General features: G+C 35.8%; 15 protein-coding genes, 1 long non-coding RNA gene and 1 pseudogene across 27 annotated transcripts; 8 read left to right on the top strand and 9 right to left on the bottom strand.

The window, feature by feature from the left end:
- Nucleotides 1-541: 541 nt before the first annotated feature.
- Nucleotides 542-8,598, bottom strand: LOC125188216 (uncharacterized). Of its 7 annotated transcripts, XR_016130586.1 has the most exons (9): nucleotides 7,631-8,598; nucleotides 7,483-7,526; nucleotides 5,676-5,773; nucleotides 3,311-3,409; nucleotides 3,078-3,227; nucleotides 2,425-2,511; nucleotides 1,787-1,986; nucleotides 1,058-1,159; nucleotides 542-962 (listed from the first exon to the last, which is right to left on the bottom strand). It is a non-coding gene; the product is annotated as an uncharacterized LOC125188216 (long non-coding RNA). The 7 variants fall into 7 exon arrangements; XR_007170713.2 differs by lacking the exon at nucleotides 1,787-1,986 and having other exon boundaries at nucleotides 7,631-8,593; XR_007170706.2 differs by lacking the exons at nucleotides 1,787-1,986; nucleotides 2,425-2,511 and adding an exon at nucleotides 6,086-6,258 and having other exon boundaries at nucleotides 5,676-5,752; nucleotides 7,631-8,592.
- Nucleotides 8,599-11,470: 2,872 nt separating this feature from the next.
- LOC125187089 (bHLH transcription factor RHL1-like) lies at nucleotides 11,471-14,265 on the bottom strand. Its single transcript, XM_048083601.2, has 7 exons — nucleotides 13,770-14,265; nucleotides 13,582-13,674; nucleotides 13,322-13,459; nucleotides 13,087-13,152; nucleotides 12,439-12,504; nucleotides 12,128-12,196; nucleotides 11,471-11,986 (listed from the first exon to the last, which is right to left on the bottom strand). Exons 1-7 carry the CDS (start codon nucleotides 14,145-14,147, stop codon nucleotides 11,663-11,665), a joined length of 1,134 nt encoding a protein of 377 aa, XP_047939558.1. The 5' UTR covers nucleotides 14,148-14,265; the 3' UTR covers nucleotides 11,471-11,662.
- Nucleotides 14,266-16,026: 1,761 nt separating this feature from the next.
- On the top strand, nucleotides 16,027-18,596 carry LOC148926890 (uncharacterized). Its single transcript, XM_089059281.1, has 6 exons — nucleotides 16,027-16,243; nucleotides 16,419-17,194; nucleotides 17,293-17,302; nucleotides 17,356-17,444; nucleotides 17,527-18,464; nucleotides 18,515-18,596. The coding sequence occupies exons 1-6, from the start codon at nucleotides 16,027-16,029 to the stop codon at nucleotides 18,594-18,596; spliced, it is 2,112 nt and encodes a 703-aa protein (XP_088915407.1).
- Nucleotides 18,597-18,603: 7 nt separating this feature from the next.
- On the top strand, nucleotides 18,604-20,490 carry LOC148926889 (uncharacterized). The gene is made up of 3 exons (XM_089058097.1): nucleotides 18,604-19,143; nucleotides 19,286-20,329; nucleotides 20,398-20,490. Exons 1-3 carry the CDS (start codon nucleotides 18,604-18,606, stop codon nucleotides 20,488-20,490), a joined length of 1,677 nt encoding a protein of 558 aa, XP_088914223.1.
- An 8,188-nt stretch (nucleotides 20,491-28,678) lies between these two features.
- SIP3 (SOS3-interacting protein 3) lies at nucleotides 28,679-30,556 on the bottom strand. Its single transcript, XM_048086577.2, has one exon. The coding sequence runs from the start codon at nucleotides 30,192-30,194 to the stop codon at nucleotides 28,899-28,901; it is 1,296 nt and encodes a 431-aa protein (XP_047942534.2). The 5' UTR covers nucleotides 30,195-30,556; the 3' UTR covers nucleotides 28,679-28,898.
- Nucleotides 30,557-41,241: 10,685 nt separating this feature from the next.
- Nucleotides 41,242-46,131, bottom strand: LOC125186048 (RNA polymerase II C-terminal domain phosphatase-like 4). 5 transcript variants are annotated; one of them, XM_089057898.1, is made up of 12 exons: nucleotides 45,912-46,131; nucleotides 45,549-45,610; nucleotides 45,081-45,122; nucleotides 44,912-44,967; nucleotides 44,637-44,818; nucleotides 44,311-44,396; nucleotides 43,693-43,808; nucleotides 43,291-43,474; nucleotides 42,834-43,123; nucleotides 42,458-42,646; nucleotides 42,330-42,368; nucleotides 41,242-41,881 (listed from the first exon to the last, which is right to left on the bottom strand). In XM_089057898.1, exons 5-12 carry the CDS (start codon nucleotides 44,816-44,818, stop codon nucleotides 41,567-41,569), a joined length of 1,401 nt encoding a protein of 466 aa, XP_088914024.1. In that variant the 5' UTR covers nucleotides 44,912-44,967; nucleotides 45,081-45,122; nucleotides 45,549-45,610; nucleotides 45,912-46,131; the 3' UTR covers nucleotides 41,242-41,566. The 5 variants fall into 5 exon arrangements, with proteins under 5 accessions (XP_088914024.1, XP_047938318.1, XP_047938316.1 ...); XM_048082361.2 differs by lacking the exon at nucleotides 44,912-44,967; XM_048082359.2 differs by lacking the exons at nucleotides 44,912-44,967; nucleotides 45,081-45,122.
- Nucleotides 46,132-47,494: 1,363 nt separating this feature from the next.
- On the bottom strand, nucleotides 47,495-50,602 carry LOC125191273 (uncharacterized). Its single transcript, XM_048088788.2, has 9 exons — nucleotides 49,575-50,602; nucleotides 49,447-49,491; nucleotides 49,265-49,367; nucleotides 49,106-49,180; nucleotides 48,873-49,023; nucleotides 48,662-48,731; nucleotides 48,233-48,298; nucleotides 47,807-47,929; nucleotides 47,495-47,697 (listed from the first exon to the last, which is right to left on the bottom strand). Exons 1-9 carry the CDS (start codon nucleotides 50,305-50,307, stop codon nucleotides 47,543-47,545), a joined length of 1,521 nt encoding a protein of 506 aa, XP_047944745.1. The 5' UTR covers nucleotides 50,308-50,602; the 3' UTR covers nucleotides 47,495-47,542.
- A 5,157-nt stretch (nucleotides 50,603-55,759) lies between these two features.
- Nucleotides 55,760-59,522, top strand: FAD6 (fatty acid desaturase 6). Its single transcript, XM_048088487.2, has 10 exons — nucleotides 55,760-55,938; nucleotides 56,038-56,098; nucleotides 56,554-56,795; nucleotides 56,917-57,060; nucleotides 57,236-57,387; nucleotides 57,994-58,116; nucleotides 58,233-58,410; nucleotides 58,692-58,810; nucleotides 58,947-59,061; nucleotides 59,155-59,522. The coding sequence occupies exons 1-10, from the start codon at nucleotides 55,900-55,902 to the stop codon at nucleotides 59,314-59,316; spliced, it is 1,335 nt and encodes a 444-aa protein (XP_047944444.2). The 5' UTR covers nucleotides 55,760-55,899; the 3' UTR covers nucleotides 59,317-59,522.
- A 743-nt stretch (nucleotides 59,523-60,265) lies between these two features.
- Nucleotides 60,266-66,356, bottom strand: LOC125187995 (ubiquitin carboxyl-terminal hydrolase 23-like). Its single transcript, XM_048084708.2, has 10 exons — nucleotides 65,855-66,356; nucleotides 64,686-64,800; nucleotides 64,445-64,555; nucleotides 63,796-63,968; nucleotides 63,363-63,689; nucleotides 62,786-62,911; nucleotides 61,998-62,600; nucleotides 61,105-61,861; nucleotides 60,921-61,014; nucleotides 60,266-60,719 (listed from the first exon to the last, which is right to left on the bottom strand). The coding sequence occupies exons 1-10, from the start codon at nucleotides 66,134-66,136 to the stop codon at nucleotides 60,560-60,562; spliced, it is 2,748 nt and encodes a 915-aa protein (XP_047940665.2). The 5' UTR covers nucleotides 66,137-66,356; the 3' UTR covers nucleotides 60,266-60,559.
- Nucleotides 66,357-70,569: 4,213 nt separating this feature from the next.
- LOC125190183 (putative LRR receptor-like serine/threonine-protein kinase At2g24230 pseudogene) lies at nucleotides 70,570-73,719 on the top strand (annotated as a pseudogene).
- Nucleotides 73,720-75,438: 1,719 nt separating this feature from the next.
- LOC125190178 (eukaryotic translation initiation factor 5A-2-like) lies at nucleotides 75,439-77,680 on the top strand. Its single transcript, XM_048087394.2, has 5 exons — nucleotides 75,439-75,620; nucleotides 76,605-76,727; nucleotides 76,861-76,917; nucleotides 77,040-77,114; nucleotides 77,382-77,680. Exons 1-5 carry the CDS (start codon nucleotides 75,498-75,500, stop codon nucleotides 77,484-77,486), a joined length of 483 nt encoding a protein of 160 aa, XP_047943351.1. The 5' UTR covers nucleotides 75,439-75,497; the 3' UTR covers nucleotides 77,487-77,680.
- Nucleotides 77,681-78,660: 980 nt separating this feature from the next.
- On the top strand, nucleotides 78,661-83,654 carry WRKY32 (WRKY DNA-binding protein 32). Its single transcript, XM_048085826.2, has 5 exons — nucleotides 78,661-79,048; nucleotides 79,204-79,256; nucleotides 79,962-80,593; nucleotides 80,697-80,855; nucleotides 83,009-83,654. Exons 1-5 carry the CDS (start codon nucleotides 78,676-78,678, stop codon nucleotides 83,349-83,351), a joined length of 1,560 nt encoding a protein of 519 aa, XP_047941783.2. The 5' UTR covers nucleotides 78,661-78,675; the 3' UTR covers nucleotides 83,352-83,654.
- A 2,205-nt stretch (nucleotides 83,655-85,859) lies between these two features.
- On the top strand, nucleotides 85,860-89,043 carry LOC125190792 (neutral leucine aminopeptidase, chloroplastic-like). The gene is made up of 9 exons (XM_048088192.2): nucleotides 85,860-86,033; nucleotides 86,322-86,736; nucleotides 86,930-87,124; nucleotides 87,237-87,462; nucleotides 87,555-87,681; nucleotides 87,823-87,996; nucleotides 88,084-88,144; nucleotides 88,303-88,490; nucleotides 88,671-89,043. The coding sequence occupies exons 1-9, from the start codon at nucleotides 85,968-85,970 to the stop codon at nucleotides 88,797-88,799; spliced, it is 1,581 nt and encodes a 526-aa protein (XP_047944149.1). The 5' UTR covers nucleotides 85,860-85,967; the 3' UTR covers nucleotides 88,800-89,043.
- A 483-nt stretch (nucleotides 89,044-89,526) lies between these two features.
- Nucleotides 89,527-91,995, top strand: LOC125187744 (DNAse I-like superfamily protein). Its single transcript, XM_089058529.1, has 7 exons — nucleotides 89,527-89,828; nucleotides 89,976-90,017; nucleotides 90,261-90,343; nucleotides 90,424-90,526; nucleotides 90,617-90,830; nucleotides 91,354-91,448; nucleotides 91,638-91,995. The coding sequence occupies exons 1-7, from the start codon at nucleotides 89,687-89,689 to the stop codon at nucleotides 91,892-91,894; spliced, it is 936 nt and encodes a 311-aa protein (XP_088914655.1). The 5' UTR covers nucleotides 89,527-89,686; the 3' UTR covers nucleotides 91,895-91,995.
- Nucleotides 91,996-94,153: 2,158 nt separating this feature from the next.
- Nucleotides 94,154-98,023, bottom strand: LOC125186198 (transcriptional regulator STERILE APETALA-like). The gene is made up of 3 exons (XM_048082544.2): nucleotides 97,823-98,023; nucleotides 95,734-96,256; nucleotides 94,154-94,885 (listed from the first exon to the last, which is right to left on the bottom strand). The coding sequence occupies exons 1-3, from the start codon at nucleotides 98,021-98,023 to the stop codon at nucleotides 94,311-94,313; spliced, it is 1,299 nt and encodes a 432-aa protein (XP_047938501.2). The 3' UTR covers nucleotides 94,154-94,310.
- A 5,212-nt stretch (nucleotides 98,024-103,235) lies between these two features.
- LOC148926888 (putative cyclic nucleotide-gated ion channel 6) lies at nucleotides 103,236-107,816 on the bottom strand. Of its 2 annotated transcripts, XM_089059688.1 has the most exons (6): nucleotides 107,785-107,816; nucleotides 107,042-107,125; nucleotides 105,428-105,514; nucleotides 104,894-105,005; nucleotides 104,256-104,492; nucleotides 103,236-104,180 (listed from the first exon to the last, which is right to left on the bottom strand). In XM_089059688.1, the coding sequence occupies exons 2-6, from the start codon at nucleotides 107,098-107,100 to the stop codon at nucleotides 103,485-103,487; spliced, it is 1,191 nt and encodes a 396-aa protein (XP_088915814.1). In that variant the 5' UTR covers nucleotides 107,101-107,125; nucleotides 107,785-107,816; the 3' UTR covers nucleotides 103,236-103,484. The 2 variants fall into 2 exon arrangements, with proteins under 2 accessions (XP_088915814.1, XP_088915813.1); XM_089059687.1 differs by lacking the exons at nucleotides 107,042-107,125; nucleotides 107,785-107,816 and having other exon boundaries at nucleotides 105,428-105,783.
- Nucleotides 105,933-109,573, bottom strand: LOC148926887 (Tetratricopeptide repeat (TPR)-like superfamily protein). The gene is made up of 2 exons (XM_089059686.1): nucleotides 107,785-109,573; nucleotides 105,933-107,125 (listed from the first exon to the last, which is right to left on the bottom strand). Exon 1 carries the CDS (start codon nucleotides 109,378-109,380, stop codon nucleotides 107,806-107,808), a length of 1,575 nt encoding a protein of 524 aa, XP_088915812.1. The 5' UTR covers nucleotides 109,381-109,573; the 3' UTR covers nucleotides 105,933-107,125; nucleotides 107,785-107,805.
- Between the last annotated feature and the right edge of the window lie 471 nt (nucleotides 109,574-110,044).

Genomic DNA, 110,044 nt, shown 5'->3' with positions numbered 1-110,044 from the left:
ATAATTCTCTCTCTTACTTTACTTTCTCTCTTCTTACTCTTACTTTACTTTCTCTCCACTCTAACTATTTATTATCATTTTTCCAAAACGAAAGCCAAAAAGAAGTTAGTCGCTTATCTTGGGACGGAGGGAGTACTTGAAATAAGCTTTCAAAACAAGTCCAACAACAATAACTAAGAGTAAGAAAGATGCAAAAGAACTACAAAGGTTAAGAACAAGCAACTAGAGAAATTAAATACTACTCCCTCCGTCCCACTTTAGAAGTTCCGGTTGAGTCGGGCACGTGTTTTAAGAAAAAAGTGTTTAATTATGTAATAAATAAATATTGTAGTGGATGTTGAGATCCACTTTTAATTGAGTGTCCAATAAATAAATGTTGTAGTGAATGTTGATATCCACTTTTAACACTTTTTTATTAGTTGTAGTGAATGTTGTGACCCACTTTTAACACTTCGTGACATTTTTTATTAAGTTATCCCAACCGGAAGTCCTAAAGCGAGACGGAGGGATAACTATAAGTTACTACTACTTCAACCCATGATGAACAAAAGATCTTGGCAGCCTTGAGTCTGAAATCTCTCCTCTTAAGGAAGAGAGAAAAGTTTCCTAGAGAGAGAATTAACTAAACTAAACTAAAGCTAAAGTGATAAAAAAGTGGGTGTTGGAAAGTTAAAGTCTTTTTAAAACATATATCTAATTAAAGATATTTCTTTTTCTTTTTTACTCTCCAAGGGCTGATATGGGCATGTGTAGCAAGTGAGAGTTGTCCTTGATAAGTGTGTGGAAGTGGCTTTAATCATTTTCCCGTCGGGTTCAAGCTGGCCAGTCCAATAGCTTCGGCAGTTTGGGTCATCTTTGCCTTCTTCCTTCACTTTCTTCCATTCCTTGTCATTTGCCCTCTTTCTTGCATGTTTTCTCTTCGTGCCTTCATTAAGCAGCTTCTGAATTTAATGATCCATTCCCTGCCAAAAAGAATTTTTTTCATGCAAATATTCAACATATAGTGCAAAAGGTAATCAATTCCAAGTGACGAAAACTAGTCTATCAAGAAGCAAACCTGCATCCAATTCCACTAAGCCACACCTTCTTGTGGCATAACATCCCCTACTAGCTGGATCAGTATAACTTTAGTGCTATATGGCACAAAGGCTTGCGAATCCTGCATGTTTTACAACTATGTCATAGTTGACCATAGAACAATATACATAGTATTGTTTGCATTACATAAGGTTACCACTGCTATATAAGAACCTATAACAGTAGAAGTTGAACCAAGGATACTCCACTGAATGACATTTAATGCACCAATTCAAGAGGATAAATTTTATAGTACTCCTTACTTGGTAATTAAATTAAAATATAGTTTTCCCATAAGCAAATGATTTAAATATGTTGATAAGGGTGCATATTTAGCCTTAGGGGTACATGATTTTAATAGTAAGATATTTTGAATTATAAGATGCATAACTTAAGCAAACTATAAAACACTAAGTATGCAAAAAAAAATATCTTACTATTAAAATCATGTACCCCTAAGGCTAAATATGCACCCTTATCAACATAAAACACCAAGTATGAGAAAGAATCTTTGAACAACATTAATATCATCTTGTTAAAAGAACTGAAGTACTACAAAAAGCCACATAAGATTACAACTACTCAAAACAAAACTTCTAATGAACAAAGATTGCAACTAATAGATTCATAACATTTCCAGTTTGCTACAAGTATAGTCGTGACTCAACTTAATACATGCATGAAGGTCATAGTAATGAAGAGTAGAGACCTATGTAGCAAAAGGCAAGGTATGAAAGAAATGCACTAAATTATGCCGCTCTTGGCAGTTGTGTCCAGCCAAACAAAGTGAAATAACTAGGAACACGCTTATGACAGCTGACGAATTACTCCTGTGAACATAAACTTGCCCTGAATACAGATATAAGCTTTGACATGTGAATGTAATTCTATTCTGATTTCTTGTATATTCTGCACATATGAAAACAAAGACCCCTTGTTCAAATATTCAAAACAATACATGCAATTTGAAACAAGACAGCTCATGAATGATCTTGGAATTTATATGGACAAAAACCAAATAAGCATATTAGTTAGAACGGGTAGAGCTTTCCTATACTTAATCAAACAGCATCAACTATACGATCTTTACACAACTATTGCCCAACAGAAAAATGAATATAAACCAAGATACAAAAATGTCCTCAAATTTTTTGTTTAGAATAAAACATTTCCTCTCCAAATAACATTCTTGGAACAAGGGATTGCCACCCTTGATTAGAAAACCCCACCTCAAAGTCTTAAATTCAAAACCATTCATATTATTCACAAGATGGGCAGGGTTATATTGAGTAGAATCATGATCAAATGAGTTCCTACAACAGACTGAAAATGGACATCCTCTATTACCTTTCAATACAAACCATGAAGGAGGAAAAGTGCACGGTAAGCAAGCAATTCAATACATGTCATTGGGCTTAGGATTCCATTCTTATTCTGTCTCAAGTAACCCATATGTAAGGTGAATCCACAAGTAAAAAATAAAAATAAATAAAGACATCCAATCTAATAAACTATAGCATAACTTGCATGAAGGACAAAAAAATTGAACTTTCAATAGCCACTAATTAAGTCTCCATTTGCTAGGTGCTATATAACCTGCGTAGCACTAGCAAGTTCCAGATAAGCAACTTTCCCCAAATAACTAGCTGATATCCCCTCCTTCACATTCGTAACTTGGGCTTTTGTCACAAAAGCAAACAGGTTTTTTATTGCCATATAATTTTTTTAATAGAGTTTTCTTTAGAACTTATAAGATACTAGTAGATTATTGAAATAAGTCAGTGTTCAAATGAACTAAGACTGCATCTACTTCCCAAAAATAAAGTGTAATATCTTATTGAGTACGTATTTTTATCTTAAGAAGATAATTAATAAGCTCCTTGCATCCCTTTTTAAGAGATCAAAACTTATTTTCTAAAGCATGGAACTTTTAAGGTTATAACAACTTAAACATCTTATAGAATAATTCAAGGTGCTAATAATGAATTTGCAAATAGTACCTTTTAAATCAGTACATTGTGATCATCATCGTTCCAAATCATGGATGATTTCTTATGGAGTATAGTTCTGCGTTTGAGTAATAGAGATTATATATCTCAATACTCTACTGCTTTCCAATGTATAAATCAAGTCCTAATGAAGTTTATAACCTGCAAAATAACATCAATTCAAAATGAAATTATATATTACTCCAGTTCACAGAAAATGTGAATCATCCACAGGGAACACTCACATGTGTGAACAAGGAAGGTCTCAAGCCTATTCTGAGATAAGTCTCAACTTTTTTTCCCTAGATTATTTATACAATCATTGCATGAGACTGGAAGTGCACCTACAGAAGGATGAGTAGCATAGGGTACAATGTTAGGGAGCTAGAAGGTCTAACAAATTCATACCCAGACAAGTGGAATTGACAAGTGCAATTTTCAGATTTAAAAGGAGTCCTATCGTAGCCTAAGTAAATTCTACTTGTAAGGTCATGCAAAATGTTGTCACTAACATTATTCCTTCCCACAACACTTTTTACCACGTTTCTTATTTAAGAAACAGTACACACAACCCATCATCAATTTCCTTAAATACTCATGGTACCATCTTTTTATTTTGTATCCATTATTTATATCAATTTATTTATTATGTAATCTAATAAATTAATTTTTCAATTTAAATAAATATGATATTCATTAAAAAATAAAAATACATAATTAAAATTCTAATTAAGCTGAAAATTACATAATTAAAATCCTAATAAAGCCTAAAAATTAAATAAACAGAATCTATATATTTATTTGCATATAAGAAAATAAAACAAACTTCAATTCAGATCCTAATTGATTAAAAGGAAACGAAAACAATTTAAATGAAAAAAAAAAGATAAAGGTGAAGAAAACAAAACAAAAAATAAAACGAAAAAGAAAACCAAAATAAAACAAAAAAAATAGGCACAATTAAGAAACGAGGGTGGCAACTTCAAAACCTTAAAGCCACTGCCACCACTAGTCCAACCATTTAATTTGTAATTTAAAACGTCGAAAAACTAATAAAGAAATCAGAAATCAACAGGCTGTCACTTAACATTTTGCTTGAAAGAGTAACACCATTCATGCCAACCCACCCGAGTGGGCCGCGTGGACATGATAAACATCCACCTTTGTGGATACTCTAAGCCACGTGGCAAAGTTACATAGGGATAACATCTCAGTCTAACTTAGACTAGTTTTCTAAATGAAAAGCAACATAAGAATTTTAATTTCGTAGTAATAACGTGGGCAGTAGGATGATGATAAGTTATACAGGGAAGCTAACCTAACCTGACTTAGTTAACAAACTTTATTGGTACACATAATTCACAGTTAATATTGTGTTTTCCTGCATATTTGTAGCTCCATCAATAACACTTGGTTTCTCTCATACTTTTCATCCATCTATACCGTTTTAACTATCCCCCTTAAGAAACCTAGATTTAACTCTTTCTCCACCTTTAGTTCTACATCAACACTCAAAATGACAAATACATATATAAACCTATTTATCTTTCTTAACAAAACCTAGTTTTCACTACCTCTCTTAAGAAACCTAGTTTCAGGTTTCAGGTTTCAATTCATAAGAAAACGTTTTATTAACATTGGAGAGTATATAGGAGGCTATAAAGTTCTTGCTATTGCAAAAATAATTATGTGACGCCAAAGCCGGACCAGACATTAATTTTCTCTTATGTTTTCCTGTTTTTTACTTGTTGCTATTTTCATAATTTTATTTGTCATGATTATATGGTTTTCTTTATGAACCTCATGAATATAAGTTTCACCAGAAATTGCTATCCTGGCAATAAAACTAAATACATAATTTATGATGAACTTCTTAAGTCCATTTCATAGGACATCATGGGTTTATCTGATCCTTTTCAATTCATAACAGTATAAAGATTTCAAAATGATTCGCTCCAAGAAAAGTGAAGTTAATTTCACATTGTTTAGAAACTAAGTTTAATTAATACCTACTTGGAAAAGATGAGCAACTGAGAAAGTTTATCTCTAGAATTTAACATAGATAGTCATAAAACACTGGCCATTTAAGAATAATATTAGAGGGTAAAACTCAATAAGTAAGGATGATGAAAAAATGGGATGAAATGGAAAGCTCATATTGGTTTCTAATAAAACATCTTCTGTAATAACACATGCATGAAAACTGCAAGTTACTAAATTGAAACCATAGCAACATCCATGACCGCATACACACTAATCAAGTGCACAATACAATGAATGTTGTAGGATCTTTCCATCTTTTATCCAGAATATTTCATGATCACCTTAATTCAACATCAAGGAAGACTTAAAGTAATTAGAGGGCTTGAAAGGACATTTCAATGCATTCCTTGTTTCATGGTTAACGATTGTTAGCATTTAGCCAGGGAAATATATTATTCTCATCAATACATCTACCCAAACAAATAATATGCGTACATTATGAATCCACCAGGTGCAGCTAGCATGCTCATCACATCAGATGCAGTTATGTGTCAGGATATCCACAAAGTAGGTCTACGGTGCATGGATACTTCTCATATTGAAAAGGAAACACACACATACATATACCTCACTCATCCATCCTTTCCAGTCCATAACCTGATATGAGATCTTCATCGGCCTTTGGCAGTTCGTGGATGAGATCCCTTACAAATCAAGGAGAAAGGCTAATATGATGTTAGGGGAAAACTGAAACTTGTAGCAATACCAAAGTTACTTATAATGACAATAGCAGGTTCCAGGCCAGAAAATTAGATAATAGTCAAGGCTCACCAACGTTTGGTCTATTGAATCAGTGCGAATTAAACACATATAACATGTTGCACACAGAGTTTTAAATAAAAATTTTCAAACTGATAGTGGAGCCTACATTCTCGTCAATTATTAAACTCAAATCTATAACATACAAATTTATAGCCTGAAGTCATGATGATATAATGGATTTGAATATTATCACCCTCATTTTGAAATATACTTACTTTGCAAGGGCTTTACCGGAACAATTAACTTATTATGAAGTCATTGGACTGCTCAACTATCTCGCATACGGCATAAGGTATATCATTCAGTTAACGATGAACTTAAAGATCGTCAATGCACATGGGCTTCCAAGATTTCATAAAGCCTTCAAAACCTAAATTAGTTGTTATTCCTGGTATATATCATGAGCAGTCACCGTATCAAAAATCAGAAAGGTTGAATACTTTTCATGAATTAGATTTAATAGTGATCTGCAAGTTTTGAGAGACTGACTATTATCTATGACCATGATTTGGTAATGACAAATAAAACCAAAAAGATACAAATCCTCTTTTAGTGGCAGTATTAAGGCAAGATTAAAGTTAGCACACAATTTCAACATCACATTCGAGCACATTTTGTATGAATAAAATCCCTAGACAGTACTCTCTCTTTCTAATTTATTCAACGGACTTTATTTTTCATTAAGGAAACCCTTTATAAGTAGTTACCATGTTTACAAATATTAATATTAATAAGAGTAAAACTGAAGAATTGCAGCAATGATTTTACACTAATCAATAGGGTGGTGTATACCTATTTCTCCATTTTAATGAACATACATAACGATTGATATAATACGAACTTTTGAGTAGGACAATGTTTTGAATTTGCTATCACTAAAACATTATCATACACAGTATTCTTAATAGTTTGACTAGCTGCCCCCCCCCCCCCATCTTTTCGTTTTGGAAAGCACAGTAGCGAAGTGGAACTACTTACTAATTACTAACTAGAACAACTTTGATGGTGGTTAAAGTTGACATTGCACTCAAATTTCTACAATTGAGTTGAGCCAACAAAATATTGATCGAAGTTCCTACGAGTTGGAGTTTCATTTGTATTTTGGACAACGTTCACGTCATATTAGTTTACTTTTACTCCAGTCATTATACATATTCGATCTTGCAGATACAATAGTATAGAATCTCACAAGTTCATCCTATTTCTAGATGGTTCTACAAACAAAGGCACAGTCATCGAATGCTATGTCTATGTCCAAATTGAGAAATTCATTTTTGAGGCAATCAGGACGGTTTTGACCGTCGTGCTTAAAGTTTTCAGAACCATATTAATGAATACATCAATCTCTTATAATGTCAATTCATAGAAGAGAACGTTAATTCAAATAGTAAGAAGTAAAGAACTCCAATTTAAGTTTTCAATGGCATAAATTTCAAGTATTGACATAGCTTAGCCACAATCAAAGACAAAGATTAACAGCAAACAAGGTTGACTATATGCTCAGAAACTCATAAGCTAATGGACACCATCTCAGAGCTCACCCGTAGTATCAAAATATCTCAAATCGAGTTCCAATAAATCATAAGAAAAAAGTGATCAAGAAACTACATACCTGAGGATCCGGAACTAATCACGAGAATCAATTAACTCATAGGCCTATAGCAACGCAAATTGTAAGTGAATTAAATTAATTGTGTTGTAGGAGTATATGATTGAATAAAGCTTTGGTAAAACATAAAAACATGATCTTCGATTCATACCTAAATATGAAAACATAATCAAGGACAACGAACTCCGTGATTCACACTCTTATCACAGACAAATCCAACAGAGAAACACAAACAAGATGATTAATCACATAAAATATACATCTTTTTTCCTGCAAGAACAAGATAGCAATAAACAAATCCTTCCACTCGAAAGGTGAAAGGTTTTGTATCAGGGAATCACTGTTTTACTCATGATAAAACTGACAAAAGCGCAGTAAAAATCGATACTTATCTATATGAACCTAGATTATAAAAAAAAAAAATTAAATTAAATCATATAATCACAACTCCCGAAAAAGAAGATGAGTACAAACTGGGGTTCGTCATTTTGTTGATGTACGTTGTTTGCAAAGGATGGTGTATCTTTGGCAGGTCCCCAGATGTATCAGATAGGGCAATGACGCGCGCGTGCGGCGTGTATGTGTGTGAAGGGAGGAGGGATGGAGGGAGGCAGAGAGAGGCGGTGGAGAGAGAAGCTGACAGAATAGAAGTGAGCACACGCATCCACAAAGGTATAACTCTATACAATTGCCTGCTTGTGCTCGCTCTCTTCTGTCAATTAGTCCTTTCTCTTCTCCCCTCTTTCGCTCCAATCAAAACAATCCACAAACAACAACCTGAAAACCGGCCGCTGCTGAGGTCTAAACCATCCCATCAATTAGGGTTTCCGTTTCCCCGATTTTTTCTAGTGAGAGGATTCCCAGCAGAACCAGTCCCTCCTACTTATAGTAACACAGTAGACCTTTGGCTTCATTCATGCAATATATCAAACAGTTGCTGGCAGTGCCAACTCTCCTCCACGCCACCATGCCAATCTCCATACAAAAGAGGAAAAAATTAACATCAAAATTGTGCAAAATTGTGCGAGGCCTTTCCCCTCTGCCCCCACCACTACTGCTAACTTGTTCCTCACATTCAATTGAATTGAATCCAATCAATGCTATCGAATAAGACATGAACGGATTGTCGGACACACAGTGGAGAGGACTTTTCTTTGTTTCGATGTGATGACGTGGGTGAATAAGGAGCGTTGGATTAGTAGTAATGGCGGGTCATTTCCGTCCTTTGTGGGTGATAAACTTTGGGAGTTGTTCCACTCATTAAAGTACCATCTACTTTTGGGATTAATCCATCAATTAGTACATTCTCCAGACATAAAACTAAATTCAAAACTTACTTAATTACAATGGACTAAAATCATAGTACTAAAAATAAATGAATTGTTTGATAATCCAATTGTATTATCGATGATATGTCATATGACTATCTTTTCCTAATTATTAAAGAGTACTACTAGTTATGATCTTAACTAAATCGATTTACATGGGACAATGAAATACTCCTCTAACCAATAGGTTGAGGGTTCGAGTCAATCACGGGAATAGATGAGGAACCATTGTATTTGAATCGATTACTACTGAATTAGCGCTTGTATTTGAGAACCGTGCCATAGTATATGGTTATTGTAATTTCTCCTCAAAGCATCTTTTCGATGAGGCACAAATGGAAGTGGGATGACGAGTGGTTGGAAATTATGGAGCATGCAATGCAGTCGCCATGAGTGCGGGCGGCTGCATTGCAAATAACCTATAAAATTGATCGAGGCATGATCCTTGGCTTTTGGGCTTTAGTTTTTATCCAATGTATGCCATAAATATATTGAGCGTAGTATTGGTCGGTTTTAAAACAAACTATAAAAAAAATTTGTTATTTCGTGGCGAAAATATCCGCTACAAAATCTTATATTTACGAAAAGTAACCGAGTTAGTGGCGGATCTAGTAGCTAAACAAAATCACGACAAAATACTTGTCACTAAAATATTAGTGGCGGAAATTTAGAGACCTACAAAATAAACTAGTACTACTAGTATTATTTGGATTGAAAAACTTGCTCAATGTTATATAAAGAAACAAGTATGAGACCTGATAAAGAACACTAGTAGTCTTATTTGGACTGAAAAACTTACCCAATGTCACAAGGCTGCATGTTGTGTGTGAGAAGTAATGTCTTTAGATTTGTGTTCGTACGTTGTCCTACTAAATTTTACTTCATCAGTACCCCATCAAGTGTCTAATTTCTTTTCGGCATAGTTTTAAAAAATGTAAATGAAAATGGGTTGAAAAAGTTAATTAAAAATACAAATCACACTTTCAGTAATAAAATGTGAGTGGAATGAGTTAGTGGAATGTTATATTTACTTATCATTTATAGTAAAAATAAAAGTGAACACTTGATGGACGGAAAAAACAAAAGTGAACACTTAACGGGAACGAGGGAGTATTGTTTATTTTGTTAGTCTGTTTAAGAAAAGAGGATTAGACCTGTTAATGTTTTTTACTTTTTTAATAAAACTAATGGATTTATGAAGTAGTGGAGTTTTTAGGAGGATTAGTATAGTTTGGATTCACATGATTTCGACATATAAAGTCATCATGCCAATTAATGTCTTAACATATACCCAGAAATATTCGATTTGAACATGAAAATCCAAACTGAACTGAAATTACTGGTTTGATTCGATGTTCGAATGGTTGATTTTGCACATCTTTAATTGCAACAAATAATTCGATATATTCTTGTTTCCGATGTTCTTTAATGTCTCAATAGAATCGATTAATTTAAAATATTTAATTTCACCAAATCGTTGAATAAATCATACTACCAACTTGTGATTCTACGTTGACACAAAAGATAATGCCACTGTAACAAACAACACCTATATAATGAAGAGTCTTGAAATTTATTTTCTAGGTTCCATAAAATATTTCCCCAGACATTCTTTTACGCGTGTTTGGTGTGTGTCCATATATGGTTGAATTTTTCAATTAGACGTGCCTCCAAGTACCAAGTTGGAGGATCTGAATTTTCTAAAACTTCTGACTTCTTACTTTTATTTCTGTTGAAATTTGAGGATTGAACGTCATTTTGTTCAAGGAATAAAAGTTGTTAGTAGATCATAACTCAGTTTATTGATGTGGATTATATACACCAATTTTATATTATACACATGATATGCAAGTATAAGAAAATGAAAATATAAAAATATGCATAGACACTAACGACAAATCCAATTGATAAAGATACAAAAATAGAGATGCAATTACTTAATTGGAAAACTTTGAAAATTTGCCAAAATTTATGGTACAAAGAAAAATATCCTTAAGTTGAGAACATAATTTTCAATTATATTTTAGTAGTATATCATTTTTGGGAACACTTCCATTTATGTTCCTTAATTTTATTTGGAAGTTGGAACACTAAGAATGAGAATATATTTTGAAGCTTAGGTGAGGTATTTACCATTTTTTGTGAGAACATAATCAATTTGACAATGTAACACCAAACCTAACTGTTGTAAAATATAGTACTTCATTAAACCTAATTAAGTTCCTTTTATGTCAATGGATGATTGACTAAAACCTAATCCTCTTTATTCCGGCAATCATCACCCATAAAGCTAAGTGACTTTTCTAAAGAGGTAAATTTAAAATTAACAAACAAGAAATAGGAAAATGGTGCCCGATTTTAAAAATGGGATGTACATTGTGCCCTATTAATTTGGATAAAGAATTTAAAGTCGGATAGCATCATTCTTATATAGTTATATTTATGCTCCACCTTTGTGAGTTAATTATGTGATTCGGTTTTTTTTTCACTTTTCATTTTTTTTACTCCGTATTTGTTAAGCTGTCATTCACCAGAGACTGGTAGTTGAAGCTTGTATTCAATGTGTCACTAAACCAACAATCTTGGTTTTCCAATTTTAGTTCATTTATAAAGTTCACTATAATATGTTAGAGATATTGAGGCGAGACAAGATGGATAAACACTAAAACAACGTACCATATTATTTCGAAATTTCCACAATAATTCATTCGAAACTAATAGTACTACAAATTTGGTAAAAGCAAAATGCGGGTGGAAAGCATAAAAAAGATATTATTTCATTAGTTAGGACATGCAAACTTGGTTTACATTTTAAAAGTTACGCAGTTAATACTTCAATGCACATGCATTGATCATCACTCCAACTTAGGAGCAGCAATGGCTTCCTGAAGGGACATCTTTCTACCGATGGTAGTAGCTGATGATTGGACGGTCATAACCGATGTGCTAGGCGATGAAGGCCCGCCTCCACCAGCCTCTCCAATGTGCGGGGGGTTACGGGAGTGTGACGTGGCAGTGGAGATGGCGGTGGCAAGCGAAATCGGCATTAGGCACAGCCCCTTTCCTTGAAGGTATTGCATGGCAGAACCCATGTCCTCCTCCAGCAGCTTCGCCACCTGCTGTTCCGTCGCCGCCATTCCATCCTTATTGTTGTTGTTTGATGCCGCCGGCTGCCTCCCCTGCGCGCACACGCACATACATACAGCTTTAATGAATCCAATCTTCTATTTTGATCAACATTGAACCTCATTTATAAAATGATAATGCCATGTGAAAATATAATCTTGAAAAATAAAATATGAAGAAGGCATGATTATTACCTCTGGTGACTTGTCTGGAGCTAAAGGAGCCACAGCTGCAGCACCTCCTAATCTGCTCATGCTAAGAACCTGTACATTTCCACATAATTAAATATAAATAATAACTTTTGATAGAATAATAGTAAGATTTTTTTTTAAAAAAATTACTCCATGCTACAGCTCATACAACTGTCTTATTAATATACTACAACCCATACAATTTGTCAACCCAAAACAGATTTAATTAATATATTTAACAAACAAATCTAGATGTGTGAAAGTATATATTAATGCATACATATATCTATTTATAGAGGGAGAGAAAGAGATACTTTGACTTGGAGCTGGAGGAATTTGACATAATCAATTATCTCATCCAGCATTGAGGCCTTGTCCGTCTGTCATTCAAAGAAGCACCAAATCATTAGCTTAATCTCCCCCAAATCTCATATGATTACATTTCAAACCCTATTTTTTTTATAAATAATTATCAATCCAACTAGCATCATTATAATTTAATCAACAGTACCAGTAATATACCAAGCAGGAGTAGATTGCATTATATACCACACGAATAATCTTCCAGTTAATTATTGACCAATAATTTTAGATGGTATACATTGTATAATTACAGATGTGTAATATCTATAGAAATAAAATTACATGCAAATCAGTATACATTCTACATTTGAACACGTTCGCAAGATATTCACTTTGATTTATATTCCAAAGGTTCATTAAATAGCACGTGGCTCTGCAATTTGATTAGCAAAAAAATGCAAAAGATTTCTCTTTGTTATTAACAAGGAGCTCAAGACGAAGCTTCATCTTCCGCATGAGGAATGAATGCTACTAATTCCCTTTACTCTAAATTATTAGTAGTAATTAATACTCCTACAAGGTTAATTAGCTTAATTATCATATAATTACATAATTAAGGGATTGACGTTAGTATTAAAAATCAGAAGCGGGGGTATCACCTTATTAGCATTGGGTACAAGCTCCTGTAAAGACTTCATCCTCTCCGCAATTCTCTCTCTTCTTAACTGCTCATTAACCATTTCACCCACGTAAGGGAAAAACTAAATTAATATAAATAATATTCTATCAACAATGAGAAAAAAACAAAGGCAAAGAAATGACGTCACAATAAAATCAATATGGAGGAGACAAAAAAGAAGCTGCTTCTGAAGTGTATAGTAAAACGATTCGTACTCTTTCAGCGATGCTGTGAGGATCGGTAGCCTGTCCTCTCCTTGCTCTGACCTTCTGCTTCGACCGCCCCGCCGCCCCGTCTCCACTCGTCGCTGCCGCGGCCCCACTGAGACTCTGAGACTGTTGCAAACCTCCTCCCTTTCGAATATTTTAAAAAATCAATCAGTATTCATTTCCGGAGATCCTCGATTTCAAATCTAATGTTCATGAACACGCAATTTATCAGTGATGTATGAATGGGCATGAAATTGGGGGAAAACCTGAAGGTGGTGAAATTGCTGAGATTGATTGGAATTTTGACCAGGCAATCCAGTGAAGGCGTTGAATAGGCCTTTAATTGATGCATCATTTGCCTGAATTCATCTCACATTGATTCGAATTCAATTGTTGGCACAAAAAAATGAAATTAAAAAAAAAGGAAAGAGGGGAAAAAGGAGAAACGGCAGACCGGATTAGCGGAATTGGGAGACGAGGAGTCAACGACGTCGTTGTGGTCATGCATCGGCGCGGAGAAGCCTCTGGAGAGCAGCAACTGCTGCTGGAGCATCAATGCCTTGGCGGCGCCGCCGCTGATCTGGTGGTGCCTCATCCGCAGCGCGGGCGAATGATCCTCGGAATTCCCCGGCGGCGGGTGGTCGTCGGCCCAAGGGAAGGAGGAAGGGGTGGGAGGCACGGAGGAGAGCATCTGTTCGAGAAAGTCCTCGTGAGACGACGTGGGATCGAAATTGGAGGGCTGCAGCATTTCGTGGAGGAATTGGTGATGATTCATCACTGAGTTGATGCTGTTCAACCCAGGGGACTCTGGTTCTCTGCTGGCTTCCCTCATCGCAGATTGATTTTGCAGTTGAAAGGAAACTGCAATTGAATAAGTTGCAGAGGCGAGATCTTGATGGAGCACCGTTTTCTAAATTGGGAACAAATATATTATGCCACCAGAAAGATGAATCATAGTAATGAGTTATGTTTCTCGAATCACCTCAATATATATATAGCCAAAAAAACTACGCAGCCAGCTTGCACAACACTTTTTTTTAATAGAATACATAAACTAATAAACTTAATTAAAATTAATTTATTAATATTTAAAAATCTAAATTTAAATTTAATGTTATAAAATTAAATCTAAAATCATACTCCCTCCGTCCCTAAAGAGTATGAACTTTGGGTTTGTCACGAATTTTAATTAATAAGGGGAAAAGTAAGAGAGAGAAAAATGCAGTGGAAATAATGTTAGTTGAGAGTGAGGTCCACATTATAATAATGATATTATAAGTGTTAATAGTAATGGTATAAGTTGTAAATAAAATGATGTATAAGGGTATTATGTTGTTTGAGTTTTTCAAAATTAAAAAGTTTATACTCTGTAGGGACAGACGAAAAAAGAAATAGTTCATACTCTTTGGGGACGTTCCATTAGGTGTCTCATTTATAAGCGGCACGGGTTTTAATAAATGTCAAGAAAAATGGGTGGGAAAAATTAGTGAGATATGAGTCTCATTTGTATATATTAGTTTTAAATGAAATGTGAGTGATATGAATTAGTGGAAGGTGGGATCCTATTAGCATTCATAGTAAAAGTAATTGGGACTCCTATTCGTGGACGAACTAAAATGGAAAAACGGGGCTCCTATTCACGGACGGAGGAACTAGGGAGTATGTACAAGCGTATTATAGCTATTTAGGCCATCTCCAATCATTTATGTCAAACTCAAAGCCATTTTGAGTAGCTGTCACACCAAAAAATAGTTTTTACTCCAACAATTTAAACCATTTTATAGTATTTGTCTCACACAAATTTTGCAGTAAACATATTTAGTGTTATTCCATTGAAAAATCTAAAATTAAGTTACAGTTTAGCATATAAATAAGTTTTGATATATGATTGGAGATGGTCTTAGCACTTTTGATATTATATTTTTGAATACAACATTCATGGTGTGCTTGCGAATGCTTTAAGCAAGTCGTTGTAGATCGTCATGCCCACCCCTTTCCATTGCATGCTTAAAGCATGTAGTGAAGACAAACAATTGTGACTCTTCATGGAGTAGTATTTTAGATTTTTTTTCAGTTTGAAATCAAATTTATCATGTAGTTTTCTTTATTTTTTTAGAATAACATATAATTAGTCCCCACACAATTGAGATTTCACTTTCGTAATATCTACTAAATTTTACTCCAATTAGCATAAATGTGTCATTGATATAGGGAATAATCACATTTGAAACATTTATGCTTTGTTTCATAAGTTTTTACTACTTTTCCATTTGTTTATAACGTTTTTCATTTGAGTGAACTGCATGAAAGGTCCCTAACTTTTCGACTTGTTGCACGGTTGACCCCTAAAAAAAAAAAACCCACCATAGGGCTCTAACAAAAAATAAAATCACAAACCAGGTATTTCGGACAATAACACCCTTAAGCCCTTAAAGGGCATTTTCGCCTATTTGTCCATGCCGCCTCTGTTGCATGCCTGCAACATGCAGTTTGTCTGACATCCGCCCAATGATGTGATTGGAAATGTCATCTGCGACATCTCTCTCCCTTGAAATTTTGCAGGCGACGTTTGGCTTCTCACACGCAACATAGTGTGTTGTGTACCTGAATTGAAATATATTAGATAGTAGTAGGATGTGAAATTAAATCACTTACTTTCACTTCCCTCCAATTCACTTTCCTTTGAGCTCTCTCAGACGTCATTTTCATCAATGCCGCCTAAACGAAAACGAGGTGGTACCTTTGGAGCGTCCTCGTCCCGTCATTCGACGCGGCAGAAAAAGCATTCGGTACCGTCGCCGTCTCGGTCTCCGTCTCCGTCTCCGCCACCGTCACCCAGACGCCGTCCGGAGGTAATCGACGTAGACCCAGAAACATGGGACATCCGCGATCCTGCGTTGGATATCTTTTACCCCGAAGAAGAATACAGTAAGTTCAATTTTAAATTTCACAAATAGCTCACCTACCAATTTTGTGATTTAATTTAGGGTTTCGAAAATTGTTAGTTTTGGGAATTTGTTTTGATTTCGTTGCGTTCTTCACTGATTTCAGACTCTATATGTGACATTTTGGTATTTTTCTAATTTTCTAATAACCCTAACAGAGGAGCATCCAGGGAGGTTTTCCGTTGCATTTCATCACGGTGGTTCACTCTTCGAAATCAATGGACAGAAGAAGTATGTTGGGGGTCACCTGACATTCTTTGACTATTGCAATATTAACCAATTCGAGCTATTAGATCTGTCTAGTATGGTGTTGAGGTTGAAGTATGATAGGAAAACCGTCTGCGAGTTCTATTACGTTCATCCAAAGTATAGTGGTGATTGTATGGGCGTTGACATACACGGTGAGTTGATGCCCATTATTGACGACCCACATCTGGCCGCTTTTCTCAAAGTTGCGGCTACTAGCACAAGGCTAGTTCACATTTACGTCGTCGAGATAACGGCGGCGGCAGCCTTACTTAAGAAGCGAAGGGAAGAAGCGGAGGAGTTTCTAAAATTTATCAAAGATAGGAAAAAATCTAAAGTTGTGATTGAGGAGATTGACGAACCTAAAACAATTATTGTGCCCAAACCTAAACCAAAGAAGAAGAAACAACAGCCGGATGAGTTTAAGAAAACAGTGTCACCATTGTTGATGATTGAGTGGTACCCTAGGGATGTTGAGTTTGAAGAGTATTTGACCAAAAGTTTAGAAGACAAACGTCGGGAATGGAAGAGGGAAGAGGAGGCAGCCCGTAAGAATTTGGAGGAAGCATTTGCATCATGTAGGAGTGCCGAAGGAGCACAATCCGAAGCTGTTGTTGCCGAGTGTGAAAAGACTGATGCAGTAGTGGGAGTTGATGGACAGGGAGAAGTACATGCATGCGTGCAAGAGGTAGATATGGTGTTTGTGATTTATGAGTTACATTGCAATAATATTGGGTCTTCTCCTGTGATTTATTTATGATGTTTTGTATTGTACAAATATTGTAGGATGTCACGAGTATGCCAGAAACAAGTATGTCAACTGGGCAATCTGTGGGCAATCTGTACCAGATGTACAACTTGAGGTTGAAGTCGTTGAAGATAATCTTGTTGAAGAAGTTATAGTAGGTGGCCGAGATGCCCATGAATGCATAGCAGAGGTTACTACTCAACTTGGAACTACATTTGTGATTATGTTTTATGTTTAGTATGCATCTAAAATTTATCTTTTTTGCATTGTAGGTTGTAGTTCCAATGGAGCAATCAATTCCTACTCCTTCACCTGCACATCCTCGTGACCAAGTGTCTGACTCAGTGGAAGTGGAAGTGCCAAGTACAGTTGAAGATAATATGTACCAACCGAGCATGGACTTTTCAGCCGAACCACAGTTAGAAGTTCCCATTGTCGAGAACATATCGGATGAAATACTAATGTCAGGATTCCATCATGATGTGCAAGATGGAGCTCCAACGAAAGAAGTATCTGAACTGCCGGAAGTACCACATGTTGTACCGGATATACATGCTGAGCCGGAACTAGAAGCACCAGAGGAGGTTTACATATCATCATTTGATTATGTTCCTGACGGCGACCATATCCATAACGAGGGACCTCCGAGTGGTGATGAAGATGAGGAGGTCGATCATTTTATCTCGTTGGCACACATTTGCCGAGATGAACAGCTGTTTACGTCGTATTATGAATCCATATTCCAGCAACAACATCCGTGTCAGGAGCAAGAGAATGTACACCAGCCGGGGGAAGGTGAAGCCCAACCGGGGGAAGGTGAAGACCAATCAGCGGAAGGTTTAGACCAGCCGGGGAAAGGTGAAGACCAGCCGGGTCCAGGGGAGAAACGGCGGAGGAAGTATTCGCCTTATGTGGAAAAGAAGAAGACGACAGAGAATCCATTATGCGAGGATGAAATTGTGGACGAGCTACAAGATATTTTTGACCTTGAAGATTTGGAGGGTTTGAAGAAGAAAAGCATCAAGTATACCCCGTTCAAGCTCAACCCTAATGAGATACCGATGTGGAAGCCTGGTAATGTTTTTAAGCATAGAGATTTCTTGTTTGATGTATTGAGGCAGTATGCAATCATGACCAGACGGCGGGTGCACGTCAAAAAAAATGACGGCGACAAACTACGTGCCGTGTGTAAAGGGCAAGGCTGTGAGTGGTATGTGTACTTGAGGAAGCTCGAGACAAACAATGGAGCGGATTATGTAGTCATGAATATGCAACGGGATCACGCGCACACATGCTCCCAAGTGTTGGATCAGAAATGGCTCACTGCAAAGTGGCTAGGTGAGCGTTACATGGAAAAGATCAAAGCCAACCCTCACATTCCGCTAGCAGCTATACGGCAATGTGTCGATGAAGATTTTGGGCTAAATATAGGTAGGATGAAGGCATATCGGGCCAGAGAGCACGCACTGGATGGCATATTCGGCTCTGCGGCAACCCAGTACAGGAACCTGTTCTACTACAAAGCCGAATTGGAACGGACATACCCTGAGTCCAGTGTACATATACATTATGAGAATACGAGGGATACTGGCGCCGTAGGCCCGAGATTCCTGAGGTTCTACTGTTGCCTTGGACCATTGAAAAAGGGGTGGACGCGGTTTTGTCGACCAATTATCTTCTTGGATGCGTGTTTCTTGCGAGGAATGTACAAAGGGCAACTAATGACAGCAATGGGAATTGATCCCAACAATGGTTGGTGGCCGATTGCCTGGGCTGTGACTGAAGCAGAGAGCTATGTCCAGTGGAAGTGGTTTCTGGAGTACTTGTCCGACGACCTCGATTTGCACGCAAATGGCCCTCGATATGTCTTTATGTATGACCAACAAAAGGTATGTACCTTTTTGTGATTTCACTGTTACGTTACATATTATACTTCGGATGTGATTAAACTTTAATAATACTTTATCTGTGTTTTTATCAAATATTTAGTATGATTATTTAGTATGATTGTTGTGTACCTGCGGGTGGTAGGGTCTTGCGAAAGTGATTACTGAGGAATTCCCACAAAGCGAGCATCGCTTCTGTGTTCAGCACATATACAATAATTTCAAGAAGAGATTCGTTGGGGAAAATTTCAAAGAACGGTTGTGGGAGATAGCCGCGAGTACAACTTTGGAACATTACGTGGACAAGATGGAAGCTCTGCGGATTGAGTACCCTTCAACACATCAGTGGCTTTCTGGGGTTGCTCCCAAAGATAAATGGGTGAAGGATTTTTTCTCCCCACATACTTGTTGTGATGTGCTCCTCAACAATATTTGCGAGACCTTTAATTCGAAGATTGCATTGGCTCGAGAAAAGGCTATTATCAGTATGTTGGAGGACATCCGAACCAGTCAGATGGAAAGGCTCCAGATCAGAGGCCAGTGGATCAAAAGCTACAATCACGCAGTCCCTCCTGTTATCAAGGAGATTGTTGATAAGTGGTACGCGAGAGCTTCTTCATGGAGAACTACATGGAATGGAGAGTCTTCGTACCAAGTATCAGGGCCGTCTGGGCAATATGTTGTGAACATGCGCGATTTTACATGCTCATGCAGACTGTGGCAGCTGACAGGGATTCCGTGTACTCATGCTATCGCAACAATCAACAAGAATGGCGAGGATGTCACGCGATACGTCTCCCGCTATTATTTGAAGTCCACTATGACGTTGCTATACGAAAATGTCCTTTACCCAATCAATGGGGTGGACAATTGGCCCAAGAGTTGTGATGGTGCATTGGAACTGGCGCCTCCGAGGACAAAGCGACAGCGCGGACGACCGAAGAAATTGAGGCGTGAGGAGCCCCAGATTCGTCTTCATGCCGACGAAGGTGAGTCACTGCGACGGACCTTCATAATGAGATGTCGCCGGTGCGGGTTAGAAGGCCATAACAGGAGGACTTGCAGCAATGATCCTCGGACAGATGCTCGTGCTGAAGTTGGAGAGAGTTCGCAGCAAAGTGGGTCGCATACGACGGATAGGAGGGGGAGTAACTTGCCCGATTCATCAAACAATCGCCAAAGCCAAGAGGTAGTATGCATTATATTTTCGCATAAAATAATACGAAGTGCTTTTGTATATCATATTCTTTCTTGCAGCCTAATGTTGCGGATCCGGGACCTAGCACTAGGAGCAGGACCAGGGCCAGGTCTCAGCCTCAGCGTTGTGGCCGCCGCGGTGATCAAGATTGACTATCTTACTTACTGAGACAGCAGTGCAGTGGAGGTGTTTGGAGGTATTGGAGATGGTTTTTTTTGTCATGTATTGTGAATTATGGTGTTTTTGAGGAAATATTTTGGTGCATGTATTTTGGTACGTATTTTGGTAGCAGTGGTGATGAACTGAAGTTAGATATGTTAAATTGTGGTGTCAAACAATATGGTGCATGTATTTTGGTATGGATTTCGGTGGCACAGATAAACTGATGATAACTGATTCTTAAAGCTGGTTATGAAAGCATATTCATTTGATGGTCATCTTCGACAATTCGTAGTGTGTTATTTCATCCAAAGTAGAATACCTCATTCGTGATTTTATGTTATAACTTCAAATTTGAATCGTGAACTGAGTCGTGATTTATGATATTCCATGCAAACTAAATACTGATTTCTCACATAGTTTGTGTCCTGAACTGTGATTGTATCCTAGTTTGTTTGTGGCTTATGTGATTGTAAACTAGTTTGTGGCTTCTGTGATTATATCGTATAATAAGTAAAATACTGCTATGTGACATCGAAAAATGAAAATTAAAACATGATGAATTATATTAGATAACAAAATATAGTACGTCCCACATACCATAACAAAAGACAGTACGTCCTAGTTCGTTACAAAAGTAGAAATATTACAATGCATAACAACAAGATTGTGAATTTATACTTTCGGGACGTCTTCGTTGTTTTAGCAATTTTCATTGTCAAAGCTTCACACTCGTCCGTTTTCGCTGTCAATTGTAACTTCAACGCTTCACACTCCTCACTTTTTGTGTGCAATTTCTCTTCAAGAACACCTTCAATTAACGATTTGGCTCTAAGCTGAGATTCGAATTGGTTTCGTTCAAGTTTCACTCTTTGAAAGTAACTATCTTGGCTTGGGGACAGGCTCGCATCAACCCATCGAAAAAACTTGCAATCATCTTCCTGCCAACATAACTTGGTAATTAAAGTGTCTGCCAACAAAATTCATTTTAAAATACTTAATACAATACAAGATTTTAACCTTCCATATTGGGCAGCGATAGTACCGTCTACCCGGGTTAGCAGCCGTCCTAGATATCACAAGCTCAGCCTCAAGATCATGATTACAGTTCACAATTTCTGGACGAGGCCAATTCCAATTGAAGCTTGACCCGTAAGATTGAGAAGAAGAAGAGGACATTGCAACAGGGCCTGCCTGCCTGAATTCAATTCAACATAACAAAATTCAAATCAGCATTGCAAGTTCGACGAAACCAAAATTAAATCCAGAATTAGAATATAATATGCTAAAGTTAACGCAATAGCCAAAAAACAACAACAAATGAAATCCCAAAAATTTCCACACTACTGTAACCTTAAATCGTTTGCTAAAATGACATCCCCCAATATTTGCAAAATATAGTACTCTCTAAAATGAAATCCCCCAATATTTGCATAGTACGGTAACCCTAAAATCGGAAATCCCTAAACCCCTAATTCGCTTTGCAAATCGTTTAGCCTAAACGGGAAGCAGTTCACTCTATAAAAAATAAACAGAACCACACTAACTCGAGTTAGGGATGACGATTCGTGGGGTTCACAAAACTACGACGGAGAAGAAAAAAACGAGATGGGAAGAAGGCAGAAAAAAACGAAGACGAATGATTAAAGAGGGAGAGATAATATAACTCAACATCATAACAAAATGAAAACAAATAGACTGTTTGATTTTTGACATCTCTTACACACCCTAGCTTTGTTGTCACAACATAGGTGTGCAGGCTGGCAGGTTTCAGGTATAATGAGACGCAATTGCCCTTCAAGCTATTTGGGCAATTTCGTTCGAAAATTGGCAAAATATGTAACGTTTGTGATTTTATTTTTTGTTAGAGCCCTATGGTGGAATTTTTTTTGTTAGGGGTCAACCGTGCAACAAGTCGAAAAGTTAGGAACCATTTATAAATAATATGCTAAAGTTAAGACATCAGTGCAAAAAAAGTCCTTTACAAATAAGCCAAATATGTCAACAAATGCATTACGATATATGAAATATGTATACTCTGTCTCGAATCTCTATTTTGAATAAACATATATACTCGTGTAAACTTATCAAATCTTATATGGTAGGTCAATAATTCAATTTAAAATATGTGAATTGCTACGAAAGTTTAAAATAAGAATTTGCTGTAAGGTGCGTTTGATATTTTGGAACTGAGGGTATGAATTTGAAAGAGCTAGCATTCAATTTTAAATTTATAGTTCATTTCTTAGTATAGTTTGATACATAAAAAAAAAATTGAATTAGGAATTGAATTATATAGGTAGGGTATATATTTGAATTTTAAAATAATACTAGTAAATTTGAAGAATTAGACTATGGTCGGTATAATGAGTATTCAACCCGCGATTTGCTTAAGTACTATGGTGGCATTCGGTTGCCATTACTAATAATCATGAGACTATCCATCAAGGATTAAGTTGTGAGATTATTTAAGTTGAAGGGGGAGGCTATGACTAATTATCAGGAGACTATCCATCTAGGATTAAGTTGTGGGGGTTAATCTTATGAATCAAACATGATACATATTTAATCATGAGATTTAGTATTGCCAACTGAACACCCCTATGTAGACTGTCATCGGACTGATTTATCAAATTAGAAATACTGTTGGTTAGACAAAATACGTATTTGTCAATACATTCTTGTATTAATATAATAGGTAATTCGTGAATTAACAGTTTTTATTTGCAAGTTCGAATTCTTGTATTAATATAATAGGTAATACGTATTTGTCAATACATTCTTGTATCAAATTAGATTTGATTAAAGTACACATTGGTAATTCGTGAATTAACAGTTTTTATTTGCAAGCTCGAATTCCACAACACTACTTATTGGTAAGTAGCGTGATTTTCATGAGAACCTATAACGCGATTATGAATAAATAGTAGGAGTAGTATTTTTTAACCTAATTATTTATTTATATCAATGCTTCAAATTAAATAATATACTGTATTAAGTTACTCTCTCTGTCCACAAAAAATAGAGCACAATTACCATTTTTGGGCATCCACAAAAACAGAGCACATTCATTTATAGAAAGATTTCAATAAATAATCATTCCACTAACACCACTTCTTACTTATTTTCTCTCCTTCTCTCTTACTTTTTTCTCTTACTTTATTAACTCTACATTAAAACTCGTATCATACACAAATTACTTTATTTTTTTTAGGGGAGAGTATTATTTTCTATCTATCTAGGTTAATCCTAAAATACGACCTTTATACTCCTCAAACCTAATGGATTGAGCTTAGCATTTTAATGGGCCTAACCTGTGGCCCAATCTACAAAGTTGTGAAAGTGACGTCTGGAATCTTAATTAAATACTCACTTAATCATGTTTATATCATCTTAATTCCAAATAAATACTACTACTATAAAACTATTGGGTTACGACTTACGAATCTTTTGAGAAATAATGAACTTTTAATATTGTGAACTGGGCTTCGCTCTAGGCTCAATATATTAGCGCCCTTAACCTTTTTGTACATTGGGATATGATAGCGTCATTTTACAAATAAAATAAAAGGCCTACACTAATTAGTCTAATAATTATCGTACAAATACTAAAGTATTTAGATTCATAGTACTTCTTTATAAAAAAAAAATGGGGAACATGCAAAATACATTGTTTAATGCGTCAACCTTTTTCTGTTAACGAAGGAATTTTGTGTCAACATGTTTGTCTCATTTACGTCAGATAATATTGTAGTATTATTTTATTGTATTTAAAAGGAATAAAGCCTTGATAATACTATCATTTTTCTGTACTTTACCATCTTAATTAATACAGTAATTACTATGTTTTAATGCAATAATTGAGATGTGTCGACCATCGACCGTTCCCTTGATCATATTTGTAAAATCTAATGTTTTTTTTGTCAATTGTATTGATATCGACATGATAATTATTTTAACTAGTTTTTTCCTGCATTCGATGCACGAAAATATATAACTAAACTAACTAATAAACTATATGCATATCTATGATCGTTGTTGTACATTCAAATTTAATCCAAATTAATTGCCTCTATTAATTCGTAAGAAATTGACATCAAAATTGTTGTTAATGGACATGTTTATTCAAATTGACATCAAAATGACAAAATTGTTGTTAATGGCACGAATTATGCATTATGTATAGTACTTAAAATAACATAACTCTTCCTTCCCCAAATTGAAAAAGAAAAAGAAAAATAGCCTAGAAATAATTATCTTCAATAATAATCTTCGCGATATGTCCTAGAAATAACACTTTATTACTTAAAATGAGACTTTTATCCAAAATAATCATTATGCCTAATTTCGCTTTATTACTTAAACTGAGACTTTAATCCAAAATCACCCATAATTTCGTTATAAGTTATTATCATTTGTTACTTATGAAGGAGCAATTTGACAGTATACGAACCTATTGTCTCAAACTTATTGATCAGAGTATGAGTTGTAAAGCACTAAGATGTTTTAATTAGTTTGATAAGGATGTGTTATATTTTAGGAAGTTCAAATTATTTCCCAATACAATCATATTATCTTTATCATCATTATTCATAAATAATAGATATGCGGTGTCGCAATGTTATTCATTTTGCAACTCTGAATGAATAATTAAGGTATGCCCCCAACCTCTCATTTCTGATTGATGTTTATGTTGTCAAGTTTGGGAGAAACAATTTCATTATATATTGCGTTTGTTTTGAGTGACTTATTGCAAATTTAGGAAAGGGGAACATGGGACTTAAGCAACATAACTTCCACGGATAGAGAAATAATCATCCATATAACATAATGTATATATGTTACTTCTACTAAATCAAATACTATGAATTTTAACAAAAAAGGCACAATATCATCCAAAAAATAAGAACACAAGTGTTTGCATACGCGGTGTGAGCTCTACCAAACAATACACAATACAAAAAAGAGAATTTAGTCAAGAATTTAGAAAATTAAAATATATTTCAGTCATGCATCAAGATTAATCTGGTGATAATTATACTTGAAATAAGAATAATGAATTATCCAAGAAGGGCACGTATAGTTTGAGAGGAACCAAGGACATCATTGCAAAAAAATTGTAGAAAAAAAAAAACAATATCTTTTTGACATCACTTCCCTCGAAAAGGAAATTTTTCAGAAAAAAACAATATCCTTTTAGTTCTATAAGTGGACATGCCATCAAACACATGATGCTCATCCACCTTGCCCAATAAAAATAGAGACAACCCCTATCATCATTTTATTTTTCATGTTGTCATATACAATTCAATAATTGCGTTATTAATAACATCCTAATTTATTTGGGCGATTTATGATGCATCCACCACTTTCAATTCGGCGAGAAATTTACAAACGATATTTATTTACAACTTTATTCAAAACCTAGCATCACCTAAGAGCATTCCTATCCGTGCTCTTAGCTAAGAGCACGGAAGTGGACCCCGACCCACTTTTACTCCTTTTCCTTAACTAAGAGCACAACACTCACATTCGTGCTCTTAGCTAAGGACAAGCTCAAGGGTCCCACCATTCTATTATTCAATTTAAATAAAAATATTTCCACAATATTAAAATGCATTAAAAATATCCGAAATACTATTACAAATTATAAAATAATTAAAAATTACATAATTAAATCCTAAAAATTAAAAATTACACAATTAAAATCCTAAAAATTAAAAATTACACAATTAAAATCAATAAAATTAAAAAGACGCACTACTCGTTGCCGAATTTCGCCCAAATGTGATTGATTAGATCTTTTTGTAGCTCAGTGTGGGCTCTTGTATCGCGCATTGTGTGTCTTCTTTCGATTCTCTCGTTCACTGTCGTATGCACACCTCGGTGTGGGGGAGACCTCGCGGTTGAGCTTCCGGCTTCATCCTCGTCGTAAAAGTTAGCCGCCATCGGTCCTTCGTCAGCTATAATCATGTTGTGCAAGATAATACATGTGTACATGATGTCGGCGATATTCTTAACGTACCAAAGCCGAGAAGGGGACTTCACAATGTTGAATCGGCCTTGAAGGACACCAAAAGCTCTTTCGACGTCTTTACGAGCAGACTCTTGACGCTACGCAAAAAGAATCCGTCTTTGCTCTTGTGGATTGCTGAACGACTTCACGAAAGTCGACCACCTTGGGTAGATACCATCGGCGAGATAGTAACCCATGTGGTATGCATTTCCGTTGACGGTGAAGTCGATCGCCGGTGCTACACCATTCAAAACATCATCGAAGAGTGGTGAAGAATATAACACGTTCAAGTCGTTGTTGGATCCGGCAACACCGAAATATGCATGTCAAATCCATAGGCGGTAGTCGGCGACCGCTTCAAGGATAAGCGTTGGACTTGTGGCCACTTAAGTGTGTTGCCCCCTCCAAGCAGTCGGGCAATTCTTCCACTTCCAATGCATACAGTCAATGCTGCCTAGCATACCGGGAAAACCGTGGACTGTTTCGTGAAGACGAAGCAACCATTGACAATAGTCGGTGGTGGGTGCCCGAAGGAATTCCTCACTGAAAGCAGAACGAACGCCGTCGCAAAAACTCTTGAGGCATAGGATTCCAGTTGACTCACCGACATGCAAATACTCGTCGAAGAGGTCAGCCGTTTGCCCAGTAGCAAGTTGTCGGATGGCACAAGTACACTTTTGTAACGCCGTGAGACTTTGCCGACCGGTTGTGTCTGCACCTTCTTGAAAGTATTCAACGCGGGTGGGCAATGTGTTGACAATACGCATAAACAACCGTTTTGACATGCGAAAACGGCGCCGAAAGTAATCTTCTGAATACCGCGGCTGGTCGGAAAAATAGTCGGCAACGAGCCTTTCATGGGCTCCCTCTCGATCACGAGGGATGTAGCGACGTTTTGCTCTAGTTGACTGAGGAGGAGGGGCGGGGGTATTGGCAGCGACATAGGCTTCATAGGCGGCACAATATTGTTCATAATATTCTTGTTCTTCGCGCTCCGCTTCCGCAATGAGATTGGTGAAATCCATTTTTGAATTTTTTAGAGAGAGTTTGGGTGAGAGGAAGATGTAGATGATTTAGTATGAAAAAGTATGAATGAGAGATAATGTGTGAAAAGTGGATGATGAATGTGTGTATTTATAGATGATTTTGGGATTAAAAAAAATCACAAAAATCCAAAAAAAACGTCCATAAACGGCTCTATTTTTTGGGAATCCAAATTTTATTTTTTATTTTTTATTTTTTGGTATTATTTTGAATTATTTATGAATTTTTGAAAAAAGAAAGAAAATTCGAATTTACCAACAGCTATGCCGTTGGCCAATAAGAAGACGCCACGTAGGGCTGCTCAGCGTCACGGACGTGCTCTTAGCTAAGAGCAGCGGCGTGCCGCTAGCACGGACGGACAGTTCGCAGCGGCGGACGGACGAGCTCGTGCTCAGCGGCACGGACGGACAGCCCACCGCTGCATATGCTCTTAATATACTCGTGATGAAAAAATAAAATTCAATTGATCATCACCTATGTGAAGCTAACAATATTAATGATCACATATATCTGAGAGGCTTAGTTTAACTAGACACAAATTCAAAATGTAATCGACTGACAAGGTTGATAAAATAAGATACCTTGAAGTTTGATGATGATTCGTAATCATTTAACTAGATAATTATTTATCACCTAATTACTGGTAGTTAATTACTTAATCATCCTTCAATTCATAGTAGTTAAGTAGTACAAAATTCCAAAACTGTCTTCATTTTGATTTTTTGCATTTTGTTAGGTTTATCATAAGGAAATCTTATTTTTCTCTGTTTTTCCATTTTAATTATACCACAATCCATTTGTTAAAACACAAAACTAAATAATCTAAATGACTCTATCCTTTATATGTACATTCTAGCGTATGGATCGTGTCTGTTTTATGTTTTATCCATTAAAATAAACAACTCTCGAGAGTTAGGAATAAGCCTTTTATTCTTATGAATGGATAGAGTAGTAGTAGTAGTAGTATATAAATTTTTGATATTCAATTACTAAAGATTGAATTCACCCAAGAATGTTGAAAACTGAAATGACCTAGATAAATTGTGTCAAATAAAATATTAATTTCAATTGGGAGGAATAGATGAATGTTATAAATGTTGCAGAAAAACAAATACACACAGTTGAACGAAGATTTGTTTGAAGATGGATGAATTCAACAGTACATAATCACAGATTATAACATAGAGACAGATAGGTACATACATTAATGAACAACCAGGAACACTGATCCTCAATATTAGAGAACAATCTGAATAATTGACCAAATCAATTCAATTCAGAAATCTCAAATCCAACAAAAACACACACACACGCAATAATATTTTATTGAAGAAGAAGAATTCAAGCAGGAACGAAATTCCCAGTCCAAACAATATCCTTGAGCGCCGGTCTCAGCTCTTTGCTGCAGAACTGGTTGTACTCCAACGTATCACCGCTCGACTTCTTCACCTCCACCACCACAACCGACGGCGCCACCGAGAATATATCCGCCGCGATCCCCAGCTTCCCCTTCCTCCCGCTCTCCAGCCCCTGCAGCCTCACGCACGAATCGCTCTTCTTCACGCTGAAATTCCTCGTCTTCCCCACCTCCTCCAGCTTCGAAATCACGCTGCTCGCCGACGTCGTCGTCGCGAACCTCATCTCCTCCTTCTCCGCCCTCTTCTTCTCCTCAAACAGCGGCGACAGATCGAATCCTTCCGATAGAGAGATGATGTGGAAAGCGTTCAGTGTCTGCGCCTCCTTTCCTTTCCCCAAACTCACCTCATCCTCCGCGGCAAATTCCTGCTCCTCCTTAGATCTGATCATTTTTATCGACGATTTTTTGAACCACGATGAATCTATGATTTTCGCGATGCTGATCCTGCTGGAAGGATTAGGATCTAGCATCTTCGTGATTAGTTTCCTCGCCTCCGGCGAGAACCACGGCGGGCACTTGAAATCGCCTCGGTAAATCCGGCGATACATCGCCACGATGTTGTCGTCCTGGAACGGGAGGTAGCCAGCCAGCAAAACGTATAAAATGACGCCGCACGACCAGATGTCGGCCTTAGCGCCGTCGTAGCCTTTCTTCCCGATGACCTCCGGCGCGACGTAGGCCGGCGTGCCGCAGGTGGTGTGGAGCAGGCCGTCCTGGCGGAGGTGGTCGGAGAAGGCGCTGAGGCCGAAGTCGGTGACCTTGAGATTGCCTTCCTCGTCGAGGAGGAGATTCTCCGGCTTGAGGTCGCGGTGGTAGACGCCGCGGCTGTGGCAGAAGTCGATGGCGGAGATGAGCTGCTGGAAGTACCCCCGCGCTGCCTCCTCCTTGAGGCGTCCGCGGGAGATCTTGGCGAAGAGCTCACCGCCGCGGACGTACTCCATGGCGAAGTAGATCTTCGATTTGCTGGCCATCACCTCGTGGAGCTCGACGATGTTGGGGTGGTGCATCATCTTCATGACGGAGATCTCGCGCTTCACCTGATCCATCATGCCGACCTTGATCACCTTCTCCTTCCCCACGACCTTCATCGCCACGCTCCGCCCCGACTGCATGTGCCGCGCGTGGTACACCTTCGCGAACGTGCCGTGGCCCAGGAGGCGCCCGAGCTCGTACTTGCCGTGGAGCACGCCGCTGCACTTCTCTTCCGACGCAATCGTCATGTTTTTTAGAAAACTAGAGGATTTATATACTTACTAGACTAGACTGCTAAAGGAAACAAACAGAAGCTGTTCACTAGTGGTGGTGGTTAGTGGAGGCGGTTTCACCCGTCTTCGACGTGTTTGCGGTGGCAGTTACGGCCGCTGGTGAGCGGTTTCTTGGCCCTTCCGCCGCCTAATTGGGGGTTAGAAACCGGCGATCTTATCATCTCTCTGCATTCCCTGGTAGGGTTTCCTCACCAATTTTACCAGATTAAATTGGGGGAGAGGAGAGGAGAGGAGAGGAGAAGAACTTTTTTCTTGGGCAATATTTTTTCTTTCTCAATTTGAGGATTTCCAGTTTCTCTAAGCTTTCTCTAAATCAGAGGGAACTAATGAATTTATAGACTGGTTGGAGGGTGGTATCGTCATTATAGTGATTTTAATCGGACGGCTGGAATTGGCTGCAGCAGTGGCGTGTCGAAATCGTAGCAGTGAAAGTGATGCAACTCATCATTTGGCGGTATCTGAATAATTGACGACTCACGTGCGTCGCACATGCTCAACTGAAACCGTCTGCGCTTCGGTATTTTCCATTTTACCGTTGTTGGGCAAATTGCATTTCTTAGTATATTCATTTCTGGAAAGCTAATTCTGTGGGTACCATGCGTTAATTTGTGCTTTATTTGGGCAATACATTGATTCTCCTTGTAATAATGTTTGCCTGTAACAATGTCTGCTCTCCGGAACCAACTGCGCTAAGTCCGGGCAATACATTGATTCTCTATGTATGTAGTATATTGAGCTCTATATTAGTACTTGTAAAATTTCAACTTAGTAGTAATAACTGTAAAAAGTATTCTATTTCTGTTGTTATTTTTATTTCTATGTGCAAATATAATTATTGAACACACAATTTCACAGTAATGTATCCGGACCACAATGCATATTGTCTATTAAGTCAGCCAAATCATTCAAATTTGTGGCATTAACATATGCTAAGATTATGGATGAAGCAGTTATTATCCATGGTTGAACAATATTTTTATAGATCATCGATAATCATTAAGAATATAATGCTCAAACTCAATAATAAATTAGTACTCCGTATGAGACTAATTCTTTTTATTATCAATCGTTTGACCTCTATGCCAACATAATTCATATTTCATGTTCAAGGCCAAATATCACATGCTCATACTTATCATAACGTAAACTTTAAATTGAAATTGGAAATAAAAAATAAAATACTTTATTGCTGTTGAATTTTGTCAATTTATACAAAAGTACTCATAATGGATGTTGAATGTGTCACTTTATACAAAAAGTAGCTATAACGTATGAGTTCTATCTACATTGTCTGGGACACCATGATACAGTAGAAGTGTAGAACAAACTAATTTTCAATGGCTGAGAAGTAAATTGACATGTAAAAAATTTCATGAATAATTACATGAAAAAAAAAATCTAATAACTAGTATACGAGTATATGTTTAGAGTTACACCGTCTAAAACTAGTAAAAATACGGTATCCGAAAATAATTACGAAGATTCGGGTGGAATATACTTTTTGAATTTTTGATTATCCAATAGTAGTAAAAATGGTTTGTTATTTTCTGTTTTCGGAGAATACGCCTCAGACAGTTGAGTGGGCCCCAGCCCCCCTCAAATGAAATCACCTTCACCAGATGCTGCCCATCCCCACATACAACATTATCATTTTTCTTATCTCTATTTCACTTTTTTGATAAATAAAACTTTTAAACTGCTACTGTATTATTAGGTATATACAACCTATCCTTTCTTTGTATCTTCTGCCATCGAATCAATTTCCAACTTGCCTCGACTTGTAATTTCTATATATAATAAAAATATTAAAATTTACGATTAATAGAAATTTAGTTGCAATTTGCTCTGATTGACTTAAATAAATTGGTAGGTGTGCCCATTCAGGCCGCAGAGATTCTATTCAGCTGTGACGGCCCACCCAACCCACATGATAACAACGATAGCCTAACTCGTTTAACCAATAATAAGCAGCCACTTCAATTTCATTAAATTGATTGCCTTTTTTAAATTTTTCTGTAAATAAATTTTTCATTAAAGTGCTAGTAATAATTTCCTTAATATTGTGTATTAGTTAGTGCGGTTTGTTTTGCAACAAATTAGTTTTCTTCTAATTTTGGTTTTGGTTGGTCGATTCATATATGGCATGCTAATAATTGCTACTTTAATTCAGCTTTAATTTGTAGTCCAATTCAACCTGCAAGAACTAATTAGCTTTCAATACATAAGAATAGTGCGCTCTTCAATTCAATGTAATTGATCACCTTGTTCTCTATAAATTTCTAGTGTCAATAGACCACTACCTAAAAAAAATCAAGACATACATAAATACCTAATAGTATGATTCGTTATGCACCACCTTAAAATTAAACACTTATTAACCATTATTGAGATGGAGAGAATAATAGTTTATAATTATGTCCTAATACGATATTTCATTCACATAAAGACAAAGCATGCATGTGTGATGTATATACGAAATCAACACTTAATTGATATACGATGATTGTTATTTAATTATTTAATTTAGTTCTTAGTAAGAGTACGTACGAGAGCATGTTAGGAAATTTCCCTTGAAGTTCATAATTATATTTGAAAACATGAAATCCCATTCAATTTTGGGGTTCGTTATCAATTTGTTTAATTTTTCAACATAAAATCTTAATTAATAAAATAATTGGTAAATATTTTATTAAAATTTGGTGCTTTGAATATGCAAGTCAACAGTTGCCAACTAGAGATGTATTTTCTGGTTGACCGTAACTAGTCTATGAAGTGTGCCTATAAATTAATTAGATCATCTTCTTGTATTTTCGGATTGACTTGATTGACATTCAAAAAACTTATAAGTTGATATGAATAGTTCGATAAATATAGATGAAAATGATTAAAAGTTATAAGAGGAAAAAAATCGAATTGTAGAAATTGATAATGTTGGCAAATTTGATCTTTTATTATTCCTCTTATAAAGGGGGAAAAAAAAGACTTTGAATAATCAGTTCAATTTATGTGGCCTACAACGAACAACAAAAACTATTTTGTCAAATAAAAAACTGATATTTCGATTTATGTAGAATTTCGTACTAATAATTTAATAACGTAACATGCATCTTCAATCTCAACGACATTTTCATTTTGTACCTGGATGCTCACTGAACCTTCACTTGTTCTAATTGGGCATTTAAGACTAATTAATCAAGTCAAAAACTTAACAAACCTTAGATATTACGACGGGGCAATTACTCATAGTACATTTTAATCGTATTGTGTCACTTGATTTTAGACTGTATTTTATGAAATAATTAAATACACTACAAATTAAGGTTTATCGACAAACAAATTCTGTCAGTTAATACTATAATTTAACAGAACTAGAATAATGTTTATGTGCGACTACCAATTATAAACAGTTGCTTATTTTCCTCATTTTACAACTTGATGACTTGGCTAAAATCTGTGGCAAGGAACAAAATTGAATTTCTTGCGTGTCTTTGTCTTATAGAAATTCATGGGTTCCATCCTAAAACCAATTGGTGATAGGAAGAGGGGTCCATAAGAGTTATATACTAGTTTCAGTTTTCTCTTGACATTGATGTAGGACAGTTATATGTTATATTTTTAATTTCAATTGCCAACCCTATTGAATAATCAAATATTATTAATCAAAACTAATGGAGTATTCAAATTAGATACTTTTGTACAGCACAACATCTAATTATTAAGCTAAACCACCCACCAAACGAATTTTCAAAAAACAAAAGTAATTAGAAGTATATATGTCTAACACGTAACCATAATAATTTGTGCGCATATTTAAATCACCTTAGTTTAATAGTAATAATTAGTTAATTAATAGTACAATCATGTTCTTGTTCGTGAACCTTAATCAGAGCACGTGGCAATTGAACACTAAAAAAACAATCAAAGCCACGCGTGCCGAATTATGTTGCCAAAATGCCAATCGTATTGATCGATTCCATATACTATTTATTAATTAATTTTGACTAAAATATAGTATAGCAATAGGCTATATTCATAAATTGTCAAAAATAGAAGTACTAGCCCTGATTCTTATTGAGCCACCTGTGTAAATATAACTGATTTTTTAAAAAAATCGTTTGTTTTAGAGCATTTGAATGGACAGCCAAGTCAATCAACAGTAGTTCATTGAATGTATCACTATCCTATTAAAATTTTAAATTTTACTCCTATCTCTTTTGGTTATAATTTTTGGTTTTTGGTTATAATTTTTGGTAGACTTCCGGTGTTCTGAATCTGAGTTTGCGTATCACAGATAAGGTCAAAAAGTCTCCCAGCACATGGCTGAGTTTGAACTTGTAACCACAGCCTCGTGCTGTCAACTGTGCTGCAACTCGTTAGTTATAATCCTATTTATATTCATTACCACGATTGAAATTAATAGATTTTAATTAAAAAAGGTAATAATAGTACAAGATTAATTATAAACATTAAAATATCAACTGTTAATTATGCAAACAAGTTTTTTTCCAGGCATGATTGAAAAAATATATACTTATTACAAACATAGTTCACCTCAAAAATCTGTCATAGTCTCGTACTACATAGTATCCATTCATCAATTGCAAATAACTTGAATTTTCCAAAATATAATTAGACAGGAGGAGAGGACGTATATAATAAAAGACAGATGAACCAAGAATTTCACATGGAATTGCCAATCTGATTTGATTGTCCAACAATGATGCACACCCATCAAAACCATCATATTCATTTTTCATTTTATGTGCTACATTTTCGGAATCAGTTTGTTTTGCGTATTGCTTACATTACTCTCTAATTTTGATTTATTTTATTAATTTTTTCCTTTGATATTTCATAAATTATGTAATTACCTAAAATCACAAAGTTAGCAATGTGCCCAATCTGGAATGCATGATGATTTTGCTCACAGAAAATATGATACATTCACTAAGAAATATACTCCTTATACATATATTATTACATGATATCTCGGATTTGATAGTGTTATTGCGCTGTTGGTTTTGTGACCACTGAAACTACATGTGCAGTTACAAACCAGAAAAAAAATAAAAATAAAAAATTCAAAGCCCTGCAAACTTCCAATTCTATGGCGACATTGACATCTCAGAGATACTAATATCGAAAATATTAAAATAATTTTTATGCCCAGTAGTATTTCATATAATCATGACATAAATATTAATTTTGGTTGGAGAATCACATCTGCTGTTTGTCTCATGATAGCATTGCGGTTGATCTCTGGCATGATGTTAATTCTTCTCATAATTAAACTCTACGAAATTAAGGCTTGATTAACAGTATATATACACTACATATTAGTGAACTAATTAGATCAGTTGGTGTATTCAATCAGATGTGTAACGACACCTATATGCATAACAAAGACGTTCCATCTATTACTAATTGTGGGGTTTAATCACAATCAATTGATCTTTGAAGGAATATTGTACACTTTCATGTGTCTCAATTGTATAGGCTGATTTGATTTTTCACAAGGATTACAAAAATTACTAGTATTAATGAATAAAGTTTTTAATATTTCTGCATTATTTAAAGAGTAAAATTCATAATTATTTTAATGATAAAACAAGTAGTAAGTACTAGTACAATATTATAGTATATAATTGGAATGGAGGAGTGGTGATTATAGCTAGATTATTGAAACTCAATTACTGATGAAAGTTTCTCAATTAACCATTGCTAGAGATAGCAATGGATCTACTAAATCCAATACGACGGGTTTTAGGATTTAATTAGGCAAAGTACTAAAAATAGGAAGAAAATAAATTTAATATTATCAATGAGATTATTGAGATTACAGTGTGGCAAAAAATAGAGTTTTGGGGTGGAATTATTTGAATCTGGATGCTTTATTGTAGTCAGAATAAATCCATCAGATTCTATTTAGTTTCACTATTTTATTAAATTATTGAGGGAATATGTCATTTTCTAATTATTGTGTCAAGAATGGGGGCCATGCCCATTCCTGGAATCTACACTGCCTCTCCACGCCATCCCTGGATATAAAACCAGTTATATTTTATTCCATAAATAAAGTATAATCCAATATTATATTAGCTTTATGCATGATCTGTGTTTATTTGGTGAATGTCGTCTGTGTTTATTGGCCTGCACCAAGAGTAGAGGAAACCAATAATTCATTGATTAATAAATACACCAAATCAAGTGCTCTTTTTCTTCACAATGTTGAGTACTAGGATGAAGGAGTCTGAATTTTGATTACAACATATAATTAATGCAATAAAAACCCACTAACTACACTATCATAGTATTAATTCAAAATTAATTACAAATACATTGAAACTAAAGGAACCTTTAATTTTATTTTTTTATTTAAATATTTGAGTATCTTTTTAGGGCTTCAATTAGTGCAGCATGTAAATATTTTAAATTTGGAAGAGACGATCTTATGATTAATTAAGATTCCATTACAATTGAGGTGCTGAAATTACCTTCCCCAGATAATACTACTACAATTATTTACAACATAGGAGTACAATGTTTCTGTGCCAATTATTTATGTACATGATGATATATGTCTTTGTGTCAGGTGTGTACATATTCAGAAATTGATAATGCAAGAACACAGCAGAAAAATAAAAGTATGTAATATAAATGTTCTTTGCGGTCTGATTTAAGAGTGTTTCTATGTCCCAACATAAGCATAATAACTAATCAGTTCATAGTATTTTAAATGAGCTTTTGTTAATGTTGTTAGAGTATCCACAGTCGATGGACTTTCGCCATGCCATTTAATTTCCTTTTACCGCATCAATCATTCCATATTTTTCAGCGTCTGCTTACGACTCATACATTGAGACTTCCTCTTCCCAAACCTCTCACATTAATTTACAATATCCATTATTTTGATTTTAAAATTAAAATACGAGGGAACAATATTTAATGTCAAAGTACTTCTTAAAAGATCCCAAATTTTTTTCAAATTCTAAAAACTATATTATTGAAGAAGTTTGTCAAGGCTAGAAAACGTTGGTGCGAGACCAAACAATTCCTCAATCATGTCTTCTTGGAGGCAAGCACGGACTTGTTCTTCATGCATAGAAGCACGGCGGGTTACTAACTCTCGAAATTATGGAGCCGCGCCTTAAGTTGGGGGCGAACATCTAATTTTTTTAAAGAGATCGCAATATAATATGACAATTTACCTCACATATTTTGAATTGCAGTGTTAAATTAATGTATATCTGATCTCAATCCAAACTCTATCCTTGTATATCTGATCTCAATCCAAACTCTAGCAAAGGATAGGATGAAAAATAAGCTATGCCAAAAGCAAAACCTCATCAACCTACTCACATCAATGGATAAAGTTAGTAAGTAGAGAAAATAAATGTTACCCATTAATAAGATATATTTATCCATATATGCATCTCAACCTCTAAGTCACACGGCTCTTCTTTTATTTGTTACCATCCGATATTGCAACTCAAATACTATTATTATTATAATAGTAGCATTAACTATCACATGTATAGCAGTTAGATAAAACACAATATCTTCAATATATCGTTACACTTAAATCAATACCGAATAAAATAATGACACATATGCATCCATGGATTTATGTCTCCACGTGAATTCCGTAAAAAAATAAATTCTAGAAAATGACATCTTCCACAAAATTGAACACTAGTTGACGAAGAACTATATATGGTAGAACGTAGAAGGATGTTTTTGTTGTGATAGTTACGTTTTAGTCTTTGTCTATTACTAGTATCAATTTGTATGTAATTACGTGCGATGCATCAATGCCCTAGAACCCACCATATTTTAAAATAAAATGCAATATGTGGTGCAAATTCTACTATATGTACACATGTCAGTATAGTAGTTGAATTTTAAGTTTGTAACGCATGTAATTAAGGTTGAACATCAATGATTCAATATGACAAGAAAGCCAGAATATTCATTGTCTCACCAATAAAAAAGGCAGACCATTATATATATTTATATATGTGGGTGAGTTATCTTCAAATTATGTTTTTCATGAGTACATAACAACACTACACTAAACACATAAATTCAATGAATTCGTAGTAGAATTAATTGCATTTAAAAAAAATAAAAATTTCGTTCCCCATGCTTAAGTTACTTATTCGTTGAGTGAGAAAAATGCATTCATCGTAGATTATCTTAATCAAATGAATGGACATGATTCTTCATGCTCTCACGGATCGGGTGTCCGGTTCCAAAGCCAGTCTCGGGTTTGACCCGTACATGCAATGATGGCACACTCATACGTATTTTTCTTATGAATTGGGATATAATGATTAAATCTTGAAGATTTCTATTTGCCGCTTAAATTTAAATGGATATTTATCGGGACTTTTACGTACAGTTAACTTATCTATTTTGGAGTTATATAAAGAAAATTAAGTTAAAATGAGTGTTCTTATTGTATTATGTTTATTTATCTTCCGTGTCAAATATGCATCAAGTTATAGTAGTATTATTGCAAATGAGATTATAGTGCCGAAGTGAAATAAAATCAGGTAAGTAGCAGTTTCCAATTCGTTTTGTTTCAACAGGTATGACCACCGAGATTTTTATATCTTATCTTGTTCACTTCACTTATAATGCATAGATAAGATTTTATCAAAATTTTTAATATAAGCCAATAATACCCAATTAAGTGCAAGACATATCCGAAGAGCTTTTCTTGCTCGCGAGTCTTTATCTAATTAGACATGAAAGTTGAATTCTATATCACTCCAAGTGTTATACTCCCTCCGTCCAAGATAATTCGTCTCACTTTGATCGAGCACATGTTTTAAGAAATAATAATGAAAAGTGAGTCAAATGTGAGTCTTACTTTTATATATTAGTTTTATAATAAAACGTGAGTGAGAATGAATTAGTGGAATATGAGATCCACTATAAAAAATGGTAAAAAGTGAAATGAGACAAATTATGTGGAACGGATCGAAATAGAAAAATAGGACAAATTATCCGGGACGAAGGAAGTACTACCTTTTACTTAAAATTACAATATTCATAAGATTTTAAATGTTGCTATTATAACATCATAAGTATTTAAATAGTTTTTTTTTTTGGTACCTGTAGCTTTATTATTAATTGCATTATTGGGGCAAAATGAAGAACTTGATAACACTGAGACCAAAAATGTCAATAATAACTAAATGATGTTATAGTGAATATTACGAAAATTGAAACATATTCTGTTTATTCGAAGACTTATTGTTTGCCAATTTTGCCACACCGGCCATACAAAGAATCGGCTAATCGCCTACACCCTCCCAATGTATTAGTTTTTTTCTCTTTATTTGGGATAACTTTTTTTTTGTTGGGGATAATTTTTTTTATTTGGGAAAAAGGAGTAGGGACATGTGTAATGAAATAGTTGGTTCTACTTGAATGCAATAAATCAAGTAAATGTCTGCTTTTTTCTATAAATAGAAGCAAAGAACATGCATCCAATAATCTATCCTATCTACACATAGTTTTAACTTTTATCATAAAATTTGTTCTTATATAACATCATGGAATAAATCACTTCAATAATGATCTCAACCATTGATTATTGTTGGTTCAAATGTAGCCAATATATCAATCGGATGTACCATGCCTTTGTAGGTCTACGTGTCAATAATTAGCTCGTGTTGTTATGATGTTATTATTTACCATCCCGGCTAAGATAATAGTACGTATGCTGCTCCCTTTGTTCTATAATAGTTGATTCATTTTGTCATTTTAGTACTAAATAGTACATATGCTTCCTTTGTTCTATAATAGTTGATTCATTTTGTCATTTTAGTATATTTTATAGTAGTGAGTCATTTCTCTTTTAAGTAAAAATCAACACATTATTCTCACTTGCTTTACTTTTCCTTACTTTATTCTCTCTTCATCTCTTTATCTTTTTATAATCTAGTTTATTCTTCTTTTACTTAACTCATTTAATACAATTTTTCTTAAATCGTGTACCGAAATGAAACGCCACGTCCCAAGATATTAGACCCATATATCATTTTAGGATGTCCCAATATATTTCTATTTATGGTAAAAATTTACTTTATTACCAACTCCACTTACACCACAAAGCAACATCTCCTAAATTCTTGTGCCCAAAAGAAAGAGGTCTAATATCTTGAGACGGAGGGAGTATATTTTGTTATTGACATGGAAGTTTAAGGTTATTAGTTAACCGTGTTCAATTGGAGTCCAAAAGGTTGGATGTAAGAATTAAAGAAAAATGAGATGAATATGTTAATTTAAGACCGAAAGTAATTAAATGTATTAACTGGAGCGAGAGAAAATTTTCAAAATTAAAAAATCATCTTATTCGTTACGGATTGAAAAAAATGTACTACTATCATTTTAATAGTGACAAAGTATACTAGTAATAGTACTATCAATAGAATGAGAATCTTCATGAGTTTAGTTTGGAAAGTTAGACTCTGTGAATTTAAACATTTTGTACTGTTGAAATTACGGTGTCCCGCAATGATTATTATCTAGAAGTAGTCATCTTATATTCTTATTCCAAAATCATAAGATGGAATCTCGTAGCACCACTTTATTGGCTGTGCGTGGGACAAATACTCCACCGCAGGCACTTTATGTCATTAGAGTCGTCAATTTAGAACATTAAATAGTAGTAATAAATTAGTCATTGATGTACGATGGTTATATTTGAAGAAGCCAAAATTTGTGATGGATTAATAGGGATTAGATCATTTTTATCCAGAAAACAATTCAATTTCCATTAATCTTCAGCATTTCAAAAATATAATGTAGTCAATGGGTCGATTACAGATTCTATCCCATTATCCTCTTTCTATGAAATAAAAAATTTAGGAGCCAACCTTTTTAATTCATTTCAAATGATCAAACCATAGTTGGATCTATTCGTTCAGCCATTAAAAAAACACAGCCTGTAAATAGTAAGTAGTACTAGTAAAATTTTACCCCAGAGAAATAAAAACAACTCACTTGCATTCAACAAACATAGGCTCTGGCAATTTGCAAGCCATATTGCTGATTTAGTTAGCCCCTTTCAACTGGTTACTATAGACAAAGGCCAGATTCGAATCCATTGATATCTATGGATGTACAAAATCTTGAGGCAAAGGCTAGGATTGAATCCCTATCGTGTCATTACAAAATCTTCACCAACTATTTGCTAATGTAAATCAAAATGAGTTTCAAGCCTTTGCCCTTCGAACACTAGCACGGTCTATTCTGACTTGTAGTAAACGAGTATGTTAGAAAACAAAGCATAGGTTAGAAGTGGAGGGAGTAATCTATTGCTTGCACCTTGCAGGACTGACAGGGAATTTTTCTTCGGGCTGCTTTCTCCACAAAATGTTGGAAGCTTCGATCCACCCTGGATTGACTACAAACTTGTTCTCCCTCACGGCCCAGCGCGATTTATCTGTCCCGGCATCCCCAGACACCACATGTGTGACAGAGTGATCAACTTCAGTTGAGCACGTAGCTCCCAGCTGCTCTGCCATTCTCCACAAGTGGTGGTGCTCAGCTGTGAAGTTGACTGGGAAAACGTGGGTGAAAACTATTTTGCAATCCTTCAAAACTTCCTTCCTAACAGTTTTAAGCACCTGCAAGTAGAAAAGCATGAAATATGATAATCTCATGTATCGGCCAGAACATCTACATGTCAAAAGGTAGCAACTTCTAAAATAAGTAGACTATCACTCAAGACTGCAATATTTCGCTGGATACATGATGAGAACTAGAGGAAGAAGATGTGAACAAAATAACTTGGATTGCCACAATGTAAATAACAGCTCTGTCCCCACTTCAGCTACTTTATGTGCCAAACAACATTCCATTCATCTATAAATAATAACGTGGATATGATCAGAATTACTAATAAATAAGCTTGGTTAATATTGATTAAACAGACTCGGCTTTCTTGAACTGGTGCCCTAAATGGAGCCATTCTACTTTCCTGTAGTTGGTTGTTATATTTGCACATATGGAGAAAATCCTATGTGTAAAATGTAGAAAGAACAGAGCCCTTTCAGCCATTCAACCAAGAGTTACCTGTCTCACATCTCGGTCCTCTAGATTATCCTTGCATTCCTGAAAGAAAAATGATAATTAACAGATGCAGCTAACAAATAACCAGCTATAAACTTAGTTAATAATTAGGGAGAGAGAAGAAACAATACCTTGTCAAAGAACAAACTGTGCGCTTGCTGAAGCACCTTTAAAACAGTGGCAAGTGCCCCCTCGGTCTCACTTTCATCAGTTTTTAGCAGAGAAAGTGATTTATGGCTAAAGCCAAAGTTCTTACAACTTGAGGCAAAAAAGTGATATCTATCCATCAATATCAAATTTTCCTTATTCTCTTTCCAAACCTATAAACAGATTATGGATATCTATTAATCATGTGCTAGCAAACAACAAATTTCATGTGAATTCAAGAAGTTGCTTCAAGATTAAAATTATACTCCTAATTGAGCAAAAATATCTTAGTTGATATCTAACTGCAAGCATTTTATAACTGCAGGCTAAAATGACAGTCCCAGAATTCAAGTGACGAACCGCTTCTGTGTCGTCAAGGATTAGGACTGTGCTTTCTCGACCCAAAACAATATCAAGACCCTTTTGAAACTTCTGAGTGCAATCACCCTGTGCAATTATTCTGGAATGGAAGTATTTATTTCCAGGATCAAGTAGATCTGCCATTTCCAAAGCATAGGGACGTTCACCCATGGTATATATATACATTTCAAACAGTTTACTAGCTTCTTCCAAGAAAGTGTGTACATATGGCCTCAACTTAGTCATCATGTGCATCCTGTCAAGTCTGAACAGGCTGGTCTTCAAGGTATCTAATATTATAAAACTGTGAGGCAAGGAAATAGCATATAGGACAGGTCTTAAAACTGAAACAAGAACTAAAATCCAGCTCCCGTCATAAAAGTAAAACGATTTCACCTATCACAGCAATGCTAGATTACCAGACCAGATAACATAGAAAATCTTAAAAGGAAAATACCTGGCAGAGAATCTCTTTGGTTGTTTAAATATGCTTCTTCCTCTGTAATATCAGTTAGCCTAGATGAATTGAGTAGCGTGTGATCTAAATCAAGGACCAAATAAAGCTTCTTTCTATTGAAGAGTAAATCCTTGAAATCTTTGTCACGTAATCGAGTCATCTCATCATTAGCAAGCCTCAGATTCTGCATGGGGAATAATTTACGTCATAAGATTTAATGTTACGATTGCAATCTTATATATTTACAGCTGTTGAAGAATTTGGTGACAAGATAGGGAAGTTTAAGTTTATCAAAAAGAATTAGGCAAACATAGATAAGACCACTAACACCATTCATGTCAAAATAAGAAGCAAAAGATATAGCTAAGATGTAAGAAAATTACACAAGATGTTCTAGAGAACCTTATCAATGTATTTAAGTGCAACGCCAGAATCATCATCTGCTCGCAAGCCACATTTCATACACATGCCAGCAAAAAAACCAGGATGTGTACATATTTCCTCCTCAGACGATGACACTGCACAGAAGATTCACAATGAAGACTATGACACATCAGGGAGACATGAGAGTTCAAACTGTAATGTTGGTAGGTGCAAACAAAAAGTCAGAGTGGAAATGCAAATCACCTATCCAACATAACTCATATCTAAATTACAACTCCAGTAATGTTTTCTTACATACACATATAATAATCAAGTTATTTTGTGTCATCCATGTGATGAGAAAATTAATGATAACATACACATGAATTTCATCAGATACTGAAAGTGGGTGAACTTATGTTACTTCCATAAAAGAGAACCAAATAATAAGAAAGCGCTTTCAGCAGGAGACATAGAACAATGACAAAGAGAATCAAGCCCCTACTACAACCATTTTCTATTTTCATGTTCTCCCCTTTCATTAGAGGGGAAAAGCCAGGTGGATTTCTACTAATTTTTAGTCTTTCAAATCATTTTACATACACAAGTAAAGTGACCAAAGAATAAAAGAATCTCAATGGATAATGACCAAGCTACCTATATTTTCTGAGGTTGCACCTTGAGATGAGGAGCTCTGTGGATTTACTATGCCTGTGTTTAACTCCACCTTCTGCCTTTTAACCCTGCAATAATGAGATCATGTTGATGGTGATGATTATGTAACATTATTTGCAAACTATAGCATAATAATCAAAAGTAGGACTAGCAGCATAAACACACCACTCAAAAATATTCTCTAGAAAAAGGTAAAAGAAATGGTATTAGCGTGGTTGTTTTGCAAGTTTAGAGACTACAATTAAATTATTTGCAGATGACTTCAAGACAAGTCTCCACCAGTATGGGGACAAGATAATTAAACACACCTCTCATGATCCAAGTCAAAGTCACTTATGTCATCGTTGTCTTCAGCACCACTCTCCTCTTCTTCCGCACCTTCTACAGAATCACCTGATGAATTAGAAGCAGCATCCAGCTCTGCCTCAAGAATGGCTGCAAAGTCATCGCTGCTTGAAGAGTGTACGGGTGAGTCTTCTGCTAAACTCATCTGTCAGAACATCCAGCAAATTAGTGATTAACAACTTTGTTCTAACAAATTCTCTCCTTTAAACATGTTATAGGCTTATAGCACAGCACATACAGTGACTTAGTTTTCATGAAGGACTCCTTCAACTTTATAGAAACTGAACATTCATCCTATAAAACAACTATCTCAAAAATCAGCCGAACACATTTCAGTGATTCTCCAAAAGCATAACTTGCATTATTGCCAACTTATGCAACTTACAGTACCCTAAGATCAACTTTACCAGTTCACGTTTCACTATGTCTCAGACTCTCAATTTTATCAGCTGTCAAGGAAAAAACAAATCATAAGCAGCAAAACCTAGTCTCAAAAGGCAGAGTAGAAGAGAATGTAAACTACTCCGTATTATTCTATAAAAGCTCTTACAATCTGATTTCTTTCAGCGCATACTGTGACCGAGTTTCACGAAGGGCTCGGTCAAAAGTAACAATGATATATAGTAGCACATTTGTATTATTGGCTTCGAAATATCTCTTAAAACCAAATATGCTTAATATCATGGCTTTAGTTACTCAAACAATTAGGTTATACTCTCCAACTTCCAAACTGTTCGAGACAATTTTAAGCATTCCAATAATTAGAAATTGCTATAAACTGCATGCTGTTTTCCAGCTACACATACATTTTGGTATACCAATAGATTCAAATTTACACTAAAACACACACACGAAGAAATTGCAGCCGGTATTACCGTATGCTTCGGAAGTTGAAGAGTGCAGCTTGAACAGTGATGCGAGTATGGAGAAGAAGAATCTGCAATTGGTTTAGAAATTTTAGCTCGTTATGGAAGGGGAAAATGATCAGATCGTGGGAAGGATTGCCAGCGGATCTGAAGGGGCTGAAGGCGTGTATATATAGAGACAGAGCTGGCGGGCCCGGAAACCAGCCCGAGAAAAAATGATATGATTTGAACTCTCAGAATTGACACAATAATCAAATTCAAACACAATGCTAAACTGTAATCCCACATCCCCACAGAAATCACTTTAATTTTTGTGAGAATAAATATGACTCGACATTAGTGAATGCCCAAACAAAAAAATCATTGACTAACCTAACCGCCTAAGCTGTGGATGAGAGAAGCGAGGAGCTGCGATGTGGATGAATATTCCAGAATCGAGCTTTAAACTATGCCTAGTTCCCGGTTTCTTAGCCAGCCAAGCTCAGACGGTGGTCGGCGAGGTGGCTGGTGGCGGAGGCGGTCTAGGTATTGGCCGGATGGGAGAGGGGGTTTTTCGGGTTTTCTTTTTAAAATTTTGTAGGATTAATGGATATTGTTAACATTAACGAGGGCCCGTGGGCAAGGCTTATATACGTATTGTCTTATATTTGTCTTTTTTTATGGAAATTATTATGTATTTGAAAAGGTTTATTATCTAGTATTGAAAAGGTATACTATACTCCTATTGTAAAAGGTATGTTTACTTTTTCATTGATGAGAGGTAAAATTTATAACTATCATATATTCATATTTGTCATATTTTTATGAAAAAATATTCTTCAATAGGAAAAATATTTGAGAAGGTATTATATGTTTTAGAATGTATTTTATACTATTTTTAAAATTTTAGAAAATAATTTACATTTTTGTTTTAGAATGTATTTTATACTATTTTTAAAATTTTAGAAAATAATTTACATTTTTATATATATTTTTCTTTTGAAATTTATTACTTTTTGGAATGATACTTTTTTATTTTTATTTTTAGTTGAAAATAATTTATCTTTCTATATACATTTTCCCTTTGAATTTATTATACTTTTTCCACACATCTTACCGCTTTCTATATACATTTTCCCTTTGAATTTATTATACTTATTCCACACATCTTACCCCTTTCGAGGTGCTCATACGATACTAGTGATATTAGTGATGTGTTTGAAGGGTAGGAAACAAGAAAGAAAGTAAAAATTGTCATGTTTCTTTTTATGCCTAAGTATTAACTTAAAATTAAAATTGAAGAGACATAGAGAGAATATTTCTTATAACTCGCATACATGAAAGTACGAGTATGAGATATCTATCACGGCTGAAGAGAGTAGAATAATGAATTGTTTCAATTTGACTATGGAGTGGGTTTCTGTGCATGTATTCGAATTGAGGAGAGTTTGGTTTGAATTGTTATCGGCCGAATTTGGTTTGCAACACTTGAATTGAGACGATGATGATGTCTATACAATTTTTTTGTTCATTCAATTTTTTTGTTCGAATTTTTTTCTTTTTGGTTCAATTTTCATGTTGGTTTATTTGACCTAAGCAGAGACTAATTCATACTATGGTATGGTGAATAATCAGCTTTTGTTTAATTGTTTTGATGGTGGACCCAATATTCAGTTAATCAGCTATGAGTGAACAAAATTGAGATGATAAGCCTTTCTAATACTCCTATTAATTGTTATTTGGATAAGTCTTTAATATAAATATAAAAATTTGACTTCATTGAATTTTCGCTTGCGACAATTGGTATTGAATTCCGTTACTAGATAATCATGCATGATACTACTTACCGGGACAATTGTTTCCAGCTTTAGTTTTGTGGGTACCAAACATTACGTATCGTATTTATTTATAGTACTATTATTCAAATTTCTTTTTATAGTCGAGAAATTGAAATATTGCAGGAAAAATAAACAAAATGAAACGCAATGCCAGAAATTTATACTAAAAAAAATTAATTGAATATCTCAACACTCTTTCTTTAGTTTGCCTCTATTTTGAAGTGTAGTTGTAGGAGCTTGGGAAGAAGAATGGTGACCGTTGATGGCTTCGTGGTGGGCCCACCCCTCCGCAATGAACGACTGCTGCTGATAATGCTTGAACGCCACAAATAACATGAACACTGGTTGCCAGATTAATATTCAATTAAAATGCGTATAAATATGTTACTCCATATAGCATGCGCAATAATAAATAAATAAATACAGTAAATAGTTAGGCACAAAACATACCTGCCCAAATACGGTAAACCACGGATGACAAATTCCAGCCAAGAGCCAAGACGCCAAATCCTACTGCTTTTTTGTGACTACATGACCTCCATGCTTCTCCAAATCGTTTCATCCACATTGTACCTTCGCATTTATTCTCAAACAATTTTACACCAATCTCATTGCTAAATCAATGTATCAAATTCATCATAACCTACTCACCACCTTCACTTTTTTAACACATTGCTATTCCTATAAGTTATAAACAAAAGGTGCATTAATCGTGTATTAAAACGCATGTCGTCGATACCAACACTATTGGTACTAAAAAGGGATAGTGATATTTTTTTGTTATATTTAAATTAGTGTTTCTTTTTCGACTAACAAGTAGTACTCCATATGCATTGTTGTTTAGCGTGTTAAATGGAGAGGGAGTATTTGTTTTACCGTATGCAGTAATCTGAGAGGAGTATGGTGAGCAGATTTTAGGCACTGTAAATACTCCAATAAAACCTGCATACCAAAGGGTACATCCACATTATTATACAAGCTATACTCAACCAGAAAAGAAAATAAAGTAAATCAAAATAAGTGATGATAATAATAACTCAATGGCCATTTATTCCATGCTCATCAATCAACCATAAAATTTGAGACCGAATCAATCCTGTGATAAAATTAAATAAGCAATACAGAAACATGTCAACATCATTTTACATGTGACCTCGCAATCTCAATATAATTACACCTAATTTATTAGTATTCATTAAATGGGATAAACATAGAATGGAAGAAAGCAAAGAAACCCACTATATAAACGCGATTAGTTGGTCCAATTAAAAATAAATCAAAGTGTTAAAAGTAAATAAAATTGACCTAACTTGGCGGTTGTCCAGATAGTAAAGGAGCTTCCACACCTTGCCAAAATGAACAGCAGCACTGCCAACTGCCACAGACACAACTTGTTTCATTTCAACTGAATTTCATTTCACAGCCCCAAATTATTCTAAGCATTTACTCCATCTTACATTGTGTTAAATGTATATCAAACAGAATATTTTTGGATGTGTAAATGGAGTTTAATTACCTTCATCGTGGTGGAAGGGTCGCCCGAGAAAAGGGCTCTCAGATTGAGAAGAAACTCATTTATAAATGGAAGAAGCATTTTTGTCACCCAAATTGCTTCTTCTTCACCAATAACACAATCTTGATTTGCAGTCTCATTCTCCACTGATCCTCTGCCACATTTCAATAGAAAAGCATTCAATTTTTTCCCAATCAAAATGGTTATAGATAAAATCTGAATAAATCAGTAATTACCTGCTAATAAGGATTCTAAAGAGGAAATTTGCAGCAAGGTACACAAGTCCCAAGTAGGAAAGCAAAGAAATGAAGCTGAAAATGCACAAAATTATTTGTCAAATTTTCAGTTCCTGATAACTTTAGCTGGAAAAATTAATAAATTAATCTAAATTAAACCTGATGTTGAGATCCTTTGTGAATGAAGATGATATGATAGCAAATGTTCCAATCCCAAAAACAAATGCTGATTTTGATACGTCTCTCCACATTACAAGGTCGACTGATTTCAACCAAACCAGTGAAAAATCATTTAGTAATTGCGAAGAAAAAAAAAACCATAGTAGCTTCAAAAAACTCACCAAAACTTTGTAGTTTGCTGCTTGCTCTTGGAAAATTTTCTGAGCCTTGAAATCGGAAGCAAAGAGAAATTACACAACATCTAATTAGGTTATACACATATTTGAATACGGAGAGAGGTGAGACTTACTATTGTTGATCTTTGCTGGGATTGGATTGAATCTAGCACGATTTGCAGCAGGAGGAGGCTGATTTCTGGCAATTGATGATGAAACGGGCACTGGTTTTGGATTTCTCTGGACCGATTTCTTATCCACAATCACATTTGTCTTGTGCTTGTGATCACCGACACCAATCTCTTCAACATCAACGCTCTTGTTTTCAACTTCGATTTCCTTATCTTCATTTAAATCTGATTCACCTCCGCCATTGATTTGGGGCACAAAGCTCGTAATAGCAGCCTTGTTCTCCTCACAATCCTCGTCAGATCTCGACTTCCTCTCTCTCTCAGCATCAGCATCAACAACGGAATTGGATTTCGCCTTTCTCACACTCGAATTCCTGATCGAAACGGGGCTTTTCTTCGCCGATTCGCTCATCTGTTCATCGAAATTCCTGCTCAATTCAGATCTCAGAGCCGCAATCTTAACCGGACCCCCATCAGAACTTTCGGATTTCCATGTTTTCCTCTTCCCGCTAGGGCTCTGTTTGGGCTTCGCATCCCTGCAAATCTCAATCTCAGAGTTGGTCTCTGTTGTAACATCATTTTGAGTGTTTTGCTCGGGATTTTGATCAGCGGCCTTGAAAACTTTGATGCCGCCTTTGACTTTATCGAGCTTCATTCTGCTCTCCCAAACAGAGCCTTGTTTTGGGGCGGCGCCTCTTCTACCTAAATCCATTGATTCTTTACTACTAGTACTCATTTTGTTACTCAATGTGCTATTACCTCAAGAAATTGCAGGCGCTGCTCTGAAAGTCATGTAGCATTGGGGGAATTGAGGGAGAGAGATTATTCCCGCTTGTTTGAGTAACTCTGTTTTCTTCTTTTGCCCATAAATGGTTACTCTTTGAATTTATTGACCGCAACACTACTACTACTACATCATTTTGTTGCTATCGTAATTTGGAAATTTAATTCTCAAACAATTTCAGTAATTCATTAATATCATAGTATTTGTTTCTTTTTTGGTCGAGTTTTCCAAATATTTAGTGCAGATGTTTACAAAAAGGCTGTTCTGGAACTGAATTCAAATTGTGACAGAGCATTGTGTTGGGGTGACAATGAAATGGATTAGAATGAAATAGGACGTCTTTTTTAATTTTAATATCCCTTTTGTAATCGCATCTGTGTGTTTTACGAGGCACTACAAAATGTCACATGCTACCGACTAAAACATTTTCAGCAAATTATAATTTCCGTAGAATAAAGTTGCCAAATACTAAATTATTACTGTATTTAGTTAGTTAGGAGAAGGTATTTATTGACTTCTTAACTTACAAGAAAAGTTTGTATCTTGTTACAAATAAAGAGCAGCCAAAATCTTCGTAAATGTTAATTTTTCTATTGACTTGATTGTTCATGAGAAAACGACACAAGTTTTAATTTTGCCAATATTTTTATAGTATTATATACATCTTTTTAGTATATGTTTTTATATAATTTACATGTTAGACATAGTTTTATAATTTTATTACATATTAGCAAGATTTGGTTGAAGTGAATTTGTAATAGACTTGATCACCATTATTTTCTTTTTTCCTTTTTCACTGTTAGGATTGCGATATTATGTGTGTGCGCGCGCGTGAAGCTAACTTAGGTAGAGATTCAAAATAATTATATGATTCTTCATATAAAAGCAAGTATTTTGTTTTCATAGCATTTGTCATTTGAATACTAGTTTCTCCTACTACTATACAATATACATTTACTTGATCCATTCCTGTGTATGGATATCGACAAATTCTGCCTCTTTGTACCCACCGACACGCCACATCTTTTATTTCGTGTGTTTAATTTCAAAACTCAATTTATATCTAAATTATTAGATACTACTATGTGATACACGTACCAATCGGTGAACCCTTTATTACATTACATATTGCTCTCTTTGTCCCCTATTAGGAGTCACTCTTTGACCGGATACGGGTTTTAAGAAATGTAAAGAAAAGTTGGTTGAAAAAGTTAGTAGAATGTGCGACCCATTTTTTTTTATTGGTTTTATAATAAAATGTGAGTGAATTGAGTTAGTGGAATGTGGGACATACTTACTATTTATGGTAAAAATGAAGTGTGACTCTTAATTGGGGACAGACCGAAATGAAACAATATGACTCTTAATGTGGACGGGGGAGTATTAGTCTTTATTTAGACAACAATCCTCACTAAATAATTTTTATAATCTACCATATTCTAAGCATTTTCACACCCGTTATCAATTTGCTTTTCTTTATACTAGTATCATTTACCTACCTAAACTAATCCATATTTTCAAAAATTAAATAAAAAGCACTCAATATGCTGTTAATAAAATGAATGGTTTCAAGACGGATCTGTGATAAGCTTTTTAGTCAATCAATTAGTAAGTTTTTTAGTATCTTTAAATGTGGGTTAAATAATTGAAATGCGTATTTCCTTTAATGAACATCTGGAGATCAAACTCCACTATTTTTCTACATAATGGTATAAATAATCAAATTAATAGTACTATGGTGTACTTAAATATTATAGTACTACTACTAACATATTTTCCTAGTAAGCAGTATCATATTCTTGTTTGGTCCAGGGGCATTTTCATATTTAGTGGGCTTAATAATATCGGCCCAAGTGAATAAGGCACATTTTTTTCAGAGTAATTCTGTTAATAGTCACATTATTTATTCACTATAGGCCCCGATTTGGAAAAAAAAATACTTTAGAATATTTTATGTGCATTTTTACCCTTATAAATTACAGCCTCTAACTTAAATTTATAAAAATAATTTTTTTCATGTTAACCCCCAGATCTAAAAAATCAAGAGTTCAATAGATCTTTGCATCCAATCCCTATTTTTGGACACCGATTTTGATACTCGAGCACGTCAAAGTAAGACAATTACTCAAGGAGTATTCATTTTGGGAGCCGTAAGGGTAAATAGTAAAATTTCTATTTAGTATTTTTTTTATGAATAAAGGTGCATGCATATATAGAGCCTTTGCTTTTAACCATCTTCTTAAATATAGGTATATAGTAGTGGGGGAGCACTAGACTCCCTATACTCTTAATTTGTGTGGTCCAACCAATTGTTGTTAATTTGTTATTATATATTTTTTTTAACATCTCTCGAGCTTCAAAATTATAATTGTGTTTTATTAGAAATGGGCCACTCGCCCCTTAAAAGGCTTCATAAGGGGGAGGGTTATCCACACTTATATAGATTAGATTGGATCATCACCAAGTCGATGTGGGACAGAATTTAGAGAATTTAACACGCCCCCTCACGTGTGGGCCGGAAAGGACATCGGTCTTCCATCACGTGGGTAGGCAATGCTAGAGATAAGAGAACCATCAACGATGTGGGCCGGAAAGGACATCGGTCTTCCACTCGTGAGGTAGATAAGAGATAAAGAGAAAATCATCATCGACTTGGGCCCGCTCTGATACCATATTAGAAATGGGCCACTCACCCCTTAAAAGGCCTCATAAGGGGGAGGGTTATCCACACTTATATAGAATAGATTGGATCATCACCAAGTCGATGTGGGACAGAATTTAGAGAATTTAACATGTTTAATTGTTACTAACATTAGTCAAGCTAAACATATGTTGAACTTGGGCGAGTATGTTTTCTTTTCCCCAAATTTTACTTCGATTACTAAGGGTAACAATAGTCAAGCTAAACATATGTTGAACATGGGCGAGTTTGTTTTCTTTTCCCCAAATTTTACTTCAATTATTAAGGATGTCCACGGTAGTTAGCCCGTGCCCAAGCCCAATCCATAAATCCTTGTCCAGGGCCAAAAAAAACTTGTTCAGCCTTATAGTGGACAAGCCTAAGACCACAAATCACATTATTTTTAAAATTGATTGTATATTTTAATTCAATATATTTTAATTCTATTAAAATAAAAATTATCGGACTATAATAATTAGAAAAAAATGCATAATTTAATAATAATAATAATAATAAAATTTAAACCAAATCTTCGTTGCCAAATCCCGAGTCTCCCGCCGGGAGAATCACCATCTCCACCATGCATTTTAAGACAATAAAAATATAGAGAGTAAAAATTAGGGTGTAAATTGTGTGTTAATTAAAAACGTGTGAAATGGTGTATATATAGGAAACTTTTGGGAAAAAAAAACGGTTGGCTGAGCCGCGGCTCTCGGCCCTCCATAATAGAGCGGCACAGGCTCTGCCGAGTCTCGCCACCAGAGCCGTTTCCACGCCGAGTTGACAGCGTGCCCATGTCCTCCCTTGTCCAAGCTATAGGGAGCCGCTTCTTCGGGCGGAAGCCGCGGCTCTCTATTTTGGACACCCTAACTCTAGGCACTTATAAGTGTGTGAGTATACATTTAAATCACATTTATTAAATAGTCAGTTGAAAGTTCAATATTTTTAATTTAGGTTGGGTGCCACCGTTCATTTACACCGCCATTTGTTGCGACTCCACTTAATACGGAGTAAGATATAATGCATATGGAATCACCATATTTCTTGACTTATTATAGACACAAGAAATGACTTTTATAGTCATAGGAGAACAGGATCAACTTATTTATTACATTAGACCTATTTTGTCACATTTAAAAACATAGTAGCATAGCGGAGTACTATTTACTACTACTAATTCCTAATGCAAAAACCAACTCTCGTAGGGAAGACTCAGGTATATCATTTTGCTATCACAAAAGTGTGCAAAATTTTCAATCTGACCTGAACAGAATTTTTTTTGGCAGACTTGAATCTTATGTGACTAAAATTATACTCCCGTTAAAAAAAAATATATCACTTTTGGCATTTTAGGACGTCCATAAAAAATAGATCACTTTTTAAAAATGGAAAATTTATCTCTCATACTTTTTCCACTTTTTCTTCCCTCTCTCTTACTTTACCTACTTTTTCTCTCTATCTCTCTTACTTTACCTACTTTTTCTCATCCCCTCTCTTACTTTACCAAATCTACATTAAAACCCGTGTCATATACAAAGTGATCTATTTTTGATGGACGGAGGGAGTAAATGAAACGACGTTGTATCAACGCCATAATATCTTGAATGAAACATTAAATAATACTCCATGTACCTAATAGGATAAAATGTCTCATGATCTATCGGGTTTGAAGAATGGCGCGCCATTGGGAATTTGCAGCAATCTTAAAGTGTTTTATTTATAAGATCACTTTCAAAGTTAATGGAAATACCATAATTCGCTCAAAGCTGTCATTCCGACTTAAATACGGAGTAGAATTTTTTTGGCACACTTTGATCCTTCGTGGCTAAAATTATAAATGAAACAATGTTGTTCGACACTATAATTCTTGAATACAAAGTTGAATGATACTTCATGTGCATAATAGGATAAAATATGTCTTGTGGATCTATCGGGTTAGAAGAATGACACGCAGTAGGAAATTGACAGTAATCTTAAAGTGTGTGTGATTTATAAGATCATTTTTAAATGAGTAAAGGCCAAACTGGTCCTGAACATATACGCATTTTATGATTTTAGTCATATACTTTATCTTTTGAATTTTTGAATCGTGAACATTTCAACTCAGATCACAATTGGTCTTACACTAACAATTCAGTCAATTTTTAAACGGTTTTAACCCAATTTCGACCGATTTTTAAACGGTTTTAACCCGAATGGGATTGTTAAAACCATCAAACTCGGTCAAAATCGGGTTAAAACCGTTTAAAATTTGACGGAATTGTTAGTGTATGACCAATTGTGATCCGAGTTGAAATGTTCAGGATGCAAAAATTCAAAAGATAAAGTATAAGACCAAAATCATAAAATGGACATATGTTCAGGACTAGTGTTAGCCTGTACTCTTTTTAAATTTGTGCAAATTAGTCCAAAATTTATGTTTTTAAAAAGCAATATCCTTAAATTCTTTCACTCATTTTCTAAAACAGTTATTGACAAAATAACATATCACATGCAAAATAGACCACTTTCATTTTCCAGCCCTAATTTACATTGTGTCTTTGGCTATTTGCATTGGAATTGTGTGGCAATGAAAAGCACAGTATTGCTTGTGATTGGGTGGATTCTGGTCCCAAACAAATTCTAACCAACTGTATGCTTCGCAGCTTTCAACTTGCTACTTAAACTAACGCTATATAAACCCCTAACTATAACATCCTTAGATTCAGGCCCCATTTTCAATTCTTCCCCAAAATCCTATCTTCAGCTCTACTGCTCACCACCCGCGTGCTGCAAACGCGGAGCGGTGAGAGGAGAGAGAGAGAGAGAGAGAGGGTGTGAGAATTTGAAAAGGGTCTCGTGAATTCGGGTTTTTCTTGATTTCCATGGCGTCTAGACTCGCACACTCTGGCTTTCTTATCTTGGTAAGCAACCATTTTATGTGTATCGCTCTGTGTTTGCACCCAATAAAGAAACTTTTGTGAGTTTTTTCTGTTTATGTAATGTATCCTTGATTTATGTAGGGACCCCATAAAAGGCCAAATGAGGGCAACAGGATTTTTCCTCAGAGCTCTACTTCATCAGGTATTGATACACGTTGTGTGTGTGTGTGTGTGTTTTCAATTTCAATGATGAAATTTGGGTTGAGGACTTGAGGGTGTGGATTACGTGATGGAATTTGGTTCGTTTTTTTGGGATTTATAGAAGCCATTGTTTCAATTTTATTGTTGATCCTTGTTTTTCAAAAATGGTGAATTGAAGGTTCATATCTTCTGAAGTGGTGGGAGAGTTTTCCTCGGTGATTAACCTATATACTAGGTGTGTGTGTTTGTGTTTTTTTCGTTTCAAATTTTGACGTTGAAACTTAGATTGAGTGTATGAATAATTGTGTGGTGGGATTTGCTTCGATCATGAAAAGCTTCAATTTTGATTGCTATACTGGTTTGCAGGACTGGTTTGTATTTGAGGATTATGTAGAAATCGAAGTCACTATTTCAATTTCATTGTTGATCATTGTTTTTGAAAATTGTGAATTGAAGGCTCATATCTTCTGAAGTGGGAGAGTCTGCCTCAGAGATCAATCAAACAAAAACAATGCTTGAAATCCTTGCAAAAGCGCCAAGTGGTAAAAGCTGTGGCTGTAAATGTAGCACCTTCTCCATCAGCAGATAGTGCAGAATATAGACAGCAGTTATGTCATGAATATGGCTTTCGACAGATTGGAGAACCCCTTCCAGATAACATAACTCTTAGAGATATAATCGATACACTTCCAAAAAAGGTACTCTCTTTGTTTGCTCTTAAGCGAGCTCTAGTTTCTGTATCTGCTATAATGCTTTTAGGAAGTCATGTATCTTTCCGAACAGAGTTTCAACTGATGATCATAATTTTTTCTGTGAAAGGTGTTCGAGATTGATGATGCAAAAGCTTTGAAGTCTGTGTTGGTATCTGTAACATCATATGCTTTGGGGATCTTTATGATCACCAAATCCCCATGGTACCTGCTTCCTCTAGCTTGGGCTTGGACTGGAACTGCAATTACGGGGGTTAGTTTTGTAATCTTGGAGTACTTTTTGGTTTCATGCTGATTAATTTTCAAATGCTTGGTGGGTTAACTGGTTTCTGAAAATCATGCTAGTATCTATTACCTATAATTTCAAGCTATATTTTTACATAATTTTTCCAACAATTTCTTATTTCAGTTTTCTCCTTTTGTTATAGTTCTTTGTCATAGGACATGATTGCGCGCACAAATCATTCTCAAAGAACAAGTTGGTGGAAGACATTGTTGGAACTCTGGCATTTATGCCTCTCATTTACCCTTATGAGCCATGGCGTTTTAAGCACGACAGGCATCATGCAAAAACAAATATGTTCGTACTTTATCCTGAAACCTTTTCATAAGTTAAATACGTTGAGTGAAGTTTTGATAAATTATTGTCCTTTCCGATATATGTGTATTGGGAAGTGGTGGTTTTTTGCTTTTTGAACCAACACTAGATATATGATGTTATTTAAATGCTAATTCTGCTCTCACGGCTAGCTGAAAACTGTATCTTGTACTAGTATATAATGCCTTCAAACTAAGTACTCTAAGAGTGTCTTTATTTTGATTTATATTATCAATCTAAGTGAAAGAACCGAGTTAGGCTGTGTTATATTCCTCTACAATCTGCATAATGTTGATATTCAGGATATTTTTAAGAAGTATTGGAGAAAATGTGGGTCTCATCGTTTCACTTTATTGAAAGTCAACGAAATATCTTTGTGCAATAGAAAGGCATAGTGACACCATTCGCAATCTGGAACAGCACATCATACGACTGAATATCCGTTTGTGTTTGTGTGTGTGACTGTGCGTATGTGTGTTTATCCCTTCAATCTGATTAGACTTTCCTCACTCTTCAGAACCTTGAAAAGATATTTTGTAATATTACTGTATGAGAAAATCTGAACCTTTGTTCTCACGTTCATTGCAGGTTGGAAGAAGATACAGCCTGGCTCCCTGTTAACCCAGAGGAATTTGAGTCCTCTTCACTTTTCCGGAAGGCAATAATATATGCTTACGGACCACTTAGGCCCTGGATGTCAATAGCACACTGGTAAAGTCACATAATTAAATGTTTTAGGCGACACTAAACTTTTTATTTACTATATCTCACTGTGTTTTAAAAGAACCATGTTGATTGTAATCTGACATTTATTCAATATCTCATAGGTTGAGAATGCACTTTGACGTCAAGAAGTTCAGACCTAATGAAGTCAAACGAGTGAAGATAAGTTTAGCTTGTGTGTTTGGTTTCATGGCAATCGGATGGCCTTTGATTATTCTCAAAACCGGGGTCATGGGGTGGATCAAGTTCTGGTTAATGCCGTGGTTAGGTTATCACTTCTGGGTATTGTCTTGCGCTCACTTCTTTCGTGATTCTTTTGCAGAATGATTAGTTTAAACATTTATTTGCATTTCAAAAAGTTGAGTATATGGGAAGGAAATCAAACAACTTGCATAAGCCTCACATACATCTTTATTAACATGTTCTGATCTATTCATTCGATATAACATATGGATTGTTTGAATCCATCTATTTGTATCATGAACAAAGTTTTTCTAAATATTCTCTATTATTTGCATAATCTGTTTAGTTCATCTTCTGAGGGTTTCTGTTTGAAATTTCAGATGAGTACTTTCACAATGGTGCATCACACAGCGCCTCATATACCATTCAAGCCCTCGGAGGAATGGAACGCTGCCCAGGCCCAGCTCAACGGCACAGTCCATTGTGATTACCCGAGCTGGTAACTGAACTATGTATTGATTGAGGAGTATAAAAACTATATAAACACTAACCGGAAAATGCATTAAAATCCTGTCAGTAGGATTCTAAAATGCAGGAACACTAACTAACATAATAATACCTTTTCTCCTCTACAGGATAGAGATCCTTTGCCACGATATCAACGTGCACATTCCTCATCATATTTCCCCCAGAATACCGAGCTACAACCTGCGAGCAGCTCATCAATCTCTCCAAGAAAATTGGGGAAAGGTATGATATACGTGTGTGTACTCGTTTATCTGTGTTTGTCAAACTAGTTTCTTATCTCTTTATCAACACTTGTTCCCCATGATTGAACAACAGTACTTGAATGAGGCTTCGTGGAACTGGCGTCTGATGAAGACAATACTGACTGTCTGCCACGTCTACAGCAAGGAGAAGAACTACATCCCCTTCGACGAACTTGCACCTGATGATTCTCAGCCCATCACATTCCTTAAACAAGTAATGCCAGATTATGCTTGAGTCATGGTATGCCATTAAGGCTTCAACAACAGCCAGTTTTGGTCCAAATTCTTGCTCCCTTAGATCAATTATTTCCTAAGTTAGGTTATATTATTTCATTCGATGAATCCTATGATGCATCGCGTACTGTCTTTATACAGATGCAGATTCATTGTCCAAAGTAGCACCATTAGTCTTATGTTTATGTTATGTTTCTGTTTATTGTCTTTTTTGCGATCAGAATGCACTGTTGAGATAAAATAATTCAAACACGAAAAACTAGAATATTCTTAGAAGTTTGATATTTAAATTTAGTTGAATGCAGTAGATAATGCAAAACTTATAATGCCATTAGCATTATTAATTTCAACATAGATTGAGGCAAACTTTTAATTTATCTTCTAGACATAGTAAAGTTTTTTCTTCTGCCTTTGTTGAAATCTTGAATTCTAGTGGATATCATTATTTGTCTTGCTAGAAATTATGTTTGAGGCACACTATGGTCTATGGTCGTTTACATACTTTACCTGAGTATCCATTATTATAAAATTTAATGGTGATTAATAAACTCTAGCTAGTGATTTATTAATCTTAAAAGTTAAAAGACATTGGTGAGTTCTTATTAGGTTGAATATAGCTTGTATGTGGATGTACATAAAGTCTTGTTTTTCCAAAAATTATTCTCACTTCTATAAACTTCTCACCATTTCAAAGTCACAATTCACGTTAACAAAGAAAAACCAAAGAAATAACATTGCCCAATTCTCGACCCTGGATCATCGTAACAATACTTAATCTTCTATGTAACCAATATTCTTATTCATCTTCAAATATTTTATTTCTCTACGAGATTAAGTTGGTTTAAATAAAAAATGAAATTCAAATTGTACTTTTCATTAGCTAAATTATGTTTCTTTTGTGATCTAGAGTGTTAGAAGTGAATATAACATACGCAATAGTAAATGGACAGTTTGAAGCAGTAAAACATTATGCAATTGCAGGTCATGGCTAATACAAATTTCACAAACCCTATGTACCATCTTCCAGCTTCTTCTCAAAATGAAGCTGAAAGCGGAAATTAATACACCAAAACTAAATTCATAATTGACAATACAAACCAATGATAAATACAGAATTCTGGTGTTTTGAAGCTTTGTGACACCCCACCTCCACAGCAAAAATCGCTATAACTGAAATAGGACTAGACAAAAATGATGCTCCTCTCCAATGGAATGCTTAACATTCCCCCATCATCATCAACTCATCATATCCTAAATGGCTGGTTCGCACCTCTGGATCTGTCAAGCTTCGTGCTCTTTGTTTTCAATCTTTTGTTTGCAACTTCTTGGAACAAATTTGGTCCATCGTAGCTATCAATGGGGACCCTTACCTTCTTTCGCTTTCCTCTGTCGTACTCTTCGTCCCTGTAAACAACCATCACACAGTGTGCTTCAGAATTGAATAAACTTCATCTTCCATGGAAGATGCTTATATGTTTGTCATAAAAAAAAGGAAAAAAGTATTGTAGTATATAGGAAATGTGCATGTCTAAACTAGGATTTCAAGATGCTCGAACAATTGATCTTTCTTTAACAAAAACTGTCAGTAAGTATGAGGTTACTTACCACTCATCTCCAATGTAACCGATTTGGGCAGTCCCTGCTGCTTTTCTTTTAGATTTAGTAGATAGTGAAACATCAATGCCATCCCAGCGACCAACTGTAATCAGACACACAGATTTAAGATGTTTAAGAAAATAAAATAGGAATTACTATTAGTAGGTGAACGATCACAGAAACTGTTCTTTACCGGTTGTCTCTTCCAAGCCCCTTGTAAGCATGTTCATCACATCATTTTGCCTCAATTCTTTTTGGCGCTCTTCAGAGACTACAGTTCCTTGAACTGTTGGGTGCTTTGTATCAGGTTGCTTTTCAGCAGAACCTGTGGATCCATTGAGAAGAATCCTCTCTTTAAAATCCTTATCAATAGCAACACTTGACACGCCATTATCACCACTAGTGTTTTTTACGCTTGAGTTCTGGTTTTGGCCATCTGAAACACATTTGGCTTTATTTTCCCGAGAGCATGTGGATTGGTCAACAGCTGAAGGCATTGATTCTACGGGCGCAGATTGCCCTAGCTTTGATGGTAAGCCGTTTTCAACCAACATATCCTCCTGATCAGGAGACTTCTCCGGCATAGAACTGTGCTTTTTCTTCAGTTTCTTGTGCTTTTTCCTTCGTAAGCAAAGGCCGGCACCTAATATAATGTTGGAGCTGAGTGATGTGGTGACTGCCTGATACTTAAAGAGCTTCCTCTTAACTTTAATGTCCCGCCTTTTCTTCTTAGTTTTCCCAGGCTCGAGAGGCTCTGTGGTGGCTGATGGTAAGTCTGATAACTTGGACTGCACATCTATTCTTTGCCCATTTTTGACAGTCATCTCAGTATTTGGAACAACAGTCTTCATGGAGGAAGCTTCAATGCAAGAGGTGTGTCCCTGTCCATCACGAATGTTTTTCTCCGGTTTGCCAATTGCTCCCATGAGCATGCTCCTCCCATTAGCATTCTGAATTGATGAAAGAAGCAATAATAAGCATTGTCCCCCCATATATCAAAAGAACGAAAGAAATCAAAAAATGCAAAAGAGGAACAGTGTATACAATAATGCTAATAGCCTAGCAGGCTATATACAAGAAAAATACCGTTTCAGAAATGGGGCCATCCATTTTGCTTTTTTCTCCAGATAACCTTCTGAGCACAGCACTGTCCGGTGCCTTCTCAGCTGATTCGCTAGGTTTTTCCTTGTCACTCTCCTTGTAGCTTGATGGCATGGCAACAGACAATACAGCAGAATTTGTATTATGCTTTTCTACGGTACTCAACGTGTTCGCTGCAACATGACCTCCATTTGAAGCACCACCAGAGCCATTTACGCTTGAATTTAATTCCATTGCAGAATCTTCCTTCTGCGGAGCCTTTAATTGTTGCACCATCGATTTACACTTGGCATTTCTCGCAAGATCCTGATGCTCAACTGTCAATTTTTCATTAGGTAGAGCAGTCATTGGTGCATCCCTCCGTGATAAAGCTGCAGAACCATTTATCTTTCTCTCATTTGAACCATTAACGATTTTCTCTTTTATTTCCAAGTTCAATTTCGAATATGCTGCATTTCCAATGGCATTCATGTTATTTTTCTGAAGGGCATTAGCATGATTATTTGTTCCAACATTTTTCCTATCACGAACATAGAACAGCATATAGGCTTTCTGTTCCAAAACTTTCCTCTCATTCACTTGAACAACCTGTTAAGGCCAAAATGATGGTAATGTGAATTAATTGTCAACCCACAACTGAAATAATTTTGCAAGTAGAAATGAAAGAGGTTTATGTTTGAACCACATTACAGGCTTACCGCAGAAGCGCACAAGCATTTTAACTGAAGACTTATGAAGATCCCTACATTAAAGTAACAATTATTTTTGCATACCTGATTGTCATCAAGGGAATACCACATGCCACTTGATGTGCGAACAAAGCAGTAATAATGGCCAGAATGAGTGCTCCAACCATAATGAACAAGAACTCCATAGAGAGTGTATTTTAGATCCCCATCCTGAAGTCACATTAAAGAAAAACATAAATATCATATAGTACAAGACTAATCAGTGATCATAATTCTGAACAAGCAAGCATGCAGGTATCAAGCCAGGATTTCCAGGGTAGATTGGTGGCAAGTTGTACCTGTGGTACCCCATAAGACTGTTGCTGAAAGCATGTCGGAAAATATGACAAAAATAACAAATCGAAGCCATTTACAAGAAATGGACAGAATGAGGGGGGGGGGGAGGAAAATGAGGACAAAAAAACAAGTTCTTTATAGCCAAACAAGGACGAAGATGATGATAAACAGCTGTATACAACTGAAGTCTCTACAAAGACAAGACACAAACAGGAGGATAAGCAGAAGGTTCATGAGCAGGGCAGTAGTAGGATCACTATTCACTAGAATAACAAAAAGGATATCAGATTGGTCGCGAACTATTAAAAACAAGAGTAGAACTTACATAGGAGCCAGTGACGAAAGGTTTCATGTCCAAGGTAGGTTCAAAAGTAACTTTTTTATCAACTTTTTGGCCAGGAGCATGTGAACTAAAACGCTTCAGGTGAACAGCAAGTACTTGAGGTGCCTTGTGAACTGTTAGCTGCTTGGAGGCCTTTACTTTCTGCTTACATTGATCACACTGATATTCCCTGGCACCTCCATCTAACAGTTCTTTGGTTGTGAAATGAGAAAGTGCTTTATACAATGAATCTGCTCTATTGATTTCTAGACTTAGATCCAAGAATGGATCGAATTTGTTAGAGCAGTAGGAGCATTGTGTGCATTTCACCTAGAAAATGGCAAACTATAATTAGCACATAGTATATGAGAAAACAAAAGCACTTAGAGCCTCCACTTCAGACAACAAGAAATAGTGAATCCGTCAAAAAAATTACCTGACTACGCAGACGACCACCAAATATCTTGTGGACCAAACTTTTCTCATAAGCACTGGGAGATTCACTAGGCACTCCAGATGGTAAGCAGCACTTATGCATTGATTCAAGCAAATTCACCATATACTCATGAGCATCTTCTTGTCTGGCATTTCGAAAGCTCCGAGATATGCCTAATATTTTAATTAAGAACTTTAACAGAGCAAAGAGATCAACATGTCTATGATTACGTGCGGCTCTAAATGACTACCTACACATGAGATACTTCAAGAACTGAGCAATATCATCAGGAGGAACTGGGAAAAATGATGCTAGAGATGTAAGCAAGATTAAAGTGCTAGGTTAACAGAAGAGAGAAGTGGTAAACAAATATTACAGTAAAGACCAAAGAAAGAAATCATATGAGCTTAACTTAAATAGATAACACTTAACAAACAGAGAGAAGCCAGTGAACATCTTAATGGTCAAAAGTGCATAACCAATCAAAGAATTTTCATTATATAGTTTTTTAAATAATATTAAAATTGAAAGTATATAATTAGTGACCAGAGAGAATGTGAAGTAAGGATAGGTGAAAAGTAAGAGTTGGTAGAGTGACTGCAATTTTTAATCCGAAACTAATCCAAGGCACATCTCTTTGATAGGATACATCTTAAGTTCGAAACAAGATCCTTAGGCTCTAGAATCCTCCCACTTGACTGCAGAGCTCGGCTAACATGTTTCTGGATAGCACATAATGCACAGAACCCCGCAGTGCGACCTTGATAAATTACAGATGGTCAGAATATATGTGCTAGAAAATGTATGTTACAAAAATATCTGCCCGGTCCTTTTTAAAAATCAGATAAGAAACCAATAAGAGATAAAATGATTAAACGAAAAAGACTCACAAGAATTTTGATGCTTCCCACTTTGAAGATAGGCAGCTAGTGGTGCAGTATAGGTCAGACATTGCAGTACTGAATTAAGGAAACAGGTGTTTCCAAGGTTACGCAAACCTGCACCCTGAAATAGAAGTTTGAGCCTTTTTACATGCTATGTGACTCCTTAAAAAAGAATTCAAATCAAAATATCATTTCATCAAAACCATTCAGTAGATAGCTCATCCATAAATGCCACTGAATGGGAATGGAATGGAGATTGAAATTTTAACAAAAGAAGCTGAAACAGAACTAACCACCAAGTGTACAAGTCAAACTGGCAGATGAAGCAGGACCTAGTTACTTTCATTAATGTTGGTCATTATGTTCTTTCTTTAGGAACTTAATTTCAATCGTTACATTTGAGAGGGCCAGTCTTACAGGTATATTAAGTTTTGAAATGCATGATAAGGGCCAGTCTTGCAGGTATATTAAGTTTTGAAATGCATTATCATGCATTTCAAAAACTCATCATAAATTAGAAGAAGCAAAATGGAGCCTATGATATATGTGCATTTAAAATTTTAAAGGGAGGGCATTCTCCCACTCCCCACAAAGTGAAGTTTGTAGGAGCATTACTATGCATGACTGCTAGTCTCCTACTTTGCAAGAAGAATCCGTTTTAGGGTGATCTTAAAAGCATTGCTCTAGTATACTTAGAGCAATCATGTGGAGGCAAAATACATTCTTAAACGAAAATAGCCAGAAGAAGTCACAGGCATGGTGTGATGGGATGAAAATATGCAGTAGGTTTCATGCAACAGTGGAAAAAGAATTCAACTGCAAACATGTAAAATCTCCTTTCTCCAATTGGCAGTGAATATGAATTTTCCACTTCACTGGAGCAAGGTATCCTGCATTTAGATTTCTATCTCATCCCATCCCAACACACCAAATTACTGCCATCTTTTAATAAAAATAGCCCCAAAAAAATGAAATTTTAAATAAAATAAAACTTGAAATAACAGTTCATCAAAAACAGAGACCGGAAATACTTCACAAATCCATAATAAATTAAGGAAAAAGCAAACAAAGAAACACCTTTACTGAAATCAATGAAGCTAAAACCAATTAACGTTGAAAAAAAAGTAGCCATAATTTAGTAAATTCAAGCATGAATAAAATATTTCTAAACTCACAATTCTGCGAAATGTAATCTCGAAGCTGAGCTCGGGATCCAACCCGGCCTCTGAATGCTCCGAGGATTTTTCGGTTTTTTTCCCCAAACCGGAAGCCTTGAGCGGTCCGGATGTAGGGTTGAGCGTTACTAGCTTAAACCCATTGCTGCTTTCATTTCCGAAGCCATTGAAATGCTTCCTCGCCAGGTGGAACTCAATTCTCCTGTGAAACAGAGCCGAATCGGACTCTGGTTGGAGGTTCCCCGCCCCGTTCATGATGGTCGGCGCCGCCGTCTCCGCCATGTATAAATCTGAGCGCTCCAAAAACCCTCGTCTGAGCTCACAAACACATAAACACGGAAAAATTTATGTATTTGGATTGAGATTTCGTGGAGATTTGCACGCACTCTGCTGTGAAAGTGCGTTTGAATGAATCAGAAAGAAAGACGGTGATGATTTCGGCGGCCGCTTATAAAACCCTACATACACACAAATAGAATACACACGGAGTTGGATGGAAGAATTTGATATGGGATTTAATCGTATGCGGCGAGGTTTATGTTATGGAAGACAGGTCGTCGGCTTCGTTGACATTTTAAATTGCCAAGACTTTGCTATAATTGTTGTCTTATAAATTTTGAATTGATTTCTATAAATAATATTGTTACAGATAACTATATGTAAATTTCGTAAGTACGAGTACGAGCATCAGCAGTGGGGCGCCCTATACTTCGCAATGTCAGCCTTTTATCCTCCTACCTATTCACTTGTAGTGGGGTGCCCTATAGCCCATTCTATAGTATTTTATTTATATTTTGCATTTATCTTACTTTATTAGTATTTGAATATAAATAAAGTTGCAATTTAAGACTACAAAATTTAAAAACTTCATTTTATTGAGAAAGTTGAAAGCGTACAATGCAAAATACCTAAAAAAAACTACAATTTCAATGGCAGTTATGTGCCCAAATTTCTTCAACCATGTCGGACATGAATTGAGTAATGGTATAAAAAATTAAATGAGAAATGAGGTATATATAGAGAAGAAAATATAAAACAAAAAAAACAAAAAAAAAATAAAAAATGCGTTGCATCGGGCGTGTCGGTCGGGTGCGGCGGGGCTACAGTGGCGCCCTATAGGCACGCCCGATGGCATTAGGGCGCGGAGGATGGTTCAGGCTTCGGGTGGAGGCCTGCAGTGGTGCCCTAAGGTGCGCCTGATGCATCGGACAGGCTATAGGGCGCTCCACTATTGATGCTCTGATATTTTATGAGTAATTAATATTCTAACCTCTATATATCAACTTATCAAGCGAAGAGGAATAGCATGATAAAATCTAAATTCACTTATGTATGATTTTATCTACAACATAACTAAATGTAATAACAATTTCACAAGTACTAGTAATATTTCATTGGCCATGTTGTTATTTTAAATGTAAAAAGCTATAGCTTATTCAAATAAAAAAATGATTTATGTCAATGGCTCCATTTACTAATAAATTATAGTAGTAGTATTGTTTTAAAGTATAGTATAATGGTATAATGGTTTTATTTAAATAATAATAAAAGGATTTTTAACAATAACAAATGTACTTCTAAATATTTTGTTGAATACGTGTCTAAATCATTAGTTTTTCATACGTATGACAAAGATCTTTTATCTTTTGATTAATTGACAATAAAATTCTTTATAAAATGTTTTGATAGTCATGTCTTTCCACGTTTCTAATTGAATCTATATTTAAGTGTGTGAGGTCGGGAGATGCGAATCGACATACATTGAACACATTTTTTCTTTCTAAATGAATATCACATCTAAACGAGTTAGAATCCATAAGTATAGTTGTAGATTTTGTGTTCCAGAATGAATTGATCAGATTGTAACTTATGCATTTGTGATGACAAATTCTACAAATACAAATCAGTTATAATTGTAGTACTCAATTAGAAATGGGCTCTACATTTGGAATTCAATTAATAACTTGGTTAGTTAATATGGGCTGTGGTTTAGCTATGCATTATGGCCTTATGGCCTTATGGGCTTCTATACATATTCTACTACCTATTTGCATAGTCATGTTAAAAAATGTTATAAATACAAGTTATTATTACTGGTATTAAATTAGATTTTTTAATCTAAAATATCGTCCAATGCCACGTAAAATTGAAATGATTCAACTGTATATAGTTAGTAATTTTACTTGTCACGTAATATAAAATTGAATGAATTCTCATTCAATGATCCAGCTTTGTTGTCATAGTTTTGGCTGGATGGTAGTACATAGTTTTATTGTTAAATGTAGATTTGAATAGGATAGTAGTGTGGATGAAGCCATCCTCCACCATAAATGCAAATCATTAATCTCTCATACTTGCTTTGTTTTCAACCTGTCATTATTGGAATGCCGCTGCATCATATCCATGCGCCAATTATGCTGTTTATTCAACAAAAATTATACTAGTAGCTTTTAATTATTTATTTATTTGGGTATTTAAGGTTGTACATTATTTTTATTTTAATGCACGGGCGTGGTAGTTTCAGAATTAAAGAAAAATGTGGCTGAAATAATTGCATCATATGTATGACCGAGGACCAAATTTACCTAAATACTAGTACTAGTAATTTAAAAGGCCATTGAACATTAAAATTATAAACTATTTGTGTTAACATATTTAATATACTATATTGACAGAATGTTTCTCAATCCTAAATTTGGATAGTTATTTTTATTTTTTCAATATTAAAAATAAAAAATAAAATTACACATTGCAATTTATAGACCATTAGATCTAAAACTTTTATATTCTTAAATTAATTATAATTAGTAATTAAGATTTGAGTTAACAATTCAATCACGTTCACACTCCTCAGCAGCTATAAAATATGTATCAATTACTATTCATGTGAATAGATTAATATCATGGCATTAACTCCAAACACTTGATTATAAAATGACAAAAGTGACAAAATATCAGAAATATGGACCATTAGAGACGTAGACAAGAGTGGTCCATTTTGTTTACCTGCCTGCTGCTACACATTAATGTACGTAAATTTTTTTGTAACTTTTTTATCTTAAGAATTTCTATCAATAATTTTTTTTTTTCTCTTTGCATAATACAGTAATTTCAATATGTTCAATTTCGTAGATTAAAAACGTCCTACTAGTACCACTTTATTACATTGCTTAATTAGGTCATATTGATTTGAACTTCAAACGGAAAGAAAATATACCATGAGCGAATGTGAGCAGATTAAAATTATTTTTATTGATAAAAATAGTACTCCAATACAACCAAACTTCCTAAATATATCTCAATCATTCACGGTGTTTTATGTTTTACTCCAATAAACAAAAATAAGCTGACTTCTATTTTAACGTAATCTAGATAACTAGAGCAATTGGAGTCCTACGATTTTACACAACCAATACATTATTTTCTAGAATATGACTCATAGATGAAAGCAGACAAATAAAACTTCTAACTTCTATTAATATGTAGACTTTAGCACGATTACTTTATTCCAATAAAAATTAAGTTTTAGTTTTTTATATAGTTATAACAACACTAATTGTAGGATTAGAATAAATAATACGCGACATTTTATTCCTTTTTGGTAATATTGTACATTTTCACGTGCTGATTATATACAGCAATAAATTAATATAGTGGGCATGGAATTTGGTGAAAAATCATATATATAGTGGAAAATAATCTAATAACCTTTCTTTTTACCAACTTGTGGGTTGAAAATTGGAAGCATAAGAAACGAATTCAAAAAAGTAGGATTCCATTGCCCAAACAATATGTGGGCGGTGAAGAAAAGTTAATACTCCATCTTTTCAAAATCATACAATCCATTTTCTAGCCCAAATTTATATTACTGCTAACTTGATATATATGGGATATAGTAAAATAATTTTTAGTATGAAAGTATTTTTTATAAAACACTGAAAAATTGAGACCATAAATTATGACTAACTTGTATATATTGAAATTTGTGAATATTACACTATATAATTGTATAATACTATATTTATGCATAGTTTAATTATGCAAAATCAAGAAAGAAAATCAGACATCAATGGCGATGATCATCCACCACCCATAATCATTAAAACCAGAATGATTTAACTTGTATTTTGTTTATTATTGTGTTTGTTAAAGCTTGGGGGAGAGCAAATCATGAAAGCCACACCTAAACGAAATCATTGAAATTCCCAACTCTATAATTTACATGATCGATTACTAGTGGTAAAAAAAAATCCTTAAAAAAATTATTTACATGATGAATATAATTTGGTTACTCGAAACTATATATTGATCCAAATTCCAATACTCCACTATTAGAGATTTGGTTAATTACTAATAAAAATCCTTAAAATTTTTATTTATATGATGAATGTCACGAGGTTACTTCAAATTATAATGATCCAATTCTATTTGAGAATAATTAAAACTAATCTTATACATATGCCACTTTTTTCGAGTTATACATTGCATCAATTACACCCAACCAACCAAAATCATAGTAGTACAGTATGAAATTATTTTATGCCGCTGCAATTGCAATTGTGTTACTCTCGCATACAAGTCACAAACAAGACTCACAAAACACACAGGGTAAAAATAGAGAGAGAGGTTTTTTTTTGGGCGAGAGATGGAGAAAGATTAAATGATGTAAATAAAGAAGGTAATACTGTAGACCCACAAGCTTTTTCTCATTTAAAAGGTCTCCGATTGCAGCAAGGAGAACCGGTATGTGTGTGTGTGGTAAAGACCAAAACTTTTTTCTCGAGTTTAGTTGTTTACTTTTCTTGGCATCATTAGTACATGCACAAGTCCACTTAATAGTCTTCTCTCTCCCTCTCTCCACATTCAAGAAATTTTTAGAAAATCTCTTCCAATATTCTGGATGATGGTGTAGAGCTGTAGAAGCACCTCTCAATCTTGCAGTCTTCACTTCTGAGACCACTTTGGTGTTTTCTTGAAGCCTCACGTTTCAGAGGGCTACGGCGGCGGCGGCCTGTATACTAAATCATCTGTGTTGGTTGATGAGGCATTAATGGTGCAATAGTTGTAGTCTTGAAGGGTTTTGGAGGGGTAGGTAGTTGGTAAAAACAAAAAAAAATTCAATCTTGTTACAGTTTTTCTCTGTTTAGACCAAATTAGATATGGGTTTGGGGTATTATGGCTCCCTTATGCTTCTTGCATTGCTATTCAGGCCTTTTGTCTGCCAAGAACCTAACCCAGATGAATCTTTTGTCCTAGAATTCTTTCACAAGATGAGCCAAAATACAAACTTTTCTGGCCCATTCTGTTCTTGGAGGGGAGTAATTTGTGATAGTCATGGTGGGAATGTTGTGAAATTGGAGGTTTCAGGTTTTGGTTTATCTGGTGCAATCCCAGATTCCACCATTGGTAAACTCACAAAGCTTGAATCTTTGGATCTCAGCAACAACTATATCACAGCCTTACCTGATGATTTCTGGGATTTGGGCTCTCTCAAGAATCTCAACCTCTCACATAACCAAATTTCTGGGGTGTTACCTAGTAACATAGGCAACTTTGGCCAGCTCCAAAGCTTAGACCTTTCTTTCAACAAATTATCTGGGAGCATCCCTGAAGCAGTCAGCTCACTCCCCACCTTGCAATCCCTCAACCTAAGCCGAAACATGCTCGAATCAAGAATCCCTTTGGGGATTCTGCAATGCAAATCTTTGTTCTCCATCGATCTTTCAGCAAACAAGCTGAATGGCTCTCTTCCTACTGGCTTTGGTGCTGCATTGCCTCAGCTGAGGTTCTTGAATCTTGCTGGGAACAGCGTTTTAGGCCGGGATTTGGATTTTGCAGGGATGAAATCGATTAAGGTTCTTAACATTTCAGGCAATCTGTTTAAGGGCCCTGTCGTTGGTGTTTTTGTAGGGCCATTGGAGGTGATTGATCTGAGCAGGAACCAGTTTCATGGCCACATTGCTCAGGTAAATTTCAGCTCCACCTTCAATTGGTCGAATTTGCTGCATTTGGATGTATCTGAGAACGCGTTTAGTGGGTGGTTTTCGACTGGTTTAAGCCGTGCTGTGAATCTTAGACACCTTAATCTTGCACACAATAGGTTTAGAGAGCAAGAGTTCTTGCAAGTTGATATGCTTTCTGGTTTAGAATATCTGAATTTATCAGCAACTAATTTGATTGGTGAGATTCCTAGTGATATCTCTCATTTGAGTAGTTTGAGGATTCTTGATCTATCCAAGAACAATCTTAGCAGCCCAATACCTCGAACTATTGCAATGAATCTTCGTGTTCTTGATCTTTCTTACAACAAGCTAGTAGGAGGGATCCCATTGATGCTCATGCAAGAACTCCATGAGTTGGAGAGGTTCAACCTCTCTTACAACAACCTTAGCTTTTGTGGGTCACAGTTCTCCTCCGAGATTCTCCAAAGTGCGTTTATTGGATCAGTAGACAGCTGCCCTATAGCTGCCAATCCAGCCTTCTTCAAGAGGGACTCTCCAAAGCATAGAGGGCTAAAGCTCGAGGTGGCTCTAACCCTCTCGATGGTTTTAGTGCTCGTGGGGCTGCTCTTTTTGGCATTTGGGTGTCGAAGCAAGACCTCAATGTGGGCAGCGAAGCAGAGTTCAAGTAAGGAAGAGCTCACTATCTCGGGCCCCTTCTCGTTCCACACGGATTCGACTACTTGGGTGGCTGATGTGAAGCAAGCCACAACGGTGCCTGTGGTGATCTTTCAGAAGCCATTGCTCAACTTCACATTCGCGGACCTCCTGTCTGCAACGTCTCATTTTGATCGAGATACATTGTTAGCTGAGGGGAGGTTCGGCCCTGTGTACCGTGGCGTGTTGCTAGGAGGCATTCATGTTGCTGTCAAGGTCTTGGTCCATGGATCCACAATGACAGACGAGGAAGCTGCCAGAGAGCTCGAGTATCTTGGCCGTATCAAGCATCCAAACCTTGTTCCTCTAACCGGATATTGCTTGGCCGGGGAGCAGAGGATAGCCATCTACGATTACATGGAAAACGGAAACCTACATAACTTGCTATACGATCTGCCCCTAGGCGTGCAGGTCACGGAGGACTGGAGCACTGATACTTGGGAAGACGAGAATCATGGGATACGGAACGCTGGCTCAGGAGGCTTGCTCACGAGTTGGGGATTCAGGCACAAGATCGCGCTTGGCACTGCTCGTGCGCTTGCATTCCTTCACCACGGCTGCTCGCCTCCCATCATCCACAGAGATGTGAAGGCCAGCAGTGTTTATCTGGACTTTGAGTTGGAGCCAAGGCTCTCCGACTTCGGACTAGCTAAGATATTCGGGGATGGCCTTGACGACGAGGTTGCTCGCGGATCACCAGGATACGTGCCTCCCGAGTTTCTTCAGCCAGAAAGTGGCTCTCCGAAAGCCCCCACCCCAAAATCTGATGTGTATGGATTCGGAGTGATACTCTTCGAGCTCATCACCGGGAAAAAGCCAGTTGGAGACGAGTATTCGGACGAGAAGGAAGCAAACCTAGTGACTTGGGTGCGAGGGCTGGTGAGGAGGAGCCAGGGGTTGCGAGCCATCGATCCAAACATCCGTGGGACTGGGCCAGACAAGCAGATAGTCGAGGCCTTAAAGATCGGATACCTATGCACGGCCGATGCTCCTTCGAAGCGGCCGAGCATGCATCAAGTGGTGGGACTGCTCAAGGATCTTGAACCAGTTACACAAGAATGAAGAGAAAAATAGTCGGTACATTTAAGCCTTTAGCCTTGTTCTTGTTCTTGTATTTTCCTTCAATGATCTACTTAGTTTTGTTTGTGACTTAATTGTCTATGTTTCTCTTGGTTACAATGTCCATTTTATATACAAATGCTTTGTTCATTCAATTTCTTACAATACAACTACTATTTGTTTTGGGAGTGCTGCCAAAATGTGATTTTCACTATGAATATTTTTTTTACAATTATAATGAATGGTTATATTTGTAGGAGTACAACACTATACAATGGAGGGAGATAGGATAGGACCACTAAAGGATATTTGTATCTTTGTGTGAGTGAGACAACTAGCTAACTAACAAATATTAGTGACAAAATTTCTTGGAAATTTACCTAGGAAAATGAAAGTGATAAAAATATTAGAAAAACCATTCGAGTTTAGGGCCAAACCTAAGGTTCATGTGTTCACACAATTTTAGTAGACTAGCGCCACCATGCAATATCCTCATGTGAATTAATTATGGTGATTGTGAATTGATCAAATGTGGGGAGTTAGGTTCCTATCCATGTAATGATGAAATGACATTACTAAATATAATAACATATGATTGCTGCTAAGGCCAGCTTTGATAAAGTATCAAAGTTGTTTAAAAGTGGCAAAAATGGCTGAGGCGATTGATAAAGTTTAAGCTTCAAATACAATCTTACAACTTCCCCCACTACCAAAGGTAATTATGCATCATTATGAAAAAGGAGTCTTAAATTTATAGTTTTATATTAAAGTTACGAATATATTCAACAATCATATGGAAAAAGAAGAAGATTATAGTATGGGCTTATTAACTACCAACAGCTTTCTATTGGGCTTATTAACTAGTACTAATATGGGCTTCACCCAATCGATAAACGGGTGGCTAAGCCCATTGGACACTACGTATTGTAAATCAACAATATGATCAATTAATATGGAGTACTACTTTTTTTAAAAAAAAATACTCGACTCAATAAAATTCGAAGTAAGCCGTTTCGATTTGATTTTAGATATGTTGAATTGAAGTTTGGTCAATTTCTATTTCTTAAATATCTCAAAACTTTAAATAAATTTGACTTTATTAATTTAAATACTTTTACACGTCAAATTAAATCTCTTTATACTAAAATATCGAATTAAATCTCTTTATACTGAAAGATTGAATTAAATAAAGTAATATTTTCAGAAATCGAATAAAATACTACTAGTATATCGTAATAGTTTGTACTTTATAATTAAAAAGTGAATTTACTGATGTTTAAGTAATTAAGTTATAGCTTTTGATCTTATGGAGATTGGTTAAACAATGGAAAATATTGATTTTTGTTTTACTCCATATCCATGATCATTTATATAAATAATTTTTTATTTTAAATCATAATAAAAAAAGTGACGTTTATAGTTAATTTGTAAACTACTAAGGGGTGTTCGGTTGACAAGACTAAATCTCATAATTAAATATGTATCATATTTGGTTCATAAGATTAACCACCTCAACTTAATCTCAGATGGATAGTCTCATGATAATTAGTCATAGCCTCCCTCTTCAACTAAAATAATCCAACAACTTAATTTTAGATGGATAATCTCATGATTATTAGTCATGACAACCGAACGTCACGTAATAATGTATAAATGAAAAAAATTGATATTGTTATTATCAAATTAATTATATAAAAATATGTAACGAAGGCGAATTAGTAATCGCATGATAAATTATTAGTAATAGAATTGATTTAATGGAAATAATCCAATCCGATTTTATGCTTGAGGAGTACATCCAGCCAAAAAAGAATAATTAAGATTCTACCACATCACATATTTAAGAAAACGAATAAAAAATCAGTGTGATATTATCTCAAAAAAGTCTTTTCTGGAAACAGTGAAACAAGGTTGAGAGAGAGAAAAAAATGTCGGACGAGGAGCATCAGTTTGAGTCCAAGGCAGATGCCGGTGCCTCCAAGACTTACCCTCAGCAAGCTGGAACCATCCGCAAAAATGGCCACCTAGTCATCAAAGGGAGGCCTTGCAAGGTCGGATTTCATTTTTGTTTTGTTTTGTTTTTGTATCAGATTTGATTTACAGATTAGGTTTTTTTTGTATATGTTTATGTTGCTCAATTCGAACTGGTTTTTACTGATTTGATCAGATCTCGTGTGCTATTGCGTTTTTTGCCTATTGCATGATGCCTTAGACGTCTGTTTTCGTTGATTTTTTTTTTAATTTAGTACTACTGATATTCTGTCAATTGTGTTTCCATGAATTGTTTTTTTTACCGATTCAGTACTATGTCTTTTTGTCGTTATTTGGGAATCGATGCTGTTGAATTTGCTTAATTTCTTGATTTAGGGCTAGAAAATACTGTTCACTTATCTTTTTGGAGTTTGCTCTTCAAAGTTTGTGATTTATTGTAATTGCTTCTTCAAAAACTTCATTGTCGAAATTCCTCAGATGGATTTAGTATTTAAAGGAATACTTCCACTTGCTTGATAGATTTTCTAGGGCTGTGAGGTGCTTGTTTGTATGTTTTGGGAGGTAGAAATTTGTAGCATTTCATTTTGTTTAGGTTCTTTGGGGATCAAACAATTTCAGTGATATGAACCAAACATTTTGTATGCTACTACTATAATTCTTGCCCCTGCCCTCAAATTCTTATAAAAACACGATATGCTTTGCTAAAGCTATCTAGCATATTCATATGTGTAGTCACGAATGAGTTCATGGATTGCGTTAAAAAGCAAATTTTAAAATGTTTGTACATGAAATCATTTTTAGTAGCACTTACATGTATTGTCGGGTTTTAATAAGGAGTACAAGCAACCTGTGTTTGACACTGCAGATATTAAATGAGCATTTTCTAGTCTTATATACAAATGCTTCTGCAGCTGATGCCTGCTATTCTTAGTTATTATTATACGGAGTAGTGTTTTAGTATGGTGTGAGTTTCTTAATTAAACGACCATCTGTTATTCTGGAAATCTCCAAATGAGACTCTGACTGTCATTTTACTTGAATAGGTCGTTGAAGTCTCTACCTCAAAGACCGGCAAGCACGGACACGCCAAGTGTCACTTTGTGGCAATTGACATATTTAATGGCAAAAAGCTTGAAGATATTGTGCCATCATCTCACAACTGTGATGTAAAGTGGTTTTGTTCTTTTATTGTTTCTCAATCCGTCACTGTTACTCTTACCATTGACCATACCTCGCCTTTTGGTTTCATACAAAATAAATTTTGTTAATCTTGATTACTGGTCTGCTGTCTCTTCTCAGGTGCCTCATGTCAACCGTACTGATTATCAACTGATTGACATCTCTGAAGATGGTTTTGTAAGCTACCTATGCTATCCATATTGCCTTACATATCATATCTTTGATAGTACTATTTGTTTAGAAAACAGAGACATTCTACAGCTAGCTCAAGTCCGTAATTGAGATTTTGTGATTCACAGGTTTCTCTTTTGACTGAAAATGGCAACACTAAAGATGATCTTAGGCTTCCAACTGATGAGACTCTGCTTGGCCAGGTGAGCAAATTGTATTTACTTAATGGGGTGTTTATTTTGGGTGATAGGTTAGATTGACAGTACGAATGATTGAGTATTTGAAGCATTGCATAATCAACAAGCTCAAAATTGTGTCCCAATGGAAGCACCCTTTTGCTCTGCTAATTAGCAAATTCACTCATTTAGATCTCAACTTATGGCCTTAGGCAAATGCTTAAACCTTAAAGCATGGAGCTTTGGTTCATTTTTCTTTCTTTCTCTAATTATTTTGGCGGCAACCTCGTGCAGATTAAAAGTGGGTTCGAGGAAGGAAAGGACCTTGTGGTGTCAGTCATGTCTGCAATGGGCGAAGAGCAGATCTGCGGCCTGAAAGATATCGGCCCCAAGAACTAGATCTGTTGCTTGTTATTGCCATATATTGAGACAAACTCCAATATTTCCTATTATGGGTGTGGAATGTGTATTTCATAAACTTTTATTTGTCTTTGTTGATGGGTGAAACTGAAACGGTGATTATGTTGAACTTGAAGCACATATTTAAGCTTATATAGATACCTATGCGGCTATGCCTATGGTATTTCGTTTTATTTTGTGTATTTCTCTATGCCTGGATATGCTGAAGTTGGCACTGCTGCGATGCAATTTAGTGATGTGATTGATTGTTAGGTGTTTTTAGGGAAATATTTGTAGATTGCTCAAAACCTTTGGAATCTTGAATACCCTTTTCAGTTTTCACTAAGGCTTGTTTGCTTTGAGATAGATGGAAAAATATCAGAACATAATTTCATAATTCAACTATAATTTCATAATGACATGTCTCACACGCGGATTGCTTTAGAATGGATTGGGCACCTACATTATGAAGTTCACTAGAGCAAATTGCTCAAGTTGTCTTATGCCTTAATTAAATTCGTATCAAATCTTTTAGCCTAATCATATGAATTGTTTATGGGAGCTTGAAATGGGTAAGGCGAACAAAATCCACCTGCTATGTTACACCAACCCAACTAAAATGGAGGGGAGGGCGATCAACTCACCTAAGTCAAATATACATGCTCATTTTCTAGTACTTTATTTGAAAATTATCTAAAGATTAATAATTGGTGCCTTTTGAGGCTACCATCAGCCACTCATTCTATTTTCCTTTAATCGGATTCATTATTGATATGGTCAATTGAGTGTATAATAACCGAATACACATTATTGTTTTTTTGGTTGTACTCTTCAATTCTCGCATATTAAATTTTATGGTTCAATTAAAGAGCAAACCACGACTCTAGGCTCTAGCTATCGCGTCCGTCCAAAATCCACAGACCGAACCGGGGTCAACTCAAGTCAACAGAAAAACCAAAACCGGAGTAAATGTCCGGTTCACTACAAATTCTGATGCGATACATTTGAACTTTCAAGTTCACTATTGACAGTCCAAAATCCTTCCCTCCACTCCCCTCGCACTACCTTAATTCCCGATTCTACCCCCACACAGCCACGGCATTCTCCGGAGATGAACCTGTAACCGGAGGTGCTTTTGGTCATTGGGCAAAAATATTCCGAAACGGGAATATCGCCAACTAATAAAGGTATGATTACTACTACAAACGGTTCTTCAAAAAGAAAAGCTTTTTTATTATCAGTGAGAGTCGCAAAAGCACGCACCTCACACACTGACTCCGTGAGAGAATCCGCCATGGAAGGAGCGAATAATCGGAGCCCTGATGCTTCTCGGGAGAAGGTGCGCGAGGATTCGGAGGAGGGAGAAGCGGAGAATCGAGACGAAAAAGCGGAGAAAATTGATGAACAGACGCGAGTGAGCAGTGATAGCAGCACTGATTATACACTTGGGGACACTTCTAGAGGAGAATCGAAAGCTTCTCAATTACAAACCCTAGCCTCTGCTGAGCTTCCTGCCGCCGATTCCCGAGTCGAATTTGATGATTCATCCGATAACCTATCAGGTAGTGTGTTTTTCCGTTGTTATATTATTTTTGGGTTTTGCTTGTAAGCGGCATTCTGCTTTTAGTTTGGCATAGCTGAAGGTTTATTGCACATGTATAATTGCGAGAGAGAGTGAAATGTGAATGGATATTGAAGAAAATGTTGAAATTTGCAGAGGTTCCAGTGGAGTACTCCTTGCAACCGGTACCGCTGGGAGGAAAACTGAAGGTTTGAATTTAATTTGTGTCACTATGTCTTTGTTTCTATGTGAACTTTTTGGACTTCGCTTTTATCGTTCATTGTCTATAAGTAGGACAGAGAGAGGAGGATTTTTTTAATGGTTGTTGCTCTGGGCGCGAAGCTAAATTTCTTCTGTTGCTGCTTATGCTTGTTATTTAAAGCATGTTCCGACATTGAGTTGAAGTTGCATAATACCGGAAAGGTTCACAAGAAGCAAAGGTTATTCGTTTTGTGATTAAGTATGCAAACATCTTGTTGATGCTTGCTGGAAGTAGTTAGCTATAGATTCTTCCGTTTCTTTCACTTTGCAAAATATTCATGACAATATTTTCTTAGGTTAGTTTGTACATGGCAGTTATAGTGCTTAGTTAAGTTAAATGTCTTCACTTTAAAAGGAAGTTGGACGCCCAATTGCATTAAAAGTTATGTAAGGTAATTGAATGCAGTCAGTTCTATCTAAATAGCGTTCTTCTGCAACTGTTGTATTCTATTTAGTCAAATCTCTAATACTGCAACAATATAATGAGTCATTTATTATGCTGCTTGTATTTCTTTAGGCACTTGCCCTGATGCAGCAACCAACTATATTGAAACTTTGGTTGATTGGATTCAGAATAACACTATCACTAAGCTTTTAGCTAGTAGTATCTTATAATATTCCTTTTAGTCTAACCTTTTATTAATTTTTACCAGGATCAAGTAAAAGCAGTTAACAAGGGAGTGCCGAAGGATACAGGTGGTAAAAGTAAAAGCAGTGCATCTGCTACAAAATTAAGTTCCTCTATTGCAAGTTCAAACCCACAGGAACAAAAATTGCAACCAGTAGAGAGTGAGAGCAATGTGTGTGTTCCAGAACCGGATAAGCAGAATACTAAACGTTTATCTGTTGTGCCTATGCCAAGAACTCCTTCTGATGGGTACAACTGGCGCAAGTATGGTCAAAAGCAAGTGAAGAGTCCAGAAGGTTCTCGTAGCTATTACAGATGCACATTCTCAGACTGCTGTGCCAAGAAGATTGAGTGTTGTGATATCTCTAGTCGTCTCATAGAAACTGTCTATAGAAGTCATCACAATCACGATCCTCCCCAGAAATTAAATAGCACTAGAGAAAATAAGCCCACATTATCAACTCCACCAGTCAATCAGGGTATTAATACAAGTAATCTAGTGAGATATGTAAATGATTTGGTACCATCTACTCCATCCAAAGAACATGTAGTTACCCTTGAGGAGACACCTGAAACTAAACAGGAGTCAAGTGATTCTGAGGAGACCACTGGACCTGATACAAAAGAGATGCATGATGGGCCTGAATCAAAGAAAAGGCATGTTTCTTTGATGGCCAGTCATTTTTTAATGTTATGATCTTCCTTTCTAAGAGATATTATCAGATGATTTGACATTTTCTAGTTCTTTATAAATCACCAGGCAAAAAAGAAATTCCACAGGTGAAGTTGAATCCCTTCATAAACCCGGAAAGAAGCCTAAATATGTTGTTCATGCAGCTGGTGACGTGGGAATATCAGGAGATGGCTACAGATGGCGCAAATATGGACAGAAAATGGTGAAGGGGAATCCTCATCCGAGGTACCATCCAATTCCTAGTTAACTTTATGCTGACTCTTGCATTGACTTAGTTATGATCATTCCTGGCTTGTTATTTTCAAGCCACCAGAAACCTATCTTCTGCAAATGAGGCGGTAACACATTTTTATAGCTGAACTTCACCACTTGTTATGTCCATAGTGCTAAATTATCTTCTCAGTATTTGGCATTTCCCAGCATTCTATTTGTATGTGATTCCCAGACTCATACAATATTATTGTTCTACATATTTCCTAATTAAGGTGGCCAATTTGGGAACAAACGTCTGGATGCATCAGTGCACTGCACTCATGTCCATGAAAAAGTTGCCAAAACAAGAGAAAAAAGGATAATGTTTTCCCTTGCATATACCATATAAATAGTCTTCTTTTCATTCACCATTGATTATAAGAATTTTGCAATATACTACTATGAGACGAAGGGCGTTACTTGTGAGGGCTCTTAGAATGGCAATTACTGGAAAGGCTATATTGACAGTGGGAGTATTGATATTGGAAGTGGCGGATCATCTTCAACCGAAGGCAAAGAGGTGTTGTTGCGGTTTACCATTAGCTTGAGGATAGTTTCATTTGTCTTCAATGCTTCTCTTTAGTTGTTAATTGCTGTCAAGAGTGTTAGAGATAGGTTTATCCATGTTAGAGTCAAGTTAGGAGTCTTTGGTTAATTAGGAGTTTTATTTGAATTAGAGTCTTTGGTAGAGTCTTATACTATAAGTTTATGTTTCTCAGTTTTATTTGTGGAGAACTATAGTTTGAGTTCAGCAATTGCTGTGGTCCTCTTCGGATGTATGTGCCCCTTTTTGAAGGTCCCTCTTCATATATTCCCTATTCTTTTACTGGATATCATTGTGTCATGCTCTCTGTTTGTTCCTGGGTTAGTTCTCCAGCCATTTATCCTTCTCAGCCGCCTTAACTCTATCAGAGACAGAAACTAATCGCCCTGAAAAAGAGAATGAAGAAAATGAATCTGAGTGGTAAGATACTTGCCAAACTGAAGAAAGCTTTTCTGCTTAACTGTATAGATAGCTACATCCTAGACTTGTGAGTGTTTGAACTGTGGGATTGAAAAGATCGCAATGCCCAGACAAAACCGAAGGAAGGGGTTGGGTTCTTCTCTCTATCTCTAGAATCACATGTTATATCCTTTTCCCTACGTTTCTCTTTTTTCTTATTTATGCAATAACCTAAGTAACTTAGGATTTTAAACTTAAGATTTTAAGGATGATTATCATATCATAAATTTTATTGAGGATGGATCAGTGTGGAGTTCTGAAATCTCTGAGAGTTTTAAGTGCTGGAGAGTTAAATCCTAATAGCTCATTGATTTTGCACCATGACTTGTATCATTTTAGTACTTCCAGCTTAAAGCTGTGAAGAAATATGGTGCCAGTTGTCATGCTAGCATACAATAACATTTTCTGATTCCAAGGGTACATGTGATGGCCAATGATAGTAGTGTTATGATTCACTGATGTTATAAGTTTCTGTTGTCTCTGCTCTTAGTGAAAATGTTTGACCAAGAAGCACATTCCATGAAGTTGGCACTAAGTTTATGTAATTATCCATTTGTGAAAGTTGAAATTCCATTTATTTGGATCCGTTGAGATGGGGATTTCTCCTCTTTACTAGGTAGCAAATCTTTGGTGCAAACAACTGAACAAGCACTCCAGATTCATTATACATAGGTCTTGGATTCTAGAGATAAAATGTTTGTCAAAGCCACATTCTAAGTCCATTTAAGGCTTAGTTGCATTATTTGCATAGGTGAGGTCTTGCACCTCTGATACATCCATGTCATGAACTGAAATGTCTGCATCAATATCTCTGCGTTATAAGCTCAAATAGGACCGGCGCCTATTCAGTTAAAGAGCATAACGCCCATCACTGTTCTTCCATAAATTAATGCACATCATGCTTGTATAATCTGAATTCTAACATAGGTTGGACATGAAAGAATTAAACCATTGCTAGTGTGCCCAAAATACTTCTGAAAATGTTGTCTTTTGGCCATCTGCGCCCCCACCTTATGCTTTAGGAATCCTTGATTAAAGCTGTACAGAAAGATCAAACTGTTAAACAAGATTCTATTACTTTCTGGATTCATTTGATTTAAACACATTGTGTATGAATTTTCAGGAACTACTATAGATGCACTTCAGCTGGATGTCCTGTTCGAAAGCACATTGAAAGGGCCGTTGATAACTCCAGTGCTGTAGTGATAACATACAAGGGAATTCATGATCATGATACACCAGTACCACGGAAGCATCACGGGCCAAAAGGTGGTACTGCTGTCGCTACTTCTCCCATCTCGTTAAACGATATGCAAAGTAAAAGCAAACCGCACAAGACTGAACAAACCCAATGGTCAGTGGGCAAAGAAGGCGAATTGACAGGTGAGGCTCTCGTTGGCGGGGATAAAGCATCAGAATCAGCAAGAACACTTTTGAGCGTTGGCTTTGAAATAAAGCCTTGTTGAGACCAACACTGCCACTCAAACCAAATAGTGGTGCGTGTTTCCTGATCAATTTTATTTTCTAATAACACGGCTGATTTCTTTTTTTTTTTTTTTTTTTTACTTTTCCTCGTTTTCTATCTTTGTATGTTATATTTGTTGTGGTGTTGTGATAGTTTCAGCTAGTGTGGTAATTTCTATAAGCGGAACTGAGTAATAATAATAGGTTGATTGTAGTTGTAGCCTGTAACATTATTATATTAATGGGGTAACTTATGTAATATTATTGAGATCTTAATGAATCAAATCCTGCAGTTAGTTTGAGCAGTCTGTTAGTTTATAGTAGTACTACTTTGGCATGTAAGAGCATTCCCAATGGGTTCCCTTAAAACTCCCTTATTTCTCCCTTATTTCTGCCACATCAGCGCCACATCAGCACCATAATTTATCCCCAGTTTTTAGCCAACTTTTAGCCAACTGCTCCAATGGTTTCTCCCTTATTTCTCCCTTATTTCTCCCTAACTCAACATTTCATTTTTACAAATTTAGCCGTTAAAAATAAAAAAACGTCGAATTATCGCCGAATCGCGCCCACAGTGGGCGGCGATGATTCGGCGATTTTTCGGCGATGAATCGCCGGATGGCGTTAAATCGGGAGAAAAATCGCCGATTTTTCGCCGAATTCCTTTCATTGGTCGGCGAAAACTCGGCGATTTTCGGCGAAAAGTCGCCGAGTTTTCGCCGACGCCATTGGGAGTGCTCTAACACTCTTTAACTGTGGTTTTAATAATTTGAGCGTATTCATTGTTATTTGTGAATTCACTTAAAACTAGAACATGCATATTTCTTTTTAAAGAATAGAGAACATTCATGTCACACCTATTACATTTTTTTAACCTTACGTGAATGACAGTACGCCATTACATTTCCATTTTCCCATTATTAATCAAAATATTTGAGGATATAGTATTATAAATATGCCGAAGTGAAGGCAAGTTTCATAAACTAAAATGATTTTTGGCAGGAGTATATTCCCTCTGTCCCATTAGAAATGAAACGTTGGGTTGTCTCAATAAAAATGAAACATTTCCTAAAATAGAAACAACAATTTCTCTACTTTTTCTTCGCTCTTACTTTACTCTCTCTTCATTAATTCACAAAACAACACTGCATAAAATCTCGTGCCGGAAATCAAATATTGCATATTTATTGGGACAGAGAGAGCATAATTTAAGCTAAAAGTGCACTTCAATACTTGCACTACCTAAAAAATGATAAGCATCACCTAATTTTATTGTATAGTGGCCTGAACTTTATGGTATTGTCCACAAAACGTAAAAATGCCTTTCATTTAAATACGAATAGTCTCTATGGTACTCCAAGTTTCTTGCCATTTATATCTTCCATATGAAGGAACAAAGTGCAACAAAAACTAAATAATGCGTGTTGCTATTGGTGGTTCTTAGAAAATGCCCTCCATCTTGAAGAAAATGACATATACTTGGTAGATGGAGTAAATACATAATTTAGGGTATTCAGTCGGAAAAAAAAGTAATTGTACATTGATATAGAGAGAAAATGGTGATTAAAGTTAATGAAGAAACAAAGTAGATAATTGATGATGATTTTTTTTTCAGAAATGAATATGCGACAACTTTTCGTGAGGAAAACAAAAGTAATTGAATATTAATGTAGAGAAAAACGGTAATTGGAGTAATAGTGAGAGCAAAATGATAATTAGATATATTAATGATGATTTATTTTTTTTAGAAAAAATTGTTATATGAGTATTTAGAAAAAATTGTTAGTAGTATATGAGTATTTTTTTTTGACAGATACGAGGAAGATATGACATCTTATTTAGAATGGTGAAAATGGTGCTCAATAAAAACATTATGTAATGCATGTTCATATAATAGTGTAGTCTATATTTGTATTTTAGTGGTATAATGCATAGGATTGTGAGAATGGCGCCCAAGAAAGACATTCATTAGTCGTGCTGAAAAGAAACAATGCACTTTTATTGAGAGAGAGAGAGAGTATAAATGAAGATAGATTGCCTCAATTAGCGATGCATAACCGCGGATTAAAATCGAACTAGATCAGCATTTCAAATTTTAGAAATTGGAATCGCCTCTCATGGGTTGAACCTGAACAATATATTGGTTCTGTCGGCTCGATTTCACTCTAGAATTTTTGTATCATAACTAATGGTTAATCACCAACTATGTATGACAAAAACAATGGAAAATTTGAAAATTCGAGAAAATCGATGGAAAATCCACAAAAATACCGATGACTTTGAACCAAAAAAGGAAGTTACAAATAATTCTGCTTAAAATTTGAAACCTTCGTAATCACTAAAATCTAGACCGAAATCGAAACTGTGGATTGTAAATAGGAACAAACGATTGTTGTATAACACGAGCATCATCCCTATAGCTGTGCGTGAAAGAAGCAAAAGACGGTTCTTGTTGTCATCTCCTCAAGAAGACGTGTGACATTATTATATGTATCCGAATCCGAATCTATCTCTATACCGCTATACGTATTCAAATATGTATCTATATATATCGCCACTATCAGACTAACACATTTGCTTCCTTCACTCTTCATTTCGCCAAATTGACCGCAAAGCGCATGGCTCACCCAATTGCTCGCGCCACTCTTGGCCTCACCCAGCCTACCAACATCGACCCACCAAAGGTCTCTTTCTCTCTCCATTCCTACAACTTCACTGCTTTTTCATGAGAAAAGTTTTGATTTTTTTGCTTGGTGAAGTGTCTGTGAAAAAGATTGAATTTTTCATTTGGATCACATGATTTCTTGGTAGTCGATTGTTAAATTATTTGCAAAGTGATGATTGTGCAAAGTATGTATTTTTTCTGCTTGTTTTCTTACTAGATTTGTTTGTGTATGTGTAAGAGTTTGATTCATCGATTGATTGATTGTTGGGTTTATAAGTAGACTAATTTGTTTATGCAATTATGTTAGATCTCATTTGCTGCAAAAGATGTTGATTTGGTAGAATGGAAAGGAGATATATTAGCTGTAGGTGTCACAGAAAAGGACTTGGTTCGAGATGACAACTCCAAGTTCAAGAACTCACTTCTTAAAACACTAGATTCCAAATTACAAGGGTTGTTGTCTGAAGCTTCAGCCGAGGAAGAGTTCACTGGAAAATCTGGACAGTCGACTGTTCTTCGACTTCCCGGTCTAGGTGCCAAAAGAGTTGGTTTGATTGGACTCGGCTCAGGTGCATCAGTAACATCAACGTATCGCAGTCTTGGCGAGGCCGTTGCTGCAGCCGCCAAGCTTGCTCGCGCGAGCAATGTTGCCATAACTCTTGCTTCCTCTGAAGGGATCCCTGCAGAATTGAAGCTCACCATTGTTTCAGCTATTGCATCAGGTAAACTTCCACTTGTTGGCTGCTAGTATATTATTAGCATTTATCTTGTTTTGGTTGCAGGAATGTGATTTTGGTTTGATTTTTGAATTTTCAGTAAAATATTGGAATAGGATTAGAATTGCAAACTTGCAACATTTTCCTTTTTGCTGACAGGGAAGTGATTTTGTTTGATTTTGATTTTTGAATAATGCAGGAACTGTGTTGGGCACTTTTGATGATATTAGGTTCAAGTCAGAGTCGAAGCAACCGGCTCTCAAGTCTGTGGATATCATTGGTCTTGGTACCGGGCCTGAGATCGAAAAGAAACTCAAATATGCTGGAGATGTTTGTTCCGGGATCATCTTAGGGAAGCAACTTGTAAATGCTCCTGCTAATGTTCTTACTCCAGGTTGGTTTGTAGTATCCGACTGTCCAATAGATTTATGTTGCTTATTAAGGTTTGAGTTGTGCGTCTATAGTAGCTTTTCATCTTATGATTTCTCAATTTTATAACATTGCAGGGGTGCTCGCTGGGGAAGCTGAGAAGATTGCTTCCGATTACAGTGATGTGTTATCTGCAAAGATACTGGATGTGGAGCAATGCATAGAGTTGAAAATGGGTTCCTACTTAGGTGTGGCCGCAGCATCGACTAATCCCCCTCACTTCATCCATTTGTGCTACAAGCCACCAAGTGGAGAAGTGAAAAACAAGCTGGCCTTAGTTGGAAAAGGCTTGACTTTTGACAGGTGATAAGAGAACCTTTTGGATGTTCCATTTACTCAATAATTTCAGTGAAGATTTTCTTTTTCACACTCTTGGATTGCTTGCTACATTTCAGTGGGGGCTACAATATCAAGACGGGACCCGGGTGTTCCATTGAAATCATGAAAGTTGACATGGGAGGTGCAGCAGCAGTACTCGGTGCAGCAAAAGCTCTTGGACAAATCAAGCCTGCTGGAGTAGAGGTAGATAGTTTTCTTTGTGTGCAGATGCGTTTGCCTCGTCTTGTTCCAGAGTGTGCAGTACTTTTGCTTAGTTGGTGAACAAATGTTTCATACAATCTTAAGTCATTCTTACACATGATTTTGACATGGATGTGTATGCAGGTTCACTTCATAGTTGCTGCTTGTGAGAATATGATAAGTGGAACAGGTATGCGACCGGGAGACATCATCACAGCTTCAAATGGAAAGACAATTGAGGTAAACAATACTGATGCAGAAGGCAGACTTACGCTTGCGGATGCTTTGGTATATGCTTGTAACCAAGGCGTTGAGAAGGTAGGCTTAGGTGCCTTCATGTACGAATATTACTACATTCTTTCAGGTTTAATGCTCTTTTAATAAGGCTTGTATTTTAATGTGCAGATAGTTGATCTTGCTACACTGACCGGAGCCTGTATCGTTGCTCTTGGACCTTCTATTGCTGGTAAGTGCAGTTGCTAAAAATGGGGGCAAAATCCCATTTGAGATCCGGAAAGCAAGCAAATTTACGCCAGTGACATTTTCAATATCATTTTATACACAAGCTCAATATGATGAACTTAATTTCACAATGATCTCCAATCTTCTACACATGGAAAACAGGTGTTTTCACTCCTAGTGATGACTTGGCAAAAGAGGTCGTAGGTGCCTCAGAGGCCGGTGGGGAAAAGCTTTGGAGAATGCCATTGGAAGAAAGCTATTGGGAGTCTATGAAATCAGGCGTGGCTGATATGCTAAATACCGGTGGCCGCCAAGGTGGCTCCATTACAGCTGCTCTCTTCTTGAAGCAGGTAAAAGCTTCAACACTTTGACCATTTTTAACCAAATTCACTTGAACTAGGCCAACATATTTTCTAGTGAATATTATGATACATACTATATACTAAGTAAAGCAGACCATACTTGATCAATGATGAATTCTTGGGCCCCATTGTAGCTATGAAATGTGATGAGCAATGATATGTTTGCAGTTTGTCGACGATAAGGTGCAGTGGATGCATATAGACATGGCCGGCCCTGTCTATAGCGACAAAAAGAAGGGGGCGACAGGGTTTGGCATCTCCACATTGGTCGAGTGGGTGCTGAAGAACTCTTCTTAGGAGACGAATTAGTCTAGGCGCTACAAGGTGGGTGAGATGGATGGTTAGATTGTGTGGGAAATGTGGTTAGATTTGTCTTTTTCATGGACTGTACTCCTTATTGATGCTCCATAGGTTTGGTCGGGTCGGGTCAGGTTGGGTCGGGTAATAAAACTGAACTCATGTGTGTGATATTGTGTACATGGAATGTAGATATGAGAAAGGATCTGATTCAGTAATAAAACTGTGGCTTTTAATCTGAAAACTTAATTGGTCTTTATTATATAATCAAGAACTTTTTATTATTGAATTGAAACTCAATCAAGTTTCAATACATATTACAGATTTTTTGCTGAATATAAATTTGGCTTCAACAAAATATTTGTTACAGTTTTGCTCTTTACCTTAAAAATGAATTACAATCATTAATTTATAATGACATTGGAGAACAAATAACTCTAGAAAATTAAACAACATCAGACCAAAATCCCCACATTTTTTGTAAGACATAAAAATAAAAATAAAATTTGAAAGGAAATGTACATAAGAAATCCCCGTTTTTTATGATCATCAAAATAAATTGAAATGAAAAAATACATAAACGTATAACGTATTACTCCATAAGATTATTGTAAAAATTAAAATCAGAAAAAATAGCAAAATAAATATGGTGAATTACTGCCTCACGTGCCCATCGTCAAGACTCACGTGCCATTTCGACACAAGCCCGCATGATGTCATGTTTTACAGTGTTGCATTTCTGAATCCAACTGATTTCAAAGTTGACTTCAATTTCCAATTCCCGAGAAGCAAGCAGCAATCTCTGCAACTTTTCTTCATCTCACTGTGTGTGGAGTATGTGATTGATTGAGTCAAGAATGAAGTAAAAGGTGCAGCAAGCAAGAAAGATGAGCGTTTCATTGACTGTAATGACCTTTAATCTCCTAGAAGATCAGGCAGAGGACTCCCCCAATTCATGGGATAAGAGGAAGGATTTGTGTGTTACAGTCATCACAAGCTATTCCCCCATGATTCTCTGCACACAGCAAGGTCTCTCACTATGTGTGTGTGATTATTGTTTAGACTCTTTGCAGTTGTCGATTGTGTGTTTGTTGAAATGCTGATCTAGATTTCATTAGGGCTTTGTTTGCTTTGAAAAAAAGGTGTGATCTTTTTTTTATTGTTTCTTGTTTTTAGGGGTGAAATCACAGTTGGACTACCTACAGCAATGCTTGCCAGGTAACTTTCTTGATGATTTTCTCCTATATAATGCGCTTCATTGTGATTGCCAAATTTGGCTGAATCTGTTTTAAGTAGTTAAGTTGAGACTTTGTCAAATAGTAGTACTATTTAATTTGTTCTTTTGTATTGCTCTGTATTTTTATTTTGCTACAAACAAAAGTTGATTTTCAGCAGTTCCACATTCTTGTTTTGTCAAATAGTAGTACTATTTAACACAAGTTCTTTACCAATGCTGAAAAGGTTATGAACAATTTGGAATTTCAAGAAAAGGACCTGAAGATACATCTGATCACCATTGCACAATCTTTTATGAAAAGGAAAAGGTGAAACACAAAATTCTTATTTGAATCATCATTCGAGTGCTGTCCTATTTGTCTACTTAGCTACCAAATGATTGATGCAGATAGAGCTTATAGAAGGCGGAACCTTTTGGTTGTCAGAGTCACCTTCAGTCCCCGGAAGCATGTCGTGGGGTTCTACAGAGCCGTGTATATCAACATGGGCTATATCCTTCAGCTCTTTCGTATAGGCATCTTAGATCTTAGAAATGTCTGACTAACTATTGATGCATTGTTTACCTTGACTAATTGTGTACACATTCCAGCTTAAAGGTGTTGAGCCACCGGGCTTTTCGTTTCAGATTGTGAATACGAACATGGATGAATTAAGTCCTCGTGCTCGCAGGCGTGGTGCTTTACTTACCTTGCAGCACATTGCTTCGTTGCCTCCTAATTTGCCCGTTTTGTATTGTGGAGGGTTTAACACACAAAAGGAATCAACTACTGGCCGTTTTCTTCTCGGAAGATCTAGGTATTACTTTTCTCTTCCATTTCTTTTTGGGACGAAGTATGACTTCTTCCACAAACAATCCTATCGATTAAAATAATATAGCGACACATTTATCTCTCAAACAAGCGTATATAGTTAAACAAAACTTTCACTCTCTCAATAACTCTGTCTAATTTGTCATGTTATTTGTGCAATTAATTCTATGTAATTTAGAGTTAGGAGTCTATTTTGACAATATGAGTATCTTGTTACTTTTCTTGCCTTGTCGACAATTTGATTGATATTATTGATAGTTTAAGTTCAGGACATATTTGTGAAACCGCTAATTGAGGACTTAAATAGATAATTGCGCTCAACCAAACCAACTCTTGCTCGTTGCTTCTTTATTCTTCAATGATGCATTGTCTTAATTGTGAACGGACATCGCACATCTTAATCGTCTGCACCTTGTAGTTTGAGTCGAGTTTTAATAGTATGGGTTGCACTTCCACGGCTATTGTTGTCACCTCTCACATTTTCAATATGTAAACTACTTGTGTTTCAGGGAACACGGAGTTGTTGGTGATATGAGGGACGCTTGGCCAAATGCTCGCGTGAGGAAAAATGTCTCCCTAATCCGCACTTATCATGGATTCAAAGGTACATATTATTATCACAATCTAATACTACCTCCCTCCGTTCACAAAAAGTATACCGCACTTGACAAGAAAATAGTTGGTAGATATGGCAAATAAGCCAATTTTGATAATACTTTATGCGGATTGAGGGAGTGTCATTTACTAAAATCTGATTACAATAAGCTTATATAAAATCCATTATCGCTGTTAGGTGATAAACAGGGAGCTCTCGAATTCTTGAAGCTGATATTTCGAGCTCTGTGTCTCTGCTGGGATCGCCAAACTCAGGACCTGCACGTCGACTGGATTCTCTTCAGAGGCAGGTCTTTGATCCCCGTCTCGTGTGAGGTGGTGAGTGACAACGTTGATGGCTATTACCCTTCGTCCCACTATCCTATTTTTGCTGAGTTCATGCTTCCGCGCACAGTGATATTGACCGAAACCCCAACTCAAAATCATCAAAGTTAAACTCAATCATTTACATCTTTATTTTTGTGAATTATTTTTTTTTTGTGCAGAAGATTAATTGGAATTAAATGGTGTGGAGTTCTTCCGATGTTCTTGTTTTCCATTAATTGTGTCTGAATATTATATGTGAAAATGGTTGTTATTTGTTAGAGCAACTCCAAGAGAGAGGTAAATGGGAAGGTAAATTATGTTAATTGCCAAATTTATCTCTTTTTGAGAGAAAAACATTCTCCAAGGGGAGAGGTAAATAGAGGTATTATACATTTTCCCATTTTGAGGAGGTATCTTTACCTCTCCATCAAAGAGAAGGTAAAATAGAAAAAACTGTTTTTTGAGTCCGGCGGGAGAAAGAAGAAGCAAAATCTCTACAATAAAACTGAGCATATATAAAATTCTCTGAAATTGGTTGTTAGTTTTATGAAATAATCCCAACAACAAGAAACAGAATACCATTAGATTCTTAACCCTAATTTTCGAAATAAAAAGATACCAAGAATAAACTTTCACCTAAGGTGCTACTCCCAAAGTCAAGCAATTCCATTTCAATATTAGGCAAACGAAAATCAAAGGTATGAATGTAGAAGAAGATAAAAGAAAGAGATCTGTGTCTGAGAGTTTGAAGACTGCGCTTTGTAGAAACAGATATGCGCCGTAGTTCTGTAGAAACAGCGGCATTTTTGGTTAATAAGTAGGAGTATTTAGTTCATGGATTTTTCATGTTTTAAATATTTGGTTTAGTGATTTTTTTATGTTAAATATTCGGCCTGCCTTTAATAGTTTAGGGAAATATTTAGTTTAGTGATTTTTTATGTTAAATATTCAGCCCGCTTTTAATAGTTTAGGGATTTTTTATGTAAATATTTGTTTAATACTTTATATCATTTGGTAGATATATTGTTTAATATTTAATATTTTATACCTAGATTATGGTTTAATATATCTCTTTTAATTTGTAGTCTAGCAACTAACATTTTAAAAAATAATTATTTATATTTTTAATATACCTTTTATCCTTGAAGTTGATTGTTTTTCGGAAAGGTATATTGTATTTTTTGAGAAGGTATAAACATGATATACCATTTTCATTTACCTTCTCCCTTTGGAGTTGCTCTTAGTATCAATTAGAAACCAGTGAAGGTAGTCAAAATATTCTTCTAATTTGTTTTTATTTACGAATACTTTTTCCAGTTTAAAGAGATCGAGGAATAATGAATAAATGATGAAATGTTCTACTTTCAGGTTTTGTCTGAGAACCTAATTTCTCTAATATTTTTAGTTGACTTACGACAAAGCCATTTATACGTATAAGCATCGACTACATATGCCACTAGCCAACGACTACATAACGATTACCGAAAACTTAAAAAGAAAATTTAGGGTGGGGATGTGTATAATATGAAATATATTCACAAATTCATATTGGACTTTTAAATAACATTAAATGTTAAACTATTTCTTAAATTAATTACAGTTTTCCAAACATTGGAAATTTTATGCGGTATCAGTATCATATCATTAAAATGAAATGAACTTCAATATTTCAGACGTTATTTTTGAATTGTTCAATTACGTTTAAGTTTATATTATTATTTTTTTTTAAAATTAAACTTCCTTATTTACGTTTAAGTTTATAGTATTATTTTTGAATCGTTCATAATTACGTTTAACTTTTTAGTAGTATTACTTTTGAATTGTTCAATACGACATTGATTCGTATTAAGAGTAGTAATTAATTAACTTTATCCTAATTGAAAAAGCATTTTAACTAAGAAAAGCTGAAATTCAATTATAAGTTCCAACTGGTAAAGGAAAGATTAATAATCCAACCCAACTATTTTAACTAAAATTTAAAAATAGTTACTACTACATTTTTCAACAACAAACGAAAATTAGCACTATCTCTAATTAATCATAAGCATAAACTCGGTAACCAATCAGACTACTCCATATAATCGAATGTACTTAAAAATAGGAATAACAACCTTTGTTATTTATTACACCATAATACAAAAAATAATTAGATTCTTACTAGTTAGCATGTCCCATGGAATTAATTAAGATCTTCCCGTAGTATATAGTACAGTGTATTCTTAGTACGAAGGAGTACAAAGCAAGTAGAAAATTTTCATCACATTTGTAGAGAAGAATTTTACAACAAAATTAAAGCTGATATGTCTCTACATTAAATAATGAGAAGGAAAAAAAGTACATGCATCTTTTTTTCCCGGTCAAATGGTCAATGGTATATTCCCCCGACCTTACTAATAACAGACAAATACTTCTATCTCCCTAAAACCCTAAACCATGAAAATGACTAATGTCAAAAACCCTAATTTCCCAAGATTTAATTTCAACCACACCAATCAAGCTAAAACCCTAACACATTTTGAAAACCCTACACTTTTTTATATGATTATTATTGAGCCCCAAAATCCCACAAATGAATGGTAGCATCATCACAGCATGCAGCCACAAACCTCCCATCTGCAATTAGGGCATTGCACTCTCCAATTCTCTCTCTAAAACTATACAAATATTGACCACGCTCAATATCCCAAACCCTAATCACCCCACCACCCCATGTCACTCCATACCCACCATTCATGCACCCAAATGAAACCCCCTCTCTCATTGTGAACCTACACACCTCCTCCATGCCACCCACCCGACGCACAGTCGCTTCTCCCTGTGCGTCGGGCACCAGGGCCAAATCGTTGTAGGCGTCAAAGGCGCCTACAACGATTCCTCTCTGAAACTCCTCTTCCCTCTCCTCCAATACCCCTTGGTTTAGCAAGTGGAGCACCACAACCCTATCCCTGGTGCATGCCACCGCCATGTCGCCGCTTACCACCCTGATCCGGCCAATGATTCCGGTCAGCTCCGTCAGCATACGCCACCCCATCACTGCCTCCGGATCGGTCAGCCTGCCACCGAAAGAAACCAGCTCTTCCGTTTCTCCGTTCCATATGCGGAATGCCCGCCCCGGAACACCTTTTGTAATTAAAGGCACTTAAATCAATTTCATATGATTACAAAAGTAAAGGGATAATAGTGTCATTAAAATCACAAAATTTGATCTTAGTTTCATTATTTTTGAAATTGGAATACATAAATTTTTAGAAATGTAAAGAAAAGCGGGATGGACGAGTTAATGGATTATGAATCTCACTTTATATATATATATATATATATATATATATATATAGGGGTGCACTAGGGTGCCACCATAGTTAAAATAACATCATACCACCAATATAGTCCGTTAGATCTCATCTATGGACGCCTAGGATTAAGTTTCGTGAAAAAACACGGGTTTGCAGTCTACTGTATTAGATATTGCAGTCGTGGTAAACTGCAATATTGTTGTGGTAAGACTGCAATATTCAATGAACAACACTGCAATCTGGTAACGTAAAATTAGAAATTTCCTATTTTACCCCTCCGTGTTTTTACACGTGGCAGCATGACAAGCACACGATTTTCAGATCCAATGGCCTAAAATGGTGGTATGGTGTTACAATAAAGAGGGTTGTCATCTTAGTACATCCCTATATATATATATATATATATATATATATATATTAGTTTTATAATAAAATATGAGTATAATTGGTTGTAGAATCTACTTACCCTTTATTGTAAAAGTAAAATGTGACTCTTATTATGGTACAGACCGAGTGACAAAATGTGACACTTATTATGGGACGGAGGTAGTACAAATTTTTAATAATGTTAAAAGATAGTAGTATATTTTATTAAAACAAGTGGGAGTATTTTTTTCTATTAATTTATTTTCTTATTTTATTGAAATATTGTGGTTTGATTCAGAAAAGACCTACCTGCGTAGAGACCGACCCACCAGCGATGGCAGCCGGCGAAGTCGACTAGAACGCCGTCCTTGACGACATCGCCGAGGTGGGCCCTACGGAGGGGAGAGACGGCGTTGAAGGCGGCCATGTGGATGTCGCCGTCGAGGGTGGCGAAGACGAGGCGGGAGTGGAAGAGGATGATCCCGGAGACGGCGCTGGAGCGGCCGAGGCGGTCGCGGTACTGCGGGTAGAAGGTGGACAGGTGGAGGCGGCTGGGGATGTGGAAGAGGCGGACGGCGCCGTCGGAGAAACCCGCCGCGAGGTGATGGTCGGAGAGAGCGAGGCGGCGGCAGATGAGGCCGTCGTCGTTGACGAACTGGAGGGTTGCGTGCTCGTACCTGCGCGACCGGAAAGCGGCGGCTGTGCGGTGGCGGTAGACGTACTCCTCCCGCCACGACGCGCGGAGGACGAGCTCGCCAACGTTCCAGATGCTTCGCGCCAGGTTTTGCCACAGAAGATCGGACCGTGATATGGCTCGCCACGTCGAACACACCTGTCCTTATCATTATCGTCTCATTGTTAAGTAGCATTAATTCATTTTCTAAGAGATTCGTAACGTGTTATAACAAATTCAACTGAACTTAACACGAATGCAAAGATTGAGGAAATTTGAAGATTTTTTGTATAATAATTGAGCTTCTTTTTTTTATTTTTTATTTTTTAATTTTAGGGACATTAATTAGGAGTACTACTATGCACTTCATGTTCTGATGTGTTTATGATTACAAATATCATTATATTGGAAAAATAATCACATTACATAAATATTTGAACTAATTGACATTAAAATATTGTTTGCACATATATACTCGTCTTCAATAATTCCTATGACTTAGAAAAACTAAAAGGAAGTGCATTTTTCAAAGCACATGCCCTGCAAATGGATGCCGGCATTGGAAAGGAAACCCCTCTTAGCCCATGCTTGTGTCGATTAATAAGTAAAATGAAAAGAGAAAAATATTAATATTAATAGTAGTAATAAAAAGGGAGCAGAAGAAGACAGTTTGGGCATTAATCCAAGAATTTATATGCAGGCATGCCCTCTCTCTGCATTGAAAAAGCTGAATTTATATATTAAATGAAACTGTGCATGGAAACTGCAGTGGGATACAAATACAAGAACCACTTTATCAATAACTATTATAACCAGACAACCTAGACGACTTCTACTGCGAGAAAGAGAAATTAAAAACAAACAAACAAACAAACCATTCTCTCGACATAGATTATGCGAATCTAACTGCATAGTGAAACAGAACCATATATATTCAAGCATTCTTCAAAGAAATATTTGAGAATATAAATGGATGCAATTCGGAAGTGGCTGAAGACACACTCGACAGTGTAAAGCAAGCCTAAACATACATGTAGTAAGAGGAAGAGAGAGAAGAAGAGTTGTCATGGGAGCAGGCTAAATAAAGTAGGGTACTAGGGAAATGTATGTCTTGTATTATTCGAGCTGTCCCATATACTAGTAGCTATAGACATTTAAGAGAAAGAAATCCGACAGCTTCCATTGTCTTAAATGTGATCATTCAGGTGAAGAAGATAAGCTACGCAAGTACATAGATGTATAGATACAGACAGCATCAAAAAAAGTGGAGCTTACCTGAGATCTGACACACCATGCATTTTTTGTTACTTTTAACGAAACCCTTGTTTTTTCATCCAACTACAAATTCAAAGCTTCAAATCTTTATGTGTGTTGTGGGATTTGGTCAAAAAAGTAGGGGGGTTTTTAGCTCACTAACTCAAAAGGAGAGGTGGGGGGGCTGCTTCTGCAAAGTAAGCTCCATACCAACAAAAGCATCTTTTAATATAAGAGACTACTAAAATGGGAAAATTGTCTGCATTTTTTTCTTACACGTCTAGAGATAACAACATATATAGGGCATGTTACCATGTTCTTGTCTAATAAATTTGCACCCAAACATACTTATACTACTTTTCAACATTCTATCTCATGACTCTCTCTCACTCTCCCTCAAGCTTCACAATGGGATTTAATAATTAATTCATTCATAATTAAGAAAATTCAACTATATAAATTGAAGGGCACCTGAAAAATGTTGAAGAGAGCTTGAGCAGCGGCGAGGCGGCCGATGGTGCGAGAGGCATCAACGGCGACATGGACAGCGAGGGCTTCGAGGAAGGGCTCGGGCCAAACGCCATTGCTTGACCTCATTCTACTGCGAGAGGATGAAGGGCCAGCTTCGAGCTCTCCTCCTTGGGTGGAGGACGATGAAGAGGAAGTTGACATGTTTGGTGGAGTACTTCAAAAGTGCAAAGAATGAAAAATCGCAAAGATTTCGAGACAAATAAACTATGCAAAACAGAACACACACACACACACACAAATATGAGGGGCCCAAAATGTTGTGTGTATGTGTGTTTGTTTTCGAGTTTCAAGGCTTGTGTATTATGTTATGTGAATTATTTTGAAATAGTAACATAACTAACAAAAAGATGAAATAGTAATATAACTAACAAAAACGAACAACTTCCGGCATGCAGATAAAGGATGTTGGAGGACTCATCTTTTTTTTTTATTATTTCTTTTAATATTTTATATATACGTAATAAATAAATAATTTGGGAAATTTCAAACAAGTTACGACCCATATTTGTGTTATTCATTGTGCTGCGCTGTTAATTTCATTTGTTCAATAAGATTTAGTATTACTAAAATTTTGACATTAATAATTAAAACTGTATATTATATTGATGCAAGAGAATAACTATAATCCTAATTAGATTAATTATAGTTTATAGCTCGAGAAAGAGTGAGTATATTGGTTTTACATGATCAACAAAATCTTAGGCATCAATTAAATAGATTTTATTATAAAATAATCTGTGAATTTGACATTTGTTGTTACCGATATACTACTATATAGTTAAATAAATTTTTAGGTTATAGAAAAATAAATTAAATTTGAAGCTATGAACTGAAATTCGCTGAAAGTTCAATCTATAAACAAACTTTAAAATTAAACTGAAACACGGAATAATTGGTTGTGAGCATTCTAAATCTTGGAACAACTATAATTATGATTTTGACTAGTTATTAGTAAGTTAATAAATGGGGTTTGTAAAAAGCTGCTTCAAACTTTAGCTCACTACTGTTCATGTCTAACCTAATGAACTGTCTTGTTTTGCATACTACTTTTAAGAAAGATAAAAACATGTTTTTACTGTTGTTAAAGATTTTTTGTTTTCTTCCCTCGTGTTTTGTTGAGAACATATTTTGCTCTAAAGAATAGAAACTTGCCCCCATTCCCCTTTGATAATAGTAGCATTATTGCTAGAAAAAGTTCATATTTGGGATCTTGCAACATTAAAAAGGCAAAATATATAGAGTAAATATCTAAGAGTATCACTATAATGTAGGGATGTCAATTGAGAAAGTTCATCGGATTTTGGGTCAGTTCTATTCGAATTACACGTAATCAGGCTAAAATTTTATTGATCAAAAAATTTCAGTTAACTGTGCCTCAACATTTGGATTTTAAGTTAACCAAAGAGCTAATTGGACATTAACGATGAGAACTAAGTTGAGTACATTAATTTATTTTAATGGATTTTATATTTATAACTCTTAACATGTAGTACAAATTAAAGATATAAATCATATGACAAGTACAAAATATAAAGTTACGAAATTCCAAAAAATTCAATTCCATACCATAAAATAATTATCGCTTTATGGGTGCATGCATGTCTTGCATTATAGATGGTTGGTCATATGCATGACTGTATATTTTCTATACATAAAAAAAAGTAATGTTGGTATGAAATTATGATCTTGATATGTAAAAAAATAATGTTGGTATCAATTTGACAAAATATACTTGAATTAAAAATAGTGCATGCATGGTTGGTCAGGACTATATTTTCAAATCTTAAATATAATCTTCCCTAATTATTCTCTCTATTACCTTACCATTTCTCCACCTTAACTATCTATTACTCCGTATCATTTTCATAAAATGATCGAGTTTACAAAAGTAATCGGGACTGCTAAAGTGGGACGGAGGGAGTACTACTATTACAAACAAGTAATTAGAAGTATTACAGTAATATATAATATGAAATCAAGCTAGCTATAAATATATGAAAAATATTTTTTTTAAATATGACAAATTAGAATTTTCTTTAAGGAAAAGAGTGAATGAAATAATAACCTAATTTACAAAATAATTAAGTTATCATCCGAAAAAATTAGTAGAACTGAAAGCTGCGATCAAGTGGGAGGAAAGATCAATATATATTGCTTTTTGACTGAAAAGACCAAGAAATATAGCATGCTTATGTCTAATCAAAACATTATAGTCTATATCTCTCTCGGTATATGTATCTATAATTTGTGGTTGATATAAGTGGAATTGAATTGGGAATATTGAATGTGGACTGAATTTTGTCTTGTTATCGGAGATTACAGAACAGCAGCAATAGCAATGAAGGTGTAAACATAAAGTACAAAATACTACTGACGAAAAGTTATTTAAAATGATCTCACTCAGCTTGGCTAGGAGACACAGAATTTAGGGCATTAGTCCTTTTCCATCTTCATATTTATTTCTCACACTCCTTTCATCCGAATATGTATATCTTATCTTGACTAGCGCGGCGTGAATTTTAAAAAATACTTTTAAAAGAAAAAATATCGATCATATTATATATATATATATATAATAATAATTTTCAAATTAAATATTAATAAAAATGTGATATCAACTTACGTACACAATATAAATATATAATGCTCCTACAAAGTAAATGGGTATATAATGTCAGTCGTATTGAGAGGTAGCTAGTCTTAACATGAAAAATATACTAATGCTTGATCGGTAGTCAGTACTTATATAAGAACATTTATAATTTTTAGTATAAAAGTGTTACTAAAGGTCTCACAAAGTAGAAAGTGCATATGTTGTTCATAAATAATATACTACTAGCATTAATTTCATTCTATTGTAATTGAGAGGTTTCTATTACGCACAAGATTAAATAAAATTGATGATCAATGGTTTAAATTATAAAGAGAGGAAAAAACAAGATAGAGAAAAAAAGAATTGATGATTAGTGGTTTAAATAATAAAGAGAGCCTAAAACAAGATCGAGAAAAAAAATAGATAAGAAAAAGATTATACTAAAATAAGAGAAAGAATAAATAAGAAAGAGTAAAACAGAAGAAATAATTAAACCTAGTCCCATAATATGAGTCACGTTTGGTATTGGCACGAGTTTTAAGAAATGCAAATAATCGTGAATTAGAAAAGTTATTAGAATATGAGGCCTACTTTTTTATATTGGTTTAATTATAAAATGTGAGTAAAGTGGGTTTAGTTAAATGTGAGATTTACTTACCATTTAGGTAAAAGTGAAATGTGACTTTTATTAATAGACAGATCAATATGGTAAAATATGAGACATAGTAATAAATATAGTCCTATAACTTTTTATTATTAAAAAGAATGACTTAATTATATTGGGACAACTTAAAACCAACCTTATTGGGTATAGTAGAACGCATAGATTAGGTGTTTGTAACTTTGAGATGTAAAATAAAGTTGAGATTGTATCCTAAAATGAAAAAGTGACGTACTTTATTTAAAGATAATTTGAACTGTTTCCTCAGTCAAATATTATTCACACTTTATTCGTCTGATCATTTCAATTAGTCATCTTATTTTATTTTGACATTAAATTTCTATAGGCTAAAATTCAATACATAACAAAATAGATAATTTATTATACATCTTTGTGTCATTGGACTAGGGATGTCAATCGGGTCGGCCCATCGGATTTCGGGTCAATCAGGTGCAGGCTAATCGGGTTGTGGTTTCTTTCGGGTTATAAAAGTTCAACCCTAACCCTAAAAGCTCGGGTCTCGAGCTAGCCCAACGGGTTAATCTGGTTGCCACCAGTAATATTAACATGCGATCAATTCAATAAATAATGATAAAAATAGTTATATTTATAAAATGTGAAATATTTAATTATGATAAATTTGAGATATATGCTTAAATACAATCATAAACATGATCAAATACTAATATTTGAGATATTTTTAAAAATTTTAACGCATGTTTTAGAAATTTAATTTTTTTTTTTGAATTTGAAGTTTTTAATTTATTTATCAATTTTTATATTAATAAAAATTAAATATATATTTTGTATATTTAACATAAAATTGAAAGTTACTCCCTCCGTCCGCCATTAGGAGTCCTATTCATTAATCAATGAAATGTCGAATTAGGAGTAAAAATATTGAATAATAGTAATTTTATCGGATTTTCGGGCCAACCTATCGGGTTTTCGGGTCTGGCCCTAACGGGTTGCGGGATAATCGAGTTTTAATTTTTTCGGGCAAGAAATTTCTGGCCCTAACCCTATAAATTTGGTGGGCTATTCGGGTCAGCCCACAAGTTGCGGGCTACACTGACATCCCTACATTGGACACACTCTGCCTCTCTATCACTATTTGCGTAGTGTCAAATTTTAATATCTCGAATATGCATTAACTAATTTAAATTTCCTGACAGCTTATCATGCTAAAAATGCATCCAACCCGATTGAGTTTTGTGTAAGCTTTCTTTGGAGTCCCTCAAAGGGATATCAACAACTTGGGTTCACCGAGGACACAATTATACTCCTTCCCGATGACACATTTCTTAGATTGCACGGGATTTTAGAAATCTGGCAACACTACTCACTACTGTAAAAACAGTTTCTCACAGCTGCATAGAGAATGAATGCCTACCTTCAAGATTCTGGTGGCTTTCATCAACAAGCCTCGAAATCTACTCAACCTGATGATGCAGCAATATGAAAACCACGATCAGTCTACCTCGATCAGGCTTATCATACTCTTCTTGCTCCGAGCATGTCCTGTAACCTACCATGGAACAGATGATAATTATCGTGCCTACTCGAAAATCTTGACTTGAAATCCCAATAATACATATTAGCATCATATGGAGTACTTTCGATTGTTGCGAATACATTGTGCTCGAGTGGAGTGTTACAGTAAGACAGAAGGTAATAAGTGTTTCTCATGATGTTAGAATACACATACAGTGTTTTGAACTAATTTCAGATGGTGCATCATTAGTCTTAACTACTTAACCCTTTTGGATGCTAAAAGAGGGATCCCACTGCACATTTTAAGGGGAAAAAACTCAATAAACAGACAATCCGAGATTATACAATGTATCATATCAACTACTTGGTTTTCCAATAAGAAAACATGATGTAATACCGCAAGAGTACCTTTTCTTCTTTGGTGCTTCACCACGTGGGGCTCTTCATGAATGATTGGTCGTATAACAATGTAAATTTACTGTTCCACCAATCCAGCACAAACAATAATCACGGGTACATCCCTTCCAAGCTTAATCACTTAACTGAAACTTGATGCAATATTAGAGAAACTAAATCTGCAATTTAGAAGCCATACAAAAATTCGATGCACTAACGATTTGCTTGATATCACAACAATAAATTTCACCTCAGTGACAAGCCAAGACATCAAATCATCATGCTACTTCTTTTTGGTGCAAGGTCAAGATGTTGAACGAATCAACAAACTAATTTGCATACAAGTTGTTCTATAAGTCTAGACAATACCACTTTGACTAGTATAGCTTGAATGAGTTATGTGAATCTTTAATACACCTCATATAATATCCCAATGATCCTGAACTAGAAAATTATACCTAATCTGCATCGGCGGTAAAATCAGGCTCTGATGCCTTTTGTAGCTTGACCAGCTCCCGGGCGCTCTTGAGGTTCCGATTTCTGTGGACCCCACGCATCGCGTTGGCAGCGAAATTGGATGCCAAGAAAGTGGCACCAATGCTGTACGAGCCACTGCCAGAGTTGCTGCTTGCCCCGGCTGCTTCCGCCTCCTCTTCTTCCTTCTTCCTTAGCTGCTCGAGGAGTTTCCTCTTGGAGTAGCGTCGCCATGCTGCTTGAATGAAACAGGCGGCCCAAGTGCGCCACTGCTGCGAGTAGAAACGGAAGGTGTGCTGGACCTGTAGGCTGTGGAGCCGTCGGAACTGACTGGCGACGAACTTCAGCTCATCAGCTGTCAGGGCGAAAGCCTCCACTTCAGTCAGTGCCCTCACGGTACGAGTGGAGGATGGCAGGTTGGAACCGGACTTAGGATCCAGCGCCCATGTCAGAAGCTCTTCGCCACAGAAACCTCCTTCTTTGAGTAAACTACGGTTGAAAAAACCACTTCTTCCACCATCAGTGGTAACGCTCTCGAGGCGGCCTCGTATCAGAAATATCATCACATCGACTGGATCACCCTCACGTACAATGTAAGTGCTTTCGGTGTATAGACAAGGTTTCAGCCTCTCACAGATGGCATCAAGCAATCTCTCATCCATATTCTCAAAGAGTGGGACCTGAGAAAATTGTGGAAAGATTTATGGTTGCAGAATTCTAAGGCACTCTGAAGCAACTTTCAATAAGAAGTTTACCCTCTTGACTAATGCCAGACAAAGATGGCGTTTTATGTCTCTTCTGAGATCTTTTGGTAAACTCTCGACCAAACTTTGCTCGTCCACACCACGTGTCTCTAACCACTTGTACTGATCACAGCGTCTAACCCGCTCCCTGAGGTCTGGTGGGAGCAAGCGATGATGCATCCATTGCTCTGAGTCACGCCTTTTAACTCTCATCTCTTCAAGCCGGATAGTGAGCGACTGAAGGTATGTCTGAGGAAAGATCAAAACAGCTACAAAGTTGAGGCACTTAAATATCAAAGGTTTGCATTATAAAGATCACAAAAATTAAAACATGATACACCAGAAAAAGGTAATTTAGATAAATTTCTCTCCAATAATGACCCCTCACAAACAGGGGAGGATCGTATTATTTTCACTTGGACTAAGAAACACTCATGGATGCATATCAGATCTGTTTTCAATTTTTCATAATTAAGCATAGAACTTCACGAACTTCATGTGCCCCATTTTAGAACCCAGAAAAATTCAAATTAATGTACATGTTATTTCACTTAACAACACTGAAGAGAAGATGAAGATTGCTACATCAAATAACAAGATGGACAAAGGAGGGTGAGGAATATGATCATGTGTAACATATCACTGTTTACCTGCATATTCCCAATCAAGAGTGCAAAAAGAATGAGTCCAAATATGGCTAGTGCAATGCTGAATATAGACTCTCCAGGGTAAGTGCTGGTTTGTAATCCTTGTCCGAGAGTACTGCAGATAAGACGAAGATTCATGTCTTTAACCTTAAAAAATCTGACCATATTATGTTGATTACAAAATCCATGAATACAATCATCAGTGACATGTGCAGGGTGTATGAAGAAAAACTTAAACCAACTTATTGAAAAAAAGAGCAGCCAGAAAGTGTAAGAAAACTCTTCATTGGTAAAGCCCAGTTGTTATTACCAAAGCCTCTCTAGATGCTCCAAATCTGATCAGCATAGGTATAGGAATAGTGGTAACCAAAGACACAACAATATCCGAAATGGTAGTAGTGAAAAAGAAAGCAAATTGACAATGATATCAAGAGTATAAAATGCAAATTCATGTGGCAACATAAATTTAATTTACTGAAGATTATGGATTGTACCATTCACATAAGATCAGGTGATTTGATGAAGAAGTCAGTTTACCTCAGATTCTGCAGCCCCCACCATAAACAGTAACAATACTTTGACAAGAACTTCTTCGACGAAACTATTTCAGAAGCCAAAGCCTGCCTGAAAATTCCAAAATCAAATGGGGGATTGTCTTCATCCCCCACAGGGCACGCTGAGCTTAAAACTCTCTCACTAATGTTGCTCCAGATATTATAATTAGCCATATCTTGATTTCCACAATATAAGAAATCAGTGGTACAGTTATTTTCTCTACGTTTGCTAGCTTTTTGCCAGCATGTATCATTACGCTCCACAGATAAATTTTAATCACCTTTGTTCTGGTATTGATTATAGCTATCCTGGAATCTAACTAGAAAGTAGATATCAATATAAATTTTCAAAATTCCACCAACTGATCCGTAAATGAAAAGCCATTTTATGTTTCAGGGAAGGATAAAGACTAAAGATAAGGTAGTACAATTCAAAAGACAAATAAGAGCGCAATTTCTAGAACCTGTTGAAGGGGAAGCACTGCAAGGAAATCAATGATGAAATAGCACTTCAAGTACCGCTTAGCAATTTTTCCATGATCAATTACAAGTTCACCTCGCCCAAACACACGGGACGATGGGGCAATATAAGCAGTCTAGAATTGGAGAACCATGTGAATAAGATAGAAAGCATCAACAACTGTGCGCAATGTTGTAGCCATGATGGCCAATTTTCTATCTATGTCCAGGCAATTTTCTGATTTATAAAAAACTGGAAGAAAGAAAAACAGAGGATCAACAGATACTGCCAGAATACATGACATCACAAATAGCTTGTTCCAAAGGGTAAGGAGTTTGTCTTGGGGGTCAAAAATCCTCTTCTCTGACACCTTGAGGTCCTCTTGGAAAACTGCTTGTGATACACCAAAACCAAGAGACTGGCCAATAGATTTTAGACCTTGAGGTCCTTTCTCCATTCTTCTCTTAAAGGACTTCGATGGAGCAGGATTTCTATGATTACCACGGCTTAAACCATCGAGACTAAAGCCACATTTTTCTGTAGCAACTGAAGTAGATGGGGATGAGAGTCTGAAATCTAACTCATCCAATCTATTAATAAAAAGAAAGAAAAAACCTTCATAAATACTTGTCTAATAGAAGACAGTGAAACAGCATCTGGTACTTTATCACAAGTGCATTGATGAGAACACATAGTTATTGTACAGACATGATTGAAGAAGCGTCCAACATTGCAGGAAATTTACAAATTACTCACTCTGTCGGTCTGCCCACAATTGATTGAGCCATTTTGACTTGGCTCGGGTTTTAAGAAATATAGTGGAAAGTGGGTTGAAAAAGTTAGTAGAATGTGAGTCCTACTTTTATATATTAATTTTATAATAAAATGTGAGTGTGATAAATTAGTGGAATGTGGGGTCCTAACCAAAAGTAGTAAAAAGTAAGGGTGTCAATTAATTGTGGACGGATGAAAAAGGAAATTGGTGTCAATTAATCGTGGACGGAGGGAGTATATTTGCTCAAACCTCACTTTCTCGGCAAGCATCGTTAGCATAAGCGGTCTAAGCTCCGTGAAGCCAGCGAAGTAGATAACTCTACAATTCGAGAATTATATAGAAAACGAAAAGGATATGGATACCTTACAAACTTGTCCCGCTGCCCAGTGGTGTATTGAGTCTTTGGACCACAATCAAACATTTTGTATGATGTAATTAAATTTTGACTGCAAGAAGAATAGAAAGATATAAGTAGTCTGAAGAAGGTATTACATGCTAAAAAAACTCTGATGTGCTATACGACTGAATTGCATTTTTTTCCCCATGTTAAGGTAATCACTCTAAAAAAGTTAAGCAGTATGAAAATATTATCACAAGCACATGTTTTAACTCATATACATGCACAATTATCATACAAGCTGTTGTGCACACCCTTGCGAACCACTTCCTGAAATACTCCCAAGTCCCAAATAGGCAAATCATGCATTACCAAAACACAGAGCTAAGCACATCAAAAGTTTCTGTAGTTCGATCCTGCATGGGGGTATTTCAGTTTTATAGAAGCATTAGGTGCCAAGTTCAACCCTCACTTGCAACACTATATTTTCTTCATTTCATTCCTTTTCCGCCCACTCTTAAAAAAAATTTAGCTAAGCACATCAAAGTTTATCTTTAAATAATAAGGCATGGATAATCAACAAGAGGAAGACATATTCCAGATGAAATTAATATTTCCACATGAATCTGATCAGAAATAGTATATGTATAGTAACATGACTACGAAAAAGTTAAAAACTGAACTTAGAGCATGCAACAATGCACTACTATGCTCTCATCAAATCCATTTCTACCTGAGTCCTAGATCAAATTAATGAAACACACATACCTGACAAGCCATAAAACTTTGTTAAAAGGTGCTCAAGACTTCACTAGTGATTCCTTGGGGCATAAGGTGCCGAGATTTCATCTCCTTAACCAAGTCCGTTACAACTCCCTCTTTCCCAAGTCCATTCAAAACACAAGACAAGGCATCTGAATCTGGAGCTATAGCTCTTTCCATCATTTCCTTCAAAACCTTAACTGCTCCTTCATAATCCTGACTCTTTATAAAAGCAGACATTAACACTTGAAAAGTTGCTCGATTGGGCTGACAGCCACTCCTGATCATGCTTCTGTAGATCTCAAAAGCACGATCAGGATTGTTTCTCACGCACTGCCCGGTGATGAGGGCTGCAAAGGTTGACGAATTAGGAACCAACTTCTTCCTATCAAGTTCTTTCACCATAAACGCAGCTTTCTTTGTCTTCCCCTGCTTACACAACCCCAAAATGACAGCATTATAAGTCAAGATATCAGTATCAACGCCAGCCACCGACATTTCCTCAAATAGGCGCATTCCCATCTCACTATTTCCAGCTTCACTGCAGCCATTGATCAGAGTGTTGTAAGTTACAGTCGAGGGAGCAACATCCGTGCTTCTCATTTCACTCAACAGCTTGTTCGCCTCATGCATTTTTCCCTCCTTGCACAAAGCATACATTAGCGTGTTGTATGTAGCATCATTTGGCCGAACACCATCCTTCTCCATCGCACTCTTGAGCTTCACAGCACTACTCAAGAGACCCTTACCGCAGTATCCATTAATCAAAGTATTATAAGAAACAACACTAGGAGCTAACCCCATCCCTTCCATATCCTTGAACAACTCAACTCCCAAATCCAATCTATCAGCTTTACAATACGCCCCTATAACCATATTAACAGTATAAACATTGGGAGAAATACGGCACCTACGCATTTCCCTATAAAAAGATGAGACGATATCACTACGGCCCAAACTGCACAATGCACTCAGATATGCATTACAAGACTCAACAGTGGGATAGAATCCATACTCCTTCATCCAATTAAAACAATCAGATGCATTCCTAAACTTCTTCATATGCGCATGAGTTTTGAACAGAGCATCAAATACACGTGATGAAGATTCACACATCCTATAAGAGTAAACCAAAGCCTCAAATACCTTTCTCGGAAAATTCAAATCCAAAGAGCCCGTTTCAAGAGTTCTTCTCATGATCGACTCTGCGGATTTGAACTTGCGATTCTTGGTTAAGATATGGAGAAGGATTGAAATCACATCGAGGGTGTTGAGTTCGGAATTCTTGAGCTCAACCCAATTGAAGAATTCGAGAGAAATGACATAGTCTTTATGGGTTTTCAGCAGTATGTGCTTAATTCGAAATGGGGTTAAACCGGAGGATATTTTGTTCAGTTTATCCCATTCGGAGCGAATGAGATGACTATGGGATACGTTTATAAAGTCCGAATCTTGACCTTTTGCAGGAGGCATCGTTCGGTGAGGTAACAAGATGGGATTTTTTATGCGGTTACTGGGAATTGGGGTTTCAATCGGATTTTTTAGGTCGGTTTTGTTGAGGAATGTGGAGAAGCTGCGCCATTGCGAAAGGTTTTTCATCATTCTGGGAGTAGATAAATTGAGATCAAACTTTAGATGGAGAGGGAAAAGAGAGCCGAACTAAGTAAACACCGAATAATAGTTTTAGGTGCGAGAGTCGCCGGCTTCGCCGATTAGCTGAGGGTGGCGGCGGCGGCGGTCGAAAGGCGGGGTCTGGAGAAGAAAGGCCACGAGTGGTAAGATTTAAATTGAGAACGAAATTGTAATAGTAAAAAAAATGAATTTTCTCTGTAATTTTTAAAATATTTGTAGAGCCATTAGTTCTAATATACATATGCCCTTTTTCTATATTAATGAACATATTTTTTATTTTACAATTATTTTAAGTTAAAATTTAGCATAACAAAATTTGATTTTTAATTATCATTTTATATTATTTTATTTTATAATTATTAAATTTTTAGGTATTATATCACTTAAAATTTGAATAATATTTTTCTGAATTAATTGGATTTTATATTTTTGAGTATTTTTAAAACAATAAATATAATCTGAATTATTTTTTTAATTAGTTTGAAACTTATATAATTATAAAGAAATAAAATTAAGATGCATTAAATTCCTTGTTTGAAATTTGAGTATGAATTTTAATTAATATTTATTGAAATTTAAAGAGAATTACACTTTAAAAATAATAGTAAATCATTAATTTTGAAAGTTGTGAGTA

Source organism: Salvia hispanica, chromosome 5 (genome assembly GCF_029641045.1).
Source record: "Salvia hispanica isolate PSC_SH4W2 chromosome 5, Shi_PSC_v1, whole genome shotgun sequence".
NCBI lineage: Eukaryota > Viridiplantae > Streptophyta > Magnoliopsida > Lamiales > Lamiaceae > Salvia > Salvia hispanica.
The sequence above is the reverse complement of the archived record's forward strand: the minus strand, read 5'-3'. Positions and strand labels throughout refer to the sequence as shown.

Excerpts from the sequence above, each read along its gene's own strand:
- LOC125187089 (XM_048083601.2), bottom strand. The coding sequence starts at position 14,147 with ATGAGGGAAGCCAGCAGAGAACCAGAGTCCCCTGGGTTGAACAGCATC. Across the intron at positions 13,460-13,581 it reads AGCAATTTCACCACCTTCAG|GGAGGAGGTTTGCAACAGTC; the intron begins GTTTTCCCCCAA and ends AATATTCGAAAG. Across the intron at positions 11,987-12,127 it reads CTCCAGACAAGTCACCAGAG|GGGAGGCAGCCGGCGGCATC; the intron begins GTAATAATCATG and ends GTGTGCGCGCAG.
- LOC148926890 (XM_089059281.1), top strand. The coding sequence starts at position 16,027 with ATGCCGCCTAAACGAAAACGAGGTGGTACCTTTGGAGCGTCCTCGTCC. Across the intron at positions 16,244-16,418 it reads TTACCCCGAAGAAGAATACA|AGGAGCATCCAGGGAGGTTT; the intron begins GTAAGTTCAATT and ends TAACCCTAACAG. Across the intron at positions 17,445-17,526 it reads CCCATGAATGCATAGCAGAG|GTTGTAGTTCCAATGGAGCA; the intron begins GTTACTACTCAA and ends TTTGCATTGTAG.
- LOC148926889 (XM_089058097.1), top strand. The coding sequence starts at position 18,604 with ATGGAAAAGATCAAAGCCAACCCTCACATTCCGCTAGCAGCTATACGG. Across the intron at positions 19,144-19,285 it reads TTATGTATGACCAACAAAAG|GGTCTTGCGAAAGTGATTAC; the intron begins GTATGTACCTTT and ends TGCGGGTGGTAG. Across the intron at positions 20,330-20,397 it reads ACAATCGCCAAAGCCAAGAG|CCTAATGTTGCGGATCCGGG; the intron begins GTAGTATGCATT and ends TCTTTCTTGCAG.
- SIP3 (XM_048086577.2), bottom strand. The coding sequence starts at position 30,194 with ATGACGATTGCGTCGGAAGAGAAGTGCAGCGGCGTGCTCCACGGCAAG.
- LOC125186048 (XM_089057898.1), bottom strand. The coding sequence starts at position 44,818 with ATGAGTTTAGCAGAAGACTCACCCGTACACTCTTCAAGCAGCGATGAC. Across the intron at positions 43,475-43,692 it reads CACTTAAATACATTGATAAG|AATCTGAGGCTTGCTAATGA; the intron begins GTTCTCTAGAAC and ends TTCCCCATGCAG. Across the intron at positions 41,882-42,329 it reads AGGACCGAGATGTGAGACAG|GTGCTTAAAACTGTTAGGAA; the intron begins GTAACTCTTGGT and ends TTCTACTTGCAG.
- LOC125191273 (XM_048088788.2), bottom strand. The coding sequence starts at position 50,307 with ATGAGTACTAGTAGTAAAGAATCAATGGATTTAGGTAGAAGAGGCGCC. Across the intron at positions 48,732-48,872 it reads ACCCTTCCACCACGATGAAG|TTGGCAGTGCTGCTGTTCAT; the intron begins GTAATTAAACTC and ends TGTCTGTGGCAG. Across the intron at positions 47,698-47,806 it reads GGTTTACCGTATTTGGGCAG|TGTTCATGTTATTTGTGGCG; the intron begins GTATGTTTTGTG and ends TCTGGCAACCAG.
- FAD6 (XM_048088487.2), top strand. The coding sequence starts at position 55,900 with ATGGCGTCTAGACTCGCACACTCTGGCTTTCTTATCTTG. Across the intron at positions 56,796-56,916 it reads TCGATACACTTCCAAAAAAG|GTGTTCGAGATTGATGATGC; the intron begins GTACTCTCTTTG and ends TTTCTGTGAAAG. Across the intron at positions 57,388-57,993 it reads CATCATGCAAAAACAAATAT|GTTGGAAGAAGATACAGCCT; the intron begins GTTCGTACTTTA and ends CGTTCATTGCAG.
- LOC125187995 (XM_048084708.2), bottom strand. The coding sequence starts at position 66,136 with ATGGCGGAGACGGCGGCGCCGACCATCATGAACGGGGCGGGGAACCTC. Across the intron at positions 64,556-64,685 it reads TGGGAAGCATCAAAATTCTT|GTCGCACTGCGGGGTTCTGT; the intron begins GTGAGTCTTTTT and ends TAATTTATCAAG. Across the intron at positions 63,690-63,795 it reads GTGGTCGTCTGCGTAGTCAG|GTGAAATGCACACAATGCTC; the intron begins GTAATTTTTTTG and ends GCCATTTTCTAG.
- LOC125190178 (XM_048087394.2), top strand. The coding sequence starts at position 75,498 with ATGTCGGACGAGGAGCATCAGTTTGAGTCCAAGGCAGATGCCGGTGCC. Across the intron at positions 75,621-76,604 it reads TCAAAGGGAGGCCTTGCAAG|GTCGTTGAAGTCTCTACCTC; the intron begins GTCGGATTTCAT and ends TTACTTGAATAG. Across the intron at positions 76,728-76,860 it reads CATCATCTCACAACTGTGAT|GTGCCTCATGTCAACCGTAC; the intron begins GTAAAGTGGTTT and ends GTCTCTTCTCAG.
- WRKY32 (XM_048085826.2), top strand. The coding sequence starts at position 78,676 with ATGATTACTACTACAAACGGTTCTTCAAAAAGAAAAGCTTTTTTATTA. Across the intron at positions 80,594-80,696 it reads GGGCCTGAATCAAAGAAAAG|GCAAAAAAGAAATTCCACAG; the intron begins GCATGTTTCTTT and ends ATAAATCACCAG. Across the intron at positions 80,856-83,008 it reads AAGGGGAATCCTCATCCGAG|GAACTACTATAGATGCACTT; the intron begins GTACCATCCAAT and ends ATGAATTTTCAG.
- LOC125190792 (XM_048088192.2), top strand. The coding sequence starts at position 85,968 with ATGGCTCACCCAATTGCTCGCGCCACTCTTGGCCTCACCCAGCCTACC. Across the intron at positions 87,463-87,554 it reads AAAGGCTTGACTTTTGACAG|TGGGGGCTACAATATCAAGA; the intron begins GTGATAAGAGAA and ends GCTACATTTCAG. Across the intron at positions 87,682-87,822 it reads TCAAGCCTGCTGGAGTAGAG|GTTCACTTCATAGTTGCTGC; the intron begins GTAGATAGTTTT and ends ATGTGTATGCAG.
- LOC125187744 (XM_089058529.1), top strand. The coding sequence starts at position 89,687 with ATGAGCGTTTCATTGACTGTAATGACCTTTAATCTCCTAGAAGATCAG. Across the intron at positions 90,527-90,616 it reads GTGTATATCAACATGGGCTA|CATTCCAGCTTAAAGGTGTT; the intron begins TATCCTTCAGCT and ends TAATTGTGTACA. Across the intron at positions 91,449-91,637 it reads CACTTATCATGGATTCAAAG|GTGATAAACAGGGAGCTCTC; the intron begins GTACATATTATT and ends TATCGCTGTTAG.
- LOC125186198 (XM_048082544.2), bottom strand. The coding sequence starts at position 98,023 with ATGTCAACTTCCTCTTCATCGTCCTCCACCCAAGGAGGAGAGCTCGAA. Across the intron at positions 96,257-97,822 it reads CTCTCTTCAACATTTTTCAG|GTGTGTTCGACGTGGCGAGC; the intron begins GTGCCCTTCAAT and ends TGATAAGGACAG. Across the intron at positions 94,886-95,733 it reads GTGGGTCGGTCTCTACGCAG|GTGTTCCGGGGCGGGCATTC; the intron begins GTAGGTCTTTTC and ends TAATTACAAAAG.
- LOC148926888 (XM_089059687.1), bottom strand. The coding sequence starts at position 105,618 with ATGGCTAATTATAATATCTGGAGCAACATTAGTGAGAGAGTTTTAAGC. Across the intron at positions 104,493-104,893 it reads TCTTGATTGGGAATATGCAG|ACATACCTTCAGTCGCTCAC; the intron begins GTAAACAGTGAT and ends ATCTTTCCTCAG. Across the intron at positions 104,181-104,255 it reads GTCTGGCATTAGTCAAGAGG|GTCCCACTCTTTGAGAATAT; the intron begins GTAAACTTCTTA and ends CAATTTTCTCAG.
- LOC148926887 (XM_089059686.1), bottom strand. The coding sequence starts at position 109,380 with ATGATGAAAAACCTTTCGCAATGGCGCAGCTTCTCCACATTCCTCAAC.